Source organism: Dryas octopetala, chromosome 6, assembly GCF_963921425.1.
Source record: "Dryas octopetala chromosome 6, drDryOcto1.1, whole genome shotgun sequence".
Classification (NCBI taxonomy): domain Eukaryota; kingdom Viridiplantae; phylum Streptophyta; class Magnoliopsida; order Rosales; family Rosaceae; genus Dryas; species Dryas octopetala.
The window spans coordinates 7,193,581-7,332,166 of NC_141371.1; the positions used below are offsets into that span (position 1 = coordinate 7,193,581).

Genomic DNA, 138,586 nt, shown 5'->3' on the forward strand with positions numbered 1-138,586 from the left:
TTGTTGGCCGCTTCCCTAATAACTTAAGTTTTTTGGGCTCAATTGTTGTCTAATAACATCATAGCCTTGTTTGCAGAAGGTTCCCGGTTTGAATCTTCCATCCCCAAAATATGTATATTTATGTCTATTAGCATTTGTTTGCTCTCCTTAGGTTGGAGTTGAATGTGTATCAAGATTTTTAATTCTTGGGTCTTGATTTCGCTTGTATATTAATTTTATTGATTCAAAAGAGATAGAGAGAAGGGTACATATGAATTTATTATTATGATTAGTAGAGGGTTGAACAAAAGAAAAAGATTAGTAGAGGAAGATAAAAGGTCACCCTCCCACTTACCTGTTAATAAAAGTCAGCTTTCTTATAAATTGTTTTTCTATCCGAATCTTATGGTCAACTTTTAAGGAATAACATGCAACTTATATCTTGCGGAAGAAGCAATTTGAGTGAATTAAATTAAGTTAAAAAATTAGAAAATTAAATCAAGACCCGTATATAGAATATTAGACAATAACTTGTTGGAGATATTCCAGCTCAACTTGTGATCTTTCCTTCCAAATTTATTAACCATCTATATTCGAGATGTTATAGAAATTGATTGTCTTTGAATTTCTAGTATCTTATTTTACATTTAGCTAAAACAAACTCAATTTAATTGAGTTGAAAATTTAGAACAAGTATTTATTAGTTTAATGATATTTTTTTACCAATATTAATAAATAGATTTTAAATTCGAATCGCTCTATCTCTTATATGAAATACAATAAAAACATAGATATAATTCATCAATATAGACAAAGACAACTATATAATATCCTAACAATTACTACTCCCAATTTCAATCATTAGCTCATAATTGAATAAGACCATAAAAAAGCATGCTAACTTTGTTTATGTTAATACAATATCTACTCTCTCTTTTTTTTTCCTAAATTCTACAATATCTACTCTTTGTTTATGACATTTCTTTGTCTTGGTTTGGTTTTGCTAAGAACTTGAGACGTTGGCTTGTGTGTTCACTGTTGCTTATTAACTTCAATACAGTAGCATCAAAGAAAAGACACATAATCCAATGTAATGTAAGACTAGGATAACCTTGTTTAAAGGTCCCAAAATCACTTGGATGACTTGGTTGACTCGTACTCGTACTCATTCTCATTCTCATTCTCATTCATTCTTTCGTAGGCACCTTCTCTCTCCCTTCCTAGCTTGTTCTTTTGGTCTCATTTTCAAAGCCTTCATTCACACCTGGACTAGACTTGATCATTGCCTTGTTGGTACGTTTATTTATAAATTTATACGTGGGTTTTGGTTTCGCCATTATGTTTAGTAAGCTTTATCTGACCTCTAGGCTCTAGTTCCGTGTTTAGGCTTCTCTTAAAAGTAAAACCAGGGACTGCGCGTTCATCTATAGTTTCAGAGGTCTTTTGGGGAATTGGGGGCAATGAATCAAATGGGTTTCTCTCATAACTTCTCACATGTGGGAATTTGTGAACGCTAGGAGTGGAGGACATTGTTTTGTGCAATCAGACTGAGATCAAATCGGCAAGGTGCTTTTCTTTTTCTTTGTTTTTCTTTTTCAGAATTTCAATTTCACTGCTTTTTTTTCTCTTTGACATTGTCTTGTAAGATTTACACTAAATGATTTTAAAACTTTGATGTCTTGGGTCTTGCTGATGTTCTGATTTTGTTAACTGGGTTTTAGTCTTTTAGGCAAATTATATTAGATTAACATAGAGTTTTGTTAACTTTGTTTCTGCTTTTGATTTTTCTTTGTATTGATGATAATAAATATGGGGACGATCAGCCTGTTTAGCATTCATAATTTGAAATATGGGTTTATGCAAAGAAAAGAATACACAGTGGGTTTCTAATACATGGGGATAATTAGCATATTTATGCAAAAAAAAAAAAAAAAATACACAGTGGGTTTCTAATTTGTGTTGGTTATTTTTGGGAAAAGACAGAAACAAATAAAAATAGAGTGTGGGCATCAGTTACTTTCTAACTTCATGTATTGGGGTTTTCTTTAACTACTAGGTTTTGGTTTTGAAATTTTGATTAAGTTTCTAAATAAGGAAAATTTTGGATACTTGTCAAGTGTTTGCATTTAATTCTTTTGGGTGCTTGAAAGAAGTCTGTATTAGAAAGGAAAACCAGCAGATGTGAATAGCTTTAATTTTTAATTTGAGGTTTGTTGGATCTCTTTTGATCATAAAAGTGTTCACATTTGCAGAACTAGAGAGTGACATTTTGAGTGTTTGCTACATTATGAAGTATTTTCTTATTCTTGACTATTAATGGTTTTGAATTATTGCTTATTGATGGCTCCCTAATTCTAAGGCTTTCTTCAGCTTTTGAATCTTTGGCGAGGATTATGTGCTGTGCAATGTTAGGAGCTATGAAGTGCTTCTCATTCTACCTTGGAGACAAAAAGGATGAACCAAAGAGCACAAATACAACATTTACCGATGGTGAAATGAAGAGATCTGGATCTGAGTTAGATTCCCAGAACATCTCTGATGCCAGCTCAGAGTCCTTGAGGAGGAACCAATATCCTAGTTTCTCTCAGAGACCAAGCAACCTCAGAGTATTCACAGTTTCTGAGCTTAAGTCTGCCACAAAGAATTTCAGCCGCTCTGTCATGGTTGGAGAGGGTGGGTTTGGGTGTGTCTATAAAGGGTTTATTAAGAGTTCAGAAGATCCATCTAAAAAACTTGAAGTTGCAGTGAAACAGCTCAGTAAAAGAGGGTTGCAGGTAAGACTGTTATCCTATTGGCAAAACTTTTAGACAGATTCCTTTTCATTATCTATGTTAACCTGTTTTGTGATTTAATTTTCGGCTTCACACGAAGGACATTAGTGGTTGGCAATTTTAAGATAATAACTAAATGAGGTATTGCGTTACTCATTAAGTTTGATACAAAAGAATCCTAATGTCTCGCAATGATATACATATGGTAACGATGCATTAATACAAGGACATTGTTTTCTGTTGTTCATTATTAGCACACTGGATCCTTTCTTTCATCCTTTACAAAATTGTGCTTCTTCCTAATAGGGAGAACATCATATTTCTGTACTTAGTGGTAATAGACTTTGTTTTATGTTTACCACCAAGATTGTTGATTCAACTGATATAGTCTAGGATGGTGTTCCATTTATGACAAAAAAGATTCAGTCTATTGTATGTTTGTATACTTAAGATCCCACCTTTTTGCTAGCAGGGGCACAAGGAATGGGTGACAGAAGTAAATGTTCTAGGGGTGGTTGAGCATCCAAACCTTGTCAAACTAGTGGGCTACTGTGCTGAGGATGATGAACGAGGAATCCAGCGACTTCTAATTTATGAGTACATGCCTAATGGAAGTGTAGAGAACCATTTATCCAGTCGCTCAGATACACCTCTTTCGTGGGCCATGAGATTGAGAATAGCACAAGATGCTGCTCGTGGCTTAGCATACCTACACGAAGAAATGGATTTTCAGGTACTTTATTTTCTTTCGATATGTGTAAGGTTTGTTAGTCCCTTTTGATGCATTTGACATTCACGAGTGTTTGAAGGGGGCACTTACATTTAGATACCCAACTGAAAAGAAAAAAAATTAAAAAAATGAGAGGAGGGAGGGAAGGGAATAGTTTTGTGAGGTAATGCAATTATATTATACTGACATTTTTCTTTATTCTTGTTCTAGATCATTTTCAGGGATTTTAAATCTTCAAATATCCTTCTGGATGAGCAATGGAATGCAAAGCTATCAGACTTTGGAATGGCTAGGTTGGGCCCAGCAGAAGGGTTAACCCACGTCTCAACAGCGGTATGCTCATACAAATGATCTAATTATACTTACCATCTATTGCATGAATAAGTATCAACTGTAAGCTTATTCTATGATAGGCATTCTCCAAGTTGATGGAGTTTGCCTGAGTAATATGCTAAAAAGATTTCAAATTCTAATGGCATAGTTATAATTATAAAAGCAGGACTCTTTTGGATTATTTAACATAGTCTATGAGTTATGATTTCAGTCCTGCAGTTCCTCTGCCTTTCCAACTATGCCTTTGAAATTGCATTAATCAGAGATATTCAGATGGTCCAAACATCAAATCATTTGAACATCAATAATCTTTTAAATTATGAATCTTTAGGCACCTGATAGTTTTTTCTTCATTGTTTATGATATTTTTAAAGCAAGATATCTGTACCTGAAACAAGTTGCTTAATATAATCAGAGTATCCACATTTATACTGTCAGTAAAGTTAACATATGTGGAGTTTAAGATCGAGAAGTTGAACCTAGACCTGTTCTGCAACTTTCAGAGATTTTCAATGATGAGCTACTGATCACTGAATAAATGTTAATGTGAAATTTAGTCACCATGGGTCTGATGAATAATGAATTATTACTTTGTTAGGCATTTGGATGCCCTATGGCTACCGAACTAGGCTATTGTTTTTTCTCGAGATCCAAGACGAATTTATTGTGCTTGTGCTAGCATTAAAGATGAGTTGATTTGTCTCTAATAGTTGCACATTAGAACTGTTTGAAATTTCTTTAAAAAATTTTATTATTGCTTGTGCTTTGGACTGCATTCTGTTAGTTTTCCATTTTAGTGGATAGATATTCCATTTAGTGGCTACTTCTGCTTCAAACTTTCAGGATGTCCAAATTCATCCTTTGAATTTTGATGGAAAGAAAACAAGCTCATTTCAAGTAAAAGGGCAAGCTGAGAAGAACATGTACTTATGACTGCTTTTATCTTGTGTGAACACCCAATTCTTTAGCCTATTTTTCCCCATAGATGAAAGAGAGATACGGTAACACTAGATAATGATCCATCCCTGTACTACACTCTTGCACTTACATGACTGGTGATTTTTCATCAGGTTGTTGGAACCATGGGATATGCAGCACCTGAGTATATCCAGACTGGACGTCTAACATCTAAGAATGATGTGTGGAGCTATGGGGTCTTCCTTTATGAACTCATCACAGGTAGGCGTCCTCTAGATCGAAACCGCCCCAAGAGTGAGCAGAAGCTCTTAGAATGGGTTAGGCCATACCTATCAGACATGAAGAAGTTCCGGCTAATAATAGACACTAGACTTGAAGGAAAATACCCCCTCAAGTCAGTTCAAAAGCTTGCGGTTGTAGCCAACAGATGCTTGGTCAGACTCCCTAAGAATCGTCCAAAGATGAGTGAGGTGTTGGAAATGGTGAACCAAATTGTGGAGGCACCAGCAGGCCAAAAAAAATCTGAGGCACCATCACGCCAAAACAAGGTTATGGAGGCACCATCACGCCAAAAAAAGGTTATGGAGGCACCCACAGGAACAGCAAGTCTTCAACCTCCGCCGAAGAATTTAGCACCAATAAAAACTTCCCAGGACAATGAAACAATGAACAAGAGAAGAAATGTGGATTCGAGATCAGGAGAAACTGGTTGGTTGTCTCGTGTGTGGACACCGAAACTTTTAAGGACATGCTGATTGCAAGTACGTCTTAGTGAACTGGTTCTGGTGGACCTGGTGGTTGTTCAACTTATATGAGGCATAATTATGGTTTGGCATGGAAAACAAAACACAGAAGACCTTCTGCATTAATAACTTACCTTGTAAATAACAACCCCCTCACCTTCCAATTCTTCTCTGCAATATGTATAAATCTGCTCAAATTCACAACCTTCTGCGGTAAGTTTTGGAGACATTGAACAAGAATGTAAGAGAGAAATAACGGATTTCAGACATTAAAGAAGTTTCAGATCAGTGGCTAATTGTATTGGCCTCAGATATAGAGGGAGAGCTTGGTTCTTTTGGTACCTGGACAAGCCTATGCAAGATGCTGAGTTATTTTAGTGAATCAGAGTAATCAATACTACTGTGTTGTTCAAACTCTTTTCTCCAACTTTACATTCTTTAATTCCGAGTGCCCTTAAGCTGTTGATGCTTTTACATTTGAAGTACTGTTTGATTATGAAATTATCAGATGATATTTAGTTGGATCTAATTATGTACTGGTTAAAGACAGTGGCGGATGTTGATTATAAAAGAAACTCTTAAATGTTGATTAACAATTTAACAGTACTTTCATTCGAGGTTTTGTCAATTATCCACATCAAATTACAATCTTCGGGTTCACGAAACATTCAATTATGGATACCATTTTGGACCTTTCATTGATTTGTTACGTGTACCCAATTCATCTGATAAAACAGGTTTGATTGTACATGGAGCATACACATTTGGGTTGCTCACGATCACAGATTGAAATAGAATATGGTCTACTTCAATTGTGTGTGCCTAACTCTAACGTAGGCGTGTATGACCTCTGAAACTATGAATCGGCATATAAGAACAACATGTAACGTGCTGACTTCCAATTCATGTGTGGGGTTTGTTTGGGAAAGTCGAGCTTCTGAAAGGCTGAGCCAGCCAACAGCCACTAAAATAAGCTTTTGCATATTACAAAATAATGAGAAAAATAAAAAAACGAGTCGAATAACACATTTTGGTTTTGGATAATAAGAAAAATCTGCGGTATTCATTTTCTCATTAAATTTATAAAATCTCAAATATTCATCGTTACGTGAAACATATATATTATCTAAAACTATTTAAATTTGAATGTTGTTTAACTTGTTTTAATGTATGTTAAAGTTAAAGTTAATCTACGATGTTTGTTCGAGTTTGTCTTTTGTCTCGTACTCATATTTTTTTTTTCGTACACATAAATTAAGAACTGCATTGTAAATTTAGTAGTTTAATGAAATTTACAATGTTCTCCTCAAGTATGAGGATAAGTTTTACACGTCTTAAATTTATGTGTGGCTGCTAACATTGTATAGCACTCAAAATATTGGAATCAAAAAGTGTGAATAAGTTAAAATCCAAAAATAGATTTACGTGGTTAGGAAGAAAAGCTCACGTACCAAACAGTGTTTCCTTTTTTTTCTCCTACTAAAATAGTCCACCTAAATGTTAATAGAAATGCGCAAGGCAGAGCTGCCGACCCATATAAGCAAGTTCAGCCCTGCATGAGTTGCATATTTAAAACTAAAATACATCACTAAAATTAAATGTGTTATAAATTTATAATCACACAAAAAAGAACCATATTTTCTAGAAAAGCATGGCATCATTCTTCTTATTTTTTGGGATTACAAAATTATTATAAATAGGGTTTTTTTCATATTTAGTACCTGAACTTTGACCATTGTCTTAATGTGGTACCTAAACTTTTATTTGTCCCAATTGAGTACCTAAATTTTTATTTTGTGTCTAATAGGTACCAAAATGAATTTCTGTTAAAATTATCAACAAAAGTTAGGGGCAATATAGTCACTTCAAAAAATTTATTTTTTAATTTTAATTTTTTTTGTTTGTTGTGTGTTTTTTTTTTAAATAATTTTAAACATATAAAGAAAATAATTAAAATATACTTTGACTATATTGCCCCTAATTTTTATTGACAATTTTAACAAAAATTCATTTTGGTACCTATTAGACACAAAATAAAAGTTTATGTACTCAATTGGGACAAATAAAAGTTTAGGTACCACATTAAGACAATGGTCAAAGTTTAGGTACTAAATATGAAATAAACCCTTATAAATAATAACTTACACGACTTGCCCATGTATGCAAACAATAAGTTCTTAATTTATTTTCAATAATACTATATGCATAATTATTATTTTAATTTTTAGTCACTAATTGATGATATGGTCAGTTTTTTATTTATTGTAAATAGATAGAGAAATTTTTTAGTGTTACCTTAATATGGCCCACATAGTTAATAATCACGTATTATATGAGTGAATAATGAATTTATATACACTTATTATAAATAAAAATGGATTAATAAAAAAATTACTCAAACAAATGAGATCTAGATTCTAAAATAAACCATATTAGTACTTGTAAGTTGTAATTTATTTGCAATTTAATGAGAAAGAATCTTGACTAAGTGCAATGGACGTGTCATTTTCGCTATTAATAAATAATTTCAATAAAATATAAAAAATTGTTTTTTTATTTGAAAAATACAAATATAAAATTCTGTCTCTAACAAAATTATTATAAAATTATGAAACAATACGAGTGTGTGACACGCCTACCGCCCCCATGTGTGGACCTTTTGGTCGTTAATTGAATCCTAAGCTTTCACGGTTTCACCCAATCAGAAAGCCTCTTTTTGTAGAAAGTTTTATCGATCTTTCGACTTTGAGTACAAATCATGACCGTAGGATCTTCCATACCTCAATGCAATCTCGGCATCTCATCCGCCACTTCCTCCGTCCCTCAGATACAACCTTCACCGTCCGATCTCGTCCCCACCAACGGCGATACAAGCCACGCCAATCCAATAAAAAAAAATATTAAAATTCTTCGGACAGAACGGGTTTTTAGAAACCGTTTCAAGAAATTGCCGCTTGAATTACCGCCATCTCACGTCCACGCGGAGAAAATCCCTGCCGTCCATGCCATCCGTACGACCGGGAACTTGCTCGACCTTTAACACTGTGGCAACTGTATATAAGGGGGTTGTGAAGACTGAAGAGCAATCTTTTTCCCTTTTCTGCTTAGTGTTTTTCACTGCTTCATCGTCATCCACTGCGTTCGTCGTAGCGTTCTATTCTATAAAACACACACAGTGCCTTGTGCCCAATTCTTTCACCCTAAGTTTTCGTTTGCTGGCTCTGAGTCGAAGCTGATTGGGTGAGTTTTTAATCTGAATAGTTTTTTTTGTTTAACTCTCTTCTCTATTGTTGGACTGTTATAGTGATTGTTGAAGAAATTGTTTTATTTTTTTTCTTTTATTTTGGGGCTTGAATTTTTTTTTTTGGGATTATTATGTGAGATTTTTTAGATTGAGATTGGTGTATTTGTTTTAGTTGAGACTATTTGTTGTTTGGGAAGCTTTTGGGGGTCTATTTTGGTGCTGGTTTGATTTGTGTGTGTGTGTGTGTGAGAGAGAGAGAGTATGTTTATGATGAATAAGAGTGGAGAGTGGGGTGGTTTTTAGTATTATGATTTTGACAAAGGATATAGCATGCAGCAGTTATCTTGTTCTGGTGGTAAGTTGTGTTGTTCTGGGGTGGACAGCATGGGTTCCAATTTTAAAAAGAAAATGAAAGGTGTAGGAGTGTAGCCATGAAACGACATGGAATTGGATCAAATCGATGAGTAAAATCTGCTGTTGGGATTTGAGTAATTGTATTTTGTTTTGGGAATATTATTTAATTAAATTGTTTGTTTATAATTGATCTTTCATTTTTTTTTGGTATATATTAAAGGTCCTATGAAATTTTATATGTTTTCTTAATGATAACTGCTGTTTAAAGTTTACTAAACATGTGAGCAAAAAGGTTAACCGTTAGGAATATTTAGCACTCTGAGTTAACGTTGATTCTTCCGTTTCTTTGCTGAGAGACATGTGTTGTTGTCATGCATCTAGTTTAAAATTGCGAAAGCAGGCTCTTCAAGTCGTTATCTCTCTTTGTAATATTTGAGAATACATGAGCACGCGTTGTTAGTTTAACAGGTTTTCTGTCACTATAATTTTAAAAACTAATCAAAGTCCTCAGCTGGTCATGCTGGTTATTTATTTGTGCGTGCTTTTTGACGGTGGGTTGAAGCCCTTGCTGTTCTCAGCAAACTTTTAATGCATGGGAATGTTATTAAAGTTAATAATAAACATACTTGAACCCAGAAAAGTTTTAAATTATGATTACTTGGGGCAGGCATCATTTTCACAAATATTGCTTTTATAATTCATTTGCAGATAAACCTTCTATTGTATATTTGTCCAGTATTTTGTGAAAAAATCAACTGGTCTATTATCTTAAGGATTTATAATAAAACCCTTAGCTCTGGCTTGCAATTGGAAGCACTATACTTAATTTAATTAAAAAATTGTAGTTTATATTTGGGCAGCTGGATATTCTAATGCTAATTATAGTTATGGTTAAAGCACGTTGAAGCATTGAAGGTTTTTCTAACATAATTGGTAGCTTTTGGCCAGATATTAGTTCCTTGCCTAACTTCTGAGGGATTCCATTGGAAGCAGATTAAGCTTTCTTTTCTGGGATATGCATTTTTAAGGAGATGGCCACTCATGAGCATGATTCAGAACTTTTTCAGTGGGGTCTTCGTCTACTTGATGGTGATCCAGTTTATAATAATGCCTACTATGGTGACATGATACAACACGATGCTAATGACATCTACCATGGACAGCATTTCAGAGGTCATTATGATACAGATTCTAACAATGTAGAGAATGATGAGATCATTGCATATACTCTTCAAGAAGAATTTGCACAATTATCTGTAACAGAAGCCTCTGGATACTCACATGCAGGAGAAGAGCACTCACAAGCATCCATTCCTGCAGATGATTGGCATAGTATATCTTCAAGGAATTATTTTTCAGGTATCCAGAAAAATGCTACTTGTACCTTGTTTTCATACATTTTGTAGGAACCTATATCATTTAGTTATCTTGATAGGCGTCTTTTACACAATGCAGGCCATGATTGTGGCCAGGAAGAAGCTGATATTGTGGTGCCTTCTAGTTCATGTTCTAGCCCTAGTGATCATTTGGAGCTAACTGATGAATGTGCACTTGATGGTGATGTAGACTGGAGCTTGAATCAAATGATACCTGTTCCTGTAAGTTTATGTTATTTGAAGTACTACTACAGTCTGTCAGTCCCAGTTTTCTAGAGTTTGCAAATTCATGATTATTGTAGTTGTATTTGTTTGCTACTTTGCCGTCAACAAAGGTATTAACTCTGTCCTTTATATGGTTTAGCATATTCCTAGAATTAATGGAGAAATTCCTTCCATTGATGAAGCGACTTCAGATCATCAAAGGCTGCTTGACAGGTAATACCTGCCTTTTTCCTTTCCTTTCCTTTCCTTTCCAGGAGTAAAGTAGTGTGCATTATCAATGATTTGCCTATGTAGTAGAAACCATTTTATGTGTTTTCTTATATTTTTTTTGTAATATTTTCTTCCACTAGTGATCTGATATTGAATTTGGGGTGATAAAATATTTCTTGCCTTTGTAATGTAGACTGCAATTATATGGCTTCGTTGAGCACAAGGTTGAAGGAGATGGCAACTGTCAGGTAGTTGTTTTGTAGCTTTTTCTGTTCTTTATTGTAAATTTTATCATTTGGATCTATCAGTTTTGTTTTTATCCTGGATATTGACCTTAGCATCTTTCAGATGATACATTTTTATCTCATGCTTTGTTTTTTCAGTTCTGTGCTTTATCAGACCAATTGTATCACACACCTGACCACCACAACTATGTGAGAACACAAGTCGTAAATCAGGTTTGCTCTTCTGGAAATATTCTACTAACTTGTTCGACTGAACTTCAGAACCTTGAAATTTTGTGCATCTGCCATGGATTCTGGTTTATCCTTCTAATGGTTTTCTTTTACCAGCTTAGGTCTCACCCAGAGATTTACGAGGGTTATGTTCCTATGGAATACGGTGACTATTTGGAGAAAATGTCCAAGTATTAATCGAACTCATAATGTTTCCTTGTTTTTCTGTCATTCATTTTTGGGCTTAAGATGGCCAAACTAATACCCTTTAATCTGAATGAAACCAGGAGTGGTGAGTGGGGTGATCATGTCTCATTGCAGGCAGCTGCTGATTCGGTATGGAAGATTTTCTACAATGGAATTGCAGGGATAATGTCTGTGGATTTTTCCAACTGTTTAAAAATAATTAATATAATGACCAATACTTGTGAATAATTTCTGCAGTATGGCGTGAAAATTTTTGTCTTGACTTCTTTTAAGGATACCTGTTGCATAGAGATTCTTCCTAATACCCAAAAGTCAAAACAAGGTAAGCTACAGATTGTTGGGTGTTTTAATTATTTAATTCTTATGTTGATATTTGATTATAGTTTCTATATCTGTTACTGATTCAGATTTCCATATTTCACACATTATTGTCTTGTTTTTTAAGTTCACTTCACTCATAATGACAAATTTATTACCAAATTATGAATATTTGATCACAGTTTTGTTGAGTTCAATGTCACATAATCATAATTTTTACAAATAGATTTCGTGGAAGTTACTTAATGATTAAACTATTATTTGCAATGACAGAAAGCTCTAATGTCTTGTGCAGTTATTTTCTTGAGTTTCTGGGCAGAGGTGCATTACAACTCAATTTTTACTCAAGGAGGTAATTGTTTTTATCTTCTTCATGCCCATGTGTAGTGTGCAAAGGAGTATAGCGTAGTTGTCTGAAGTTAGTGTAAAAAACAAACTTGGCGTTGAGATAACTTGTAGTTGTCTGAAGTTAGTGCCCTCATGCAGGCCTTATGGTTTTACATTATCTCTCTAAAATTAATGCATGACTTACGGTTTTGGTTTTATTTCAGATACGTCCTCATCTGAGTACAGAAAGAAGAAAAGGTGGTGGATATTTGGGAATAAAAATTAGGAATGCTTGGATGGCACGCGGCACATTTTCCTCTTGTTGTTGTTGCTGCTGTTGCTTAAACAATGTAGATCCTTGGTTCAGGACCTGCTCACATTCCCATATTTTTGCTCTTCCAAGGTTCATCCTGGCTATCATCGTAAGAGCGAGTTTCTTTTTCCTTTTCTATTATTATGGTTGCTTGCATGTGTGATTTTTATAGTTGCATGCTAGTACCGTCCGATATTTTTGGAACAAACTAGTTGCAATATGATAATTAATGTTATACATTTTCAGAAAACAAAGGAGTTAAAAGGGTTCGTTGAATCTTGTTGAGCCTTCAATTTATTGTTTTCTTCACTGGTAGCTTGGTTGGTCCAATAGATTTGGAATATACAAAGATATGCCAGATACTTGAAATGAAAGTATGCAATTATATATGTATGCTGTATAAGATAATTTAACTCGGCACAATTTTAATATACATTCCAAACATGTTAAACCTTTGATTTATATACATGTATAAATAGAAGTATATTAAAAGGGTTTTGTTGAATCTTGTTGAGCGTTCAATTTATTTTCTTCACTAGTAGTTTGGCTGGTCCAGTAGATTTGAAATATACAAAGATATGCCAGATACTTGAAATGAAAATCAGTATCATGGATAGTATACCATGATATATGTATGCTTCATGAGAACACTCGATTCAAATATATGCTTCATGACATATGCAGAAGTGTGTGTAGTTGGAAAGTATCATGAAATAGAAAGCACAATAACTATGCAGAAAATTGTTATGCACTATATAGACATATAGTGATGAAGAGGCTTGATGAGTATCTAGAATATGGTTCAATTCAGGATTTTTGGTGGAGACAAGGTTTTGGTAACCTTTCAATGATTTATCTTCTACTGTTGATTTTCTTTGTTGAGTGACTACAAAAAATTTGCAGCCGTTGAGTTCCAACTAAATTGGAAAATCTCGCCATTATTTATGTCAATACAACAAATATGTTTAGTTCTTACTATATCATGGTTTGCAGCTTCATGCACTTTGTTGCCCTGTGTAAATGCGTATTGTTGAGTGAATACGACAAATATGCAGCCGGTGAGTTCCAACTGAATTGGAAAAGCTCTAGCCATTATAAACGTCAATACAACAAATATGTTTAGTTCTTACTATATCATGGTTTGCAATGTCATGCACTTTTGTTGCCTTGTTTAAATGCGTCATGTTGAGTGAATACGACAAATATGCAGCCGGTGAGTTTGAACTAAATTTGTAAAGCTCCGGCCATTATTTACGTCAAATATGACAAATATGCAGCCTGCAGCCCATGTGTTCCGGCTAAATTGGAAAAGTGGCAGCCACATATTTACGTCATTTACATGTTTGTAATAAAGCATATTTTTTTTGTCTTGGTCATTGGTGAAGTATACAATTCAATGCAGAGTGGTTAAGCGATTGCTTTGTGGTCATTGAAGTATGCATTACAATGCAGAGTGGTGAAGTATATGCTTCTTGGTCACTGATGTACATTTCAATGCAGAATGGTGCAGTATTTGCTTCTTGGTCACTGAAGTATATGCATATATATATATATACATTTCAAGGCAGAGTGGTGTAGTATCAGAAACAGCACACAAGAGTACAGAAGTTTTCCTTTTGGTTTCAATATCAGTCTCTCAACTGTACATTTATCATTGTTCTTGTAATAAAGCGTAGTTGCTTCTTGGTCGTTTAAGTATAATACATTTCAATTCGGAGTGGTGTAATAGTAGAAACAGAACACAAGAGTAGATTTTTTGGCTTTTGGTTTCAATTGCAGCAGCCAAACAAACAGTACATGTTGCATCATTGTAATGGGTGCTAATGGTAAGCTATATTTAGAGCTGAGGTTGAAGATGAAAACAGTTTCACCAAAGTGTAACCAAATATATAAAGATTTCGATTGAGTTTTTGATATTTGTTTTACAAGTAGTGCAGAATCTGCTTTAAAGCTTTTGCCAAGACTTCTTCAAACCAAAGTTGTTTTCATACCCTCATCAGACATCAACTGCTCTGTTGCCGTCCCACTAACATTAATAATGTTTAAAAAGCTGCAAATTTTATAAGCATAAGTGTCGGTCCATCAAGTTGTTCAACAATGGTGGGTCCAACAGTCTCTTCACTCTTCACCGTAACATGGTCCCCCCCTCCTTAAAACTCAACATCCGAAAATTTAAGCTCATCAACATCATCCAATGTTTTTTTATAAAAAAAACAGACTCCATTTATTTGATTTGATTTGAACCCCCTGAACATTTACAACTTAATACTCCCTCACTCTCAAGGTTGAAACTTTGCTTCCATATAGACTACACAGAAAGATTGATAGAACAACACAAAAACAGGGAGGCAAAGAAAGACTCCGAGTCTGTGTCTCTCTGACATGTCTAAACCAAAAAAACACTTGCACACCCCCTCATCCCAAACCCTATTCTTCTAAACCACCTCGGACTCCAAAACACACATATATAGACCCCCATTACATTTGTACGACGCCGTTCTATTGCTATTTTTCTGTGATTTACAGAGTGAGTTTATCTACTACTCGTCCCCAAGACAGAGAACCTCCTCCTGCTGCCCCTCCTCCGCCTCCGCCGGCTGCAAGAGCAACGCCGTGTACGGCATGTGGTGGCGAAACGCATTGTTCGCAATGGAGGCGTAGTTCAACCCCATCGGCTGGCACAGGTCGAGCCGGCAGCTCGGCAGCGCCGGCTGAAGCAGCTGCTGCGGCTGATGATGAGGGTACATGAACTGACCGCCGCCGCCGCCGCTGAGGGGATGCACGCGGCAGGGGGCGGAGGGCATTTGGGCCGAGACGACGGGGGCGGAGGTGGAGATGGGCACGGCGGGCAGGGTCCCGGAGCCGGTGGCGGCAATAATCGAGGGTTCGGCGTGGCGCAGCAGCCACTCGATGGTCTCGCCGTCGGAGCGGTGGCCGAGCTCGCGGGTCAGCTGGAAGATTCGTGCGGCGCACAGGGCGGGCATTCGGACCCGGCGGCCCCGCCCGTTGACCTTGGTGTGGCGGTCCTTGTTCGAGTTCCTGCGAGTCTGGGAGAGCTGTTGCTGGTTCTTGCTGGCTGTCGTGGTGGTAGTGTGGTTTCCAGTCACCGCCATCGTCGCCGGCGCGATGGCGACGGTGGCGGAGGTCAACACTGCGGTGGGGATGGTGACGGCGGCGTCGGTGACGGTTCGGTGTTCCTCCTCCTCCTTGCTGCTCAGCTGAAGCTGCGGTGGGTCGTCTAGGGAGAAGAACTTCTGCAGGGCTATCTCTGACCCCATAGCTGGAGGTGGAGGTTTTAGGGTTTGGACTGAGAAATTTTTAGGGTTTGTAAAAAAAGGGGGGGAGGAGAAGGAGAGACAGAGGGTTTAGGGATTCTAATGACCCCACAAAGAGAAGAAGGGCCCTCTTTTATTGTGAGAGTGAGATCTGTGGGGATAAGGGTCCGAAGGGGCCCACGGTTTCAATAGGCGTGGGTTCCACCCAGCCCAAAGCGGGGATGGGCCCGCCCGAACCGAGGGGTCCCAATGATGACGTGGGGTCCGAAATTTTAGAAGCTGATGGTGGGGCCCTCCTGGTAATATATAAGCGTCAGGTGTGAGTGCGTGCTTCAAACTATTTTCCGAAAGGCTCCACGCGCTCTCTGGACTCACAACTGGCACCTGGTTTGAGATATAAGACAAGAATTAGGTGGTGTTTTCTTGGCTCTTTCCTTTCCAACCATTTTTTCATGCACAGTTTTGGATTTTCTTTCCCTTTCAAAATAAGCTCAAAATAGCTCCTTTGAACTCTCCCTCTCACTGACTCACACAACCCAAGTCCCAAGAGCGGTGATTAGTTGATTACATCATTCGTTGTCATTTTATGTGTCTTTTAATCATTTACGAAATCCGTTGAACATGAAATTGCATACAATAAAAAAATTACCACAAAACAGATAATGCTTCGACACTACGAAAAGGTAATTTTCAATCAAATAAAAAGTCATTCGGTTGCAAATCGAAACAACTCGAAAAAATTTCGATCTCTAATTTCACATAGAAGGAAATTATTATTTTTATCAGAAAGGAAATGGAATTTAGTAATTCATTTATTTTCTGCTTAATACAAAATTGAAAACAAAAAAGCGCCTAATGCAGGCCCCGCTTTCTGTTGGAGTCACGCGCTTGGGAGGAACTAGAGAGGTAGAGTCTACACTGTAGTAACCACTGTTTCAGGTTTTTTTTTTCTCTCAAATTTTGTGTCACGTTTGTTTGACCGACACGTTGACCACTGTCGGATATTGTGGAGGAAATCTCGGATATGCCCCTAGGAAGACTAGACTAGGATCATTTTGATCCATTCTTGGGTCGGGTCGTTAATGATAATAAATGGATTTCTTCAAGCTCCTCAACTTAAAACTAAGCCAATAGGAATAGGAGATTGGCTTAACTCTATTGACATATACATAGATTGTAAATGATGATGCAAATAAGTAAACCAAGTTTGAACTTTGAAAAGATCGAACATTAATTCAAGTTGCATAATATCTACTTATATTATATCTTGATCCATTAGATTAACAATTTGATCTTCACATTGAAATATAATTCTTCTGTATTAATAATTTTGATTGACTGTATGAATAAACGACTATTTGACAAGGAAAAAAATTACTAATGGTGTGTGCTATCTTGTTGTGTTGCATACGTCTTTTGAGTAATTAACTAATCACTATATGCCAAAAGGATTTTTTGTTCTGTTACCCACCTTTTATGGGAAAATTTGTCATTGCTTGTGCCTAGAAACATCATTCACATGCAATGCATGTGAAATATTTAGTAGGAGAAGGTGAGGACAAACTAAAAGACAGTGAGAAGAAATAAAAGTTCGAGTTAACAATAACTATTTAGGTAGTGGGCATAAATAGCTTTCTTTTAAAAAAAAAAAAAACATTTTGAATCTATTATTTTGAAATATACAAGCTAACTTATTAAGCAAAGGAAAGAATGTGCTATAAAATATGCCTTTTTTACTGTTGTTGGAGATCCAAAAGCTGCAGAATTGCCCTCTTTGCATCAAATAAAAAAAGGTAAGGTTATTTCAACCACCCTCTATTGGTGAATCGACCATTCTAACATATTTAGGACAAATTTTTTATTTTGCCCTTTCTTGCAAAAAATTATAGAATCACCCAGATCCATTCGGCAGCATGCCACCAAAATATATTAAGAAATTTGGCACCTTACAGCCAAATATAATGATAATGTTCGGCACAATACTGTCGAATGCCTTTTTCATTTCCATTCGGTGATTACTTACCGAAAATTTCGCTAATGTTTGACAGTTAGGTGCCGAATAACTACAAACATTTTAACAGACAAGTGTCGAATAAAATTGAAATTTTTTATTTAAAGGGTAAAATTGAAATTTAAAAATAGGGTGGTCAACTCAGCAATTTATGATAGTCGGAATAGCCTGGGCCATAAAAAAAAAAAAAAAAAAAAAAAAACTATGCCTTGGTTTAGGAAAAAGTACAAACGCCTTAAGCCCATAAACTGATCTTATAATGGGCCAGGTTTGGACTATAGGTCCGTCAAATATTCTGGCTACCCAGAGATTAGGCCCAGATGAACAAGGCCTGTATTAACTCAGTTGAAAGCCCAACCTGATCCATTTGGAGAAAGGAGTAAACAATTTTGAGGTGTGAAATGGTCTCTGAAAGCAGGTACAGAGCCTCCCCTGCTACATTATCTGCAAATGATACAAAGCCAAATGCAAGTATGCAAGCCTGCAAGGTACAGATAGATAGCAAGAGAATATACACCGCCATATGTGTGATATACTGTTTTGCTTTAATATACTAATAGAATAACTATTTCATTCATCCAATGGAGGCTGGAAGGCATTTTCTTTCTTCATCTTCAGCCTTTCCATCAACAACTCACCTCAGGCATCCTCTTCCTTCTCCTTCTCCTTCTACTTCAGGTAAAAGTTCATTGCTTCATGTTTCCTTCTTCTCATTTCGCAGTTTGGTTGCTGAGAGTTTACTGGGAAGGGTTAATAGTGTTTGGAATTCAGAAACAGGTGCTTAAACATGAATTGGGGATTATTGGTTTTTATTGTTTTCCCAAGACAGCAAGTGGGTACTGGGTAGGTTGAGCTTGTGTGGTTTTGATATGGGTTTTACATTTTGACTGTTATGTTTGATTCTCATTCTTTGAACTTGTAATGATGTGTTAAATTGTGGATACAAAGACTATTAGCATAAATTTGTTTAGCGCAAGTCTTACTGCAACAGCTACATTTGGAAGTAGTGGATGCATGGGAGTGTTGAATTGTATCCTGGTGCTTTGAGTTTTGAGAAGTGTGAATAGTTGTACTCTCTTCTGCTTTGTGTTTATCCTAGATGGTTTTTAGGAATAATAGGTTCTATAATGAGAAATGGGATGAGATGCTAAGTTACTTAAATTAACTTTTTGGACAATCTGGTGCTATAGGAGTTAATGAGAGAGATAAAGATTTTACTAATTGTTATTGTCTACAGAAAGATTTGAATAAGGGATGATTTGTCCCCTTTGTCCATTATTGATTAACATCAGGCTTGTTGGCACTCCTAATTTTGCAGTGTTGATGGTTCATGACCAAGCAACTCCTGCAGTTACTTCTGTGCCGACTACATTTATAGCTCGACATTTCCCTACTTCGGTTCTTATACAAGAGCAGCGTGATGAGTTCAAGCCTCTATTGCATGTATTCAAGGAAGAGAAAACATCTCAGGTGAGACTTTTCTTGTAGACGTGCACTGCATCTAACTTGTATAATCCTCAATGTGGACTTCTTACTCAAACTTCTGTTTTCCCTCATTTAAAATCATGCCTATTGATGATACTATATTTCTTTTTGAAATGCCACCATTGATTCCTATAATCCAAGATTTTGTGATGCTTCATCTTTCTTACACATTAGTAATTTGACTCATACTTGGAATTGCTTACGTTTTAGAAAATTGACTCATATGCAATCTCTTTTCTCTCTTGGGAAACTCCTGATTAATGTACCATTGCCTGTGTTTATAAAAGCCTACGGTAAATAGAATGCAGATAGAGACTGGGGCTTCTCTCCATGAAGATTTAGACAATGATGACTTTTACCAGTTGGTGAAGAACTTGGAGTCTATTACCACTGCTCCCAATATGCATATGGACATTGAGCCATGTAATGCAGTTTCCCTGGCTAAGAAAGCTTTGTCAGCCTCAAAAGAAGCAGCCTCATTAGCTGAAGACTCCAAATCAGTGGGAGCTGATTTTGATGAGTCTCTTTCTCTAGGGTCAGTTTTGTCTTTCTGCCTTGTTTCGTTATTCTTTCCATATCAAATTGCTTTGGGACTGAAGCCAAAAGTTTTTATCTAGTTTGAGGACAAGTTTGGCTAACTGGCCAGTTGAAGAAGAGAAAACTGTAAGGTCAACCCGACTTCTAGAGAGGCGCAAGCGACTTAAGAAAAGGAAGGTGTCTAAGTTAGAATTTCTAATTCATGAGACTAACAGTTCTACAAGTTCAGATGTACGGAAAAAGATAAGCGAAGGATTTGATCCAAATGATCCCCTGCGACTGTTCTTGTGGGGTCCTGAAACAAAACAACTTTTGACTGCTAAAGAAGAGGCTGAATTGATTGCCCAAGTTCAGGTGTATATCTAACTCATGTCTGTTTGCTGATTTTTGGAATTACTGGTTTATAAGAGTCTTATGCTGCATTGGTGGGTGGAATTATGTTACAGGATGTATTGAAGTTAGAAGAAGTGAAGAGTAGACTTCTATCGCAGTTCAGCCGCGAACCAACTTTGGTTGAGTGGGCTGAAGCTGTTGGAATTAGTTGTCAGATCTTGCAATCGCAGCTCCGCTCTGGTACCAGAAGCCGTGAAAAGCTGATCTATGCTAACTTACGTATGGTGGTTCACATTGCTAAACAATATCAAGGGCGAGGCCTTGGCCTTCAGGACTTACTGCAGGTAACTTCACTGGAACATGTTTTTCTTTTCATCTATATTGTCCTTTAGGGCTGGAGTTGAGGTCCTTCTGCTACACAGAACATATCTTACTGAAGGACATTTTAATTCTATGCAGTAAAACATCTTAGATCATGAAATTGCATTGACAAATCCTAGCCAGATTGAAATTCTAGTATGGAATATATTAACTTATGCTCTATCCTATTGCTGACAACATAGGACAAGCTATGAAAACTTGGATAATTGTTTGTTTAGGTTGGAATTGGAGGTTATAAGATAATTATTTCTAAGAAACTTCATTGCAATAAAAAAGAGAATCATTTGGATTTTTACAATAAGGCCTGTCAAGCATTGATATATCTCAAGTAGAAGTTAACTAATATTTTTCTCTTTTACTCTGTTACTTTTGAAGGAGGGAAGTATGGGTCTTATGAAGAGTGTTGAGAAATTCAAACCGCAAGCTGGCTGCCGATTTGCTACTTATGCATACTGGTGGATAAGGCAAACAGTTAGGAAGGCCATATTTCAACATTCCAGGACCATCCGCTTGCCAGTAATGACAACTTTATCATTTCTCTAATCTCTAATTTTTTATGAGAATTCTATTTGTTGACCAAAAAAAAAAAGAGATTTATATTTGAACTGTTTCTTTCTTCAGAAGTATTTATCTTTTGCATCAACTGATTGTGCCCTGTTCTGAAAAGTTTCTGTTATCTCCATGGGACCATGGGATTTTGGAACAAATGAAAATATAGAATTGGCTAATGTTGATGATGAAGAAAAGTATTGTTGCCACTGAAATCTTTACCTTGAACTCTTGGCTTGATCATCACTCATTGTTGTGGTGGAGAGTCTTGATAATATATTAATTCAACTTAGTCCCCCCCGTGTACCCAAAAGTTAATTAATTCAGAGCCTGGTCAAAGCAAAAAGAAGCTTAATGAGTATGACAGAGATCCAATAAATTATTCGCAGGAGAATGTATACACCCTCCTTGGCAAGGTATTGGAGGCAAAGAAATTATGTATTCAGGAAGGAAATCACAACCCAACCAAAGAAGACTTAGCGAGACGTGTTGGAATTCCAGTTGAAAAGTTGGAAAAGTTGCTATATTCTACAAGAATGCCAGTTTCAATGCAACAACCTGTGTGGGCAGACCAAGATACCACTTTCCAGGTAAAGATTCTTGTTGTCCCGATTTGCATCTCATATATAACAACAACCCCCCCCCTCCCCTCTCTCTCTCTCATAATTTTGGTATTTTTTTGGCCTGAATGCTTTTCTGGTTAATGATGGACTTGTATCACAATTAATCTTGATGTATTACTGCAAAAGTATTGGCAATGAGCTATTAAGTTGATACGGCTGTATGCAAGTCCAATTTTGAAATGATGTAATTTGTCGGAGTTTATTTAGCATGGGTTCTCCAATGGTTTAAGAAGAATCAGACGTTTTTTCTGATTGCAGGAGATAACTGCTGATGCTGGGATTGAGATCCCAAATGTCAGTGTGGAAAAGCAGCTGATGAGGCAACATGTGCGGCACCTCCTAAGCATCCTCAACTTAAGAGAGAGGCAGATAATCAGGCTAAGATATGGCATTGAAGATGGCAAGCAGAGATCACTATCAGAGATTGGTGACATGTTTGGATTGTCCAAGGAGCGGGTGCGGCAGCTGGAGAGCCGAGCATTCTTGAAGCTCAAGCAGTCCCTTGGCAGCCAAGGTCTTGGGGCTTATGCTCATTTGCTTGTTTAGAAATGCAGCACGTGGCTATGGTAGCTACTCTGTCAGTTCAGATTTCTGGTATCTTTTAAGGAAATCTGGAGTTCAGTTGTTGAGCTCCCAGTTTTTGAGGTGAATGTACAGTGAGCTGTGGCTTGGAATGTGGAGAACGTCCAAAATGAACAACTAAGATAAGGGGTAAAAAATTTAAGCTAGCCTAGGCTATATTTGAGTGCTTCAAAGTTGTAATGTTGGCTTTCTTTGCTTTTCTGAAAAAGAGGTGAAACACTATACTGTAAGTGATTGTATATTTGTCACATTCTTTTTCAAAGCTGGCACTCCTAAATGAGTTAATGAGGGGTGAGTGCTTTTTGTTTCTTCAGGCAGAGAGAAGATATGGAGCCATAGAAATAAACTGATCTATTTTCCATTTTCTAACAAAGAATATTTACTGTACATTCTTTCTAAAGCTAAGACTTGGATGTATGAAGGCTGCCTACAAGTGCATGATAGACTCTATCATCAGGTGTGAGGCCTGCTTTCTTCATCTCATCATACAATTCAAAAGCTTTGTCTGTTCTCCCCTCCTTAGACAAACCCGAAATCATTGCTGTGTACGTGACGGTGTTACGAGTTAAACCCCTCTGAGACATTTCATTAAATAAGCTCAGTGCCTCATCCACCTCTCCAGCAACACATTCACCATGTATAAGCGACGTATATGTATACATATCCGACATCAACCCCCTATCTTCCATCTCCTCTCTTAGCTTATGAGCTTCCTTCATCTTACCTTTTTTACTATACCCATCAATAAGAGCATTGTATGTTACTGTATTAGGTCTCTCTCCCTTCCTTTTCATCTCTTGAAAAACCTGCTTTGCTTCAACTAAGTTTCCTTCCTTGCAATATGTGTCAATCAGAGTAGTGAAACACACTACGTTCGGAGCCACACCTCTTTCTGCCATTGTGAACAACAACCTCTTTGCCTCCTCATTCCTGTTCAATTTACACAATCCACCAGCAATAGTGTTGTAAGTAAACACATCACTCTGAATACCCTTCTTTTCCATGACATCCTGCAGCCTTAGAGCTTCATCTATCATCCCTTTTCTGCAGTACCCGTCCACCAGCGTATTAAACACAACTTGATTTACATCAATTCCTTTACTTTGCATCTCATTTACCAAGAGTTCCGCCATCTCCATCTGCCCCACCTTGCATGCACCATTAATCAATGCCCCGTAAGTGTGACCGTTCGGGACAAGACCTCTCTCAGTCAATTCATCGAAAAGCAACACCGCCCTTTTCGTATTTCCCACTCTACAATTCCAATTGATAATTGAAGTGTAAACATACACATCTGGTTCTATCCCTCTCTCACGCATTTCCTCAAACAGCTTCTCAGCCTCTTCAATCTTCTCAGAGCTACCATACCAATCAATCAAAAGCGTGTATGTTGCCACATTATAACCCACCTTAGCCCTCTTCATCAATCTCAAGACCTCATTAACACCCCCAAAATCCTTCCTTGCAATGTAAGCATTTATAAGTGTATTATATGTAAAAACATTAGGCTTAATCCCTCTACGAACCATCTCGACCATCAAAGCCTTAGCCTTTTCAACCTCTCCTCTCTTACAAAGTTCATTCATTGCAAATGTCAAGGAATAAACCGTGATTTGAACACCCTTTTCAACCATTTGATCAAAGAACCTCAAACATGAATCCACCTGACCACACTTCTTCAATGCAATCAAAAGCACAAAGCAGGACCGTTCTTCAATGTCAAACCCATTCTTGTCCATATAATCAAAAACCCCAATAGCCTCCTCAAACAATTTGTTATCTGCATAGACCCTGAATAGCATATCACACAATTTCTCAACAAATTCTATCCCATTACGCCCATCCTCAATCAAAGAAACAATTCCGGAAACCGGGCATCGAAGACTGTCATCAGTCACGATAGCATTCACTACACTCTTCATTTGGGCAAATTTTCTAGCTCCATATAGCCTGCAAATGAGGGTTACATGGGATTGAAGATTGGGTTTGTGGGAAGTGAGTGATGGGTTTCTTTGGAGAAAGTTGAATAAGCTCAAGCAAGAATGAGGTGGGACAAGTGGGTTTGAGAGGACAAGGTTGGTTATGTGGGGGTTGAGATTGGAGAGCAGAGATGATGAAGTGGTGTAGAGGGGTTTAAGGCCTGATTTGATTAGGGTTTTAGCAATCTTTTCAGCGATTTCTTGGTTGGATATCAAAGGGGGCCCTGAGGGGAAGACCTTCTTCAAGGTTTTGAAGGTGTTTTGGGAAGACATTGTCAAAGAAAAGAAGCAGTTCTCTTACACTGGTTTTTTTTTTTGGTGAAAAAAGATACTCTCTTACACTGGTTTAGGACTTAGGAGGAAGTTTTAGCGGGTATAAATGTGATGCATTTCTCAAGCTGATCAGACGATCCTAGCCGTGCATTTTTCATGAGCCGTTGGACCAAAAATGTATGATATGGTTTTTGGTCCCTTTTTACCCCAAACATATATTTGGTAAGTGTGATTTCAAAACTCTACATTTGTTTTACAGCAGTGTTAAATATCTCATATTTTTATATCACAATTTTATACAATATTATGTGGCAATTTACATGGCATTCATACATTGGATGCTAAAAAATAAAAATAAAAATCCAAAAATTCATAGAAAAATTTTGTCCAATAAAGTAATGATATGTGAGATGGTATAAAAATGTGGTAAATATAACATTATTCTTTGTTTTATGTTATTTGTAATATGAGGACAATTTTAAATTTGGGAATAAATTATTCATTTATTTTTAAGAAAATTGTGTTGGGGGATTAAAAGACCATCTTTTTTATTTTCTAAAACTAATTTTTCATTTTCGTATTTATTTCTAAAGAGTAATTTTTGAGTAAAACTTGCGAGTTTAAACAATTTCTTAGTTTTAATTTGAGAAAAAAATTTCATGTTAGGTACAAAATGTCCTAAGATTGCAAACAATTAAAAACACAAAGACCAAATACGGAGTTTTAAAATCCCATAGACCAAATATATTTTTGGAGTAAAACACAAGAACCAAAATTGTTTTCTTCCCTAAAAAAAATTTGTTTTGCCTATGCATATTTTGGCCCCACTTGTACTCTTGATCGGGCTAATTACATATATGATCACCCCCAATTTTGTGACACGTTTGGCTTGCCTCTCCGAACTAAATTTTTTATGCTTTACCTTTGAAACTCAATTTCGTTAAATACTTTAACCCAAACCGTAAAAAAAAAAAAAAAAAAAATTAATTTCTTCGTTAAATAGGCACACCTAGCGTCATATTAGCACCACGTGGCCTTTGCTTGAGGTCATTTTGGCTTCAATTAATAATTAACAAAACAATTAATACTATTGGGCAAAAGGCCACATGGCACAACACGTGTAAAACTAATGGAGAAATTGATTTTTTAATAGTTTTGAGGTAAAGTGTTTAATCAAATTGAATTTGGAGGGTGAAGTCGATCAAGGAATCAAAATGAGAATGATCAGTCCACCGCCCTAGCCCCCTTCCTTTGAATAACCCGGTTACCTACCAATTGAAAGAAGGAAATAAAGAACGGGAAAAGAAACGGCTCCGAAGAAAGAAATTGGGGTTCCCCAAAATATTTGAATGGAAATTCTTTTTCAGGGATACCAAGGAACAAAGTAACTCAACAATAGGGACTACGGAGAGGAGCTGTTCACTGGCTACAGGTTATTGAATTTATGGGGTAAAGTGTCAAAAAATTTAGACTTTTAGACTAGAGATAAAGTGTCAAAGATATATAATTTGGGGTCCTCTCTATAATTAACTCTTAATGATTTATGCCTACCCACTTCCACATTCACACGCTCCTCAATCTTCTTCTTCAGTTCATAAATAGTTGCACAAGATTGTATTTCAATCTCAGGTGTCACTTGTCCTCAAGTAATTATGATGAGCACCATGGCCACTAAGAACCAACAACGTACCACTCTTCACATAAAATTTTTGTAACTAATTTTCTTCTTTGGCTTTAAATACGTAAAATTCATATTGTATGGTATTTCGGTTCATTCTAGTACGTTACATTTTTTTTAGGAATAAAAAAAATTTCATTCCTGGATCATGAGTTGAAATTCACTTTCTAAAAGTGTGATCTCTTTCTTTAAACATGTATTAATTTCGACCTACTTTTATATAATGGATATGTTATGAGTAGGAGGTCACATATAACTGTGCTCCCAAGTATGATATCATCAATCCTCCTACAGCTGGGCTATTAACATTGTGATCCCCCGCTACAATAAATATACAAATTAAAGCAGTTGGGGGCCCAAACGGAACATACAACAATAGCTTTGAACCCACACACTTTGTTGATTTAGAATGTAGATGTAGATCTGCTTAGAACATTGGGAACTTGAACTGTTCCCGTACAGCCCATGAGGTCTATGATGAGCCACATCTTCAAATGTAGGTCAATTGGTCAAACTTGATATATATTAGGTCAGTAGACAACGCAAGAGAGTATCAATCTTCGGTTACTAATTATTTCACCTTGAATTAATGATCACGTGTGATGTTTTCAGTTGAACGAGTAATTATGATATCAACGGATCAGCATGATCATTGATCAAGTCTACTACCAATTCGGAATGATCACTATGATATACTTATTCCAAATTTAACCACCTAAATCCAATAGTCATTTGGGCAAATTTAATGGACCCTACATATAGTGTGTTTTTTTTAACTCAAAATTAAAGAGACAATGTTGCTATTAGTAGTGAACTATATCCATCACATGCATATGTTGTTTCATAACTTAGATCGAGCCATTTTACTCCAACACCTTTCAATATATGGATCTGATTAATCATTGCAAATGATGATGATTAGCACATGGCATCTGAAGGCATCTAGACCCATGTACATGCATGATCTTTGAGCTTTTTAATTTTTTTTTTGTTTTTTTTTTGGGACATGATTGATCTTTGAGCCTTTAATTAAGTTGCTAGCTAGCTGCTAGAATATGGGTCAGAAAGAGGATCACAAAATCAACGTACGTCATCTCGAGACAATTCCAGTCCTAGAGATTTCCTTGGCCAGTGATTTCCTGCATTTGCTTGAAAACTTCCAAATTCACTTTTCTTAATACTAATAAGGGTAAATTGCATTTATATGCATTAACTATACACCACTTTTTAATTTAGTATCTTAAATTTAAAAAGTTATATTAAGATACGTACACCAACTACAAAATCGTGTCAATTAGGTATCTCTGTTAGTCTAGTCGTCAAGAAGACCGTTATCTGATGACGTGACACACCACTAAAAGACTTCATTTCAATTTAGTACCTTAACTTTACCATGTTTTTCAAGTTCAAAAACTTGCAAATAAATAGATGTTTTCCAGTTTTTATCTCAACTTCACCTCAGTTTTTGACCCATTAAATCTCCACCAAAATTATCAATCTTATATTCATTTTGAAGTTATGAATCTCCTCTTTACAATCATATAAAAATCATGCAAAAATGAGTTATGAAACTCGAGATAATTTATCACAAAGTAAGGCAATTTCGGGTAACCTAATTTGTGACTACTTATCTCGCGTTTCATAACTCCTTTTTGAATTATTTCTATATGGTTATAAAGAAGAGATTCATAGCTTCAAAATGAATATAAGATTGTTGATTTTGGTGAAGATTTAATGGGTCAAAAGCTGAGGTGAAGTTTAGATAAAAACTGAAAAAACATTTATTTATTTGCAAATTTTTTGACTTAAGGTATGAACTTGAAAAACATGGTAAAGTTGAGCTACTAAATTGAAATAAAATCTTTTAGTGGTGTGTTACGTCATCAAATAACGGTCTTTTTGACGGCCAGACTAATGGAGGTACCTAACTGACACGGTTTCGTAGTTTGAGTACCTTAATGCAACTTTTTAAACTTAAGGTACCAAATTAAAAAATGGTATATAGTTAATGTATATAATTGTAATTAACTCTACTAATAATTACTTAGATAAGGCTCAATTAATTAATACCATGTTGTTAGTCAATTACATTACTTTGGAATAATATTGTTGTTGAAGTATGACCCCATCAGTACTTGCCACTTTACTTTCCATATTAATCATTTTAAGTTAAAGATCAAGGCAATGATTACTCTCTCTCTCTCTCTCTCTCTCTCTCTCTCATCTCACTACTGATTGAATATTAATGCCAAAATAGTAAAGTAATGTGCCATAATGGTTTAGCCAAAATAATTTAATCTGCCACAGGTTTTGATCAACTTATAGACCAGCTAGATCAAAGACGTACTTCTCTATAAAGCTAGCTAGCTAGCTAGCTAGAACCCTATTTAGTATTTACCAATCAATTTGCATTCTGTCAAGTGTGCTCATGACCACACTTAACTCTATGAACTGTATAATATGCAAGGAAGATGGCATATATATATATAATATTTGGAGTGCAGAGCATGCATTTATGAGTGTGGGGTAGGGTCATGGATTCTATTAATTACAGTTGTGTTGACCAAGAAATTATGTGACATGCACTCCTTGTCTGGAGCATCATAGAGGAAGCAGAAAAAAATGGAGCAAATAGTTAGCTGCCATGCACCGATAGCTAGTCAAATTAAAGAGCATGATGTTAATTATTTGAGTTGAATTTTCTACGTACTATAGTTAGTAAGGCGAGACCACAAAAAATTAATTCATATGCAGTGGTAGGGGCAGGTATTTTTATGGAGGAGACGTGGGGTGGGGTCATGGTAAATTGTATTTCTTAACATTTCATGTAAAAAATGGTAATTACTTGGCCCTTTCATTCTATGTAATTCATATGCTATCGTTATTCTCCTTGCAGACAGCTGGTGGGTTTGCAGTGTTCACAGTTCATACCCAACTCCCTATAATTATAACCTAAACCAGTGGCTCTCAAAGCCCTCCATCATCTCCATCATCTCTTTCTATTTAATACCCATAATATATACTACTTCTATTTACACCATCTTAGCTGCATGACCATGTAAAATTTAAATAAATAGATTTCACGTAATCGAGTTTTGCATTTATTAAAAAAATAAAACATACAATCATCAATTGAGATAGTAAGTACAAATCATTTTATTTTTTGAATCATTTTACAATATGTATGTATAGACTGATAATATAAAGGTAGCATATCTTAATGAGACACATGTTGTGAGATAAAGGTGACATATTGTCACGTACAAAAACTTTTTCAGTGTAACATATAAGAGAAGAGGAAAGACGTGGACCCCACTGTGGATCCCACGCCCCCCAATATAAAAAATTCTCTGGTATATAAAGAGCACAAGGCAGAGCCACATACATATGAATATATGATATTTACTGCTTGGATCTAGTGGTGGAGTAGTAGTACTAATAATAGTAGTAGTGAGAAAAGTATAAAGCTAGGTAGTAATAGCAGATCGATCGAAGCTGGCAGTAGTGAAGGAAAGTGATGAGATGAGTAGTAGTAGTAGTAGTAGTAGTAGTAGAAGCTTCAACAATAATCTGCAGGCGATGAATGGGTGCAGTACTGAGCCCTGCAACTGCAACTGCAGCCGATCATCATCGCTGGGTCAAAAGTGCAGCCATCTCTTGAAGAAGCAGCGCACAAAGTTCTACATCCTCCGCCGTTGCATAGCAATGCTCCTCTGCTGGCATGAACGCACTGACCCCTAGCTAGCCTCAGACTCCATCCATCAGACCAACCTTGCTAGCTAGCTTCTTAGTTTTGCTTAATTGCTTGCTTCATTTTCTCTCATCTGCATGTATTATTGTTAATCTATTTACATATATATATATATATATTTCTACAAGTGTAACTAAAATCCCTTCATGAAATTAGCTTCTAATTTGATGGAACCAAAATGTCTCCACTGTCAAGAACTCATAGTTTGAATAATCAATTTCATTGTTTTTTTTTTTTTGGCTTTTTGGTTTTTCCTTCACTTTTCCTCTTCACTTCTACATTAATTTTAAGGTGATATATGATGAATATTGCTGCTGTAAATTAAGAGCTCTTGGGATCAATATTGAGATTGAAAGGAATCCTGGGTTGTTTATAATTCTCAAGGTCATGAGTTATGGCTTAATTGGTATATATATATATATATATATATACACACACACACGATATACAGTCACATTTGTATATATATATATCATGTGCATATATATATATATTTTTATGATTCATATACATGAGTTATTTTGTGGCAATCCAAATCGTTTGTAAGGATCATCTTAATTGATAGATTATCTTTACAAAAGATATATATATATATACATGCACACATGTACACATATATGAACTGCATGTACGTTAAAAGATTAAACAAAATATCTTGTACCAAAAAAAAGAATAAACAAAATAAAAGATTCGCTTTATAAGATTCAGATATAACCAGGTCAGAGAATTCTGCAGTAACGTACATATATATATATATGTGAGAGTTAGAGTACTGCATATACTATATATAATCTGATTTTTCTTTTTGGTTCGTAATTTCTCATGTTGTTCCGATCCACACCAGTTTACAAAATAAGGTTTATAACTAATATTCATGATTTAATTAGTTAATTTTCAACCAAATTTTCTTGTTTTCTTTCCCTAACCTATATATATTTGAGATAAGGAAAAAGAATATATATATAGTTGTATTAAATTATTAATGCATGGGATATTGAATTAAATTTTCATAAATGGACAAAGTGGCATAGTTTTTTCCTTTAATGCATTTATAATGATGCCACCCATACCCCAATATCCTATATGATTTCTCGATTCGGACAATCTAATCACAAGGGGCCTTCTGTACTTTAGGGAACACCAGACAGCTAGGAGCAAGGAAACAATTATATTATTATTATTATTATTATTATTATTTGCTTTGGACCATACTTTAAAATCTAAATATATTGTTAGTTTTTTAGGGTCATGTGTCCTCACATCCCACCATGGTTTGATTTAATGTTCCTTGGTATGCAACAAAAGTTTGTGGTCAAGAAGATGGAATGCCATTGAGATCGAGTCGAATTCTTATCATAAATTAAATAAAGCTATAAGCCCAAATGAAAAACCCACACCTTTTGCTGGATATAATATAGGGTGCACATATAGTCTATATTGACAATTTATAAGTTACAAATTACAAAAGAAAACTGTGGATGTTCCATGGATGAAGGATAGGTGCATGGAAGTTTAATTTTCATTCTAACCCAGAAAATAAAATTGAAAATAAGAAAAGTGTAAATATCAATTTGTGTATCACTTATAATAATTACTATTGTTTTCTTTTGTAAGCTATATATATAAATGAAGGACTTAATTATGATTAAATTTTTCAAAAACTTGACAATTGTTCTTTGTTAATTAAAATATTAAAACAAAGCAATTTAATATTTTGAGGGTGAAATAGAAGAATAAAAATAAAAACTGGAAAAGTAATTATAAAGCCACACTCTCATTTTAAGCAACTCACTTCCTCACCGGTCACCGCTCATTTTTTAAGAAAAATAAATCTTATTAAAAAATTTACTGTAAATTTTAAAAAATCAATTGACGCTAACTCGATCACTATAGTCTATATGAATGAGAAAGTAGCAGATGCATAATGCTGTAAGCTTTTTAGGTGAAAGGTGGAGATGGACAAGGATCCCCTATCCATTTTCCTACCATGCTTGGTAAAAGGCTAAAATCTTAGCCATTGAACTCATCTTTCTCTCCCTTCTTTTTCTCTTTCTACTCTCTCTTTAATGGCTAAGATTTTAGCCTTGTACCAAGCATGGTAGAGAAAATGGGTAGGGAATCTTTGTCCGGTGGAGATACTTGTGTATGGGGCCATGGGCCGTGGCCCAAGGACACGTAGGGGGTGGGACCCACTGCGTACGTCAGTAGACAGCGAGAATCGTTGATAGGAAAATGAGATGGCAGTGGTACGATCCTCTGCTGTATGTGCAGGCTGTAGCCTCCCCCTCGTGCGGCCCTCTCTATAATGAGTGCTCGGGGTCCCACCAACTTCTGACCCTTGGATTACTGGTTAATTACAGTCCGATCACTTTCACAATTCACAGTTTCACCGACCTGAAATGAAATGCTCAGTCAATTTGGGGGACTGTAATTTCCCATCAAGGCTCAAGAGTCAAGACTGCTTTCCCTTTTTGGAATTCAAATTGATTGCTTTGGATTTAGACAGAGACGTTTCCTTTGACCATTATAAACATAAACTTTCGTCTAACTAAAGATATAGTTGTTGATTTGATATTTTAAATGAGATATGATTTTATATTTTATTATATAAATTTTTTTCTAATTTTAAGATAAAAATTAAGGTCATTGATTTTAATTACTAAATTTTAATAACTTTTTAGTTTAGGTACTAAAATTAAATAGCATTTTAGATTAAGTACTAGTTCAAAAGTCAAACAAAATAATAAAATAAAAGATATTAAAATTTACAAATATTACATCACATGCCACTACTATTAAAAAAATATATTACATCACAAATATTACATTAATTTATACTATATTATATTTAAAAAAAATCAATTCAGTCACAACTTAAATGTGACTGTCTTAGTAAATTAAAAGAGACAACTCATACCACTATACTATGTATTATTTTGAGTAAAAGTATTGTTTTGACATCTATTTATACCATATTGTAGTATAGTTTATCTAAAAATAATTCAATTAAGTCACAACTTAACTGTGACTGTCTCACAACTTAGATGTGACTGTCGTTCAGTTACAACTAAATTTAAAGTTGTGAGTGTCGTACAGTTACAACTAAATGTGAAGTTGAGACTACATTAGCAAATTTTCAAGATAATATAATAGTATCAAGGGTAATTTTGTCAAAACCTTATAAATTTTAACTAACATTCATCATAAGTGGGCCAAAGGACAAAAATGTCAAATAGAAAAGGCTCAAATCAAAGGTGCCAACATATTTGTGACGTAATCTAAAAAACTATATTTAAATTTAGTAGTTCAATTGAAATATTATATGGTCTTCATGCTATACCAAAAAATTATTGGAATTTGATATTTAATCCTAATTTTCTATAAAAACTATCTCTTAAGATGTCAAATCAATTTATATTTTTATTATAGATAAATTTTTCTCATATCTATAATACTTTTGAAAAAAAAAATTAGTACAAATTTTAAAATTTGATACCAACTAGTACATATAAGACTCAATTTTAACCTTTAAATTGTGACTAATTTACTTTTTCATATTAGGGTATCGATCTATTTGTATGTTATTCGATGCTTATATTAGAACTCATGAAAGTAATAAGATATTGAGATAATTAGGCTTGGATCTTTTAAAAAATTAATTTTTAGAAGAAGACTGAGGGTGTTTTAAAATTTATAAGAAAATTCTTTTAATTGATAATAAAGTCTTTTAATTTGTAATTTTTTTTAATTCATAATAAAGTCCTTTTAATTTATAAGAAATTTTTTTTAAATTCATAATAAAGTCTTTCCCCGATTTGAAGGGTATTTCTTCTCATAGACTGTAGAGTGGGTTTTATAGAGGCGGTATGCCCAAAATTTCGAAGTTAAAACCTAAAATAAATCCGTCAAATAAGAAAAATAAAAAGACTTGATTAAAAACCCTAAATCATTACCGGTCTTATTCTAAGAAAGACTCATAAAATAAACTGGACTCTAAGTCTCCATAAGATATTTACCATATTTTTGGATTTTTGAGTTTATTTTACAAGGATTATTTAATTTCATAATTTGAATTGTTCATATTTAAAGTTTCTTACAAATTTCATATTTTCATGCTAGTTAAAAATCAATTACATGCAAAAATAATCAACCATATAATTATCATTATAATAATATAAGTTATAAGAGTGGGTATGATCAAGGGTTTAAATTTCGATTATAGAGGGGTTCGAAATCGAAACTGATAATTCTTAATTTTTCGTGATAATTTCGCCGAAATCCTCGAAATTTCGCCGAAATTTTCGGCGGGTGAGATCGAGGGGGAAAGAGAGGGTGGCGACATGGGGGAGATGAGGAAGAAAGAGATAGAGGGAGGAAGAGATGAGGGTTGGACTGAATTGATTTTCGGTGGGTTTTGGCTGTAGGGAGCGGCGGCATTGGGAGATGAGGGAGAAAGAGGGGAGGGAGAAAGAGATGAGGGTGAGGGTGGAGATGCAGAGAGAGAAAGATAGAGGAATAAAAAAGAGAGAGAGAGAGAGAGAGAGAAAAGAAAAAAAAAAAAAGCACACGCAGCCACAGCCCACAGGAGAAGCAGAAAATAGAAGAAATTAGAGGAAGGAAAGAAAAGGAGAAAAGGAGAGCCATGGGGAAAGAAAAGAAAGGAAAGAAAAAAAGAAGGAAAGAAAAAAAAAAGGAAAAAGAAGAAAAGAAAAAATAAATAAAAGGAAAACAAAGAAAAGAAAAGAGAAACAAAATAAAAGGTTTTCTTTTGATTGATGTTTGACTGTTTGGGGCTTTTGGACAATTGGAAAGAAAAAAATGGTTTGGGATTTCGTTTGGTCGTTTTGAGATTTCGTTTAGTTGTTTTTAAACCCTAAACCAGTAAACTTTAATACATTTTTATATAAAAAATAATTAAAAATACCCTAAAGGGCCTAAACCCTAATATCCTATACGATATCTTAAACAATATAGAATAGGGATTAATACCATTTTGCTCCCCAAACTATTACACTTGTATCAGTTTGCTCCCCAGACTTCTAATTTGAAAAATTAAGGACTCTGACATTTTCAATTTTGCCAATTGAGATTCTTTTGTCAATTTACACATTTTTTATCCAAATCTTTGAGGGCAAAATGGTCCCTTCCAATTAGATCTTATCATTTTTTCCTCATACATCATTTTTCCTCTTTTATTTCTTGCTAAATTTTGCTTGATCATCTCGACATTTTAGATGAAAAATGTATAAATTGACGGAATAACCTTAATTGGCAAAATTGAAAAAGTCAGGGTCCTTAATTTTCCAAATTAGAAGTCTGGGGAGCAAACTGATACATGTGTAATAGTCTGGGGAGCAAAATGACATTAATCCCTATAGAATATAGATTATAAAGTATATAGGGTTTAGTGTATAGATTATAGAGTATAAAAAGTATTAGGGTATATAGGGTTTAGTATTAGGATTTCGTGTATAGATTATAGAGTATAAATAATATACTAATTTCATTTATTCATTATACTAATTTTATTTAACAGTATTTGTCTTCAAAGCGCATTATATTCATCTTATATCACATGAAACATATTATATAATTTGGTTTCTTCAATGTTTTTTATTAATGTAGTAGATAATATGTTAAATAAACATATGGTAAAGTTTCATTCAAAATTTTCGTATTTTGATAACAATTTACGTCGTTTCCGTCTAATTTTTGTCGAAATTTAAAAATCTTTGAAATTTCTGTTGAAATTTCCTCGAAATCTGAAATTTTATTCCTTGGGTATGATACAAACGTTCGCATCCTACATGGACAAATTGGACGACCCCAAAAAACTATATCCCATAATAAAAATGAGTAAACTTGTCAATTTAATACTGAAAAAATATGTGTACCATAAGGACCTCCGCATGGTAGCAAATGCCATAAGCTATGGCATCTCATGACTTAGACAAGTAATCCATACTATAGTCTAGGCAAGATATGTCGTATCATGGACTAAACAAGCCATGTCATTCCATGGGCCATGGCCAAAGCAAGTCATATCATGTTATGTTATAACTTGGACAAACTATGTCATGTCATTGTCTACACGAGATAATTTAAGTAATGATTTTTAATTTAACTATTTTTTTCTTATAAGAATGAACAATTTATATTATACAATTATATTATGAAAGAAGTTCAAAGAAAGATTGTGTTATCATGTAGACGCTTGTATGATGTGAATGTTGTTGTCATTGTTGGATCGATAAGTTGATTATTTTTTATCTGTAGAATATAAATTTTGTAACCATTCGATCTATGAATATATTAGTGGGGATATATATATATATATATACAGGCTCCTTTTATTGAGGTATCTCTCAATTTATTTATGTTGATGTATACCTTATTAGGGCTCACACGAGCCGTTTTGTGTCAATCCGAACCGTTTATTTTTTACATTTTCATTGATAGATCATCCTTGCAAAAAATTAGCCAAATCTGAAATCATTTGCCTATCTAACTTTGATCAAATAAATGAACGAAGCAAATATTTTCAATGAAACCGTTCATTTGTTTTATCAAAATTAGATAGGTAAATGATTTCCGATTTGACTAATTTTTTGTAAAAATGATCTATCAATGAAGATGATCATTGCGAACGGTTCAGATCGACACAAAATGACTCGTGTGAGCTTCAACAAGATCATACCTCAACATAAATAAGTTGAGATATACGTTAATAGAAAGAGTCTGTATATATATATACACGTACACACCGTATAAGGTCTTCCAAAAGAACAGTAAGTGTGAAGATGTATTGTAAACCCCATTCTCCATTTTTACTCCAAAAGAAAACACCATGCCGGGAATGCCAAAAATAAAAGAAGGGATATATTAAAGTCAGTGACAAAATGGTAATGTGCGGGGCCTGGTTGGAGGCTAACACGTGCATCCCTGACATGCATGGTTGAAAAACGTGATGTTACAGTGTTTACATTCGTGGCAAGAACCATCCATGTGTACACGCACGTGTGTGCAAACAAAAAGTACTGAAGAGCTAGAAGAGGCGCCAACCAACCCTACATTTTTCCTCCTTTTAGGTTATCTTCTTCAACCACTTGTCAGTTGGTCCCATAATTCATTTCATTGGTAAATGGCATCAACTGGCTAATAGACCATCACGGATCATCAACTTCATTTGTATTGAATTCGTATGTGATATGATATATATAGTTGTGACATTTTAATAGATTTCAATGGAATATTTTTTAAGAAGAACGATGCTTCGGTCCTCATGTTTGAGAACTAATTTTGTCCTTATGGCCAATTAAATGAGCACATGATGGAATAAAGTTGGTCTTCAAACATAAAGACCCAAACATTGCTCATACAGGAAAGTTAAATTCAGTTTTTAATTCATATTTTATTTTAAGGTGAGGATAATTAATATACTCGATAAAATGACAATTGAGATAAGCAGCTTAATTATAGTAATTTCTTATCCCCAGGAAGAAAAATTCATGGATTTGTCAGCGGACCTGACGTTTGAGTTGCCCATCTGATTTTTACCCCATGTTCCACGCGTTTCATAAGAGGGCATAGATAAAAGAAAACTCTATGGTACAACAGATATATATGACATACACATGTATTTTCTTTTGAATTTGTAGGTTTACTTTTTCATAAATTTGTGAATCACTAGATTTATTTATATTTATTCATTTATATGTTATACGTTTTCTGTATCATAAACCAAGCCTATGGATGAAATGCAATCTTATATATGTGTTAAATACCTACCATTCTAGGTGAGTTTGCAGTGTTGGCTCATGGCTGAGTCACATAATGTAGGATATGGGACCTCCTCCCTTCATAAATGGGAGGAAAATGGAAGCAAGATGGGAAATGTGGTGGGGTACAATTACAAAGGCTTGTCAACACACATAATTGATATCTAGCTATAGCTACATCCACGATAAGATGTGCTTCTCGATCACATTATTATTATTACTATTATATATGGTATATGATATGATTTGATGTTTTTCTTATGCCATTATGAGTCTGGCAAAGCATTAGGTGATTGTCAACTAACCTTTGTCCTCTCCCATTTCAGAAACATCATGCTGTTTTATGATTGTTTGAGGAAAAGGTGTTGCACTTGTTACATAAGATCACTCCACCAGCACCTATAGAAATTAAACTACTCCATAAGCTCATGTTCAGTTTGGATTGTAGACTGCAACTCACCATCATGAAGCCCATTTATCTGACTCTTCTGTAGAAAAAATCCAATTTTCTGACTGACTTGGTTAATTGTCAGAAGGTCCTTAGTTGATATTCTAAAAACTAGAAAATATTTTTCTTTACAAGTCATTCTTGTGTCATCAATCTCGACCTTAGGATTGAAATTATTATTTTTTTCTGGAAATTAAAACCTCTCTAGGATATTAGGCTTTTAGCTGGAATATTTGACACCAAAGATGAGGTGTGAAAGGACTTATCAGTACCAAGGACAAGAAGAAACCTAAAAGTGAGTAAACAAGGAATGCATGGATGGAATGAGGAGCCATTAATTTCTTGTTTCCATTGGCATATATAGTCTAATCAGTGCCTCCTAAACACAAACTATGGATGGTTATTACTCAAACACCCTTCATCTTCTTCTTTATTCCAAGCTTGCTGCCTGCTTTACTATGGACAATTGATGGTCATGACTCCCATTGCCCTGCATTCTTAAGTTGGTTTTGCCTTGGTGGGTGCTCTGCTTGTCCCAAGTCTAGACACTCGATCCATTATCATTTCATCCTTGCTATTTACATTATTGCATTCATTTGAATTCTTTGTGAGATAAAATAAAATCTAGAACATGCTAAAATTTCAATGCTCTCTAGCCAAACAATTCGAACCTACTCCAAATTAGTGATTATTATGAGCTAAAAACTTAAAATTATTATTAATCCAATATCAAAATAGCAGTTGTTAAAACCCTTGTTTACATGTGCAACTTTTTCTAATAAAGAAGAGAATAAAAATCAACTGCATCTTGAACAGTTGAACCTTGAAATGCAATTAGCTATTTTTTAATGCGTGGTGTATTTGATATCTATTGATTCTCAATATTGTATTTTCTTATCTGATTTTGCCATTTTACTAGAATCTCCTTTTTTTGGTTGGTAAAGCATCCCACCCAACATTAACTGTATCCCACGAGACACCCCCTCCATTCATAATAACAGAGAAAAGGAAAAACTACTAAAAGCTTTGGGGTCCTAGAAGCCATGTCCATGTTTAAAGATTTTCCACAAAGAGGGTCGAAGTGTAAGCAAGGGAGGCTGGACAACCATGTCCATGATCATCTTTTTGTTGCTTACGATTTGATTTCCACTCTTTGAAGTTTGGGAATGACAGTTAAAACTAAAAAGGATTGATTGGGAAGGAGGAAAAAGACCAAAAGCAGAAATGAAGTAAAATGAATCTGAAAAACCAGGGAGATAATTAAAAACCTGCATAAGAACACAGCTAAGTAGCTAACATATGATAAACAGATGCCAAAGAAACTAGTGTATAACATCAACACTATTCCAAGCACTTGAAGTAAAGATGCTGAGTTTTTGCATTATCCATTATAATCTTAAAAAATAATTAACACTGTTTTTAACTTCGTAGTATCCAAGGGTTATCCGATGGCAGGAATCCCAGGGCCTTTCTTGGGTACAATAATGATTAAATGGACTCTTCCACCACCACATCATAAATGGAATCCAAAATGCAAGTTGGAATTCAAACATGAACGAGACAAATACTGAAACTATCCTAATTGTAAAGGTCATCTTCATCAGCCGCACCAGCAGTGGTTGCAAAAGGGTCAGATGCCGCAGCCGTGGAACCACTCTCTGCGAACCTGAACTCTGTTCCAAATCCTCTTGACTGCTGCAATGTCTGTGCAAATGCCTGGTACTTGCGGATATCAGCATCACTAACACTCCTACGAGCATACTTCATTGATTCCTCAAAATGAGCTGCCCTGATCTCTGCTACCTCATCGTCAACATCCTCCTCCATAGCCTCAGGATTCTCGCTTCTCCTCCTCTCCCTCTCGATATCCTGCAAGATGAGAAAATAATGGTTAAAATCAAAGAAAGATGTGTCACAAAAAGATGAACAAGTATCCAGGAATAGTGCAATATCATACCTTCTCAATATTCTCTCTAATGGCATATTTGCAAGCACGCTGGCATATTTCTGTGATATCAGCACCACTAAATCCTTGGGTGTACTTGGCAAGGGCTCTGATGTCCACATCTTTAGAAACTGGAGATTTCCTCAAGCAAGCCTTGAATATTTGATAGCGAGATTCCTCATCAGGGAGAGGGATGTAAATCAACTGATCCAGACGACCTGGACGTAGAAGTGCAGGGTCTATAATGTCAGGCCTGTTGGTAGCCCCAATAATGAAAACCGTTTTCTTTGCAGTCATTCCATCCATTTCTGTAAGGAGCTGGTTCAAAACCCTATCAGCAGCACCCCCAGCATCACCTACGCTACTACCTCTCTGCAAGATTTAAAAATAAAGTAATAAGCATATATATAATAGATAAATAGATAAACAGCATCAGATCATGACCCAAGAAAATACTGCAAATTTTTTTGGTCAAAACTACTCTTTTTTTTTGGCTGAGGCTGTGAGGAGTTGCCAACCCCACAGTAAACAGTAGTGTCTAATAGAGTATGTGTGTGTGCTAAGTTATGAAACCAAACTAATAATTTAAGTTGTCGTCCTAGAATGCTAAGTTTTCTCCTGTTTAGTCATTGTTAAATTATGGTGCAAAACTTCCTTTTTTCCGTATTGAACTTATTGTTGATTAATTATAGTATTCAAATTAGTAGCCATTGTTAGTAAAAAGGAATGATTTTGCATAAAGAAGGGCTCAAACCTGAGTTGCGATGGAATCAAGTTCATCGAAGAAGAGGACACATGGAGCAGATCCACGAGCCTTGTCAAAAATTTCCCGTACATTGGCCTCACTCTCTCCAAACCACATCGTAAGCAATTCAGGTCCCTTGACACTGATGAAGTTTGCCTGACACTCATTGGCAATGGCCTTGGCCAGAAGAGTTTTACCACATCCAGGAGGGCCATAGAAAAGAACTCCCTTTGAAGGTGACATTCCAAATTTCTCGAATTTCTCAGGATGCTCGACAGGATATTGAACAGTCTGCATGAAAAGAAAATACAGGAATAAATATTGAAAGTACCAGAAATAAATGAAATAATGTTGAACAAACAATCCAATGGAGTAAACTCAATTACCTCTTGAAGTTCCCTCTTAACATTCTCGAGACCTCCAATATCAGACCAGCTAACATTGGGCACTTCAACAACCTGGACAATCAAAAACATGAAATTATGGATTCCATCCAATGTGCAAGGTGCCTAATCATCAAGACAAAACTCTATGCCACTTGAAACACAAAGCTAAATACTTACTGTTTCACGAAGAGCAGATGGGTTGCTTGTTCCAAGGGCTGTCGAGAAGTGCTCGTTTGTAACTGCCATTGAATTGAGTATCTCAGCATCTATTGACTCATCTTCTAAGTCAATCACATCCATCTTCTCTCTGATGCATTGAAGTGCAGCCTCAGTACACAAAGCAGCTAGATCAGCACCAACATAACCATGTGTTTCCTTGGATATCTTTTCTAAATCAACCTATATAATAAAAGTCCAAAACATTCTATTAGTACTTTATAAAAGAAGGAAAAAAGCACAATAACTTAAAAAAAAAAAAATCATATTTGATATTACATCTTCAGCAAGCTTCATGTTCTTTGTATGAATACGGAGAACCTCAAGACGCCCAACTTCATCTGGAACACCAATATCTATTTCCCTATCAAATCTTCCAAACCTTCTAAGAGCCGCATCAATACTGTTTGGACGATTGGTAGCCCCAATAACAATCACATGTGCCCTGGATTTTAGTCCATCCATGAGAGTCAAGAGCTGGGAAACAATCCTCCTCTCAACTTCCCCATGTGTTTTCTCTCTCTTGGGAGCAATTGAATCAATCTCATCAATAAAGATAATTGATGGTGCATTCTTCTCTGCTTCTTCAAAAGCTTTCCTGAGGTTGCTCTCACTCTCCCCAGCCAATTTTGACATAATTTCTGGTCCATTGATGCAGAAAAAGAATGCCCCAGTTTCATTAGCAACAGCTCGGGCAATTAGAGTTTTACCCGATCCAGGTGGTCCATACAGAAGAATACCCTTTGGTGGCTTCACACCAATTGACTTGAATAGCTGAGGATGCCTTAGTGGCAGCTCCACTAATTCACGAATCTGAGCCATCTGTTTCCTAACACCCCCAACATCATCATAGCCAACCTCATCTAATCTGTCCTCATCCTCCCTCCTCACAGGCTCCCCCTCACAGAAGATTTCAGTGTCTGGTGCAACCACACAGTACTCAGGAGGGTCAGTCTCAATAACCTTGAACTCTACACTCCTCATTCCTCCTCTCACAAGGAAGAGATCACCCTTCCTCACTGGGCGGTAGGCCTCCAGGAAATAAGCTGCAAAATAGATCAGAAGACAGGGTAAAAATGCATGCCACAAAGAATTGAACCGAAACTCAGTGCTACAATCATTTAGTTCTCATAATTATCACTTATCAGTAATAGCTACAATATATTTTAAACAGAAACTTATGTCAGCATAATTAATTTGTGATGCGGCTAGGATATGTAGCTAAAATATGTTCCCCTGAGCATATACTCTTTAATCTGAACAGATTCAATTAAATTATGAGTTAAAATATCTTCTTCAACTTGGACAATGAATTCTATAAAGGAAAAAAATCGTAGTTCTCAGCATCATGTGTCTATGAAGTAACTATATGTTTCAGTTATTACTCCTTTAAAACAGCAGCACTAACTGTAAAAGTTAAAACATTTTATTTGAAATTTATGTTGTTATTGGCATAGCTTACTAGGAATGATAAGAGTTCCAAACTAAAGCAATTATTTTTTATCTCAGTATGTGTATGTATTCACATGTTAACTACAGTTACAGCTGAGAATAAAGAAGGTTAAAATAGAAACTAACGTTTCAAGTATGCATCAAACAGATTTCCAGTGACCCCTTCAATAGTGTCATCTACAGGAAGGATGTGCACACGCTTTCCATACTTGACATCAGCACATTGGTGAACAGAAACAACATCCCCAAGCCTAACCCTTAGGTTGCTCCTCACAACCTTGTTCATCCTAATCTTTGGTTCATCACAAGTATCATCAGCAAGAGCAATGCAGATTGTATCCTTTCTTTTCTTTCCCTAAACACCAATAAAAAGAAATAAAACGTAAAGAATTAGTTGTTGTATTTCTTTATAATCCCAAGGTCATGCAGTACAGTGTATATAGGGAGAGCTACTGCTGTTAGTACCAAAGCTCAATCCATAACAGCCACTAACAACACTGAGCTAACAAAATCACAACGGAGTCCTAATATGGGTATTCATAAAAAAAAACAAAAACAAAAAACTGAATGCGTAATTTTAAAACCCCATAAATAAAGAATTGTTTCGAATAGTCATTCCCCCAGAAACTTCTAGATTCCTGAACCAGTATAAAAACATAAACTTGACTAACAAAAATCCCAATACTTCAGACCCCAGAACACAACCAATTCCCAGATCCCAAAGAAAATACAGAAAACCCATCAACCCAGTTAAAAATAAAGCATTTACTCACTACCCAAAACCTTAATTTTCCATTAGCCCTAACTAGAAAACGTCTGCAACCAAAACTCCATCAATATTTCTATTTTTATATATAAAGGGAATAGAAGAATAATAGACATGTAAATCGAACCTTGATCAAGATAGTGTCGCCACGGAAGAGCTGGAGCTTCTCCATGGTCTCCGGGTGGAGAGCGACGACCGAGTTGTCGTCGTTGATAGCTTCATCCACAACAAGCCGATTCGCTGCCTTCTTGCGCTCCAGAATCGCCGTGCTGAAGTCCCTTTTGGTCCCCTTACTGAAACAAAAACCACAATCACATTAACACCCCCAAAATCCCCAAAAAAACAAAGTTAAAAAAAAAATCGAAGCAAGTAAAATTGAAGGGGGATCTGGGGATTACGGGTCAGAAGATTCAGCTTTGTCCGACATCTTCAAGCTCAGAGCAGACCGACGAAGACGAAGACGAAGAGAGAGAGATAGAGAAAGAGTTGGAGATTGTTTCGGTGTTGAAGAGAGCAATAAATAGTAAAGTAATTTTGTGAGTTGTGAGTTGGGGGTTGAGGTATTTATAATCGAGGTAAAGTGGTAAACTCCTTTTCTTGTTAGGAAAGAAAGGTTTTTTTGGTTTACTTATTTTTCAGTCTAGGAATAAAACTTGGTTTTTAATTTATTTTTTTCTTTTATTTAAAAAACCTACAAACAATTTCTTTTTCATAAAACTTGGTTGCTAACTTGCTATTTCTTTTTCTCCTTTTTATTTTGGGAAACCAACAAATAATTTGTTTTCAATTTAGGTTTATAACAAGATAATGAATTGAAACAATAATGTCATTTGAAATTCAAGATTAATGTTGATAATATAAATAAGCATTTAGATTTATTAGGCACTTACATAATCATAACTTATTATACGATATGTAGTCGAGTTTCTAAACTAAGATTTATTGTGTTGCATAGAGTTTTTAGGGCTGACTTAAACATTGTGCACTTTCATTCTCAATTATATAACATTAATGATTTGTTGGTAATTAATCAATGGATATATGTGTTTGAGCCTAAAATGAGATTTTGAGGCAAATAATATGTAGTTATATAATGGAGTCTTTTGTATTTCTTTATGATAGTGGAAGGATAACTACTCTTTGTTCTGATTGTGGAAGAAGTTGAAGAACTGAAGAAGTAGGAGGTTAATAATACTATATGGATTGAGAGAAATCAATATTAGAGAATATGGAGATAAATTCTCATTATTCTCTTCTTTGGATTAGTCTAACAAATCAATTTTAATACTTAAAGCATCAACATTTTAATCTTCGAGAATGTTCTATTCTCTGTTCTTGTTTTTATCTTATCTTTAAGTGGCCTCCGACTAAACAAAATTGGGTTACTAAAGTTGGGCTCCTCCTAAGTTGTTGAAGGCTTGGTTATTGGGCTTTATTGGGGGACATGCTGGTTATTAGTTTTAGACTTTAAAAAATTTTGCTTGGGACACATCTCTCATGAGATTCATATAAATTTTAAATTGAGAAAATTACATCATTGGTCCACTTATTATTCGCTTAGTTCTATATTGGTCTATGATTTGTTTTTGTTTCTGATCCACTAATTTTGTGGTGTGTCTCATTATGGTCAAAACAGTCAAATTAGCACAAACTGCCATCTATTTTAATCTTTTTGCCACACATATGGGGCACTATTGTGAATTAATATGGAAAGTGGACCACAATAGTGCCTTATGTGTGCAATAAATAACTAAAATATACCGTCATTTGTGTTAATTTGATAGTTTAGACCAAAATGGAAAACATCACAAAATTAGTAAAATAATAAAAAAACAAAAACAATATTATGGACGAATATGAAATTTTCTAAATAATAAGTAGACCAATGATGTAATTTTCTCAATTTTAAAATTATGAAATTTACTCCGAACACCAATATCATTTGAAAAAAAAAAACCTTTATTTCATTTATTTAAAACTCAAAACTATTAAAAAAAAAAAAACAAAGTGGGTGGAGTCAGCCACCCCCTCCCTGAATAGGGGCCTCATTTTGGGATATCATCAACCACCTTCTCACCTTGAGTAATTTTTTAGTATGACCATCACACTGTTATGTGGTATTACTAATCCACATATTTTATTTTTAAAAACTAATCTACACATGTTATAACATGTATATATTATTAATATTATACCTTAATAGTATAAATTCTTCATCCACCAATGTTATAACACGTAGATTAGTAATACCACTTATATTATAACACGTTGTCCATCCATATTATAACACTACTTGAAAAACTTTGATCACTATTTCATTGGTGAAGCCATCCTTAGGCCTGGGTGGGCATGACCCTCCCAAGCTTATTAAACATTCATTTTAAAACATAAATATTACAATATAGAAATCTCAAAGACTTACATACATTTTGTTGTTGTTATTAGGCCAAAACCCTGCTTGAACAGAAAATTCTTATGCTTACTCATTCCACTTATTTCTAACCCAAATGAAGTTATTAATGAACCCTAATTTATAAAGGGATAACATTATGTTATTATCTTTAAAAAAAAAATTATATCTATGACAGCACTTTGCGTCGGAAATTATTCTCCTCTTTTTCTTTTATCTAGATATCATTCTTCTCTGTGAATTCGTGAGAAAAAGATAGATAAAGCTATATATCCTTTAACCCTTGTTTAAGAAAATAAATGGTAGAATTAGCATAATCCAAGGCTACCGGGTCGACGCTTCAGGTGGGTTGGGCTGCCGCTGCAACCATATGTACATTGCATGAGAAGATGGGCCTGACTGGCCCAGATGATGTCCACTTTGCTTAGCAAAAGCCCATTGGTCTCCATTTCATTTTTGGTAGTGTGGGCATAGCTGCCAAACGAGACACTGAGATTGAGCCATTTGGTGCAGCCATTGGTCTTATAAAATGGACTACTTTGTAAGCTTTGGAAGTAAGTGATGAGTGAAACAAGTTAAAAAGTAATTTTGTAAAGGTACGTGTAGAGGGGTGATGGTCTTATTAATTAGCTAGCTACCTGATTGATCAATAACATAAAATGAGTGGCTTATGCTTTGTATCCTTCTTTGATCTTTCAATGTTATGATCATGATGTATGTTTTGAATTTCTTGGATCATTATCGTAGTGATCATAGTGATGGTAAACAATTAATTGAACAATTGATCACTGCAGTAGCTAGCCCACCATTTATTTCATAAAACAACCCAACACTTCTATGATTGTACTTGTCACTTGCCTTTGGGCTTGATGAAAGTATTTTCATGACCAAAAAAAAACCCAATACTTCTAGTTGTTACAAAAAAATTAACCTAGACTTGTTACAAACCATGCACAACGATCATCAACGACAACATTGGAATCTGAAGATCTAGGAAACCTTAAATGTGATTGAAACCAAACCCATGTTTCTCTTGGATCTTAACCTTCACACCATCTACCAATCGATCAAAATTTCTACATGACGATCCAAAAACACCCAATGCACCCTCCAATGTTTTTCTGACCTCCTTGACTTTCCTCCTCAATTCCTCAGCCGATTTTCCACTCATCAGACGGCTGACCTTCTCTGCCACCTCCACCTTTGTGATCAATTTTTGGTCACAAAGATTGATTCCAACTCTCCACTCATCAACCACCAATTTCCTATTTGTGAATTGGTCAGTCAACAAAGGGAAGCACAGTAAGGGTAGACAGCACCACATACTTTCCAATATCGAATTCCATCCACAATGCGTCAAGAATCCTCCGATTGCAGGGTGTGAGATCACCTCAATTTGGCAGCACCATGGCACAACCAACCCTCGACCGTTGGATTTGATCTCATCTTCAAATCCAATGGGCATGATTTGTGTTTCGTTAGAACTGACGATATCAGGTCGAAGGACCCAGATGAACTCAATTTTGCTGAACAAAAGCCCATTGGCTATTTCCTTTATGTCATATTTGGTGGTATGGGCGTAGCTACCAAATGAGACATAGAGAACTGAGCCAGTCGGCTTGGTGTTGAGCCATTGGTTGCAGTCTGACTCGCACCAGAGGCTCGTGGCCACTGTGCTCTTGGTGAACCCAGAGGGAAATATGGGCCCAATTGCATATATGGGCTGCTTTTGTTGCAGGGCCGAGATGGTTTGAGATTCGAGCTCTTGCACTGCGTTGCACAGAATGAAGTCTGCCTTTTTGACTTCATCAAAGGCCTTGAATATGATCCGGTGCACTACGGATGTGACATCTGTGGCTTGGAGGTACGACATCAAGTCCTTTGGCTCAATTGCTCGCACACCTGGTATGTAGTCGACGGTGTCTTTGCGATTATCTATAATCAAACGTTTTGTTATATAATTGAAATAAAAAGACGAACATAATATGTTTGATTAAATTAAAAAAATCATGATAAATGATTAAATAATTTTTAATTTGATTGATATTTTACAAGTATGATTTTCTAAAGTATTGACAGTTTCGAGAACTACACGCAAAATGATTAGTACAGGATGTTTGTTCTTTTCACTCTTCTGTTGATATATATCCACACTTGAACCAGCCTAACAAACTAAGAATATGCTTCAAGTAGAAGATAGTACAAAAGCAGAGACATGCATGAGAGAGTTTAGTATATGCTCACCATAAGAAGCAAAATGGCCATTTCTTTTAAGGAGGTCTAAGTGATAGTAGAGGGTTAGCACCAAAACTGGTTCAGTCCAAAATGACACATTGACAAGGTTATACTTTGTGGCCATCACTGCTGGCCACACAAAGAAAGTGTCTGCTATTAAGCAAGTGACTGGTGGGTCGGATTGGACTAATTTTGCTAGAAGTTCATCAACATGGGCTGGGAAAACATGCAGAATACCCTCCCAAAATTGGTCGTGGTTGAGGGACCGATCGAACACGATTGGGAAGCCGTCACTGATTGTTACATAACGTATGTCAAGGCCGGATTTACGAACCCCATCGAAGATGTTGTCGTCTTCTTCCATGTTGGCGGTGTTCGATTGGGATGACTTGAGTATTTGGTGGTGAATCGCTTGAGTATTGACAAAGGTGACGGTGAAGCCCTTTGATGCGAGCTTTATGGCAAGATGGACGGCTGGGATTACATGGCCTTGAAGAGGGTAGGGAAACAGGACAGCATGAGGCTTTGAATGTTTATTGTTCTCCATCTGTGTGTGTTTGAGTGAGAGAGAGAGAGAGAGAGAGAGAGAGAGAGAGAGAGAGAGAGAGGTGAAATCACAATTGCTAAACAGATCGATGTCTCATACATATATATATATATATGGTTGGCAAAATATTTAATATGACCTATATAGAAGTGCAAGATATTTGGAACTCAAAGCTTCGGTGATGCATGATAGAATTAGAGCATCCAACCCAAAACCAATTGGCAATGGGTGGAGAGGCCCAAGATTTATAAGCACATATGCTAAGCCTTAATTTTACGATGTGGGACATTGCTCCACATTACTCTCAACACGCCCCCGCACGTGTGGCGATATTTTGAGCCTTACATGTGAACAAATTATATTGGGTGACGTGGGAGCACGTGTGACCGTTTGGCCTTACACGCGGATAACCAAGCTCTGATACCATGATAGAATTAGAGCATCCAACCCAAAACCAATTGGCAATGGGTGGAGAGGCCCAAGATTTATAAGCACATATGCTAAGCCTTAATTTTACGATGTGGGACATTGCTCCACATTACTCTCAACAATGCAGAGCCAAGTTCAAAGTATGACAAATAAGCTTGTAAGAATGACCCTTATAAAAAGGACCACGTACTATAAGCTTTGAAACCAAGTGTGAGTGAAAGAAGTTAAAATATTTTTGTAATTCTCCGCCAAGTGGTAAGCACAAATTGACTTGGGGACTGAGCTGAAGACAACATAGGTGTGATATGACAAGACATGTCTGGAGCCATGCCAAATTTCTGAATGAGTTTGAATCTCTCTTCTGTCTGTTGGGCTGTTCCAAGAAATCTTTGGTGTGATAACAAACTTCAACGTGAGTTCGGATCTCTCTTCTCTTCCAATTTTTTTACTGTCTATTGTTAAAACAAAAGGAATTTAAGTATAGGCGTATAGCTAAATATATTTCCCCAAGAACTTGGGAGCTTAGAACAGGGCATAATGATATATAGCACCCCTTTAACCTGTAAGCTAGGTTTTGTTTTTTGTTTTCCCAAGACTCCCTTAACTTTCTACTTTGTCATACATTGAGAGTTTGAGACAGAAAGACTTTAAACCTATCACTAATGGAATTTTACTGCATTGCATGCATATCTGTAATCCATTGGATTGTTTCTCTCTCTCTCTCTCTCTCGTCATCACCACATGGCTCCATTTATCAACCAGTCAAACAAGTACGCTGGTAAAGTTTTGCAGGCATAAAAGTGAAAGTGGTGAAAAGCTTTGGTAAAGGGGTTTGCACATACTAGAAGGCCGGCCTACCTTACTCTGACATAATTCAAAGCACTTCAAGATCAAGTACGTGGAATTGAACAAAGCATCATTCATATGGTTCTAGTGTCAATGAAATCAACTGATTGATTGAAGGAAATCCAGGATTACTCCATCTGCTCAATGTTGCTCACCTGATCTTTAATTCTTGATGTATGCGAGTCTCATCTTAGTTCCACACAATTTATGGTTGAAAGCAAATGGTCTTAATAAAGTTTTTGTTAGGTTGTTTTTGTTTGTCGGTGAACCATGTGAATTGGGCCGGGGTCTCTATTCTTTAAGGTTTTTGTAAGCTGTTTGTAATGCCTTAAAAGGCCTAGTTTCCATGTTCACTCCCTTTTTGGGTTCTATCAGTGATGAGGATGGCAAGTGGCCTATTTTGTGTTTCGGTGGAATATTTATTCCAAAAACAGAATAAGAGGACCAAGGGGTGGGGCAGTACAAGTGTACAACGGTCCAAGAATTCAAAGTTTTGTTTATATCTGAAAACATTCGTGGATTGCTGTTCCACCCCTCATCCATTCTATAAAGCTTTGTACATATCGGAAGAAAAGTTTGGAGTTAGTGTTTACAATTAGATGGAAGCCTCAAAATGACTCACATAAGCAGAAGATTCGGACCAGTTCCACTTATTAATTTAACAAAAATAGAAAGGTCGGTGTGACTTAATCAGTCAATAATGTAATTAAGCTCTACTCTGGTGATTGCAGCACTTATCCCTCTTCCTCATCCTCACACAGAACATATCAAACACTCACAAAAGACACACTCAGAGCCATGGATGGCAATCATCCAAAGCCTCATGCAATCATGGTGCCTCTGCCTCTCCTAGGCCACGTCATCCCCTTCACTCATTTGGCCATGAAGCTTGCATCAAATGGTTTCACCATAACTTTTGTCAACACCCAACACACCCACAACCAGATAACCAAATCCCAACCCAACAACACTGAAGACGAAGATGACATCTTTGCCACAGCGCGCAGGTCTGGCCTTGACATACGCTACACAACAGTCAGCGATGGTTTTCCACTGTCCTTCAACAGATTTCAGAACCTTGACCAATTTCTTGAGGGTACTTTGCATGTTTTCCCTGCCCTTGTTGATGAACTTGTTGGGGATTTAGTCCGATCTGACCCTTCAATCACTTGCTTGGTTTCTGATACCTTTCATACCTGGGAAGCAATGGTAGCCAACAAGTACAACCTTGTCAATATTTCCTTCTGGACTGAACCAGCTTTGGTCTTAAACATCTACTATCACTTGGACCTCCTCAAGAAAAATGGTCATTTTGGCTCTCGAGGTAGGTATCCCTCCAATTTGGCTGTTACATAGTGGAATGTTCTCCTACCAGACAATTTAATGTGTATAACGTTAGATATGTAAGGTTTATACAATATTGACTATTTCTTATAAGTGTAAGTTTTTTGGGTCAGTGATTGACTAACATGGTATCCAAACCTTGTTGGTGGAGGCCTTGAATTTGAAACCTTCAATTCTCATTTCTCACTTATTTGTTAATTTGCAAGGTATGGTTGTATCTATATGTTTGTTTCTTTTCTTCTATTAGTTTGCCTCTCTACGTCACTTACACACATTGTTGTACATTTTCTAACAACTTAAATTTTTGGGGTTCAATATTTGATTAATAAGATAGTCAATCTAAACTATTAAATATGCGTCTAAATTACGAATATGTGAGCATAATGTTCCAAATATCTAGAAAGATAACGTTGACAGAGGTGCCTAATTACATGTATCTGTTTTTGTTGATTGATCAGATGATCGTGAGGACACCATTGACTACATACCGGGTGTGCAGGCCATTGAACCAAAGGACTTGATGTCACACCTCCAAGTTACTGATCTATCAACACCAATGCTACGAATCATACACAAGGCATTCAAAGAAGTTAAAAGGGCAGATTTTATTTTGTGCAATACAGTGCAAGAGCTTGAATCCGAGGCCCTCTCAGCCTTGCAAGACAAGCAACCCACATATGCAATTGGCCCTGTCTTGCCCAATAAACCCACCAACAGTGTTGTGGTTGCTACAAACCTCATGTCCGAGTTTGACTGCACCCAATGGCTCAACACCAAGCCTCATGGTTCAGTTTTGTATGTCTCATTTGGTAGCTATGCTCAAGTTACTGAAACTGATATGGAGGAAATAGCTCATGGGCTTTTACTTAGTGAAGTGAGTTTCATTTGGGTACTACGCCCTGACACTGTAAGCAATGATGGAGCCCATATCTTACCCGTTGGATTTGAGGACCAGATTAAAGATAGAGGGTTGATGGTGCCTTGGTGCTCTCAGATTGAGGTGCTTTCACATTCAGCAGTAGGAGGGTTCTTAACTCATTGTGGATGGAATTCAATACTTGAAAGCATGTGGTGTGGTGTTCACATGCTGTGTTTCCCTTTGTTGACTGATCAAATCACTAATAGGAAGCTAGTGGTTGATGATTGGGGGATTGGGCTCAATCTTTGTGATAGGAAGCCCATTACAAGGGTGGGGGTAGCAGAGAAGATCAACCATCTGATGAGTGGAGAACTGGGTGATGGATTGAAGAAGGAGATCAAGAAGGTGAGGCAGATATTGGAGGATGGGGTGGCTGTAAATGGGTCATCACAAAAGAATTTATGTCAATTCATCAGGGATGTAAAGGCCAAAATTCAAACACCAATGTGACCTCCACATTGCTCACCATGTGGTTCTGCTTCATTGACATCTCATTCTCATCTTTGTCATTGGCTTGAAGAGGCTTCATTGGTGATGTGAAGGCCAAAATAAAAGAAAATAATGTGAAGCTCAGGATCTATCATGTAATATTCAATCAAACTTATTGGCCAATGTTTGGCTGCGTAGAGATGGTTTGGACCACAAAGCAGGATGTGGGTCTAGATAGACCACATAGATCCATGATTGGTGCTTATCATTGTGGCAAGGCTTAATTATCAATTTACCACCCAAAATTGTAACTCATTCCCACTTTGTCATTCGAAAATTTTTTTGTCCTAGATTACCACATATAATTTACATCTGTGTCCTATTTTACCTTGTTCCGTCAACAATTCCGTTAAAAATGATGACCTGGCTGTTAATACTGATGAGGCTTAATTGACGTTAAAAAATTTGAAAATAAAAGCAAAGATGTGCCACGTCAGCATTAACTGTCGGGTCATCATTTTTAATGGAATTGTTAACGGAACAAGGTAAAATAGGACACGGATGTAAGTTACAGGTGGTAATTTTAGACAAAATCTTTTAGGTGGCAAAGTGAAAATGAGTTACAATTTTAAGTGGTAAATCGATAATTAAGCCTTACGACAATTTGCCATGAAAGTTTGTATCACATAGCATTGATAGTGTTTTATGGGACTCCAATGTGTCCCTTTCTCTGGTGCATCATCCTATTGTCATTCTAGTCATGTTTTTCTCAACTAATCAGGACGATAAGGACAATACGCATTAGTCCAAAAAAAAAATCAGGACAGTAAGCAAAAGCAACCTCTTAATTAACATGTAATCCAAATTATCATGAGTTGGTGACTTTTCTGGTCTGTACGCACCCAGAATCCAATGTGATTAATTTTCTTGGTTTAGTTAAAAGTCCAACAATGTCTCTTTTTATAGTCTATTAAACCAGAGAGTGCATGAAACAGTGACTTACAAAACTGGATGTGTGGTAAGATAAACAGGATAGTGTTCATGGGGTAGTGACTGAAACTCACTATTAGCAGCAAATTTCCCCAAGAAACGCATATGAACAGTCCAAACAAAATTGAAAACAAAAGCTATAGAACAAACATTGAAGAAGAAATGATGTACAAGTAACATGGACAACCGTAACCTATCATAACCAGGTTCATCTGGACAGGCTGTAAAGGTTAGCTCTGAAATACAATTTACAAAAACAGTAACAAATAAGAGCTGAAACATGATTTCATGTCTATATTTGTACTATATAGAATAATTTCATGTCTATATTTGTACAAAAAGAAGACTTGGTGAACCCACCCAGCACTCAGTGAACAGTGTTGAGCCCCTGGTGAGTTCCATGTCACGCACATTTCATTAAAATAAACATGAACAGTGTTGAGCCCCTGGTGAGTTCCATGTCACGCACATTTCATTAAAATAAACAGGGCTGAAATTTACTTTAACAAGTGAACTAGATTATCAACCTTTTTTGTGAATTGGAATTAAAAAAAAAAAAAACTGATTACTAAGGCTATTTAGTAGGAGTATGTTTCTTGTTAAATATATGATAAATGTTGTAAAAATAAAAAATAAAAAAATTTGACAGGCTGTAGTGAATTTTCAAAAGACTATAGTTATTTAAATATTTTGTTTTATCTTTCATAGAGTACTTAATTTTTTTATTTTTACATGAAATCTTTAAAACATTTGAATGGTTAGAGAATGCTGATTTAGAGAATCTCTATATATACATGAGAAGAGCAGAAGAAAAGACGGTTTTTACAAGTGACATATATGCTCAACACATCGGTATTCTCTACAACATAATAGTAATTTTTTTTTTTTTTCAAAAGTTTGCAGAGTCCCTTCTATGTTCCTCCCCTGCTGGCATGGGCACCTTTGGCATGCAATCTTCATGTCAGAGCTAAACTGAGAAATGTTAGTCAGTGAACTCCAATTGAAGCCCCACCATTGTGAAAATCTTATCCCTGCTATCCGATTTGGCAAATCTCAAACCCCATTGCCAATTTTAAATTCTGAAAAGGACGTGGGTTCTCGACCTTCAACTGATGGTGTTGGTTCTTTCTTGTTCACCCCGAAAAAAGAGCAATTTTGAAACGCATCCAGACTGCTGGCAATAAGGCGGTTCAACCCACTAAGACTATCACTCAGAATAAAATCTTCATTATGGTATTTTGAGGATGGTATCTCCAAATCTAATGGTCCTAAAGATTCAGGCTGTAAAAGGAAGAACATAAAAATCATAAATATACACAAACGTTGTGGAAAAAATCTAAAGAAAATGCAAGGAACATGTAAAGGCACTTGTTGTGCCTCCGAAAAACGACCCTGCTTCCTCGATGAAAACAACAGGGGCAGCTTTCAGGAGGACCCAGCAAGCCATAAGAGTGTCATGGAGCTTCAAGGTTAAAAACATAAAATGCAGAAGAAGAAACATACCCAGTACATATCTGTTAAAGCGGTGAGATCTTTTACTGAATTGTCAAGGATATGTGGATCAGACTGACACTCATCCATAGGATCTTCTTGAGGAGGATCATCAATGGGCGTCTCTATTACAGGTAAATCCTGCAGAAAAGTTTTATTATTACATGTGTTTTCACAATGCAAGCAACTACTATTTCCCATCCACTGATTACTTCAACAAAAAAATAAAACGATACCTCAACCATACGATCAGATCCCGCTGAGCTTGTACTAGCTGTCTGTTTGCAAGCCCCAGGAGGAGCAACACCAGATGAACTGAGAACCTCTTGACAGAAAACAGAATTCTTTTGAAACAAGAAGGCATCACATGTTTCTTCAGCATCCCAGATGGAAGATACATGGGATGTCATAGTAGATTGACATCCCATCTTGTCCTCTTGTCTCAATATATGAGCAGCAATCACAGCATCAAACGAATCACAGCTAAATGGGATCTGCTGAAGGCATTGGGAGCTTTCAGCAACAGGTGGATTAGCATCTAAATCACGAGACACTCCTGAAAGTAGATCTCCAACACTTATGTTGGTGAGGCTATCAGCCCACTCCCCAGCTGATAGTGCAGTGCCACTAATTAATCTCAGGTCATCCTAGGTACATACAGAAATTAAATGTTCAGAACAATAGCACGGTAAACAAATTAGTTAACAAGAAAATATGTAAAGCATTTACGGCACCATGTATTCCTTATGTAAGAAGGTTAGATTCCCACTAACACAAGTGCATAAAGAAAGACAACCACATTCTGTAACCGATCTTGACAAATGGAGAGGTAAATTTACCCATATTAATCAAATGAAAGAAGTCTAGATCTGATTCGTTAGAAAGAAGGTAAAGATGAATGATTATGATTATGATTATTATGATAATTATTCCAGTTGTAAATATGTAAATATTCATGCCTGTGAGCTGACAGTGGTTATTTAACATTAAAAGCATGGAGCATCCAAAGGACAATTACCACATCTTCCCGACGTCTTGAGACATTCTGATCACTGGCCTCCTTTTTATGCCATGACGTATTTTCTGTAGGCTCCCCCACAAAGTTATTGTTTGGACTTGCGCAGATGTAGCCATTTATCTCATCAGGCTCATCAGTTGAAGACAAAGCAAGAGAATGGTTATTGTTTGCTGAGGTTAAGTGATCCTTGTGTATATCCACAGACTGATTATTAGTTGATAGCGAAGGTATGGGTGCTGAATCCACAATCTGATCCTTACTCTTTTCCACATTCATATCCTGCTCACCTCGAATGCCGCAAGATGCTACAGGTGCTTGCAATCCAATAGACCCAATCTCAGTATTGGAGAACCAACCGTACCTACAAGGAAATATTGCAAATCATTTATGATGTTTAATGATCTAATATGTGACATTATATTTGGGTTGAAAAGAAATAAGTAGGAACCTTAAACGGAAAACTGGAGGGCTTCCAATCGATGCATATACATCTGCCGCACTGAGAATCGAGTCTTGTGTCCATCTCAGATAACCCATCATGTTATCCCTCTGGACACTGTAAGGGAAAAGCATTAGCTCTCCTGCTGCTACACTCGAATTGCCCCATTTGCGATTTAGATGCTCCAAAACTGATGATATCTTTTTCCGAGTACTAAGAGTGAGCTCCAGGTGTGGATTATGTTTATCCTGTGAACAGATGAAAACCCAAATTTTGTTAGCTCTGAAAATTGCTCACATGATCACAATTTAGTCCAAATTGAACTTGAAAAATATAAGTTATGTCACAGCTCACAATTTCCAAGGCTCTTCTAGTACCATCATCAATTGGGAACAACTGGAGCTTAAGCTTCATAGAATTCTGTATGCTGCTCTCTGCATAAAGATTTTGTGGAAAAGTGGGCATAGGGGGCAGAACTTTTCCAACAGGAACAGAGCTACTTTGCCCTGGAAATAAAAATGGAAAGAACTGGCATTAAGAAATTTTCCACAACTGCCTTGAATCTTATCCTTTCAAGAACATATAACAGAGAAGAAATGGCTTGGAAATGATTCACCTGCTGCCCTTTTGTCTGGTTCAAACTCTTTATCAGTTGTTGCCCGCTCCAGGTGCTCAGCAGCATCAGCAACCAAAGAAACCCCGGCAATTGCAGCCTTTTCCCACTTTTTATATGTTGCTGATGAGACAACCCCTGCTAGATACATTAGTAACCAGACCAAACAAAGTTCCTCAATACAGGTCCTAGCATTAAGAATACGTGAATATATCAATTTTCTTATTTTGGAAATCAGGTACTGCTCCTTATTTTGAATACTAATCTGCCAAAAAGCAGCAGATACCACTAATTGTATCTGAAACAAGAAGCAATACCTGAACATAGCCGAAATGGGGGAAAAACAAAATTAAGTGGAACCTTCAAATATTTTTTTCTTTGTTCACAGAAAAAGATAACAAGAAGAATAAAACCAGAGGTTAAGTTTGAAGGAGGCACAGCAATAGAATGTAATAAAGATGCATGTTAGTTAGGAAAACTTAAAAGTTATTAAATCTAGATGAACCATCCTATGATTGCAGCATGATATATAATATTTTAATCAGGGCAAAAATCCAAAGTCAAAATGCAATCGGATATTCCTGGTTGTAGGATGCTAGAATCACATGAAGTTGAGATCAAATACTTATTCTCATTCTTATACCAGTTCATTGAAAGAATTTATAAACAAAAAGTACACTGAAGTGAACAGCTTAGAAGCCAATATGCACAATTGAGACAATTGTCAATGTAACCAATTACCTAAAAGAAATGATCAGAATGAAAGGACTACATACCCTACCTTCTAATACAAGGGGGAAGACTAAAAATAATCACCTGGTTTCCGTCGTTGCCTAGCAGGTTTCATGGTACTTGAGTCTCCTTTGTTGCTACGATTGACACCTATACTTACATTGCGCTTTAATGATGCTTTTCCATGTCCTAATTTCTGAATATTGTGACTGTCAACAAGAACCAGTTTAACTGTGCGATTATCATGCCCTGATGGTCTATTCTGATTTGAAACAATGCTTAGAGCATTAGGAGGGCAGTTTTCCCCCTGAGAAGGCCGTTTCCTAACACTCTTCTTCCGATCTTTAACGAGTTGGTGTTCCTTTATGGAAAAGACATGCTAGTCAGCCTAGCACAAGAATATACTATATCAATATGAAGTAGAGTGCAGTTTTGCTTACCAACATTAACCATGGTGCACCATTACCACTCCACTTCTCATGTGCCCGTATTACATTATGGTTAACCATGGTTAATATGTGTAACACGTGGCAAGTGATGTGTGGAGAGGTAATAGTGCATCATGGTTATTGGTGGTCAGCAAAATTGTACTCTATCAAATATAAGAAAGTATTCGTGAATTGAAATAGGAGTAGTTACTAACCAATGCTTCTATAAAGATCTTAAATCTTCGGGGCTTCAGGTGAAGCTTTGATGCTTTGCAGCTATACTTTTCCAGCAAAGACCACCTGTAACAAGGGTCACACAAAACATATAATTCTCTGCACATGAGAGTTGGGATGTTTTAGAAGAATTCTTTCTAATAAAACCTATGCATAATTTCAGATTATTTATATTTCTATATAACAAAAACAAATAATCATCAAACATGATGCCCTTAAGCCATATGATCAACAACAGATTATCTACAATAGATATTAGATCAAATGCTCCCAACAGTGACTGTTAAAAACTAAGATCCAGAATCACCCTCTAGTCTTTTTAGAGGATATCCATGGCTAAGAAAAATTGAAACACTGATCGATAATTAATCTTACCATCGAAGCATGGCAGCATTAGTATCTTTAGAATTTTTGGAATCCAAATATAATCCTGGACCCAGCAGCTTGTTCATACGCCTCACAAGACGATAGTAATAATGTCTGACCTGAATACCATAAAAGGAAAAGATAAACAAAACAGAACCGAAAGAAAATCAAAATCAAGAAGCAAGAGAAACTATGAACCACTGGATGAAAACAGCTAAATGTATGGTTATAGAAACTACCTGATCCTTGTTTTTACTTTGAACACGACAAGTGATCTTTTCAAAATTCTGCAATTAAAGTATGGTGCAGTTAGGAAGTGTTGTTATTATATGTAAAATAGTATACTACCAAAATAAGCAAGGACAAGAACATGCCTTGCCAACTTGTCGCAATGCAGAAAAGAAACTTTCCTCTTCTTGATGTGTCCAAGCAGCCCATTGCCGTGTTGGTTTTTTCACTGTAAATTCAAAACAATTAAAAGGTGGTAATTTGTACTTCGAAAGGTAACATAATAACCAGAAAACCCATAATAAGTAAATTAAATATAAAATTGATTGCAATAACATACCAGGCTGCTGCACTGCAACATGATTTGGGGTGGATGAAGCTAAACCAGGAACTCCATCCCGAACCAAAATATTCCCCTGATGTGGATGTGCCTCAGAGCCCACAATGACTGTTGACTCCATTTGCATGTTAACTACATCACAAGATACCTATATCCGTATGCTCTCGGCTTCCAGGATTTCAAGCAATACTTCGTTTGACTCCAACTAGTTAACTGTAACAAGAAAAGTTAAGCTTAGCATGAAAAAGTAATGCAGTAAATCAAAACCAAGATAAATTAGTAGCAGGCAGCAACCTAATCATGTATGTTTAGATTCACATGCACCGCAGGGTGTGCACTCATGCACCAAAAATTCAGTTTTTCCATATATTTCATAATGTCAATAAGGTTGAATTCCGGATCCCATTTACATACAGGATCTGTATTTCAGATCTGTACATTTCACATGCTCTAATTTGAAATGCATCAATTTTACATTTCCCTTCTTTGGACAAAATTTTTTATGAGAGTGATTTGAATAAGTAATTCATATTTAGCGCTGAACCCCAACCCTCACGAAAAGGACTTCATAAAACAAACACTGAAGCTCAAAAGTGTGAATCAAACTGTTTACATGAATAAGGAATTCGTATTTGGAGCCCAAACGTGAATCTATCAATTCAAACGGACCATAAAGTACTAGAATTCAAGTCATGCTAACAAACCCCAGTATCATATTAGCATCCAATTCAGAAAATAGAGCCTACATTGGCTCACAAAAACATCTAATTCAGTAAAATATGACAGACTTCAATAATTCGTTATATAAGAACCAAATCACGACCTCAACTCAACTCTGCCTAACAATTTTTTTTTCTCTCGCTATGTTGAGTTAAAATTTGCCTTTTCCCATATAAAAAAACCCACAAAAGTACAAAACATATACTCAAAAAAATCCCCTAATTTTAATTTCTTCCACTTTCCCAGCAGCCAAACTAGGGCTAAGGTTTCGAACTACATAAACAAAGAATCAACCAACTTAAGCTCTCTCAACCACATCAATAAATGAATCAATTCGTACTCATAATTACCTGAGAGAAAATTCCGGAGATTCCAGCAAACCCTAGTACCGAACGAAGGGACGAGCTCCGGAGGTTGAAGAAATGCAAACGAAAATCGGATAGAATCTTCCGACAACCAACAGACGTCTACAGTTCGAAAGAGGAACGAATTTTACTTTGGAAAATAAAAAAGGGAAATAAAAATAAAAGCGTTATTAGTTAATTCACAATTGAGGTTTTTGTGTTGGCCCTATAATTTTTACTATGTAACACAACGACATGGACATAGAGGTTACTCAACATGACCTAATTTTTCACAAATTCTATGTGATTGTGTCAAGGCCTAAACTTTGAGAATAGCAAAGGGTAGACTAATATTGTTGCTTTCATTAATTATCTTCCATATATATAATTTTTGGTATTAATTTTAATAATATAATAGATAAGATAAATAAGATACCTGAATAAAATTAAAAATCATAACTACTAAAATAATAATGATTGGTGTAGTTATTTGATTATATTTATATTTACGTGATGGTAAATAATGAAAGTTACGGCTCATGTCAATTCAGTTACCATTCATGACAATTATATTAATTATAAGTAATGATGTAAGATACGATATGTGTAGATGCTTGTGAGAGAAAGAGGAAATTATAAATTTGATCAACTTATTGTATACCTAGTTCAATTTTAGTTTACGATTTTTTTTAAGTTTAATTTTGATTTACTTATTTTATATCTAGTTTAATTTTGGTTCACGATTTTTTTTAAGTTATGATTTTAAATCATTTTTGTTGTGTTTTCTTTAATTATAATTGAAGTATAAGTTATATTTTATTATTTTTTAGTCATATGAACCAATCTAAAGTATTAGAATATAAAAAAATTGAAATTTGGTGAAATTTGAAAAATCTGCAAAAAAATTTAGGAAAATTTGATAGTTTCGGGTACCTTACTTTGGGGCCAATTATCTTGAGTTTTAGAATTCCGATTTGAATGGTCTTTATATGGTTATAAAGAGGAGACGCATAGCTTTAAAAAAAGTATGTATTTGTTGAATTTGACTGAAATTTGATACGGTAAAAGGCGGGACAAATTTGAGATAACAAATATGAACCTTTATTGAATAAATGTAACAATTAGTAGACTAAAACTGAACTTAAAAAAAATCGTAGACCAAAATTGAACTAGTTATAAAATAAGTTGACCAAATCTGGAATTATCTCAAAGAGATATGATGATACAATCCATGTGAGAATATGAATGGTGAATAGCATGTGTGATATGCTTCTTTACTTTTCTTTCCCACCAACAATCAAGCATTCACTATGAATAGCATGTGTGATGAATTCAAATTAAAGTCTTATGTCCTTAAGCATTATTTTTAGAGTTAATAGTGTGTGAATAGAAAATAGATCATGTTGTTATAATTATTATTAAATGCAATATTCAATTATTCATCATTAAAAAAAAAAAAAACTGTTTTTACTATGCATAAGAATTAGGCATATATGTGTGTCACTTTAAATGATGAAGACAATACCTCCTTTTAACTTTTATCAATGCATTATGCATACTTTGAGGAAATGATTAATTCCCTACCATGAAAGCAAACTTGCTTAAAGAAAGAACAAGACCAAATAAAGAAATCCAACTGTGGACTTGCCACATGCAATGCAGAGAATGACAGCAGCATCGCAGAAAGAAAGAAGCATATTTTACTTTTAAAGAACCTCTCCACCATGTGTGTGCATTCGTAGAGAAAAAGAAAATGTCAAAAGAAAGAGAAAGCCAGAGAGACAAGAGAATCCCACCCTGCAGAAAAAAGGCCAGTCAACAATGATGCCAAACAGTCAAACAAGGCTTCATTTTTGCCTTGTTCGATTAAAACTTAAAAGTAATAGTGTCACACATACATGTAGCTTTTTGGAACAAACTATAAACAAAATCTAGGAAACCTCATCTTCCTATAAAGTTTGAGCGGGTCCCTTCAGATTTTGTTGTCAAAATTTTGGTTGCAGACATGCTCCTGCAGGCATTTATTGAAGATGTATTACTATTGCTCTTTTGCTACTATGCAGGCATTTGTGCCTTCAAAGTTTTAAAGGGATTTCATGACAGCAGGAACTGAAGGAGTAGATTAATTAACTTGAACAATGAACAACATAAAGGAGAAGTAATTGAATGGTTCCTTGAGTAAAATTCCAAAGCATCTACATCGTTGTCCCAAAACTCACGAATTTACATGGTCGAACCAGAACTTACATCCAAAACTGTTAAAAACAGGTGTCAGTCATTAAAACAATAATCAAAATGATACAGATGGCAACTTTGGATGCCCATAGTTGAAGCTTGTCCTACTGCTCCTTTTGCTTTAAGACACCACCAAGGAGTGCTTATAACCATTAGTAACATTCTCAAAACATATTGTGCTCCTATTTTTTTGAAACTGTATGTGCTTCACCAATAGCTTCCATCGATCCCACCACCATCTCTCTAACTTGGAAAGTTGTTCATCCCTGTAATTATGTGTCTTAGGCTATTAGCCCAGCATATCCACTTGGAAAGTTGCACGATTTGTTGGGACTTGCCACCAATTTGTTGATGGCTTACCACCTACACAAAAGATTCCCAACCATTTATTAGGTACTGTTCAAGCCACATATCTGGAACCTGTGCTACCCATTTATAATTTTATAAGATCACAAAAAATCAGAAACCCACATCCATTACCATTATTGGATATATAATATTGCTTGGAGAACCAGATGCCACCAAGAAAGAACCTTAGACCACTGAAAAGTGAGAAGATATCCCATTTAGTTCCTCTGGTATAAGGTGTAGACATCTTCATACATTGTCACCGCAGTAACTTCACTCAGTATTGGTTGATTTACAAAGCATTAATCTGTACATAGGGGCACCACGATCTAAGACATGTTGTTCCCAATCTGACCGAACTCCAAATGGGTTGTCCTTAAGCCACCCTCTATTAGTAATGGCATAACTTTGTTCATGCACAACAGTAAGTTTACCCTTGCCATATTTCAGAAACTGTTCTTTCATTCTCACAGAGACAGCCTCTATGTCAGATTGTAGAAAGACCTAATAAATGCAAGAGAAAAGTTAGCAAATGGCCTGACAAATCCTGTCATGCGGCTGACCTACATAGATTTTCCAAATTATACACCATGCAGTATATGGTGTCATTACTTGCAGTGGTTGGCAATAAGGGTGCAGAGGGGGAAAGAAAGTGAACAACAGAGTTCATATGGAGCTCTTTACTGAAGTGGAGCTGCAAAATAGTCTTACCTTTCCATTAGCTGTTAGGAGATCTGCAACTGCTTCGACTAATGACCTTTGCAGCATTCTCCATCTATGTTCTGGTTCGTTGAAATCAGGATTTGGACACTAAATGGGGAAAAAAAATCCCAATTAAATTATAGATACATATAAATCTAAGCATTCAATGCAAGAGTAATAAAATTATAAGGAAAAGAAGATGCATTTAATTTTATCACATCAAATATTCTGCCCAATTTTCAGTGTCATTTTACAGTAAAGTGATAGAGAATACTTTTTTCATCAGAGGAACTGTATCTTTCTCAAAAAGATAATGAAATAAATGAATCACATACACCACTCCATTAAATAAAGGAAGAAAATGAAAGGAATTCGATTTAGCATATGTCTTTCCATTGTTGGCACGGACAGAACCATTGTTGGCAGAATGACATTACATTTTCATAAAGAATAAAGGGGCATCAACCTGTAGGTTCTTAACCTTTAACAGAGTATATGCATTGCTAAGTCTAACAGGCACATAAACATAAATTATATACACTTGATAAACAAAGCAGACGTTACAAGTTGATAATAGCCATAGAGTTGTAATTCCAACCTGTATTGACACAAGAACTAGCTTTCCAGGGTAACTAGAAATAATGGAACGGAATGTTGATGTTGCATTTGTTGCAATGAAGTACCTAATGTAGACAAAATAAAGACAAACATAGATAAGATGTTAAATACAATTCTGCACACACAGTTCCCACACTCAGTGAAAACAGCTCAGTGTGCTACCCTCCAACCCCAATTCACACACACACACACACACCCACTCAAGCGCACACACGCACGCATGCATACACGCACGCACGCACACACGCACGCATGCATACACGCACGCACGCACGCACGCACGCACACACACAGACACGCACGCACACACGCACGCACGCACGCACGCACACACACACACACGCACGCGCACACACACACACTGCAAATACATCCTGGCTGAACCCAGTTGTATTAAATTTCATGTAGAAGTCAGCTAGACCAGCAAATTCACAAGGCCATAATTTTTGCGCAGCACTAAGGCTACAACCCTTACCCATTTCTTATACCACACGGGTGAGCAGAATCTAGGCAACGTTTTACAAGCTGAAAAAAGTTGCAAAAGTGTCAACGATAGAAGATTAAGAAGTAACCAAAGAGAATATAAGATTCTAAATTTGAGAACCTTTTTATTAATCTCCAAACCAAGAAAATTCAAATCCTTCCTTGTTTTGGCCATCCCAAAAAGAAACATACCATTACCTGTCATTGATTATTTGGAATCAGGAAAAAACCAGTAACTGCTATTACTATCTCATGATCAAACCATAAAGGATTTTCCGAAATTATACAACCATTCGAACTGAGCAAGCCTTGTCATCTATATAACCCAATTCCCAGTCATAAATTTATGTCATTTTCTTGTGAGAAGAGCATAATCCTTATGTTTCTCTTTTTTAAATTTCCATATACATCTAGAACAACTAATAAGGAAACAAAACTGCAACCAGAAGGAGGAAAAAAACATAGGAACGGAAAAGAAGATGAAATACTATACCACTTCCAATATCAACTACCAAAGGTTGAGCTGGATCAAAATAGGCAGCATTCCAGTCAATATCAAAAGGGTATGCCTGCACTAAACAACTACTTAAGAACTTTGAAAATATTTTTTAAATAGTATAATGCAATGCTGGACAATTTGTACCTCTAGCGTCTTGTAGTGAATGAATCAGCCATATCTCTTACCTCCTTTAGGTGAGAATGAAGTCAAATTCATTAGTCCTCATTAGACCCATAAATCAATCTAAATTCTAAACCAAGTGTATTGAGTTAATGGCCCTTGTGGTAGGAATTACTACTACCATCCTGGGATATGAGGCAAGATTCCCAATGAATTGCAGGTCATGTAGTTTTATATAGGTGGGTGGTTCAGGGACATCCATTACAATGAGGTTCACTTTCTGATTAACACACATATATGGAAATATTGATATGTGCACAGGGCATTAGATTATTAGGCGGTCTTTCCAAGTTCCAACCATGATGGGCTACAAGACATCTAACTTTGTCCATTCTATAGTCCTGATTGAATCCTCTTTTAATCTTCGTGTTAAACCGGTGAATGTGAAAGAAGATTATGAAACATACTCTATCTAAGGCCATGACCCCAGGAAGTTTTCTTCCTTTGAGAAACTCCCACACAACTGAAGCATTCTCAATCATATTGACATGAGAGATGAAAGTTGATTCCTTCGCTATTGCTTCGCATGCCATATTCCCAACAGCAGTTATGTTGCAGTTGCTTTGACTTAGTTGATTAAGCATTTGAGCCAGTTTAGAAGCTCCTTTTGTGCAGTTACTCGTATGAAATTTCACTGGACCAATCCAAGTAATTTTCTGCAATTCATTGAAAAATATCAGGGAGGTCTGACAGCAAGTCCAAGACAAAGCCACCAACAATGAGTACTTGAATTCTCAGCACAAGATCAAATTTAATGCCATCATGAAAGAAAATACTGATGATTTCAAGATGGAATTTGATCCACATGGTTATGATCTTACCATAAGAGTGCATTTACATCACTATACTCACCACGTAAAAAATAAAGTCAAAATTTAACTTTGAAATTTTTACAATATATCCTAAAAATTTAAATGCAGAAAAATAAAGACAATAAATGCGTGAAAGTACAGAATAATGAATATTGGATCCCAACATTGGAAGTTGAAAGTGAAACAGATTGTCTCCAGGGATACAGTGTGCTAGATTTAGTCCTTAGATAAAGTACTGTAACACACTCTAATGCATGCTAAAATCTATAAATAAAAAGATGCATTGCCTATATACCAAAAATACACCCTTACGAGTTGATAATGTCACCTCAAAGTTTAATGCAAAATGTTATTTGAAAACCAAAAACAATTCTTCTGCTTTACAACAGACGAAAAGTATTTCGATTTACCTTGCATTTTGTAAGCATGGAGTTTATTTCATCCAATGATACAGGCCCAATATCAACAGGTACCCACCCTAAAATAGGGGAAAAAACCTTGGAATAAGCACCCAATTTCACAAATTATTATCACAATGACACTATGGTTAGCCAGCTACAATATTGGAAACTGAAACTACATCACATGTGAACATAAATAACAATGATGTTATGATCAACAAAAGCAGTCAAAAGGAAGGGAGTCAAAGGGCATAAAATTTTTTGGTTAATCAAATGCAACCTCACCATCCAGAATACCATGAGCAGGAAATAGTTCCAATTGCTTTGAAAGACAATCATTCTTGCACCAAAAGTCTTTTGGATAGAGGATCTGCACATTTCTACTGTGTGCAAAGTGGACTATATCTAAAGCTTCTTTAAGTGCCCCATGTTCCACCAAATTCAAAGGAACAGATAGCCCTAAGGCATGCATGATTTGAAATGACATCATTCCAACAAAGACTAACCCATCACATCTGGAAGCTAAGTAATGCAAAGCAGCTGCTTTATTATAGAGATTACCCCCTCCAATCTGCATTGCGAAGGATAATGAAGTTAAGGTCCACAAGTTTACGGTTTGACTGGAACCAAACACAACCAATGGAACTAATATAATAGCAGCCGAGACATACAATTGCTACATAAGGTTTTGTGTTGATTTCTGTAGCCCTTCTAAGTTGATAAATGCTCTCCTCAAAGTGAAAACCAGCCAAACAGGCATAGCAGAAGCGAGCAACACCACAGGTGGATGCAAGAATCTTATGAGACCGAGAAAAGTAGTCATTAACAAAAATATCAACTCCCGATGACAATACTTTAGCAAATGTTGAACAATTGGCAACTTCCCCTCTAAACTCAGAAAGATTCTCAAGAAGAAGAATATCTGCTTTCTCAAAGCCTTCCGTCTTCGACACCATGTTACTAGAAATGCATTGTACTGGAACAACTTTGTGGTCAAGAAGAGATGACAAGAAATCTGAAATGTGGATACCATCAAGCACTAAACCAATGATCAACGGCTCAAAATGTCTAATTTTGTATAGCATAGTCTCATTCTTTTATGCTTAAACATGTATTTTTTTTTTTTAAATTTTGAATTATAATAAAACATCCACTTCATCAATCATCACAATATAAATGCTAGTGACGAATAAAAACTAACACTGGTGAGAAGCATTATGTCGTATATACCTGCAACAGACTGTGCAACAGATAGTTTGGGATTAGTTTTAACACTCCAATCACTAACAAGAACTACTTTAGCCCCGGATTGGTGTAAATACTTAATGGTGAAGACTGCATTGGATTGAAATCTGTGTTCCTGTACTTGTTCGCGAAGCAAAAGGGTCAAGTCAAATCTGATCAGGACAACTTTTGCAGCAAGCTCCTCCTTGGGAAATTTTCTAAGAGTTTGCAAGTGCGGCAAGGCATCCAATTCTCCTCCATAGGCCTAAAACGGCAAAACCCAGTTCAAAAAATAAATTATAAATCACAATAACAAGCCATTAAGAAATGAAACTTATCTAGTAGACTAGTGCCTTACCTTACACTTGAATGTCAAATTAGTGGTTATGACATTTGCTTTTAGATATTCAACACTGTGTCGAAGTTTGGGAGCAGTGACTGAACATGTGGGAGAGAAGCCCAAAGAGAGAGTTGCATGAAGTTGAAGTAGATTCACAAGCTGACCCATGTTTCTAATATGTTTTGTAAGTATTAGAGCCTGGAGCTCCAACACTCAACTCGGCTTCTGAACTAGGACTTGGGAGTGTGCTTCTGCTTCTGGCTAAGGCCTTTTTGGCAGGGAGATGACAAAATGGAACACGATATGTCGTATATTAAAAAACGACGTGTCGTTTTAAAGCCAAACCATGTAAAAGAGTAAAAGACAGCATCGTTTTAAACGGACTTGAAATATTTTAAGTTTTAATCTTTCAGGTCTTCTTCAACAAAGCAAAGGAAACTGAGTCTGGATCGGGCTTGCACAGCTAACGACGTCGTATAAGCCGATACCGGAGCTGTAGCCTGCCGGAGGTCGGAGCTAAAATGGGTTTGCGTCTGGGCTTCTTGGTTGGCGTCTTCGGAGTTGTAATTCTCGCTCATGCCGCTTATTCAACCGTCCAATGTAAGCTCTAATTTACACATATATTCGTATTTATGTATCTATTTGAATTAGCAAGTCAGAAACTTTAGGGCTTTGTTGTGATTGAAATTGGGTCGTTTTTGAGATTGGTTGATTTGGTTGCAGACAGGGGATTGCTAAAGATTATGGAGGAAGAGTTTTCAGGACCTCCGATAAATGTAAGATTTAACAAAAAGAAAATTCTGAAAATGGGTTTGGTTTTGTTTAGGTTTTTATTTTGTCTAAAAGGGGGTTATTGGGAATGCAGGTGGTGCTTGAACTGCTTCTAGGGTTAGGGTTCTGTATGTGGGCGGCTCTTACTGTCCCGGGCACGTTTCTTTCGATACATCCCCATTCTGAAGAGAATAGGTATGTATGCGTTTTGCTTCTTCAATTTCTGACTTAGATTTGTCTTGTTCATGGTGTGATTGGATTTCTTTTCAATCCCTTCAATGGCAAGTTGAAACAAGTCTATAGTAATTTTTGTTATGCTTATGAACTTTGAGCTTACTATATCTTCTGCAATCTCAATTTTGCAAAGCTGCAACTGTTTTTTATTCGAATTCTCTCTCTTATTGTTTGGATTGGTAAGAGTGATGACAGAGCAGATGTTACTGCCATTTCAATAGCTAATTTTTCACATTGCTGGTGCAACTTCTAGCCCTATGTTTGGTTGTCAACTAAACAAAATAAAGAAGAGAAAAAAGAAACAAACCGGAACTTTTATTATTTTCTTGTGTTTGATTAAGGAGAGATAAAGAGGAAAATACTGTTTTGGTAACTTTCGTTCCTATTAGCCTACTTTCTTTTCAAATCCTACCTTTTTGGAAGAAAAAGTTTGAGAGAAAACCTAGAGTTATTTTCCTTTCCTTTCCATTTTTCATTAATAACCAAACAACGGACACACCTCAAACCCTAAGCACTCTCTCCCTTCCCAAATTCTCTACCCAAATGAACCAAACAACGGAAAGCTAAAAATTTAATTCCTTTCTATTCTTTTTCTTTCTCTATTAATTAGTAAACCAAACGTAGGGTAAAGAGGAAAATACAATTTCGGTAATGTTTGTTCCTGTAAGCTTATCTTTTCAAATCCTACCTTTATGGAAGAGAAAGTTTGAGAAGAAAAACCTAGAGTTATTTTCCTTTCTTTTCCATTTTCATTAATACCAAACAATGGACGCACCACAAAACGAACCAAACAACGGAAAGCTGAAAATTAACTGCTTTCTTTTGCTATTAATTGGTAAACCAAACATAGGGTAAGAGCTGAGGTTTAGTACCTTGTGGTGAGGGTTATTGATAGGATTAATACCTGTTCACATGCCCTTGGGACGATTGTGGTATAAAGGTCCCTAGAAATTGGAAAGTGATTGTTTTAAGTAAAAGGGGAATATTCTGAGGTTTTGGTAACAGTATGGTACATAGTTTCCCATTCTAATTATCTGAACTGAATGCCATGAAAATGAAAATGCTATTGCAGAGTGACAACCTTCATAATGTTATGAGGCTGAAAGATGTTTTATGTTTCCTATTGAAAAAAAGGCTGAAACATAAAACAATCTACTTTGTTTATCCATTGTTTGTTTAAGTATCAGCTAGCGCTCCCACACACTTTGCATGTTTTAGAGACCAAAAGGGTTTTTGGCTTTCTGTAATATTATAAAGGACCATCAATTTACTTAATACACATATAAGCTACTTGACAACCCATAAATAAGCCTGATATGGTAATCACGCAGTTAAGCTATCTGAGTTTGTTAATTAGGAAGTATATTGTTACCCTCTCTGATTGTCTAGATGTTGTAGAAGGTTACTTGCATATATGAATTAACCTTTTGTCTCCATCAGTTAAGTTTATTCTTCCATGTATAGTATTAATTTTTAATGCATTACTAAGTCTAAAAGAGAGCCAAGCTTTGCTGCATGTCCATAGAGGTGACTAATGTACGCTCTTCGCCAAAGAAATGGCCAGCCATCATAACTCTTTTTAGGTATAAACTTTGCAAAAGAAAATTTTGTTAATGAAAAATCTCGGTTGCTGCCATTTATTGTACTTTCTATGCACTTGAGATTCAGAATTGTGAAACCGTATTATATTTGATTGAATCATTGACATCTGGATTATTTTGGAATGCAGGATAGTTTCTCTACCAGCCAACCTAGACTTTATGATCTTCAACCATCGTGCCAAAGTATTTCCTGTGGAGATGGATTTGAAGCTGAAACATTGAGCTCTTTTCAATCAAGTGAACTGGGGTGTATTCAAGCAGAACACCATTTTCATTTTTTTTCCTGGCCTTTAGAGAGAGAAATGGCAGGCATTTGTCAGATCAATGCTGTTTATCTACTTGTTTTAGTTTTCTTGGATTATGTTATTGTATTTTCTCTTTATATATGTAGATGTTAACCAGAGACCGGATGACTTTATCTGTTACCTTGGCCTAGTCATTTAAAGTAATTTAAACTTGAGATGTTTCAGCTTTGTGTTTATAATTCCAATGGGATTGGTTTGTGGCCCCAACACCTATAGTGGCTAGGCCTGCTTTGTGGAGTTTAGGAGAATAATGACAGACAACTTAGTGGCTAAGTGGCTAAGTGGATGGTCCAGTTACAGGGGATGATCCCATTCCCAGCCCATTATTTTGTCTCTGAGTCGACCAATTTCTGTCATCAATGTAAACCTCATTTCATGGATGTCATAGTGCCTAAGTGCCACACATAAAATGAGTATTTATTATGGATGAAACTTCTTCGTTCTTCACTATACCCATGTCAGTGTCATAGACAAATGAACCCCTATGAGCAGAATGATTTGAGAATAAGAACCAAAAATAATTAGGGCAAAGGACACAGATCGAACTCCAATATGGTCTCAAATCCAAGTAATATTTTCGTACATACATTACAGCCTTCCAATTCACGGGTGCAGCATGTCCTTACTGACACCATTCTATGATCCATCATAGGTGTACTTCTCAAGGTACACATTTTCTTTTAGAGGGCTACCAGAAAGCATAAATGGAGAACATAATTTGCCTCTAACTCAATATTAGAATTCAATGTGTCGATACAAATCAGTTGGTGGGGGGATAAAAAACAGACAAAAACTTAATCTTAGAAGAATGGTTCACAGAGGAAAGAAAAGAGTAACATGAAATGGAAAGAAAGAAAACATTCACATGCCTATAAAAAAATGTTAGAGTGGGACTACAACTAGAGTCACTAAATCATTATCCATACTAGAACAAGAGTACAGCCTCTCTACTTTGAGCATCCATAGCCCACTTCTAATGCCAAATTCTAAGTGCCAGAATTTCCATGAAGAAACCAGTCAATGAATTAATCTACAACTGAGTGAGTTCCTGTGGGTTTTCCATAGACTGTCTAAGAATAAACTCGGCTCTCCTCTTCTTGTCATCCCTCTCCTCATCTCGCCCAAACCAATATGCTGGTCTCCCAGAACCCTTCTTTTGGAAGCTCAATTCCGAAGATTCTCCCAAGAATTTCTTCCCAGTTCTGAACTTGAAATGAACAGCAGGCCTTGTATCGGGGAGAAGCCTCCCCTCATCATCTCCATCAATCCACAACCCGTTCTTCACTGCTTCAATGGCAGGCGCAAACGCCTCCAAAACAGAAGAAGCAGCTTGGGTTCCTTTTGCCACTTCATCTGAAAGCTTGGATGGCAAGACAACTGGAGAGACATCTTTCTCGTCCGGCTGGAGAGGCGGTTCAAGGAATGGATTACTTTCACTACTCCCTTGTTGTAATCCCTTTCCATCATTACCACCCAAGGCCACTGAAACTGAAACTGAAACAGAGGTTCCTGCTGAAGCTGAACCTCCATTGCAGACCAACCGCTGCTGCAGACTCAACAAAGACCTCTCAGCCTTTCTCCGCTGCCTGGCTTGCTCAATCTTATCCTCGCGAGGATCGGTACTCCTCTCATTCCACATGGGCGAATGAATGTAAGTGTGGGGATCGGGAAAAGCCGGCAACCAAGTGGGCAAATGTTTACTAGGTGGAGCTTCACCCATTTGTTCGAAACTCGGAATTAGTCTCCGGGTCTTGTTCACCGGAAACCGGGGCAACGGTTGCGCAAATGGGATCTCCTCAGCCGAACCCACATACTCAACAATCCCCCTCACCGTGCCCGACCCTGCAAGACAATGGGTAATCTCCGCCGCACCCGAAAATCCCTGCAATGACTCCATATCCTCCAATCCTCTAACAATATCAAACACATTACATTCCGTTCTACCAGCCAAGTTGGCGTACAAATTCGCCATCTTTCCTAAGTCACGGAGGTATCTGATGGCAATGTCAGCGAGAGCATCCAAAGCAGACTCCTTGAAGCTCTGGAACCCCACGCTCTCGCATATCTGCGCCACCGCAACCTTCGACACTGCTCGCCCAAATTCATCAGCTCCTCCTGGTCTTCTGGGCGCAGCATCGCTACTGGGTTCATTCACTCTGCTACTTTCCGCATCTCCATGGCTCATATTCAAACCCTCATATCAATCAGCTTTTTCTCGAACCCGCATCATTCGACCCATAAACCCGTTCTCGCCAAAACACATGCATCTTCCCTCTCTTTCCCGCGTCCTTTCTCGTAAACCAAACACAAACACATAAGAGGGTAAAAAGGAAGAACTTTGCAGCTGACACTGAGAAACCCTAGAGCGGCAAACTCTCGAACGCGAAGCAGCAGAGAGCTGGTTACAAATTGCAGTGAAATAAACGCAATTATCGGAGTCTTGCAGCAATTCGAAGACTCCGAAGCATAAATTGGGAGCAAAGAAGCAGAGTTTGGAATCAGATTGAACGAAACTTCGCAAACCCTAGAGGAGGAAGGAGAAGAAAGGTAGCGTTAGGGTTTGCGGGGGTAAAGAAGGTCGGGGATATGGAGGGAATTTACGAATTTGAAAAAAGAAATCGATAAATCCCTGGTAAGACCCTTGCCAGCAATGTTGGCATCAAAATTCAAAAAGGAAGAGAGATTGGGAACGAAGAGAGAAGAGTAAGGTCGATGAAGAGAGTTGGGGGGGGCTTGGGTTTACTTTTATAGAGCTTTTACTAAACTAAAAGGTAGGTGGGTGGGCACTTGGGCTTGGGAACTTGATGGGCCTGTTGTAACGGGCCTGGCCCAAAAAATGCACACTATATAGTCAAATTGCGCTTTTACCCCTATAGTTTGGGTCAAGTTTCATTAATGTCCTCCATATTAGTTTCAATTGAAAAAATTATTATAATACAACCACAATGTGTAACCGAGTCACATTTTATAAAATGGGTGAACAACATGTTTATAATTTTGTAATATATAATAGGGTTAATTACAATTTAGTACCTCAACTTTACCTCCTATTTCAAGTTAGTACCTCAAGTTTAAAAAGTTTCAATTTCATACATCAACTTCCATTTTGTCACAATTTCATACCTCCGTTACTACTACCGTTAGGAAGTCCGTTATCCGCCTACGTGGCGCTGACGTGGCGCACGCTGACCCAATCACTAAGTGTTGACTTGATTTTTAATAATTTCCATGTGGCAGAATAATAATAAAAAAAGAATAAAATATTTAAAAATTAATTAAAATATAAAAAATTGAATTAAAAAAAACACAACCCTCATCCCCTCCCCCAGCCCGACCCACCCCCTTCCCCCTCCCCCTCCCCCTCCCCCTCCCTGCAACCCATCCCCTCACCACAACCCAACCCTGCCGGTAACCTCTCTCTCTCTCTCTCTCTCTCTCTCTCTCTCTCTCTCTCTCTCTCTCTCTCCTCATCCTCCTTGGCCGCGATGACGATATGTTGTCTCTCTCCCCCGATGCCACTACCATGTTCGAGATCTTCCTCCCGAACCATCGCCAGTCGTTCCCTTTGTTCGGCGGCAGCGTCACCTCGAGTCAGAGACGGCGGCGTAGTGGTCCACTGCCTCTGCGAAACTCTAGAGAAACACCAGGTGGTTGTGGTCGGCTTCTCGTTTCGCCACCGTGACGATCGTCCAGCATCATCCAGCAGAAATTGAGAAAAAAATAAAAAATAAAAAAAATACCCATCTCGCCCAGCAACCCAAAATAAAATGGAAAAACCCCATGATCTAGATCTTGAATAAAACGAAGAACACTGCATCGGTAACCAAGATCAACCCCAAAACCATTCTCTTATCATTTTTGCCCATTTATGTCTTTTTCTTCATTTTTTGAGGGGTTTCTTCAATTTAATGTAATTTTTTTATCTTTTATCAAAAATTGTTATTTTTGTTGGATGAATTTTGATGGGTTTGAATTGTTTGGGTGTACTGCCAATTTGGAAGCTTGGAAGCACAGAGGGGGAGGGGCTGGGTTGTGGGGAGGGGATGGGTTGCAGGGGAGGGGTTGGGTTGCGGGGAGGGGAGGGGAGGGGAGGGGAGGGGAGGGGATGGGTTGCAGGGAGGGGAGGGGAGGGGATGGGTTGCAGGGGAGGGGTTGGGTTGCGGGGAGGGGAGGGGAGGGGAGGGGATGGGTTGCAGGGAGGGGGAGGGGGAGGGGTGGGTCGGGCTGGGGGGAGGGGATGGGGGTTGTGTTTTTGACCAAAAAAAATGGGGGTTGTTTTTTAATTCAATTTTTTATATTTTAATTAATTTTTAAATATTTTATTCTTTTTTTATTATTATTCTGCCACATGGAAATTATTAAAAATCAAGTCAACACTTAGTGATTGGGTCAGCGTGCGCCACGTCAGCGCTACGTAGGCGGATAACGGACTTCCTAACGGTAGTAGTAACGGAGGTATGAAATTGTGACAAAATGGAAGTTGATGTATGAAATTGAAACTTTTTAAACTTGAGGTACTAACTTGAAATAGGAGGTAAAGTTGAGGTACTAAATTGTAATTAACCCTATATAATATTAATAACATCAATAAATATTAGAATACCTGAATTTGTTAAGCCTATGTGGTAGTGTTAGAGATATAATTTATTATTTCAAATATGTCACATTTATCCATGTCTTTTCTTATAATTGCAAAATTCAAAGTCACATGCTTGATTTTGTTATTTTCATTGAGAAAAATAACATGTTACTTGCATGATTCTCGAGGTATTTTAAATGTTAACAATGAAGTTAAACCATCATAAAGCTTAAAATAACCTCACTCGTGAGCTTTACTTGTTATATTCATAGAATAAAACTGATAGAATTAAGGGTAAATTCTGGAATTGCAATAATTAATAAACTACGTAAGCAAAATTATGACACAATTCAAACAACATAGACCTAAAAGCTGATCAAAACTAGAGGGACAAAAACGTAATTTGGCCCAAATATATATCTTCATTGTACTCACTACTTAACGCCTCAACGGAGGTGGACTGAAGGATAAGAAAGAGAGAGAGAGTGAGAAAGAGGGAAATGGAGAAGTACTTTGGGAACGCATACAGGGGAGACCCGGGAGTCCCACACGCCGACCCGGAACGATTCGTGAACATATGGATCGGATCTGCTGCCTTCTCTGTGCTCACATGGGTCAATCCCTACATGTGGCAGCTCTCCAATCAGTTCAAGTACTTCATTTTATTTTTATTTTTTGAGTTTTGGATGATACCCAGTTCGTGATTTTGTTGCTATTTTGTGTTTGTGTTTGTGTTTCTTGATTCTCTTTTGCCCAATTTGAAATGCTTGCAGTTGGCATGACAAAGCAATGATGTTTGAACACTATCACTGGAAAAAGGCCAAGAAGAAAGGGGAGCCCTATAAATTTAAGGTATATTTGACATATTAACAAGCTGAAGTTTCAATCATTTTACTGGTTCTAATAAGACCCATTTGGAATTTGATGGGTTTATATTATGCTTTTGTTGATGAAATCAATGGGTTTTTTGTTGTTGTTGTTGCAGTGGAACGAGTACATGGACAGGGACCTCAGAGATTCCTACTATTTCAACTGGCCCGTTTACTTCCCTTAGTTGTTTACTTGTTTGTTTAAATGGGCATGCTCTTCTTTTGTCTATTTGAACTGTTATAGCCTTGTTGATGTTGTTTGATGTTGCTAAGCTGAAACTGTCGGTCTGAAGATTATAAGTTTTAGGTTTATGCTCCATTCTTTCTTATCTTCTTATGTATTGAAGGCTTAATCAAAATCTTCTCCTTTATCAGGCCTTTCGTGAATGTCATTGAGTTGTGTGATGTGATGTGTGATAGTTTTTTGGCTGCAAAATGGTTGATTTCTGCTGTTCTAAATCGTTGGTTGGTGAACTACTGAACTCTGTGTCAAAATGGTGGATGGATATAAATCATATAATACTAGCTTTGCAGCATATTGCCACTGAACATAACGTATGTTTGTGACTCAGAAGGCAAGCATACATATCTGTACATGAATGCTGGGCCTTAAGGGATAAAAATTGCATAAGTTATGTAATGGTATGAACAAATTGAGCTAGGCAAACAATCTTGGTTACCAGCATATGCCAAGCTATTCGGTACAGCTTGTGAAGGGGTGACCAAATTAAAGACGTTTGAGGATAAACTTTCTGCAAAATAGCTGCAGATTAAATAATAGCTGAGCTGCTACTGGTTTCAGCTTCTCTGCTTGACAAGTGAATAATCGAAGTCTTAAAAAATCTTGTAATGTTGTGATCCACAAGTTTTAGTCATTCGAGGGCAGGCGTTTCTGTTTGCTCAATTGCTGTTGAAAGTGTTATGTTCCTAATATTGTATTGCTTGCAAGCTATATTAGTAAAGGAAGCCCCAAAAACTAAGTTCTTTGAGTGACATTGCAGTCCTCAATCTCACGTTCTAAGAGAGGCACTGAGCTAAAGAGGAGCTAGAATTTGCCTTGTGCAGATTTTGGGCAATCAAAAGCTTTAATGGAGCAGGGTTCACCACCTTCAGCCTTCTCATTTTCAGGTCCTTGCTGCTGAACAGTCCGTTCAAAGAGAAACTTCATTGAATGATGAAACCAATATAAGTGGATTATTAAGATAAAGAAGGAATGTAAAAGAAAGAACTTGAAAACCTATAATTATTTTGAGTTACGAGAAAAACTTTTGCAACCTACTCCGTTGTACCGAAAAAAGGAACAAGGCCTTTAGTAAATTTTGAATACGTGCAATTACAAACAAGAAAGTTCACCGTGCAATCATATGCAAGTTATACAAATTTCATATGTTTTTTCAGACATAGAGCATTCATGTTTACGATTTGTCTTATGCAAACCACCCTTTTGTGCTGAGTTGACCACCCTAATAAATTTTTTTCAACTTTTTTTCTATTTTACCCTTTATTGCAAAAACATGATAAAATCACCCAGATCTATTCGGTGGTCATCTATTGAAATATCCACCAATGTTCGGCAGATAAGTGTCGAATAAATACAAATATTTCGGCAGATAACTGTCGAATGCCTTTTTCATTTCCATTCGGTAGTTATCCACCGAATAATCTACCAATGTTCAGCAGATAACTGTCGAATAATCATAAATATTTCGGTAGATAACTGTCGAATGACCCAACGAACAAAATTGAAATTTTTTTGTTTTAAGGGTAAAGTTGAAATTTTAAAATAGGATGGTCAACTTAGCAATTTAGGGTGGTCTAAATAGCATTGGCCATGTGAAAAATATTCCATTATCCTAAGCCTTTGCAGCTGCCACGATCCCAGAACCAGGAAATGATGGCATTTCTCCATCCTCCATGTCCTTCTCTCACTTCCCAAATAACCCAACGTCCTGCATTTACACCGCCCATTACCGGGTCGTCCCATCTCTCTTCAACCCAAAAGCCAACCAAATGCAGCAACTGGGTCTCCGAGTTTCGATCCAAGTCTTTAAATTTTGTGCTCTCAGGGGCTCTTACACTCGGATTATCTCTAGCAGGCAAGTATTTTAATTTTCTGCAATTGCATATAAGATAGATAGAAGACTGAAAATTTGAAAGCCTGTAAATTTCTGTAGGAGTAGGACTTGCAGAGGCAAAAGTTGGAGTGAACAAGCCAGAATTGCTTCCTAAAGAGTTCAGTCCTGTCATTGATGTAGCTGGCTTCCTCTCAGATGGCCAGGTGTGTTTTCTTTCAACTTGTCAATGTCTATGTTTTCAGCCTTACACAGTTTGGGTTTTTGGTTTGTATATTTGTCCTATATTCTTGGGTTGAAACATGGAAACTTGCATACGTTATATTGGATGGTGGGGTGGTTTTGAACATTGGGAGAAATCAAAGAATTAAGCTGAAGTGTTTGTAATGTATGGTAAATTTCCAGGAGAAAAGACTGGCCCAAGAGATTGCTACTATAGAAAAGGATACTGGATTCAAGTTGAGAGTTCTTGCACAGAACTATCCTGACACACCAGGTGTGCTTAATGTTTCTAAGACTTTGGTAGTCAGTGGGTTTGCTTTTATTTATATGTTTCTAATATGGTTTTACAAGAAAGTGTTCTCTCACAAAGTCTAAGATGTTATATTGTCAGATTGTCTACTAAATTATCATCAAACAAGTTGAATGTGTAATTGTTATATAGACTGTCTGTCAAGATAACTTTACCCTGGTTCTACAATCTTTCCATGTTTTGCAGGTTTGGCGATTAAGGATTTCTGGCAAGTGGATGATAGAACTATTGTCTTTGTTGCTGATCCCACCTTTGGTAATGTATTCTTACATACCAGTATTGTTATATTGTATGCCTTTTTTAGTATCTCTGCCATGGATTGTTTATGTTAGTGGGTCTCTTGCTCTCTTTGAGCAGGCAATATACTAAACTTCAATGTGGGGGATTCAGTTGATCTAGACGTTCCACGTAGCTTTTGGAGCCGTTTGGCTGGGAAATATGGAAATATGTTTTATTGGAAAGAGAAGGTGAAGTTACCTCATTGATTAGATAGCTATATTTGCTATGAGATTGTTTGCATTGCACAAGATTTTGTTAGAAAAGAACATGATTGTATTTGCTGGATGGAACAGGGGGAAGATGGAGCAATTGAAGCTGCTGTCATGGCAATATCTAACTGCTTGAGAGAGCCTGTAGACGCAGATAATTGTTCTGAGGTAAAGTAATACAATGAGTTACTTAGCAAGATTCCTTCATTTGCACTCTGTCTATTTTGTAACATATATTGCTTATTAGGAATGTAAAAGTTGTTAAAATATGTACGGATGCGTTTAGGAAACATTATTTATTGTTATATTGGTTCTAGATGATCAACTTCTCAATCTGATCTGTTCATCCGAAGTAGGGGAGAAAACAATGATTGTTCTTGTGTAATCTTTCCATATGACTGGAATTAATTGTAAATTGAAACCAAATATTTGTAGCTCAGTTTTCACTCCACATATTTCATCTTGCTGTAAGCCTTATGAATCTGAGCATCCATAGGATATGTCAGTGAAGTGCAAAAAGCAAAATGCCCGGTACCATTGGATGGGAGTTGGGTTGTTGTACCTTAGAGGCACTAAGTTCACTAGTTATGAGTTGGTGTGGCTAAACTTTCAGCCACAACCTCTCTACTTGTGGTAGTGGTCTAGAGACTCTAGACTCAATGGTGGCTCTATCGAATTCATTCACCTAAGTTCATGTTCTTAAGGCCCAAATAGACAATTACATTAAATATATAACAACCTAAATAGAAATAATAATGTCGCTCACCTCACCCACTCCTATTTTTTCAATCCCTGCAAAATACCTCTATTCTTTTTTCTTTTACCATCTAGAAATGATGGCAGAGATGATCATTGTCCCACCATCATGATTAAAGGCCAACAGGTAGCCTCTCAACAAGGAGCCTAACAGACCTAAAACCTCAACAGGGAGTTTAGCGGCACGTTGGCCTCTCTACCAGACCATGGTGTTGCCATGGCAGCAGAGTTATAGAATTTTTAGAAACTTTTTTTTTTTTTTATTAATTATTATCCTCAAAAGTAATTTTGTTGAGGAAACATTTGTAATAAAAACTTTATTAAAAAGTGAATAGGAAGAATAAGATGGGGTGGCATTGTGGCAATAGCGCCACTCCACAAAATTAATATAAACAAGTTAAAAATGCACCTCTAGTTCTAAAGATATTAATTAAAGCACTTGTAGTGAGAAATGAGATTTGTTAAGAGAATGAGAGATGGAGAGATCCAGAGGGAATGAGAGGGAACAGAGAGAATTATAGAGAATAAGGTGATTCCTTTTAGGTGCATCTCTCCAGTTGTTTTACCACAACATAATACCTCTGAACCAGAAATAGGTATAAAAACATGTGTAAAAAATACAAGTCCTAGCACCAACTTACTAGTACTTTGGTTTAACAGCTACAGTAGAAATAAATATCTGAGAGATAGGATATCAGCCCTTTTATTTAAAGACAGTAATGAAGACATTCAAAACCCGAACTCGTATAACATACGAAAACATTTTTAACACTTAAATATTAACAAGTTCAATCCATCATAAAATATAGATTTATAAACTGTTATATATGTCTGTGTGCAATCAGTGAAATAAAAAATCATTGAAATGATTGTGATAACAATCAAATGGCTAAATGATTTATGATTTGGTTAATTTTTTACAAAATTGATATTTAAATGAAGATCTAAAAAATGAACGGTTCGGATTATAAGATCACATTGTATAGTGGACCTAAATAGTTGGTTAGCGTCGTATTATCTTACTAACTGGTTAGCTCTAAAACATTTTTGTATATATATATGATAGACGATAACATATCTTACTAACTGATTAACCTTGTATTATCTAAAAAATGTACTAATACTATAATAGTAATAGTACATTTGCACTCATATATGCATGGAATTTGGAGTTCTTGATGATCTTAATTATGTCATACATGAAATTGGTTTCATTTGGCTGTCTCCATATCTAATATCCTTCAATGACTGTAAGAATATTATTACATGCACCCCACTGATCTCCAGCACTAGCAGTAGTACTAGTACTACTCTGCTCCCTCCTACTGCTTTGTAGAATCTTATGCAATTCCTCAGGCTTGCAAGGAACTGCAAGAGCACCCTTCTGTCCAAACCCATATTCTTCCTTGGCCTTCTCTAGCAATCTCAAAAATGCAGGGTTATTTAAGGACTCCAATTTAACAACAAACCTCTTTGCTTCATTACCCTTCACTGCAAAAACTGCAAAATGCCCTTCCTTCACATCCTCTGGCACCATTGTTGTTGCTGCCACCTCCAATTCTTCATCATCAAAGTGATTTTGGTCATCATGAGGGCCTCTGGCTGCTGCTAAGAGTGAGAGACCCTTTTGTAGCTTTTCGATTAATAGCCTGGTGAGCCTATTCTTCTGGGTAGACATTGGTGATGGTGAAGTAGTAGTCAATCACGTACAGCTAGCTTGTTTGAGATGATGAGAGTGATGGGGCTTTGTGGTGAGCATGGAAACTTATAGTTGGCTTGTGAAGGAAAACTGGCCTGAATGAAAAGGAAAGGGAAGTTTCTGATGGGGTCGGTGTGGAGCCACTGCTTGTTGTTGCGATGAAGGACATGTCATTTAATGCAACATTTTGATGTGTCACATCCCAAGTGTCCTTTTACGCGCTACTCATTTCATCCCTGAGAGTTTGCTTAAAGAGCTTGATCATGATCGATCTGAGAGTAAGAATTTTTGTGCATTGTCAATTTTAGAAATACACACGAAATTGACACGGATGATGGATCTGTCAAAAGCCACATGACCTGAATGTAACACGTGCAAGTGAAGGCTATATATGCCTTTTGGATATGTGATAATCCCATATATGATCTATACCTTTAGGTGATGAGTGAAATGACCAAAGAAAAAGGTCTGAGAATCTCAGCTAGCTGCAGTAGTTTTACCCACTTGGTTCTGTATAGTAGTTACTGTTTTGATTAAAGTGTGAAAATGTTCATATATTATCGATCATTGACGCTCCCAGTTGACTAAAGTTTGCTCTAGTGTCGGCGGTAATTGGATGGTTCAACACTTGAACGTGTTCACATATATATAATTTGATATTTTGTAGATCGGAGACAAGTCACAACTAGACAAGCAATACTCATATGTCAACTGCCATGTACTCTGTTTATATTTATTTGACTCAAAACCCCAAAGGATCCTTCCTAGATTACCATAGTTAATTGGATGGGAAAATATTATGTCTGTTCTAGAATTGACCAATAGCTCATTTGTTAGATAGTTAATTTGACACACAAAAACTTAAAATGTTAGTGAACAATCTATTTCAAGTTAATACTCTTTGTCCCATTCATGTGAACAGACAGACAAACTCATATAAATGCAAAGTGGTAAATCAATAAATAAGTGGAGAATAAAAATTGAAGGATTGGAGTTGTGAGGTTTTGAGCTCTAGACTTCCTATAGTTAAAGCTTTTTTTTTTTTTTTTTTCTTATAATATAGTTAAAGCTTTGATATTATCAAAAATATTATAGAGCTCACCAGTTAGTAAGATAATATGGTACTAACTATTCTTTTGGCCCCACTACACAATGTAATTTCATAATGCAAACCGTTTATATTTTAAACCTCCAATTAAATATCAACCTTGTAAAAAATTAACCAAATCAGAAATCATTTAGTCATTTGATTTCATACAATCATTTCATGTTTTATTGAAAAACTTATGTTCATCCATTTACATGAGCACAATTAGCTTACTAATAGTTGACTAAATGATTTTCGATTTTGTTGATTTTTTACAAAGATGATCTTTTAAAATGAACCTAAAAAATATATGGTTCGAATCATGAAATTACATTGTGTAGTAGATTCAAAAAGATAGTTAACGTCATATTATCTTACTAACTGATTAGTTATAGAGTACTCCTCTATATTATATGCATGAAAAAGAAGCAGCCGGTGCGTCAAATTTGTAAAATTGTTAAAAAAACTATTGATCTTACCATTGGGTTACATCCCTTTTTTTTTCTTTTTTAATTGCATCCAAAAGTATTAATTTGCTTGATGAAAGGGCAATTGATTAGTTGCCACTTAAATCCTTTTTTGGGGGTACAAAGTACATAAATCCTTTTAAATTGTGTATCAAAGTACCTAATCTGCAGATCTTGAGCTTTGCATCTTCCGGTTGGGTATATTGAATAGACATAACAGAATCACTTGCATGACCCATAATGACATTAATGTGGGTCTGCCTAACAGGTAGGGAAGATCGTCATGTTTCTGATAAGAAACAAAGGGATGGGGTCATTGCATGTGCCGCTCTATCTCATCATTTGGCTTCCCATTGATATTTCACTTCTCAACCTCTGCACTGATAGGGACTAGAAATAAACTTCATCAATGGCAACTAAATACATAGCCGCCTTAGTTCTGTTTAAACGTCTTTTAGGTTAGTCCTTCTGCTTCATCTGTGTCTCGAGCCTCTCGTAAAAAGTTGTCAGACATTTTGTTCTGATATGAGAACATTTACCTTACATATTCATTATTAACATTCCAAAAGCGGAGTTGAGAAGGAACATACGCATGTGTAGTGCAATCGATTTGTCAATTTCATTGCACCCCTTTTTCTAGGTCCAACGTAATTGGAAATTTTGATGTGCCATTCTTTTGCCTGTTATGATGGGGTCCGAGAAGCACTTTATACGGTTACAGGACAAAGAAAGTAACTCAGAAAGAAGGCCTACTCATCTTCTTCCAGCCATTGCATATCTGCTCAAGGGTCGATCATGCCACCAGAAGTAGCACACACAGCCATGTGGGTGTTTAATTGTTCATTGAGAGGTTAAGATTGAGCGAGCTTTCACTCTGTTGGTAGAACATATTTACATAAATATGACAAATAATAAACTTGACAACAGAACCAGGTTGGATAGTTCAAGCAATATCCAGAGAAATAGCCTACCCCAATCTCTTCAAAAGAATTCAGACAAAACCTTGCTTCTTCTTTTTTTTTGGCCATGGACAAAACCTTGCTTTAGAGACAAGACAAACGTATGAGTAATAGACTAATAGTACATTTGTACTTAATGGTGTCAAGGACCAAGGTCATAACTTAAACTTAGTCTAGTCAAGACTTCAAGTCCTCTCTCAAAACTGAAAATAATTTGCTAATGAAATTGACTAATAACTTTAGAGTAGAGGTATTCCCACTCCACTCATACACTCGGTCACAAGAATGCAAAAAAAACATCTACATAGATGTTATTTGCATAAATGTGTCCACCTGAGCGTGTGTCGGTGAGCGCCTATCTACCAATAGCCGTTGGACTCAATCAAATAGGTTGCAGTGTTAAAAAAAATTTAGACTCTCACTGACAGGTGTTCAGGAGAGCACAACTAGTTATTTGCACTCTTTCACAGGAGTGAAGGAGTGCATCAGGAAGAGCTAAAAAAATACCAACGAAAGGGGGAAAAGAAGTGCAGCATCAACTTTTGCAACTCTTTTTTACCCTTGATGGTAATGGTAAGAGCATGTTTAAATATATCACAAATTCTTCCTTAGGAACTTCCCTGTATGATTGAATTACATGAATGCATCCATCAGCAATTCTATCATTTCCTTATTCAAGAATCCTCTAAAGCTCATTGTGGACATAAACCCAAATTCATCTTAACCTCTTACAACATCATAAACCATGGTTGAGCTAAAACAAATCTAATTCAATGATGGATGTCTTCACTTCACCATCATCAGCGGTGTGAACCACAAAGTGTTCCTCCATCAAACCTTCTACCAGCTCCTCGGGCAATGGACCGAAATCACTATAATTAGCAGCAGCTGCAATTGCTTAACAATCAGATTTGATTTTCTTGGTAATCAGAGAAGACCTTCTCAGCAATACAAGACCTTCTCTCATTCTAGCTTTTTGAGAATCAAGGGCTGCCCTCTGAGCTCGCTAGCCATCTCCATTCAATCAGAACTTAAATAAGCTTACTTTTCTCAAACCTTCCGGGTTGTATATCACTCTAAATAATAAAACTTATAAAAAGATGGTGGAGAGCTTGGAGAAGAAAAGGAATGGACAAACTTCAAAAAGGAGTAAGTCAGACATATGCATGAGTGCTAGCTCCCTTGCATCAACACTGCTGCTCTTATTTTACTATGGTTGTCAGAACATAAGTTGCCCATCACCACAGCATACCAAAAAGCTCTGTATGCATGTGATGGTACATAATCCAATAGGAAAAGCATACCAGGTGGGATTCACATACATCTTACTAGAGCATGCTATAATTATCATTCAAGAAACCACAACAAGCTAGCTTAATAAAAATCTTCTGGAGGGTCACTGATAATCCCCTTCATCCAAAATCTAATAATATGCATGCCATCATTATCATGCAAGTAGCAATTGCTTTCCATAAAAGAAGAAATAAGTAGGTACAGGGACGGAACTTGGGCAGGGCTCACCTGAGCCGCAGCCCACCTCAAAAAGGGAAAAATCTATAAGTACCAGCACACCCCAGCCCACCCATCATGCTCCCCGCCCATAAGGTCCCGCCCACCCAACTTGCAAGGCTGGTACCATTCCTAAGTAGGTAGTATATTTTGTTGTTCTATAGAAGCGCCATAAGGTAAAAACATAATATGAGCAACTCACTGAGCTACATCTCATTCCTAGATAAAATTGTTTCACCTTCTAATATGTCCACATTCCATGATCATAATCCCAAAGTGAACCAACTTTCACTCTTTTAGAGTCTATGATAGACCAAAATGGTTTGGAATACTGACCTGAATACTTATCAATTACATATTTTCATAATTGAGAATTACATGTCCAAGAGATTTGCAAAATCATATACCAGTAAAAACCTTAACTTCCTTGACTAAGGGACATTTAGGACAACTAAGATTTCTCCAAACTAAGGAGCATAAAGAAGTGGGATTGTCAACGTAGCAAACCAGGAAGAAGTTCAAATCTTTATGGAGAAATTTACCATTATCTGCTCAACCTTAGTGAATATCCTAGCCATCTTTTACCCATATAATTCTTTTAAAGACAGCCAATCAGTTCAAAAAACTTTCTTTTGTAGGAGAGAGAGCTAGGACAGGAATGAAAACAAATTCCTTTCGTCCCTTATTTGAAGAAGAAAAAAGAGAAAAGAAAGAAATCTCATACCCATGTTAAAAGGGTGCACAACAAACCAAAGATGCTTGAAATTGCTGCAACTCCTCATATACTTTTAGACTCTATTAGCATGCAACTTGCTCCATTTTACCAAGCTAAGCCTCAACTCTCAAGTGACCATGTCCTCAAAAAATCTCATATGAATGTCTATAAAGTTAGCTTAAAATAGCACTATAGCAGTGATTGTCACACATATTTATCCTAATCCATCATAGTTCTTTTAAAGCTACAACAGCAATACTCATCAACTTAACAACACCCAAATATTAAGTTAGAAACCAATGCTAAGAAGTCATTCGGTTGTATATTTATTTAAACAAGAACCACACAAGACATGTTTCCTTCAAGGGTTCAGAACTTGGAAGAGCAATCTATATAATGAAAAAAAACTATACATTGAGAAAGATTGATCAGACCGTGGATTTGCGCTCGAACCCAGTTCCTGGGTCATCGGTGCTAGGAAATACCTCCAGCCCAGTGACCAACGCAGATGGCGGACCTCGGCGGCACCTCTGCTCCATCTCTTGGACTGCTTCAGGGTCCCCAGAAAGCAGAGTCTCCACAGACCCATCTCTCCTGTTCCGCACCCAACCTTTCAAGCCCAATTGGGTGGCGTTCTCCACTGTCCAGTCCCTGTAAAACACACCCTGCACCCTCCCCTTTATCACCAGCCTCACCTGCACATCCAAAACCCAAAACCCACCACTCAAAATCAAAACTTTCGCATTGAGAACAACAAATTAAGAGAGACCAATTACTTCACACTAATCAAGAAATGCAAGAGGGGTGATGAAACGAAAACCCACTACTCAAAATCAAAAATTTCACATTGATTGAGAACAACAAATTAAGAGATGCCCATTAGTTCAAACTGATCAAAAAATGCAAGAGGGGTGATGAAAAGTAGAAACGCACCGTTTTGGTGGAGGATGATGACTGGGTGGAATCAGAGCCGGCCTGGGGAGTGGTCATGAGAGGCAGAGAATGTCGAAGATGAGGTGGACGAGGTCTGAGCAGAGAAGAAAGAGGAGGGCAAGGAAGAATAAAATGATGGCAAAGCGAAAGAGAATGATGAGAAGGCAGATGGTGAGGATTATGGAGATGGGGGATGAGTCTAATAGCAGCACAAGCAGCATTGTTTGTGTTTTTGTTGTTTTGGGTCCTTTGTTTTGGTGGTGCTGGATGGTTGTTCCGAGATATTAGGAAGAATCTGGCTGAGGTTGCTCTGTGTTGGCACGTCAGTGGCCTCAGTTGGGTTGCTGATGCCATTCAATTCTCTTTTGACTTCAGATTCTCTTATTTATACGGTGTGTTTCTTCAGGAGGTTTCTGCACCATGTACCTTCTAGAAAAGGTTCTTTTGTAACGTTTGATCCTGCATTGTAGCAGATGCTAACTCTCTCAGGCCCATAAAGTTTGGAAGTCTTAGGCCCAACAACTACCATACTAGGCTTTGATTTCAGGCCCAGTTTATCAAATGTACAGAAGAGAGTGGCTCTACTCTACAAGTGCCCAAAAGAATTGAAAGGTATCCTGACTCATGAGAGGCCCAAAAAAATTTATTTGAGTATTCGCATTTTTGTTTTCACTGTTCAAATCAATGATCCCAAATCATCTGTTTCTTTAAGGTCTTGTTACCTAGCTTTAAACCCAGAAAATATATAAGAAGGCCCATCTTTACTAGCCTGTCTTTGTTTTGAGGATAAAATATGGCATTATCTGTCTATGGATCCATGTTATGTCATTTTCATGTAACAAAAGCGACGGTTTTCTTTCTCTCATTGCTAGAGAGCCGTCATCATCATAATTATGACCAATGGGTCTCACATTGGAGATGAGTTTGATTGCTCTCTAGTACCATTTGTAATGGCCTAAAACCTCATTCAAAAACATTATCCAAATTGATATTTAGAGTTTTAAAACTTATTTAAGTACGAGTTTGTAATCAGGTAGCACACCGTTGCAAAGAGTGTGTTTATGTCTTTTAATTTACAAGTATAAGTTAAAATATGCTCTATTTAGTTATCTGATGTACTGCTGATAGTATCTGAACAAACACAATCCATTTTCTTAAAAAAAAAAAAAAAAAGCTATCCATTTGTTTAAGTATCTAGATATTTTCAATGCATAATTGATTTGAAATTCAGGGCTACCACCGTATCACATGTGGCTTCACTTCCTTCATTTTCATTTTCCCACTGTCGATATACTCCTTCCCAAGTCTCAACTCAATGGTATTTAGTTGGTTTGACCAAATTGAAAATAAAATGCCTAAATGCACTTAATTGACTACACATGCTTTAAACCTTAATAAACATTCTAGACGTGCAAACGTGAATACCAGGTAGATAAGATTGAAATGGTAAAAGTCTCTTTCTTTTCTTTTTTGTAAAGAGAAAGGTTGGTAAAAGTCTCTTTATGCTTGGCAAATGGGAAAAGTTGTGGTGTGGCCTTTTCATGATGCATGTCATGAAAACTTACTTTGACAGCAAAAGCAAATGTGAAAAAAGCCACGCTGTCTCATATAGTACGTACACACCATAATGAAATTCAACAATGGCTCAAACCTTATCTCTTCAACTTTAATTTCTTATCTTTATGCGAAGGGAAAGCATATATTATCCACGATTCAAATTTATGTCAAAAACAGCTCAAGTATACGCACGTTGGTGTCTCCCTAGCCTATATGTTAGGGTTCTATATATAGTCAATGTACTCAAAATTCAAACAGACTTTTTCGTATTTTTAGTCCCACGTACCTTTGGACTTTTTAGCTTCTATACATATATTTAATTAATGGCTGCTAAGTCACTCGATCGTGGTTTGTCTATCTTATGTAAATATGTGTCTAAGTCACGTAATAAGAGAGATTAAGACAATAAATATACATATATACTGATTACATAGAAGTTTTAATCATTGTGTTTTTTTATCATATATGTGTCATTATTGATTGATTCATGAATTTTTTACATAAGAGGCGGATAATATATAATAAGTTATCTACTTTAATTTTGTTTATTGGAGCATTTTCTTAAGTATTTTGTCCTTACTTTAAAATATAAATTAATAAATTGAGCAGTTGGAGTAAATTGAAGAAAAAAAATTTGTAGCGTGAGGATGATAGTTCTTGTATCCCTTCTATATAAATTTGTTAAGAATTAAAATTGACATGCTATGTTGGACATAAAATATATTGTCACCGATAAAAAAAGAAGACATGTTATGTTGTTGTATTATAAATATAAACCACACAGTTTAAAAATAGTCATTTAATTAATGGTGCAAATTAAAACAGCAATATATAAGATAAAATTTCAATGAGTGTGAATGAATTAAAAGTTTTCAAACAAAATGACTGTGTCACTGTGAACATTCCAGATGAACTATTTATGGCTGCTAAGGCCTAAGACAAACAAAACAGTGTTCCTCTCTCACTCTTTCATTACAAAAAATAAATTCTAAGCATATGCATGTAGAGCTAGTTGTCTATTATTTAGTTGAAAGTCTGCAACTTAAAATGACCAAGAATTGAATAAGACTTGACAAGGTTTGTAGGGTTAAACAAAGAAACGAACAAACGCCAAAAAAAAAAAAAGTCACATATCGAATTGAATGCAAATATAAGCAAGAAGGTCAACAATCAATCCCTCGTGCGCTAAGACCGTCAAGAACATAGAAGAGACGTATTCGAATGGAGCAAACAAATTCAAACTCCAACACGGCGCCATGTGTAGCTGACGTGGAGTGGGACCCACAAGTCCCTTCCTTGTCGCCGTCGGTGATATTGTCATGCCAAACCATATGTATTATATATATTTTATATTTTCTGATGATAGGGTCAAAATTGAAAGCCCACTAGATCCCAAAACCCAAACCCTTTTCAAACTCTTCAGGACCTACAGGGCTACAGGTCCACTAAAACCACCACTGTACATTCAGCATCCCCATCCATACACATACATGCATGATATGATGCGGGCCATGACATCCCAATGCCATAGCCATAGGACATGTATCATGTATTTATGTCTCATCTAGAAAGGGCTGGCAAATTTAATTTTGAGTCATAGTCATGGATGAGTCAGACTTTTAGGACCTCATTCATGACTCACCTTCCTCATCAAATTTTTTTTTCTTTTTGTTTTCCCAATATTGTCTTTGTATTGATGTGATGCCGACAAAATGGCAGATCCCATTCTCAATTAAATTTCATTATCTTTTGTTATTGCTAAATTAGGTAAAATGCCCCAAATCAATTTAGTATTTAATTTTGGTGTGGCCATGGTGTCACTAGTGGAGCGAGCTTGCTAGCTAACCTCAATCAAAAATTAAATTAAATTTTGGTCAGCTGCAGGCCTTTCAACTATGTGACAGAATCATGGTTTATAAGTTTGAAAAAAGCATAAAATTTGAATACTTGCTTTGGCTTACAAAATGGCTAACTGACAAAAAAAAAAGGCTAAGTACTCAATCTTATAAACAATATCACCTTCTTTTTTAAGAAACATTATCACCCTTATTGAAAACCCATCTTTAATTTCTCTAGCTAGTAATTGCTTAGTATAGTTTTTTTACAAACAGTTCTGAAATGTTATATTATCATAAAGTTAATCATGATTCATGCTATATTATATGCTAATATAAGATCTCATATTATTAATAAATATCATGTAACATGAAAATTAAATCAGTGCTAGATTTAAATAAATAAATAAACAATGCTGGCTACTGGCTAGGTTGATTATTAGGGAATCTCCTAGAAGAATATCATCCTTCTTAGATAAAGAAACACGAACTTCATTTTAGATTTGGAAATTAAGCCTTGGGCCCTTGGCCTCAAATTAATCAACAATGTAGACCATATATGATATATGGAAATGGAACCAATTAAATAACTATTTAGATGGTCCTCGTGTGCGTAGCAAAACAAAAAATAAAACGTTCACGGGCATGATTCACTCAGGCATTTATTATAATTAATGAATACATACTTAATCTAAGTTTCATATCTCGATTTTTCTTGCTTGATAATTAATTAAAGGGAACATCATTAATTAAATACCAACTTATTGGAGAACAATTAACTTGACTAGAGAAAAAATATAAAATATTGGAAAACGGCCAAGAATGGAGGAGAAGAAAATATAATAATGTTGGTTTAGTTGTCTAAAATGAACTCGTGGCATGAAGCTATGGACTGGCAAGATTGTAATCAAAATTGCAGGTATAAACATATGTAATTATTGATCATTAAAGAACCCATCTAATTCGATCATTTGCCAAAAAAATAAAAAAATAAAAAAAACCCACCTAATTTTTTTTTTCCAAATCATATTACCATGGTAAATAAAGGCTTTAATTACGGCAACATTTTGCATTAGATCGAGGTGACAACGCCACTATATGTCGGTGGGTGAATCAAAGCATTATTTACAGTAAGTGAATTTTACATCAAGTTTCAGAACAGTAATTGACACCAGTTTTGTTAACAAAAAAAAATATTTATAATTTTATTTATCTATAATAAGATTTGTAATTGTAATGGGTCCAACTCTAACATTACCATACCACATATCTGTATAATTTTAAAGTAACTACTTTATACATGGTGGTTGACACTTCTGGAAGCTTTTCTGTCATTAATTTTTTAATTACGGCGGGTGCCTCTTGATTTATACATACCGCTACCTAAATTATCAACTAAAGATTTTTAGTAAACCATTAAAGTGTGGTGGTTGGATTAGTCAAAGTAACACACTGTATATGATGCCCCACGTTACATTTTTACCAAATTGTTGTCTCCCAAGTTTACCAAACCTTTTCTTTTACAAAATCTAAAATGTTTGAATGTACGATTTTAATTCAAAATTTGATGATATTATATATATTTATCTATATTTAGGTAATTTTACAGATTTGCATACTAAACCAAACCTACTTTAATTTGGTTTGAAAGGAATTTAATTTGTTGTGAACCGAAGCTCATTCGATTTAATCAAAGGGTTTCGAACTAGGCTTCTTCGTCCTTAGTGTTTGAATTTATCATCGTTGCTTAAGATGTTACACTTCATGCTAATAACAACGTGAGAACCAATGGAATGGAGTAGCCAAGTGAAGTTCTGATCAAGGTGATGACAAAACGAGTGTGGTGTTTGGAAAAACGACTGTGTATGAGTTAAAAGGCTGCAGCTGCTATATATGTTTTTGTTTTATGAAACAAAGATTTTAAAATTGTTAATTAACTAAGCCCTGATGTGCCTTGATCAATCAGAATGATCTGTTTGTGGAGAATATATATATATATATATATGTGTCGAATGCTTACCCAAGCCCTTTTTAATTAACCTATATAGCTCCTCCTCTTGTTTTGGACGAAAGATATATATGTTTCAAGGAGAATGACATTTTTGAAACATACCATTTGCTAAAATAAGACATTTTGATTTCCTTGTTTGACAAAATAAAAATATTATCAGATCTTTGGCTAGTTAGGCCTTTTTTTACCTGGGCGTTTTTCGCCTGCCATGTAACCAAAAAAAAAAATATATATATATATTATGCACTAGCTTTGGTTGGAACATTAGTATTTGTTTGGAAAATGATAATAAATATGATGATATGGATTATTGTGGCAATTAATGATGAAGCCAAAGACAGAAAATAGTTGGCAACTTGACATATATGCATGTTGTCACTACTACCATCGGCACCACGACCATCATCTACCACCATTCATTGCTGCCGCCACTACAGTAAAAAAAAAAAAATTATCATAGCCGTCATTATCACTATTATTATTTTCATTTTCATCCTACGTGGTTGCTATTGTCACCATTATGCTTCAACAGGATAAATCTTGTATGGGGCAAGCCCCACTGAAGACTCACTCTGCTTCAACACCACCAACACGATAATAATTTGTATAAGTAGATATATTTAGGAAAAAATTTATAAACAAGACATATACTTTGATGATTGTTTCATTTCAGGATATTAATTTTGATTCGTGTTAATGAAAGATACATATTTTTATTTTGTATCAATTAAGGACCCATTTTTTATCTCAACTTTGGTCTGACATTGAACCCATCAAAACTCTACCAAATTTAGCAAACTTATACTTGGTTTAAAGCTATGCATCTTTTCTTTACAACCATATAAAGATCATTCAAATCGAACATCTACAACTCCAGATAATTGGCCAAAAAGTAGGGTACCCGAAACTGTCTATTCGAACATTTGGAAAAAAATTTAGGAAATCGGACAGTTTCGGGTACCCTACTGCAGGGCCGATTCTCTGGAGTTGTAGAGATTCAATTTGGGTGATCTTTATATGGTTGTAAAGAGGAGATGCATATCTTTAAACCCAGTATAATTTTTTGAATTTGGTAGAGTTTTGATAGGTCCAACGTCGGGCCAAAATTGAGATAAAAACTGAAAAAAAACATAATCCTTAATTGACATAAAATGAAAGCATGTGTCTATCATTAACACAAAGCAAAATTAATGACATGAAATGAAACAACCATTAAAGTATGTGTCATGTTTGTAAATTTTTTCCATATATTTATTCGATCTCCTTGTGCAGTACTCTTTCATGGGAATGCATGCATGCAGGGTATATTCTCCATCTCTAATTTTGCACATAATGTTATCATATTTCAACTTTGTTTGATAAGGTCTTTCAATCCTCTTAATTACTATCAAAATCGATATTTTATTAGTATTATCATACATTTAGGACAGTGTTATTTGTATTCTTCAAAAAAAGTTTTACGCACCACCAAATTGAAGGTTGTGAAAGTTTTCTTAAAAAGACGAATAGCACTCTCCATATTTTATAATTAGTAGGCTTTTAACTTGATATATACAATATACATAAATGATCACTCGCTCATTATAGAGCGGGGAATTCAATGATCTGGACTGTCCATTTTTTAAGTTCATCTTTAAGAGTTGTTCCTGTAAAAAAATCAGTCAAATAGCTAATTGTGTTTGGTCCTCCAAACTTTGCAGACAAATACAATTCGTCAGATAAGGTTGAAATGATGTTAACAGTAATAAACTGGCTAAACAGTTTCTTATTTGGCTAATTTTTTACAAGGGTGATCTTTGAATGATGCCCTAAAATATGGACGGTTCCGATCATTTAAATTCCCCACTCTATGGTGAACGAGTGATCATTACTGATACAGTATACATATTATATAATTTGAAAGGTTTTTCATTTTATCAAAAGAATTTAAAGGAAAAAAAAATCATTAGCAAGCTTTCCATCATAAAAATAGGGAGAAAAGGCAAAACACTCTCACAGCTAGCTGCCAATGCATATTTCAATTAGAGGAAAAATTTTAATGTATGTATATGTGGCCAAACATTATACATATATAATGTGTGGATACAAAAATATATACGTACACATATATAATATTAATATTATATAAAGATTATTTGAACTAATTATGATGTATACAAATTATACAAGGGGTAGATGAATTATATATATATACATAAAATGTTATCCACCTTCTCCTATATATATATATATTTACCTTCTTCATTGACCTTATTTTTTATTATTCTCATTCAATAGTGTAAATTCATAATCGGAACCGTTCGTTTTTTAGATTTAACTATGAAGATTATCTTTGCAAAAAATTAACCAAATCGAAAATCATTTAGTTATGTAACTTTGACCAAATAAACAGATGATTTTTATAACAATTTGATTTATTGTTTGTTTATTTGATAACAATTACATCGTCAAATAATTTTTGATTTAATTAATTTTTTGTAGAGATAATTTTCAAATAATTATCTACAAAATAAACAATTTTGATTATAAAAATACATTGTAGAATGATAATATATAATAAATTAAAAGAAGATGGATAGCATTTCATTATATATATACATATATAAATCATAAATGCAAAAGAGGTTTCGTATTCCATCACCATCACACACCTTTTTATTTGCTATAATATAAAATTATATATAATGATCACTATCATACACTTTAATGGAGCTTAGCTAGCATTAGCAATTGGGTCAGTGGCAACAAACAAGCAGCATGCATGATGATGCATGCAGATGCGTAATGAAATGAATCGACCTCCTTATCCTCACAATGCATGATTGGCTGCTCCCTCGTCCTCTTTCAACACAGAAATGGGGATATTAAGTATATACACCTAATTGCGTACGTACGTCTCCAACACAATATTTTTTATACAATTATTTTTCTCTTTTTTATATGCACACATTCTTTCATTCAATTCGATGGGTTACAATCATTCTCGATCAATTCAATGGGTTACAATCAACCAAAACATGATTCTGGCTGCTTTTTAATTGTCTTTATTCATCTTAGGATTACGGATTACCCTACTTTTTAAGCTTCAATTAAGAAGTGTCTTTAATGTTAAAGGCCTTTATCGTGGCTTCATAGCTTTTGGTGGCATGGGTCTTGTCAAACCCACAAATATACAATACGTCTGTCTTTGACTATTATTTGCCACCGGCAAAAAGTTAAGGAGGACAACGGGCAATTTTGTTTTTTAAAATTTGCGGTACATCAAGTTGATGATAAGCTAGTAAAAAGATGAAGATAGAAATGCAATCCTCTTTCTATTTATCTTAATTTTCCATGCTTTATATTCAAAACGATATAGTTTTAAGATTTGGGTTAGTCATTTTACTACATCATTTCGGTATATATTCAAGGTTTATATTGATAAAAAAAAAAAGGAATGAAATGTCAACGAATTTTGGATTTAATTAAGTAGAATATCAACACAAATATATAAGCATATGATTGATCGAGTTTTTAACTAAGCATGACAATATAAAGTGATTCGTTCTATGGTATTGATTTAAGTATTGAAGAGACTAATTTGGCCAATGTCACACCTATAGTCTTTTTCATTTTCTTTTTTTTTTTTTCTAAATATTCAGTGTTTTCTCAACTTAAGACATTTTTTTTAAGGGGCAAATACATGACATTCTATTTTTGATACAAATTTTGACAAATAGGGTTCACTTCATATAAGATTTTAACGATCCAAACCGTCTATTTTTAAGTCTTTATTAAAAGATCATCTTCGCAAAAAATTAGATAAATTAGAAATTGTTTATTTACAAAAATTGAGTGGTCAAAAAAATAAACACTTAAAATGTTGACTATTTAATATTTGTAAGTAAATGATTTCCGATTTATTTAATTTTTTGCAAAGATGCTCTTTTATTAGAGACTTACAAAATAAATGGTTTGAATTGTTAAACCCCTATATGGAGTGAGCCATATTGAAAACTTGTGTCAAAATTTATATAAAAAATAGAATGTCATGTATCATTTTTCTTTTTTAATATAATAAAAAATTTATATTTTTATGCATAAATTAAAAAATTAAATATATTTATGCTTGAAGCCTTGAACCATATATACGTTATGCAGTATAGTGATACATAGTTAATCAGCCTTCAACGTAATGAAAGGGCATGCCATTCATGGCCTTCTGACTTTGATATGTAAGAATATAGAGCCGTTCGAGGTTTTAAAGGTCCATTAAGATGTTAATCAATATTACCTTCTAGCTACTACAAAAGTCAACAATTAAGCCCATATTTTGACCTTAATTAAGATGGAACTTGTTCATTGGCCAAAAAAACAAAAAAGATGGAACCGCGCTCTAGCCTCTCTCACTTTTCTTTCTCAAATTTTAATTTGTTATGTTAGATAAATAGAATATTAATTAAGGGATTTATTTTGAAAAACAATTGTGACCACTGACTACAAAGTTGATTTAAATTAAACTGAAATATAAAAACGTTCGTCTACTCGATCATAAGATGAGGTTCAGGGAATGGGGATATAGGCGACTCAAATCCTTAAGTTGGTAGAGCTCATTGTGAGAATATAGAGTATTATTCTATATTAGAATATTATAATCTTGCATAATAGCTTATAACAATTTTGGACTACTTTTGGATGTCTAGATTTTTTCAAAGTATCAGGACAAGTTCACTCACGTGTGTTAGGCCAAATGACCACATGTCTCCATGTCACCAAATATGAATATAAATTATCTATATGTTAAGCTTGAATAACGCCACAGAAGCATGTGTGTGAGCATAATATATGGCTTATAAAGGTCTTAGGCTACTCATGTTATTGTCAATTAATTTTGAGATAAATGCCTAAATTTTTTTACTCACTTTAATCAACAACAAAAAATCATTTACATGTGTGTGATGAATATTTATATGACATTTTTAATTGCATGAATTATGATAACTTGGCCATTTTTAATTACTCGATTCTCAATATTTACATATTTTTTCGTGTTTCTTTGGCCATTTTGTGTTATAGGGGTAGAATCAACATTGCGTTAATGCATTCATATAATGTCATTAAAAATTTGGCGTACGTAGCTTGCAAACATGCATGTTAATGAATCTATCTCTCCCAACTAATCACACTTAATTTTCTGAATATGCAACAAAAAAACAAAAAAGGAATACATTAAAGAAATAACAGGCCTACGTAACTTTTTAGTTGATTCAGTTCTGTCATGATATCAGTTCAAATTATTATTAATTTTTTCTTTTATGAGGTGATAAAAATTCACATGACCAATGATTAAAATTGATACTCTAATAACATATAAGATCAATTCATAAAATAACATTAACAATTAGATTAGATGGTAAAATCATAAACTGATAATGTACAAATGGTGTATAAGAATCATAGATTCATAGGTAGTAATTTCTTTGACCCATCGAGACCTATACGTGCCACTGAAAAATAAAATGTCCCACCAAGGGTCCAAGCCCCACATATTAATAACGAAGCCAAAAATGCTTACATCGTCATTTAACTTTAGTGTCACATCCTGTTATAAATTTTATAGAAATTGAATTTATAAATGCTGTGCCTGTGATTCATTTTTAATTACACCGAATTAATCAACAATATATAACAAATAAGCGAACCAAGTGGCCTTTTTAAGCCACAAACTAAAACATCAACCCACCGATTTCATCATCAAAGATAAGATTTAATATCAATATCAATATCATAAATTATGAAAAAATATTTAAAATAAAATAGAAAATTCGAAGAAAATTTAATTATATTGAATTTAACCATTCCAACAACCAAACCAACATCTGAACTGGCCGCAGCAGCTGGCCTGCTGGCCGGCCCGGTCGGTCTATTTCTACAATGTTCCCTAATTAAACCTAAATTACCCATAAATCCAAAATTCCATAACTACCTACACCCATACATCGTTGTATTTACTTCGTGTACCCTCTTCTTTGTCTCTCATATACTGCTTATTATATACAGTTTAATTTCCGATTTTGACCTTACTTAATATGATTTTACTATTTTTTATTTAATTAATTTATCATCAACCACCGCTGGTTCACCACTCACATCACCGAACAACCGTTGGGATTCTCGTCGCTGAACATCTGCGGAGCGGGATAGTGTTCCTCCGGCACAACGTAGCCTTCGCTCCCATAGCCCTGGCTAACGTGCGCCTGGTGCGCTTGAGCCTCCATCACAAACTTGTTGTGGTTGTACACGTGTCCCGCGTCGTACCAGTAGTACGTACTCGGAGGGTAACCGTACCCGGATCCGGAATACTCCATCTTGCTCACCTCCACCTTCGCTCCGTCTCCTCCGCCACTACCGCCGGCAGCTTCCTTCTTCTCACCGCCGCCGTCTTTTTCTTTCTTTTCTTCTTTCTTCTCGCCGGCGGCTTCTTTTTCCTTCTTCTCGCCACCGCCGTCTTTGGCTTTCTTGTCGCCGGCGCCGTCGTCTTTTTTGGGTGGGACCACTTCGACGGGTCTCCGGAGCTTCTCTTTGAGGTAGGGAACGAGGTCTTTGGCGTCCATGATGCCCTTCACCGTCACTAGATCTTTGGCTCCGTCTACCCCCACAGTGTTAACACCTGCGAAACACCATGCGCATTAACTACTGCAATTGACCAAATTGCCACTGACTTTGACCAACTTTGTGTTCCTACGTAATTTACTAAAATAATAGTAACGTTGATATAATAATAAGTTAAAAATAAAAAAGTTTAATTAAGAGCGTGGTGCTGGTGGTGTGCTTGCATCATTCTCGATTAATTAATTAATCTAATCTAAATTCAATATTTAATTAACATTATGAAGAGTTTGATAGTTTTTCTCACCTTTGAACTTCAAGATTTTACTTCGTATCTTCTGCATGCAACCATCGCAATGCAATCTGATCTTCAGCACCACAGAGCTCTGAAACCACCCAACAAAAAAAACGAAGTTAGCAACGAAATTACCAGAAAAAAAAATTCATTAAAAAAGAATAGAAACGTACGTGGGTTTTAACTTTTAACGAAACATTAATTATTGAACGAAGTACCAGTCTCCACTATGGCTAAAATGCGCCATGTGGTCCATGTGGACAGGTTAGACATGAATTGTGAATTAAATTACCTCTTTTGGGGCCTCTTTGGGCTTCTTATCTTCGACAGGCTTTTTCTCTTCGCTCTTCTTCTCGGCCTTCTCCTCTGCCGGCTTCTTGTCTCCGCCGCCGCCGCCGCCGTCTTTCTTGGCCGGCTGAGGAGAAACGAGGTCGACCTTCTTCTTGATCTTCTGTTCTAATTTCTCTTTCAGCTCAGCGGGGTCCACTTTCCCGGTCACAGTCAGCTTGTTGGCTGCACTATCTACCTTCACTTGCTCAACACCTAATCAATTAAGAACCGTGTTTGTTAAGTAATTGTAAAACTTTAAATTAACACAATGTAAATGCATGTATGTATGCCATTAAAGTCAAAATTCTATACTGTTTGCTTGATCAGCACCTAAAATCTTATCCAAATCCCATGTATAATATATACATCTCACAAATTAACTAATTAATTAATAGATATTTATGGTGAATAATATATTGCTAGCTAGCTAGCCCGGCCTTATTTTGGACCGTTTGGGTCAATTTTCAACGGTAAAATTTCTGAGACGGACCATTCAATGCTGGAATTTCCGGTGTACTTACTCCGAAAACCCATTTTGTTTTATAAGAAGAAATAAAAAAACCCAGATGCCAGAATCATAAGATATGAATATTTGATATGAGAATTGGTGAATTAAATTCTGGGTTTTACGTGCGTACGTACCATTTAAATTTTTGACAGCTCGTTTGATTTTCTTGGCACATCCCTCGCAATGCATGTCGGTCTTCAAAACGACAGTGATGGAACCGTCGTCCTTCTTGCCTCCGGCATCGGCGGCGGGGGCCTTCTTCTCGCCCTCATTCTTCGCGCCTTCCGTTTTCTGCAGCCACAAGTATTCAGTAAACCGCCGTCAGCAAAAACAAAACACAGGATTTAATTTAATTTCACACACAATAATAATCAATGATTAGCGGCAGATCGAGAATGACAAAATTTGATTTGGGGGTTCTTCGTTACTAACCTCACCCATGTGTAATGCGTTTGGTGTGGGATATGATGTGATACCAAAACAGCAAGACTTATTTGTTGTTGCTAAAGTGGTGAAATTGGAGAAATGGAAAGGAGGTGGGGGTTCAAATATATAGGGACGAGTGGGTTGGTTGAGTTTGATGTATTGTTATGTATGGTTATGTATGTGTATGTATGGTGTGCATGTGGGGATATGACGTGGGTTTATTTATTTATTAATTTAATTTAATTAATGATTTTGTGGGTGTGGTCAGCACAGATGGGCTTCTGGGCCTTTTGGGGATGGCTTTGTAGATTGCCGCCTGTTTGGACTAATGGTAATCGACTAATCGTTGTCGAGAAACGACGGTATTGTGACATGTCATCTAATCGTGACTAGATCCTGACGTGTCACAATTCAACGTCCTTTTCTTCTAATTCTCTCCCCCTCCTCACCTCATTGCCCTCCTATTGAGGATTAAAACTAATAGCGTTAGGAATTCTAAATTCGTATTATAATTGAATTTAAAGACGAATAAGTTAAATTTCTTGATGTCAAGCTCATTTGTACTAAATGGAAAATTATGGAGAAAATGAAAGTAAATTAAAGACCAAATTAAGTAAACGGACAAAATCAAGTAAAATTAGCGCTCTCAATCTCAACATATTAGGGTCTGTGAATAAAAGTCAAGAAATAAGTGAAGTTATAATCTATCGAGAAGCTAGGTTTACTAAATAGACCATGTGAATGGGTTAGAGATAAAGAAAAAAAGACATTTGTTTGTGTATATTAATGTTAGTTTTGGCAAGTATGTAAGCCAATGAACCATAGATATGTTTGTGGTTGTAAATAGCAATTAATTTGAGTGGGGTATGTGAAAAATCTTTCGAATGTATTAATATATCTATATTTCTTATTACGTAACTTAACAAGAATTAAAGAGACATACAAATTAGGCTTAATTACAAAATGCACCCATTAATTATAGGGAGTATTTTAAATTGGTCTAATAATTATAAAACATTTCAAATACATCCATAAACTATAAAAACTTACAAATTAGCACTTCTGTTAAATTTTCATCCAAAAAACTGTTAAGTGCTACATAGACAATACTGACGTGGCATTTGGTGTTGACACGACATACTGGTAGAGGTATTTTCGGGTAAAGGTGGACATTATCTTATTTAATAAAAAAAATGAAGAAATGTAGCTACATTGAGTTTCAAACTTCTGACCACGAAGTTGAAACTCAAGTACTCCTCCACCTGAACTAACTTCACTTCTTATTCATTTAGTGACATATAATATATTTATAAAGTTTCACTTACTTTATTCTAACAAATATAAGTAATTTTTCACATAACTCTTGTCAATTTATAAATGATTAGCCAAATATAAGTATAGATGATTGGCAAAAAAAAAAAAAAAAAAGATATACTATAGATGAAACAAAGTATAAAAAAATGAGGATGCAGAAATTGTAAGAGCATTGGGAGAAAGATGGCGGTTGAGAAAGCGTGAAACTAAAAAGCTAGTGACCAGGGTTAGGTACAAAAATACTTGAGCAAATTACAATTTAGTACCTCAACTTTGAAAACTTGCAAAAAAGTACCTCAAATTTCATTTTGTGTCAAAATAGTACCTCCGTTAGTTTTTCTATCAAATAAACCGTTATCTGTTGACGTGACAGGAGTATTTTCGTTTTTTTCCCTACATTTAAAAAACAATGTATTTTTAAAACTTTTGAATAAAAAAATTTTTTTAAAATTTTTCAAATAAATATTAAACAACATAAAAATAAATATTAAAACTTTTTCCCCCTCCCCCATCAATTTTATATGTTGTTTCAACTTAGTATCTCAACTTTGAAAACTTGCAAAAAAGTACCTTAAATTTCATTTTGTGTCAAAATAGTGCCTCTGTTAGTTTTTATGTCAAATAAACCATTATCTGTTGATGTGGCAGAAGTATTTTCATTTTTTTCCCTACATTTAAAAAATAATGTATTTTTAAAACTTTTGAATAAAAAAATTTCTTAAAATTTTTCAAATAAATATAAACTAAAACTTTTAAAAATTATATTAAAAAAACATTAAAATAAATATTAAAACTTTTTCCCCCTCCCCCAGCCTTTCCCACGCAGCCCCAGCCCCAACCTCAGCCCCATCCCTCCCTTCCCCTCCCCTTCCCGCCCCCACCCATTCCCCTTCCCTCCCCTCCCCTCCCTTCCTTTTCCCCTTGATCCCCCACCCATCCCCTCTCTTCCCCTCCCCAACTCACCCCCACCCAGCCCTCTCCCTGCCCGACCCACCCTCTCCCCCCCATCCCAGTCCCGTCGCACCTTCCTAGCCCCAACCTATCGCACCCCCTAGCCCCAGCCCCTGTCGCACCCCCCACCCAGCACCAGCTCCCCGCCCTCTTTCTTCTTCCCCACCCAGAATCACCCCCTGCCTCTCTCCCCCTACCCAACCCAGCCCCTCCCCGACCACCCCTTCCAACCCAGCCCCCTCACCCCCCTTACACAACCCCCGACCCTCCCTGCCCATATCCCTCCAAATTTTTTAAAGTTTTAATTCTTTTTAAGAAATTTTTTTATTCAAAAGTTTTTAAGAATATTATTATTTTTTAAATGTGGGAAAAAAGATGAAAATACCTCTGTCACGTCAGCAGTTAACGGTTTATTTGACAGAAAAATTAACGGAGGTACTATTTTGACACAAAATGAAAGTTGAGGTACTAAGTTGAAATAACATGTAAAATTGAGGTACTAAATTGTAATTTGCTCAAAATACTTATATTTGCTAGAGTAAAGTAGGTAAAACCTTATAAATATATTATATGTCACTAAATGAACAAGAAGTGAAGTTAGTTTAGGTGAATGAGTGCTTGAATTTCAACTTGGTGGTTAGAAGTTTGAAACTCAATGTAGCCACATTCCTTAATTTTTTTATTGAATAAGATAATGTCCACCTTTACTCGAAAATACCCCTACCAGTATGCCATGTCAACAACAAATGTCATATCAATATTGTCCATGTGGCACTTAAAAGTTTTTTGGATGAAAATTTTAACAGAAGTGCTAATTTGTAGGTTTTTTTATAGTTGGTGGATGTATTTGAAATGTTTTATAATTAATAGATTAATTTGAAATATCCCTTATAGTTGATAAGTGCATTTTGTAATTGAGCTTACAAATTAATGAGTTTTACTGGTTAAGATTCGGCACATATTTTTCTTTTTTTATTTTCTAAAAAAGAGAAAATAGAATTAGGAGTTGCAATATTATATCAAAGAAGTCTGCGTTGAGTTATGATGGCCGTTTTGTGTAGGCATGGACCTGACCATTGTTGTGAGGGGCTTAACCTCACGTTCTGCTTATCTTATATTGGACTGTAGTACTCCATTATATTGATGGGCGAATGCCATCCGGGGTAGGCTCATATATATCTGATTCCACAGTTACAAGTCAATATGCAGATGTCAGATTGACAACTCAGCCATTAGAATTCGACCTAAGTGCAACTTTAACTAATGAATTCAATCAATCAATCATCATCATGATTCATTGATTCAGGTGTCTAACCAATAAAATCGAAACCGGAGTTGAAAGTAATCTTATAACTTTGGCACCATATGCAATCATGTTACCATTTGACCATATATACACAATATTCACATGGATGCTGCTCCAATTGCGTATTCAGGTTGCATTTGGTTCAATCTCAACATCATTCATCAGCTCACGCCGCAATCACCCCCTAGCAACCGCATATTTTTATCGGGTGCACATTTCAAAACAATCTTGTATACTATACCTGTATATTATATACATTTGAAATATATTATTGCCCTATTTTTTTAACAGTTTTAAGTTTTTAGAATTTATTTGTGGTGTAATATGGTATCGAGTCTCTTGTTTGAAGATTTTGAATTTGGAATTTTTCATCCTCGTTCCCCACTTTTTTATTGGTTTGTAAGATGTAGGATGAGATTACACCTATATGTTTGTCATTCTTCTTCCTCCAATACATCTCCACATGCAAGATGATGTGCACGTGAGAGATTAAGGATGTAAGCTTTATAAATTTCATATGTATATTTATGCATGTGTGTGTGTGTGTTGTTGGCACATAACGTACTTCACTTTTTGGGCCTAATAATTATGTTACACATACAATGTGATTCTTTCATAGTAACTAATCTTGTGATCTGCATATATATATATATATATATATATGAGTGGTTATTGAAAGAAGTATGATATATGTAATTTATTTAAGAATATTTCCTAAAACGACGCAACGGTCAATTATGATTTTTATTTGACTAATTAGTTATTAATTTAGTGATATTTCATCATAATGTCAAAGAATTAAAATTGATCTTAATAAGCCCTCAAAATGTACGTGCTGGGGAAGGCCGGATGGTGTGTTTTGACTTTGTTAGGGTATGCTAACAACAACAGTGATGTTACAATATTACTGCTTCAAAAGATCCACAAATGGTTCAAACAAGAAACGTACTGGGGGGGGTTGAGGGTCGATCGGTCACTCATGCATATATATAAGCTATAGGCAGCTGGGGAGATGTTGAAGCTTTTGGCTCTTGTGTAATCGTGTAGGGATCTAACACAGTCGGGATATGTATTGGCATCTTTTGCAAGCTGTGAAGAAAGCAATGGGGACAACACCAGTAGACACCGTACTATGGATAACGATGTCTCTCAAAATTGGAATGATACAAACAAAATTAATATGACCCCATGCAAGACCAACACTCATACTCGAGTCATATATGGCTTAGTTTTTTTTTTTTTTTTTTTTGGATTAAAATATCGCATTATTGAGTAACACAATAAGAGGTGACCCTCACTTTTTAATCTGAATATTACATTTATAAGATCATATATATTATTTCTATAAGTAAACAATTAAAGAAGAACTAATTAATAATTTATTTAAGAGTATTTCTCTCCACAATGTTGGAGAGGTCTCAAATTTAAATTTTCGATCATATATTCCCCTATATAAAAAACCAAAAAAAAAAACAGCCAAATATAGGTATGAAATCATGTCCACGGTTTTGAACTTCTCCAACGAAGTAGAGACTAATGTCAGACTGTCAGTACCAGATCAAATAATTATTTCTGCTAGTCTAATTATTTATTTCTTTCAAAATAAATTTTTAATTAAGCATACAAAAGAGGTTAGCTATTATGAATTTATGATACGTTTAAAAATAAAATTCATTTTTTTCAGAATGAAATAAAAAAGTCCCTTTATTTTATTTGGAAAAGTAAGACTTAATTAAATATTTAGAAGTGAGTGCAACTTGCTAGTCAGTGCGCGTGCATATGGACTTGGAGAAGTTTCAGTGCCCCCTTGCCATGTGTGTTTCAGAACAATTAAATACAAGAAAGTCAGAAAGATGCGTGATAAACATGAATAGTGATGCTACGAATTTTTTATACACGGATAAATCTGCATACAAGTAGACAAATATATATATATATATAGAGGGCCCTTCCAATAAGGGATTCCTCATTTAGTGTTAAATGAGGGATCACCTTGTGGGGCTCACACGAGTCGTTTTGTGTTAATCCGAACCGTTCATTTTTTACATCTTCATTGATAGATCATTTATGCAAAAAATCAGCCAAATCGGAAATTGTTTACCTATTCGATTAAGCGGTCAAAGTTTAGGTGTTTATAGAGGAATTTGTTGTTCGTCCATTTATTTTAAACTTTGACCACTTAAAAGAATAAGTAAACGATTTCCGATTTGGCCGATTTTTTGCAGGGATGATCTATCAATGAAGATGTAAAAAATGGACGGTTCGGATTAACACAAAACGACCCGTGTGAGCCACACAAAGTGATCCCTCATTTAACACTAAATGAGGGATCCCTTATTGGAAGGGCCCTCTATATATATATATAAAACGTACGTACAAGTTCATTATTGATCACATGAAAGATGAAAAGATGATGATGATCACTAATATCTGTTGATTTTAAAACACAATGAGCACGATTGAATTAATGGATAATGCAAGGCAGAGAAAAACAATTCATAAATAACTTGAGAAACCTTAATATATATATATATATATATATTTTGCGCGCAGCAGATGATAGGATGAAGAAGAAGACTATTGTATTAATGTTATTGTGGACAATAATATAATCTCATCACCCGTAAAATAATGATTGGGATGCACGCATGCACTTGTTTATTTTAAGTTTTAACATGTATTATTCTTATGTTTTTTTTTTCTTTTAAATCTCAAGGAGGAAAATATTATCTTAAAGACACACAAAAAAAGCCAGAAGTATTAATTAGGATAAGGTCGTTCATAATATGAAAAAAAATGACCAAAAAAAAAAAATTTCATTAACAAGTATCTTAGGCCTTTTCCGTTTAAAGGAAAATTATTTTATGTGATCGTAACACCACGTGTCACGATGACGTGGTATTATCAATCCACTTAGATTATAACATTTGTACGATTTTAAGGATGCTTATTAGAGTTTAGGGTTTTAGAAATTAATAATTGTACACGTGTTTTAATTTAAGTGGATAGGTAACACAACGTAATTATGTCACGTGGTGTTACGGTCACACGTAATAATTTCTCCCGCTTGAGAGGGTTCAAGAGCAGTGGACGAGGCGGTAAAGGAGGTTTGCACTTTGCTGTAGGAAAAGGCTTGGGGTCGCAGGCCATGGACGCTTTGGGCCACTGAGAGGGCCTGGGCTTCGTAGAGAAGCTAGGGTTTGGCGATTGTGAAGGCTTCATTCTCTCCCTCAACATCGTTGTTCTTGGCTTCAATGTGAACTCCTCTTGAGAGAGAAGTGTGAATTAGAGAGTGAGAGAAGTATGTGCGAATGTCTAGGTGAGGTAAGGGTCTAGGTTTAGAGTTTTAGAAATTTAGAGTATTAAAAATTTAATAAAAAGTAATTAAAATATATATAAACTACAATAGAGGGTTTATAACTAAGGAGGAAAATTTAGCTCTTTTGTCCTAAGTCAACTGAAGTCATCAATACAGACTTTAGTTATTAGTTTTTAGAATTTTGTTGGTCAAATGACATATTTTTAGATATCTGTTTTAAAGCTTGATGATATGTAATTTAGTTTAGATACCAACTGAAAAATCAACCGATATCTAAATTTCTACAATATCGGTTTCCTTAAAAATTGATATTAAAAATGTGATGTCTATTAATGTTTTTGTAGTATTGGACACACCTTAATTTGTATGTACAATATTGTTTAGAAATGGTGTACTCCTCCCTTATATAAATTGTTTTTGTTGTTATCGAGCCTTAAAAATGATACAACCCAATGCGAATACTAAACAAGTAAAATGTCAGTGCCAAATACGAATAACTCAATTTGAGACGTTGAGCTGATATTATGCAGAGAAAATGTTCCAGTTTATTTTTTTTATAACGGTATAGTATGAATCTTCGTATAATTAAAATATTTATTTTTTATGACTTTTGGTACATTTAGATCAAGTGAAAGTTTATTTTGAGTGAAGAAGTTGGTATAGAGAAAAATAAATTATATAAACATTGAGTTTATGGCTCGCAAATGAGCGATGACCACAATCGGACAATTAATAAACATATCAAATTAGAGTCATATAACACGATTAGTTAATTATATTGTGTAATAGTTAGTTAGTACTGAACATAAACCATGAATCACATGCATGACCGAAGAATAGAATTAGATACAAATATCAAGAAACCTTTTATTTCTGTTTCGTTGTCTTGTTGGGCCAAAACCGGGCCCATTTGTTTCTCATCTGCAATACATTTATGGACACACCCTGAGAGCCCAACAAATCGTCTCTAGACTCTCATAAACCCTTTGGGCCTTCAGCATTAGAAATTGGGCCCCCGCCATATTCCATTTGTTGGTCCAAAACTCTAACGCGCGCTTCATTCTTCAATCTTTCACTCTGCGAGACTGCGTCCCAGTAACCAAAGGAGTAGCGAGTCCACAGCAGCATGAGCAAGCTCTCTGCAATTTCTTCTTCCCTCCTTATCCTCCACAAGCCCTTCACTCGCGCACTCAGGTTCCCAATCCCCAAACTACCCCTCCCTCCAAACCCTAGAACCTACTCTTCTATATCGGCGGCTCTGAGCAACAATGCCAGCGGCGGCGGCGGTCGCGCCGGAGCCTTGTCTCCGGCGCCGATCACCAACGACGTGCAGAGGATCGACGTCAACCCTCCCAAGGGCACCAGAGACTTCCCGCCCGAGGACATGCGCCTCCGCAACTGGCTCTTCCACAATTTCAGAGAGGTTTCGCGCCTGTTTGGCTTCGAGGAGGTCGATTTTCCAGTGCTCGAGTCCGAGGCTCTGTTTGTGAGAAAAGCAGGCGAGGAGATTCGAGACCAGGTTAGGTTTTTCTCTCAATTTCTTGTTCTGATATTGAATTTTTTAGCTTTTCTTTTACTTGCATCACGTAAATTGTGAATATATACTTACATTATACCTACATTATACATACATACATACATACACTGCAATGTGCAGCTGTATTGCTTCGAAGATCGGGGAAACCGTCGTGTTGCATTGAGGCCTGAGCTCACTCCTTCTCTGGCAAGGCTGGTGATACAGAGAGGGTACTGAAATTCTGATTCTGCAGCATGTTGCTCCTTAAAGACTTTGTTGTATGTTTTTTGTATCCAGGTACAGATTCCAGAAATTTGATCCCCATGTTTTTTTCTGTCCAGAAAATCTCTATCCCTTCCATTGAAATGGTTCGCCGTGGGACAGTGTTGGCGGTATGAGAGGATGACAAGGGGCCGGCGTCGGGAGCATTACCAGTGGAATATGGATATTATCGGTGTACCTGAAGTTACGGTATTGAGTTGATTCCGTTGCCTTGCATATTGTTGTATTCGGTTATATTATATTATATGCATTTCACTAACCAGCTAAGTTTTTTCTCTCTATTCATGTTGTAGGCCGAAGCAGAACTTATTTCTTCAATTGTCACTTTCTTCAAGCGATTGGGAATTACAGCATCAGATGTTGGATTTAAGGTTTCAAGTCGAAAGGTGTGGATAGTTTTTCCTTGCATGAACTTAGACTATCAGATTCGGAGGTCTTCATAACATTTTTTTTTTGCAATATTGTTCGTCTATCTGTGGGAGTTCTGTTTCGAAAGGCTTTGTATCATGAAATACTTCTCAAGTTGCTTTTCAAAAAATAAAGACAAAAACTGCTGATATATCCCAAATTATTTTAACAATTATACAATTTTGGGCTTTTATGAATAGGTCATGATAGTTGCCAAAAGTCGCATAACTTTCATTACTTATCTGAAAAAATAAAGAAAGCTTTTTACTGTTTGTTTCATTAAAATGAGTTTTCTTTTCAGTTTTAAGGAGTTTCTTAAATTTTATGATTACATTGTTAATCTTTTAAGATGCGTGATCCACACTCTTTTATACATTACAAATTTAGGTTTATTCATGATTTTTTAAACCAGAGCAGATGATTCTTTTAATTTCCTTACTTTACAGGTCTTACAAGAAGTATTGGGGCTTTACTCCATACCTGAAGCTTTATTTGGCAGGGTTTGCATTATCATAGACAAGGTAAATTCTCCAAGGTTGCAAATTTGGATTGCAAGGCACTATGTCCTAGCTTTTTTTTTTTTTTTTTTTAAATCCTCATGGTTGTTCAAAGAATCTAATCTTACTCTTTTGTTGTGTCTGATAGCACAATGAATATGGTATCACACATTTCAGTGCAATATTTTCTCATTCTGCTTATACATAACCATACATTGTAACGAGAATGTAGATTTTTGTTACTATTTTCTAATCCTTTTCTGGGGATTTAATGGTAAACAGATTGAGAAGATCCCATTGGATGATATGAAAAAAGAGTTGAAATCTGCTGGTGTATCGGACGAGGCTATTGAGCAGTTATTACAAGTTCTTTCCATAAAGTCATTGACAGAGTTGGAAGGTTGGTCTTATTGATTTTTTGATTCCTTTATATATATATTTTTTGGCTTAAAAGGTAAAATTCACTATCTTTCCCCCTCTCCAAGATGTGAAGTATATAGTCTGTATTCTCTGATCAGCCTGCACAGATCCTATCCAGCTCTTTGCATATATTATATGTAAAAAGGTTTTTATTAGACATTTTGGCTTCCCTCATGAGATTGTAGATGAAAAGCTTTCATGCAGCATAAAGGCAGATTTCCAACTGAATTAAAAATGTTACTCTTGTGTAGCACCCCTTAGAAATGTCATCAGTTGTGAGTTTGACAGTAAATTATTTGAATATATAGACTAGAGAAAATCTAAGTAAAAGTTCTAGTATGCCTTTGCAAAGCTTTGGTAAGTAGTACTCATTCTAAAATATTTACGTTAGTATCCAGCGCAATGTTCTGTTATGTATGCTTTTTTCTTCAAAGTCGCTCAATATTACAATGAGGCATACCCAAATGATTGATCAGTTCTTCTCCTTGGGATACCACAGGTATCTCAAACATTGTAAAGGCTTAGGTGGCCCTGTAAAGGTGGAGAAAACCAGCAGGTACAAAATGAGGAAAACTTATTTAAGGGGTTCCTATGTAAGAATTAAAAATATAAAATAAAAGGAAAATTATTTTTGGGAATGGTGATGGTGAAATCAAGAGTTGGATGTTACTCATGGGACAGAGAGAAGAGAATGAATGTTGAAAGTGGTAAGGGATGGTGGGAGGAGGTGGCTGCAACTTTAAGTGTATATAAATTGAAGTCATAATAATCAAATTAAATTTATTATTTGTTTCAAAAGTTGTTGAGGATGTAGGTGTTTTTGGAAATCCTTTGTGATTTCTGATTAAAAGGTTCTCTTTATTGGTGGAGATGGTGCAATTCTTAGTATGAGTTCCATGTTTGTCTTTATGTAGAGATACTTGGAGATGCTGGGGAAGCAGTTGCTGATCTGAAACAACTATTCTCTCTTGCGGACAAATTTGGTTATTCTGAATGGATTCAATTTGATGCTTCTATTGTTCGTGGCCTTGCCTACTATACTGGTATTGTCTTCGAGGTTAGATTTTTCATTTTGCGCCTCCAAATTTTTGACATTGCAGTAGTAGTCATACTTGTAGAATGATTCAAGTCGAAACATTATTTCCATATGCTTTTATTGTTCTGTTGGTTGGTGCCTGATGACATGCCTTTATAGTCTGGTATTTACCTTTATGAGTGTAAATTAAGTCCCTGGGGATCATATTTTTAGTGCGCTTCTATTTCGGGCATCAATATAACCATGAGGATGAAGTTTATGGACAGTACCTTACTGTCAATTTATCAACTTTGGAAGTACTGAAATGTTGGCATAAAATGGATCTGTGAGCAAAAATGTTAGAAGCATTATTATATATACTACCCTAGAATATTTTGGAGTTCTTTTGGGTGTAAAGTGAAATGTTGGCTATGATACTGTCATTACTTTTTCTTGAAGCAATTGGCATGTGACACGTGGTTTCATGTCAAAACTTGTGCCACTAAAATTTCAGATGCGGAGAATACTCAAAACTCTGCATTATATGTAAGAACAGATTTTTGTTCTGTTAACGGAGAAATAAGAGCCAGAACGTAACTGCTTCTGTCTATGCGTGATTACTTAATCATGAAGATTTGTTCTCCCTTGTATGTATAGAAAAATGCTACTACTTTTTTCATTAGTAAACATGATCCCTAACAGATACAATTATGCTCTCAGGGTTTTGATAGAGGAGGAAAGTTACGAGCCATTTGTGGTGGTGGGAGATATGACCGCTTGCTTTCTACTTTTGGTGGTGATGATATTCCTGCTTGTGGCTTTGGATTTGGTGATGCTGTCATAGTAGAAGTGAGTTAAAACTTCTATTTTCTATTCTTTGCTTTATGACGTAATTCGCTTCTATTAAATCAAATATTCTTATTCAAGCAGAATATGGTGCTTATGATTTGGAAAAATACTACTAGTATTATCAACTTATATGGTTTACCCATATTCATTCTTGTCTCCTAATTGTTTTTGACTTTGTTTTTCTCATTTTTGTTTGCTTTATTATGTATTTGACATTTTGGTGTGAGGATTGTAGTTGCTTAAGGAGAAGGGTCTTCAGCCAGAACTCAGCCTGCAAGTCGAGAACATTGTGTGTGCTCTCGATCCTGGACTTCAAGGAGCCGCTGCAACAGTTGCAACCATACTCAGGGAAAAAGGCCAAAGTGTTGATTTAGTCTTGGAGAGCAAACCGCTTAAGTGGTATTTGCTGCCATCTTATAGCTGCTTGCAAAATTCTATGTCAATCACTGTGCTTCTAATATGTTATCGTTCCATGTGTGACATTTGTCCCTATTTCAGGGTATTCAAGCGTGCTGCTCGAATAAATGCTAACAGGCTGATATTGGTGGGAGATTCAGAATGGCAAAGGGGTATGGTTGGTGTAAAAATCCTTTCTTCCGGTGAACAACGTGAGATCAAACTTGATGAACTAGAGTGATAAGAAATTGATTATTTGGAGTTTGTACTGTTTATTTTTATTTTTGGTAGGTAGGTTCAGTTCAAAATTCTCCCCCAACTTATGTACTTACATAATTTTTGGTCAAAATATTAAGGAAATTACAGATTTTTGTGTCAGTCTCAATAAAGCTTGTGTAACCATTTGTTGACTGTTATATTTAGTAATTTGCTTGTTCTGCAGCACATGTCATGTTCCTTAGGAGCAATACTAAGAAATTATGATAACTACACCCATCCCATATAGTTCTCTCACTTCAAAATGGGAAGTCTTATAACACAAACACATTAACAGACACAAATTAGTCTTTTGAAGTTGGTTTATACTTTGCTTAGAAGTTTCTTAGAGAGTCCAATTTGATGTAGAATTGAATGATATCCCTTTTCTTTTTGGTTGTTTCTTTCTGTTAAAATGCTTTTCTTGGCCAATTTCTCATATGGCAGGGTCATCATCTTCTTCCAAATAACACTTTTTCCTCGTCTACCTGAACTAGTAAATATATTAGAATAATTATTCTCTTTTAATGCCTTTTAGCTCACTGATAAATTGTGTTATCCATACTATAAAAGCTTTCGTATTAATGACATATTAAGCAGGAGGGAGGAAGGAGTAGGTTTACTATTTAATGCTTTGACATTACTTTATGGTATTTCCAAGCTTCTCAGCCACAGTCCATTCATTGACAAGATTCGTGTCTAGGAGTCCTATGATTGCCTTTAGTTTGATGGAGTGACATGACCTTCTCAAATAATATCCAGAATATAACTATCTGATGGGACCTGCATCATGCAAAGAGGTTTTCTATAAACCCAGATTTTTATAAAGACCAGAAAATTATGGGAACTTTGTGTTTAGAATGGTAATGGTTGCTGGGATATAAATAGAAATCGGCTTCATGAGTTGGATTGTTGGAACTAAAACACTTGCTTGTATAGCACTGCAGTAGAAGAATGTAACCCAGTGTGCAACTTGTGAAGAAGAAAGCATAGATGACATGAAGTCTCTTCCAGATTGATACTCTCTGCAGAATCATGAAGGTACCATGAGATCTTTGCTTTAAGAAAGTCAGATTTTAAATTCACTCATTTCATTCTAACTTGGACTGGTCTTTATTAGCTCTTTTAGTGCAATTTGAAATTTACTCACTTTAACAGAGAATGATTTCTTTGGCCATTTTCTTGAAGTGATTTGCTGGGGCACATGACCAGCGGTGTTGTTGCTAACAATATGCCTTGAAGGTACTAGGGAATTCAATTTTGACCCAACAAAAACGGAAGAGGATGGTGTGGGAGGAATTGATAAGTTAAAATTTATAAAACATGATTGCAGGTAGAAGAATTAGGTCAGACCATATTCTTACTGCTAAGTTCCACACAAAGACAAATTTCCAACCTCTAGGCTAGCTGTTACTGCAAGATCTGTATCTTCCACTGTATATATATGTCAAGCAGTAAATTCTAATGTCTAAAGTTGTAGTTATATTTCTTCATTAGTACAGCAAATTATTACCTGTTAATGGACTAATATATTTTACCATTAAACCCAAAGAATGAACACGTTGAGGAGCCCTTCCAGTCTGTAATGAAGGTCTGATATGTTGGAAGTTACAGGAGGTAAGTTAGGAAACTTGCAAATTACCTTTTTTGTTCCCTCTTTCAGTCTATTGGTGTTGACCATTTGATAAACAGTGTAAAGAAAACATGATTTGCGTGCACTGCAGTTAGATGCAAGCATTAACTTGTTACACCTCATCTGTATTGTTGGTTTCCTGATGAATGATTGACTGTTGAAACTTGTCATTGACACATCAAAGTTATCATGATTCTCAAGTTGTTTTTTCCTGTGAATTGGCTCAAGGTTGCTGCATTCTTTTGCAAAGAACTCTGTACTAGTTCGACTGAAAAAAGGTCTATAGTTTCTAGTGCTGTCATGAGTAATTATCAATTTTTTTCTTTCAAAAGTATTCATGAATTATATTTTTTAAGCAATTTGTTCTTTCTATTTCTATCATAGTCCCTATTGTGAGATAATTCTTTTTGGTAAATGGTACAAATATAATACTTTGAGGAAGTGAGTTGGTCTAAAATTTTCTCTTCTGGTCTTAACAGAAATCTTCTTTTTGTGATGCTGGACTTGGTACTATTCTAAAATTCCTTGGTTCAGCTGCTATACTGGTTATTATGTCAACTTTGAAAGTAGAACGCTACAATATATGCATATTTGGGTGAGGAGATGATATAGATTTGTAGATTTATTAATAACACTGGTTTCATGGATGCTGTAAAAATATCTGAGGTATTTGTTTGTTCCATATTGTGTTTGGTGGAATTCCATCGAATTTAGGCTTACTACAACCGGCAACAAGTAAGTCGCTGATGAACAGCCAGCCACATATTCGATTCTTAACCAACCATTTATTGGAGGTTTGAGATGAATCGATCTGAGCAAGCATTTATCTTGTTGTGGCCTCTTCCATCACCATCATGGAAAGAATGGAATAAACAAAGCCAAAGGTACTCCATAATTCACAACTAGCTGCTTCTATTCGCCAGCTTTTTCTTTCGTTTTTGTTTCTATTTTTGGCTGTTTAAATTATTTAATTTGGCGTTGTGCTTTCTTTTGTGATGGTAGTGTCTCAATCCTGGAAGATTTGGCCATTAACGAGCCATTGCAATTGTGACCACAGGGCAGGGGTCTATCAATCATGGGTAGTGGGCACAACGATGGAGGGAGGTTGGCTGTTCTGTTCACTGTTGGGGTCCCAACCGACGATTCATGATTCACGTTGTGCCAGACACCCTTGCTAGCTTACAGTGAGTGAGAGCAGTGGCTCAGGTTCTGCTTTTGTGGCCGTTTCCTAGCTAGATGCCATTACCCAAAAACAAACGGGTCCTCCGATTTCCTTTTTTACTCATTGTTTTTAATTTCCACTCACCCAGATTTCCAAAAGTTTCATCTTCAAATGGACCAAACTCTTTGCATGCTTTTTCACTGTTTCCTTTTCTGTTTGTTTTTTTTTTTGTCCGGTAAGAAAACAAAAACTGCAATATAGTTATGGATTGATAATGTGGCATCACTAATAAGGGATTGAGACCCATACTCATCTAGTCATCTCTTTTGGTAATGCTGCAATACCAATCCTTGTTACTCTTTGAACACACTAAGACTAGAGGTGTACATCGACCGGCCTGAGTTTGACACAGGCATGGCCCGTTTAAAGTTGACCTAGCTTGGCCCGTCATTAAGTGGGATCGATTGAGCTAGGTCCGTACTTATGGACCGGGTCAGGCCAGGCCAAAGTTTTCTCTCCCGTTGGGCTAGCTTGGCCCGAGCTCATTACGGGTTAGTTCGTTTATATTAGTTTATCATTTTTTAAAAAAATTTAAAGACTAATTTTTAGTTACATAAATAAAAATATTTCTAAAAAATTAAATACAATTATACATTCAATTACAAACTTATTTTTTATTGATTGCTATTTTTCAAAAATTTATATTGATATGGTTAATTAATTTTAAAAATTAAGTCTTTGATTTATTAAATAATAACATAATTTTTTATAATTAATCGGGTTGGCCCAGTACGACCCGTTATGGGATGGGCTATGGGTCGGATTAGGCTTAAGGTTTAAAATAATTGAGCTGGGTCAAGTTGGCCTGAACACGACACGAAGCGCGAATGGATCGGTTTTAAACGGGTCTGCCCCGTTGTACACCTCTACACACAGTGTATGTATATTCCTTCATAAAATCACTTGTTTGCAAATAAATTCATTAAAAATTAGGTTCGTTGATTTTAGATACTAAATTTCAATGTTATTTCATTAACTACTGAAACGTTTATGTCATTTCACTTTAAATATTAAATTTCAATTTAAGTACTAACTTTAAAAAATATGGTTAAGTGACGAGCGCTCAGTGTCAAAAAATTTACTTTTCGTACAGATTTGTGATCTAATCCAAAATATCGTCTTGTTCTAGGTTAGTATTTAAACTAAAAAAAAAAAAATTATTGTCTTGCTTTGTTTAAAAACTATTGATATTTGATATTTAATTCTAATTTTTTATAAAAATCAATCTTTATATTAAAAAACTTTTTTTTAAAAAAAATATTTAAGATAAGATTTTGTGTAACTTGGGTGGATTGAGATAGATTTTGTGGTGCACCGTATTGAACAAGATTATATTCAACATTAATAAATTAGACTCAAAAAAGTTGACAAATTATGTGTAACCGTTTGAAAAAAGTTGAGTCGAGAAGATTTGGTATCCCCACTTTAATCTCATCTCAACTCACGTTTTGACTGATCTCACCATAATACCACTTGTGCATGTAAATTTTTCCTCTCTTTTTTGTTTTTGGAAGAGGGTGAAAAACTCAAAATGCTCCCAAACTTTAACTTGGAGATGAGTTATAATGGACTGAGTGGTGTCAGATGGGTGGTCCGTGGTCCAGAACAGAACAGACGTAAATGGCAACGTGATGAAACTCACAGCATCGTCAATGAACTTTCACACCACTAACCTTGGTTGGATGGGCACGAGTATAATCTGTACGTTTTCTCATATTATTGGCTCAGGACTCAATTCCCACGTGCCCTCCCTCCTCACCATCACGTGGTCTGTGGTCTCGACTCTCGACGTACTAGCATATATTTGACTACTTGTTCTGATATTGTAGTGTCTACTGTGTTTATGTGTGAGAGAGATTCTTTTGGCCGGCAACCCTAGCCTTGGTAGTGCCACCTACGCAAGCCAATTAGGGCTCTAAATAAAATTTTATTTTTTACTATACATTATTTAAAATTAAAAAAACTACCTTATCAATTTTCTGTTAAATTAGAATGTTTTTTCACATTCACTCTCTCACTCTCCTATTATTCCTTTTCCTCTCATACACAGAAAAGGATCTTCTCTTATCTACTTGATGGATGCCCTATATAAACAAGTCTCTCTCTCTCTCTCTCTCTATATATATATATCTCAATCTCAGAGTCACGAGCAAGCAAACTTGTGCCTTTTCTGGTTCTTCCATTACAAAATCTAGTGGGATTGTGTAATATTTGATTTGATAGCCAAGACGGTTTCATTTATCTGCATTTGCACCTGCACCTCTTTGGTTGTATTCTGGTTTTCTCAGTGCCTATCACATGCAGTGAGTATGTTAAGCAAAGTTAAATCATAGCTTGCTAGATATGATGAACTCAGAGATCGATAGGTGCAAGTGTAAGTGCAGACAAATGCCTTCTTGGTTCTTTCTCAGCTCCCCCCACCAGGTGTTTCAAGCACATAAAACAACCCACATGGGGGATCTCATGTGTGTGTTCCACCCAAGGTAAGAGCTACCTCTTTATTCAAAGTTGAATTCCTCTGATTTCTGTTAATCTTGCTGTATAATTTTGGGTGCTTATAGCTCTGACTGGTTATGATTCTGTTTCATAACTATATAATATTCTTTTGTCATCTTTTTTTATTGGCTGGAAACGTATTCTTTTTATTGAGATTCCCTTTGTGCATCTGATGAAATGTGACAGAGCTCTTATTGGACTGAAGCAAGTTCTCAAAGATTGATTTTCTTTCCCATTCTGAATGTTTTCAGTGTCTTGATTGCTTACTATATATGAAGTTTGACTACAATAAAAAAAGAAATAAAGTATAAATTACAAGCTGAAATGCTTCTGGTTTCTAGTTCAACTGCTGCCTAGAAATTAACCTTTACTTGCGGTTGTCTCATTAAAATTTATCCTTATAACAACCGAAGAATGCATTTTTTTTTGGACAAAAACCGAAAAATGTATATGAAAAGATCGAGAATTTTTTTAAAATATTTAAACAAGATGATGAAAGTTTTAGGTTGTTTCTGTGTCTTTGATCATGTATAGTGTGAGGGTGTGTTTCCTTGTACCTACTTGTTTGGTAAAAGGAATCATGTTAACCATGAGCTTATGCACATATTGAAATCAGGCACTTGTTCAAACCTAAAACCTTATGCAGTTTCACTTTCATAAGCAAAACAAAATATTTGATCCAAAATGCTTGTGCTTCCAATTTCCAGAGAGTAATCAATGCGCCAGTCATATTTGGTTGAGGGTCTTGTCACCTAAACTAATTAAGTAAACTTTTATGAGGTAAATTTGTGATGCTTCAAGATATAAGTACACCTTCACCCTCACTTTATTGCATGATTTATGGGGGACTATAGATAAAATATGCATTATTGACTTCCAGCAAATATAACCAAAAGTACTAAAGCATAAAAACACTAATTTCTTTCTATATGGGAACACTGGAAGTCTATGATATGTGAACTCAATTAAGTAATATATCCAAAATCTTGCTCAATAAATCTGTATTTGCAGTTTCTGACATAATTGCTAGACAATTGCAATAAAATTTTATCTGTAGTTCCAATACATCAAGTTTCAAGGACCTGTAAAATGAGTTGACAGATCCACATGGTTCGTGGTTACCATCAAGATGAGAGTTCAATTTCCTTACACTCATGGCTTTTGACATTGCCCATCTTTTTCTTTTTGGATGAATGGCTTGTGTCAGTATCCTGTTCATTTTCTTTTTTGGCCATGAACTACTTACAATTACAGAAACAACAGAAACAAAAACAATTAAAACACACCAACAAGAAAAAGGGAGATGGCTTCTTCAAGAACAAGAAAGGGAAAGAAGGCTTGTATAGAGATGAATTGTTTCAATTGGCTCACAGTGCACTGGGCTTGTCTTGTGAAATGGCTTCTCCTTCATGGTGTAATTTTGGTTTGTTGTATAGGTTTAGGGGCCGTTTGGCACTGCTTCTTAGAAGCATTTTTATTTAGTAGCGCTTTTATCAGAAGCGCTTATGTTAAGAAGCATATATAAATTTTTATAAAACTTCTAAATTGTTCATGCAAAAGCACTTGAAAGTGCTTCTTGAGGAAGCACCTGACAGGTGCTTCTCAAAAAATCCCTTAAAAACACTTTTATAACTTAGAAGCACTTCTGTTTATTTTTGACAAACGCTATTAAAAGTGTTTTTACTAATTTAAAAGCGCTTTTGATAATTCTAAAAACACTACCAAACGGGCGCTTTAGTTTCATGATAATTTGTATTTTGTCTTGTAACCCTCTTTTTGAATTTTGATATTAATAAAATTTCCTACCCACAAAAAAAAAAAAAAAAAGCAATTATGATTCATATAACAATTGATGGTGAATAGATTTGGCGTTTTCTTTTGTATACAGTTTAAATCATTGCATGCACTACAATATTGCTTATGGTAGTCAGTCATGTGAGTTTGTACTGCTGAGCCAACTACTAGCTTTGATGTTAAGATTTTATTTTTGGCCGACTTCTACTCAGTCCAAAAGATCATTCATAAGTACCTGTGACCATTTAATCTAGGTGGTAATACTCATTACTCAGTCTTCTTTATAGGAAGAAGTCTTAAATTTGAATCTTGTACACGCAAGTTATTTTATTAATAAAAAAAAAAAATCTTAAGCTCCTAACTAAAAAATCCTAATTTTCCTACCAAAAAGAGAAAGATCCTAATTTGATACGCATTTGCATTATTAAAAAGTAATGCACCTTTGTGAAAATATCTACACAATTGAGAAAAGTCTAGAAAGGAAAGCCATAATCAGATATGTACACTAGACAAGTCTTACCATGAAATATTGTAGTATATTCTAGACCATTTCATCAACATGTGGCTGGGACAAACTTGATAACTAGACCATGTCAGTTGTCGTAACAGAAACCAAATAATTTTTAATTTAGTTGATTTTTTCAAGAATATTTTTAAAAAGTGATCTAAAAAATAAACGGTTTCAATTATAAATTTATTAAATGATGTAATTTTTTTTTTATTAGTATGAGATCAACAAAGAAGGATTAGTAGAGAATCCAAATCCGTCTATAAATTGGTTTTTTTTTTTTTCTCTCTTTTGACAACTATAAATAGGTGTGTATATTATGATCATGCAACTTTTAGTCTATATATTTTCACAAAATTTATACTTTAATCATGCTTTTATAGTTTTGATAATCTCAGTCCTGTACTTCTAATAAAATAATAGTTAAGTTTAAATCATTAACTTTATTTAAATTATTGATGAAAATCCGACATGACATGGGCAATTTAGACATCTTAGATAGTCCAAAAATGGATTCAATTGTCATTGTATTAGAAGTATATAACTGAAATTATTAAAATTAAAATAACAGGATCAAAGTTTAAATTTTATAAAGATACAAGACCAAAAATGTTATTTGGCCAAAAGTTTGATATCTTCCGTATAGTGCGGATTTTTTTGTCATTTTAAATCAACGAGTTTACTTTTTTCTATTTGTAGGATATATAGTGTTTTAAATTATCTAATTTGTCTTCATATCATGCAGATCATGAAGAACCGTACCCTTTCTCAAAAACCTAATCAGTGTAAAAGTTTCCAATAGAAAAGTCCCCTGCGCACTACTTCTTGTTGTATACTCCTCCTTTCTAAATAAAACTACACTGTTTCTATTAATACTTTCCATAATTCCATCTCTACGTACCTCTATCCAATCTTTCAATACACACCTAATAAAGTCCAACCCATGTCATGCATATACCAATCAAGTATCAACTCTTATAACATTAAACATTTCTAATATCTATGTGCATGCATGATAGTGAACGTAGAAGATAGAAAAATTATGAGCAAACTGCATTTTAGTACCTCAAATATACCTTGTATTACAAGTTGGTACTTCGGGTTTAAATTTCAACTTTTCAATATCTCAACTTTAATTTTTTGACAAATGGATACCTCCTTTATAACTTGAACGGGTATATACCGACTCTCAGGTTACCTCCTTTTTTGGTTTTTTTTGACCACTGATTCTCAGGTTACCTCTTTAACCCGCTCATGTCCACCCCTAAATATTTTGAATATATGGACGTTTGGCCCATAGAGGAAATATATTTTTTGGGTCTATTGGGCCTGACAATTGGGCTTTCATTTCTTGAAACTGGCATGTCATGATGCGACCGAGCGCGACGTCGTTTAAATAAATCTCAGACGGCAACGCATCGTATAAACAGATAAACCCCAATTCCATCATCCCTCTTTTTATTTCTAGGGTTTTCAAAACCCAACGAATCCTCAATTCCCAGTCGCAGAAACCAAAATTCAGAGCCAAGAAAAATGGGAGGCAAGTGTCCACACAGAAGGGTTAAGAAAAGAAGATACTCTCACAAGACTTTTCGCCGCTCTAAATTCGAAGTCAAGGGTGACGATATGGTCTATGAGGGTCTGAAGAAGGCAGAGGAGGAGGAGACGAAGCCCTTGCCTCCTGATGAAGACCTCCCTGGGATGGGCCAATACTACTGCCTACACTGCGAGTATGCTTTCAATTTTTTATTTTTTTAGTTTCTAATGCAAAATTTTATGTGGGTTTTTGTTTTAATTTCACTTTTGATCCTCTGTTTGGTTGCTCAGGAAATATTTGAAAAGAAACGGCTTTGAAATTCATTTATAATACCAGTTTGTTTTAGCTTGGGTTTGCTCCTTTTGGGTATACTTTGTTTTTAGTTTCTAATGAAAAGTTATATGTGGGTCATGTGTTTTTTCTTCACTTTGTTTGATGCTCTGTTTGGTTGCTGAGAAAATATTAGAAAACAACCGGCAGCTTTGAAATTCATTTATAGTACTAGTTTGTGTTAGCTGGGTATGTTTGTTTTGTTAAAGTAAAGCAATGTGATTTGATTCTGAAATTGCAGCCGATACTTTGCTAATGCGATGGTGAGGGATGAGCATTTCAAGACTAAGCGGCACAAGAAGCGTATAAAGCTAATGATGGGGGATAAACCACACACCCAACTGGATGCTGATTTAGCTGCTGGAATGGGTTTGCCAGACAATGGTCCCAAGCTTATGTCTTTTTGAGCTTTCTGTTTTTGCTTTCCTCGTAGTTGAAGATACATGATATATGCTGTTGTAAGAATGGTCTATCCATAAAGACTGTTGTTACTTGTTAGGTGAAATACAAGTGCGATTATACATCAAATTTGTTCTTGGTTTTCTCTATTGGCATGTTATTTGTTGATTTCTTTTAGTTTTGTTTTGATAGTGGTTCATTCTCTAAAGTTTGGTATGTGATTTTGTTTCCAGAGAAGAGTTATCTTCTTTTCATTTTGTGCACCATTTGTGTTTACCTGATAATAATGCATTAGTACTTGGGTTACACTTGTAATTTTGGGTCTGCATTGATTTGAATTTCACTCAGAATATATGGTTGCAAATGGGATTTACAATCTCATATGCTTTCTGGACTACAAACTTTTTACATTTTCACCAAACAATAGAAGTAGCCATAGTCCCACAAATCTCCACTTATTGCAGCCAAATCATAGTACTCCACTCAGTAGGAGAAGTACTATTAGACTACAGTGACCAGCAAGTTTTGAAGGGAGGTAGAAGCATATTTTAGGTTCTGTGATTATAGGGATTGTGATTTTGAGCATTGTGTCGTTTCCTAAGTCCAAATTATGAATGGGAAGTAGAATAATATACTCTATCCCACTAAATAGCAACAATAAATGTATCAAATTATACTGCCATAGCATTATATTTTTGTGTTGATGGTAGCCAACCTCTTAGCTATTAATGGAAGTTTGAAATGATAATTTTAGAATTAAGTATAGTTATCATCACATAAAATATAAGTAGAGGATCGAAACTTCCCTAGGGCGTCTCTTACAATACAGATATTTTCCTTTTGAGGTATAGGTTGGCCCTCAACCAATGGAATATACCAGTACAGGTGTTGTGGATTTGCAAGTTTCTAGTGCCTCTGCAATTAGACAATAAGATGGCTACTGCTAGTCCTCTATTAAGATTCCCGATTACCCTATTATGATATGCAAATACTGCTGCTCTGTATACGCTCATTTACTGCCATTATTGTAATGCGCATTACAAAATGGAGTTTGAGACTTGACAGAAATCATCTTTTGCCTTTTTATTTACCAACTGAAATCTGTATTCTATACTGTTGCGATACACAATTTTACACTATCATCAAGCCCTGCCCATCCCCCAGGTAACCCTCTATGCTCCATTTTTCGGTTTCTCTTGCTCTCAAAGCTTTAGGTTTATGCTATCCTTCACAGCAGGGAGCAATGTGCTGTAGTGATAATTTCACTTGTAAATCTTCTTGATTGGAGAATAAACTTAATATTTATGGACTTCCCCAATTTTGATTCTTGGGTGCAAAGGGTTGGGCCATACCATTAAAGGAGGGCCGTAGCCCAACTCTGAACTGACTTGAGGGTCGTTAGCCAATCGGTGGGTCGGATCAAGTCGGTCTGTTGACAAAATATATAGTCCACTATTTTAGACGCAGGTTGGTCTATAATTCAGCCTGGACGAAGTTTAATATATCTAGTAGATGATGAAATTTCTAAGCTATCTTTCTTTCTTTTAAAAAATAAATAAATTGAAAAACACTGAAAATAGATCAAATAACACCAGAATTAATTTCATCAATATATGTAAGCAGAATATCTGCAAGCCAGTTAGGGCATGAATCCAAACCTAGCCAGTGAATGAGCCACTTGAATACACAGTTTAGGTATTGAATTTTATACTGTTTCATTCACTATATGCTAAGATTTTGAACTACAGCATGACGTTAAAGAACGGACGCATATGTTTTATAGGTATTTTTTTTCATCATTTGATTTTATTCTTGGCAGAGTTTAATACTTTAGGATGTAAATTATCAATCGAGACATTTCTTTCGTTTTAACTTTCATGGTTTTGAGTTCATATTCCTCAATTGGATTTTAGGTTTTAACTTCCGAATTCGAAAGTTAAAAGTTAAAATATAGCTTTAACTAAAATATAACTTCGAACGATAATTTTATAATATAAAATGTTGAACTTTGTCAAAAATAGCCTAAAAAATGGAAAAATATCATTAAAAAAATTATGTCTGTTCTTAACGTCTCTTTCGTAATATATATAAAAGATAATCTTTTGGTAAAATAAATATGAGATAAGTGGCTTTAATTAATCCTACAACTTTTGTTACAATCCATAAGACTTGTGAGGTTGAGTATGTCAGCTGCTTCCAATGCCTTTGCCCGACCAGAGCCACAGCAAATGATGACTTTTATGACTTCTAAAACAGAAGATATTTGAAGTAGTTTGACATATTATTTTGGGTGAAGTCTTAGTAGTTGTTTTTGTGCAGTTCGATCTGAGTGGCATGGGATCATAAACAACTAGGTCCTCTAGTTGAGCAAACAAGCATTCTATAATGCGGGATTAATGTAAGATGTGAGTGAGTTTTTGAACATTCATGGTGCAATATTAACAGTCGCAATTTGTATTTGATATCGCATCTACATCGCGTATTAGAGAATGCCTTGCCAAACATATACCTTTTCTTTAATTTTAGAGCAAGCTTTGAGTTTGATTGCTGATGAAGAAAGCAATTGAACTACATTAAAGTGTGGATGGGTTCAGGGAAAGAGAGTTATAGCCGTTCTGTGTTCTATCCATGCAGCCCAAACATAGATGTTGATGCGTAAAATTCGTCACGCAGTCAACCTAGCCTCTGACCTCCACGTCAAGGCCTATGTCAATCACCATGTCACTCTCTTTATACCTTGCACACTAAAACAGAGAAACACTAAGCGTGAGGGGCACCGGTGTGGTATCGACCAAGGACCTTCTGACGCTCAAGTCAATAATCACACCCAAAGTATTCTAAAGAGTTAGGTTGCATATCATACATTGGGGCTATCGTGCCCTATTTATAGTGATTATGGTTGATGGTCTCCTAGTCCTTGTCCAATTAGAGTTCTTGACAACTTACCGCCTAAGTCTTAGCTTAGGATAGGCTGTGACTCTTATTCAAGTAGAACACCTATTCTCCTAGACTAACTCTCGCGGAAGTTAAGCCTTCTAGTCAAGAAGCCCATCAACTCTATCCTAGTCGCCTACGGACCTCACCACTTGGGACTCCATAAGTCCCCAAGTGCAATCATAGGTCGACACCGGTACCGAACCATCTCCAGAACGCCTCCCTCGCCAGGGCGTCTCCTGGGTGTAGGCTTCTGAGACTCCTCTAAAGCGAAGCCCTAAGCCTAGATCAATAGAGCTTGGGCCTTTCGTTAGTGTCAAGACTAATATATCTTTAGCCTTGCATGTTCACTACACCAAGGCCCGCTCAGACCTTGCGCTTCTATGATATCGAGCGCTTATATCCATGAGTATTAACCCATGGTCCATCACAGGCTACACCCGTGTCTAAGCCGAGGCTAACCTAGTCTCGCCTTTCTAGGTCACCAAGCCTCACCGACCTTGGCTCATTGATCACCAAGCCCGCCACTGGGCCTTGGTACTTTGGGTCTCGAGCCCATGCTTTGGGCCTTGCCCCATCCATTAAACCTTTCGGGTCTATGGACGTGTTTATGGTCTCTTGAACTTTTTTTTAGCCCATGCCTAAGCAAACGACGATCTCAAGATGCGTCGTTCCATTTCTACAATGCGTAGTCCGGCTCGATCAATATGGGTATCAACAATAGACAAATAAAGAAAAAACGAAATGAGTATACAAGGGATCAAATGCTCTGTCCAATGTCCATAGTTTCACCCTTTTGTGTGTATGAGTCTGTGTCCTTTAGTCTGAAGAGGGTAATCATATGTTTTCAGGCATTCCTGTCTCTTCCATTTGTTTTTCACTTTTGACATTTCTGTTGCACACAAAGGAGTTGAAATTTGCAGTCAGTAACAGCAATGTTTCATTCCCACTAGCCCAAAAACAGAAAATGCAAAATGATTAAAGTAAATAAATCAACAAAACAAGAAGGCTTTAGACTCCAAACCAAAGATGAAGGGTCACAAGATGGGCCACTACCATCAAGCCCGTCTCTGCTAGGCCACTCATATCCTTATACTTCTTGGGGACAAAGAGATGAGGTGTGTCCCACTTGGCACACATGGAGAGCACCCATATATCAAACACCACAATCTTCCTGTCACTTTCTAATGCCATTACATCCTCTTTTCTCAGAGGGCTTGCCCACTAGCAGCCACTGTTTTTTGAAGTATTAATTTCCCTCCACCCTCTTGGGTCTTTGTCCAATTTCATCTTTAAACTCATGCACATGGGCAACCACCATGAGAAGGAAACTTTCAATAATGCTGTCCCCCACAAGCTCTATCACATATACATGCATGCCATGCTGGATCAAGAATGGAGGATTTTCACATTGCCATGGACCAATCGTGTTAAAAGTTGAGATGGTGACATGAAATATAATCAAAAGCCTAACATGACATTCATCCTAGGTCTACATCTGAGGCCATTATGCTCATTTGCCATGCGATTAGTGTCGGAGAGTGATGGACTTCTAACACTGCTTTTATCCCAATCGAACCCAAATTGCAAGGCTGCTGTGCTTATCATTGTAGTGACTTGTGTGAATTGCTATTGGATTCCAGGCTCGATTGAAGTTGGCAAATAAATTTGCATACATGTGGGTTTGCTTGCAGTCACCATGTTGCAAGGGTAGGCAGGACATTATGTTACAAGTGCCTACCCCCCATCTTTCACTAGTCTATCATTGATTGGACCTAGTACTTAGAATAGCTTTGTATACCTAATAGGTCTTTTCACCTAAAAAGTTTTAAACTTTTGAGACAACAATGGTAGTCTAACACCATCTATTGTTTAAAACATTCGGCACCATATTATGATTATTTGTTTAAAGCATTGGTGAAAATGAAGGAGGGTGTAATTATCTATTTCAATCTCAAGGTAAGTATTGGTCATTATCATTTTCTTCAAAGATTCATTCAGGTAGAACATATGTGGTAATAGGGGCAAAAAAGAAAGATAATACACATACTATACCAAAACATGAAAACAAAAACAAAAACCCAAAAAATGAGAAGGGGTATATGGGATATACTCCTCTTTACTGGTATGTGGCTTCACCTTACTTGCCTTCTCTATCCTCCTCTTCTCTGGGTCTTACTGAGGAGCTTGAACCTGATGTCATTCCAATGGCCTGAGTGTGTGTGAACCTTTGAAGCTGTATCATGCGCGCATAACACCCATCTGGGTAATTTTTCAATAGATGGGAGTGGGATCCTTGCTCTGCTACTTTCCCATCATCAATCACTGCAATGACATGGGCATTCCTGATGGTTGATAGTCTGTGTGCAACCACAATTGTGGTTTTTCCTGAGCAAGCGCGCTCCAGAGCCTCTTGAATAGATCTCTCAGACTCAGCATCAAGTGCACTTGTTGCCTCATCAAGAAGCATAACCTCTGCCTTCCTCACTAAGGCCCTGGCAATGGCAACTCTTTGTTTTTGTCCTCCAGATAACTGAACTCCCCTCTCCCCAACAAACGTTTTGTATCCTTCTGGCAATGCAGATATGAACTTGTGAGCATTGGCCAGATTTGCAGCTTCAATGATCTCGGCCTCAGTTGCTGACTCGTGCCCATAAGCAATATTTTCATATATAGTTGTAGCAAAGAGGCATGGCTCCTGGGGAACCACAGCAATGTGCCTTCTGAGGGACTTGAGATTGTATTTTCGAATGTCCTTTCCATCAACCATAACTCGTCCTGATGTTGGGTCGTAGAATCGCTGTATCAGTGAAATGACTGAGCTCTTGCCACACCCACTAGGACCAACAAGGGCAAGAGTCTTGCCTGCTCTGGCACGGAGGGAGAGATCACGGAAAATAGGGACATCAGGGCGAGTAGGGTAAGAAAAGTCTACATGCTTGAATTCAACTTCTCCACGTAAACGATCGGGAACTACTGTGGCATCTAGATCATCAGGTTCAATTTCAGTTTTTCGGTCAAGTAGCTCAAACACTGATCGCATGGCTCGACCACCCTTGATAAAGTCAGGAGCCAAGGTTAGTGTTTCTGCTGCACCATTAGCAGACACCATCAGGACCATGAAAACTCTGATCGTCTTTGAGAAGTCCGAGATTCCATGCTTTACGAGCCAGGAAGCATACCAAAGACCTAGAGCATAGGAAGCATAAAGTGCAAACTGAGCTATCCCGAATCCACTTCCAGCAATTTGACCCTTCCAGAAGCACCGACGTAGGGGAATCTGGAGGTTGCTGGAGAAAAGACCAACGATTTTTCCCTCTGAATTGAATGCAGCGACAGTCCTTACATTGGCTATGGCCTCCCCAGCTAGTTGGGTGGCCTTGGCATGGGCACCTTCAAGGTCTCCAGAGAAACCCGTCATGAACATTTTCTGTTACAAATCCAACAAAAATCCAGTAAATTACAGGACTCTATCAATAGATAAACTAACTTAAAATAATTGAATATATGCCTTGATTTTCGTTAGAGTATATGCATTTCCCTGTTTGTCTAGTCTGAATGTCATGGCTAGATTCCGATTAATTTCACAATGTTTCCACCATAGACATATCACTTATAAATTCCCATACTGTGGACATTGTCACCATGCATGCTTGAAGAACTATTTACGAAAAAGAAAAAAATACCTGCAAAACTGTGGCTGCAACAACCACAGGGAAGACAGCTACGAGAACAAGGGCGAGGCGCCATTGCAAAACAAATCCTGCAGTGCAAGCAACTAGCATGAGTGCTGTGTTCTGTACAATAACAGAAATCCTGTCTCCAATAGCTGATCTGACATTGTTGGCATCAAGAGCCAGCCTCGCTGCAATCCTGGCACTCTCATTTTCCTCCTGATCGAACCATGCCATTTCATTTTTCAACACTGCTGTCAGCATTTTCTCCCTCACTCGTTTTGTAAGGTTTTCTCCCACAATATCCCAGAAGAAATGTTGTAGTGTGTTGAAGAGAAGTGCAGCTGATGAAAGTCCAATTAGCAAATAGCAGTACTTATCAATTTGTTTGATCATGAAATCATGGTCTGGATTGTAGTAGACACTGAGGACAGCACTTAGAACATATGCAAAGAAAGCACTAAGAGAACCACAAACAATAGAGCCAATTGAACCAACTAAAGCATAAACCCATTCAGGAGAGTTCATCTTTGCAAGGCGCCAGAAGGAACTAGCTTGCTCCTTGAAGGGAAGCTTTTCCAGCCGGTAATTGGGATGTGAGGCATCGAGGGAGAGACTAAAATCAGAAGTAGAAAAGTCGGATAGCCGGCGCGAGTATGGTGATCGACCATATGAGGAATTTCGGGCAATTATAGGTGAGCTTACAGAGTTTCTGGCACTAGAAGGCCTGCAAAAACCATGATAAGCACAATTTCTCAGCTTGAAAACTATCCGTTTACAACAGAGATAAAATTTGAAACAAATGTACAGAAGCATATTCTCAAGAAACAACAACGAATCCACAACCGTGGGGGTTACCTTGCACTACTCTTTCTGGCATTGTTGAGAGCAGTTTCATGTGCCATTTCTTGCATCCGGATGAGCTTGGCATAGATACCATTTTCTCCTTTCGCAAAGAGTTCATCATGGGTTCCAATTTCAGAAACACTTCCCTGTTGGAGTACAGCTACAAGGTCAGCCTTGCGAATGGTTGAGAGGCGATGGGCAATGACAAGAGTTGTCCTGCCTATCATAAACCGGTCAAGGGCTTCTTGCACCAGCTTTTCTGATTCAGAGTCCAATGCACTTGTTGCCTCATCTAAGAGCAGGATTGCTGGGTTTTTCAGCATTGCCCTTGCTATGGCTATCCTCTGTTTCTGTCCTCCAGACAGTTGCAATCCTCTCTCCCCTACCTGCCATAAACTAATGTTAATTTTTATTATAATTTTATTCTGAAGTTCATTAACCTTTTTTGATAAATTTTTATCATTCTCCATTTAATTCCTAGCATTATATACCGAAAGAGATGAAAACCTAACAACAGATTAGAGTTGGGGTCAAACTATCAATTACCTAAATGAAAAAATTCCTTCTGTGAGAACAAACTAATACTATCATCTCCATTATCACCATCATCAGGCTACTGTCTCATTTTTGCCATATTTTTTTTTTATATTAATTCTTAGTTTTTGTGAAGTTACAAAGAATAATGGGACCCCTTCTTCTCTTCCTTATATTTTCTTTTGTCTTGTACATTGTATCAGTTAATCTAATAATTCTCCCTTCCAATTTATTTAGTCCCTGTTTCACCATAGGAATGTAAAGCCTTAATTATTTCTGCACATGCATTGTTGACTGAAGCATGTTACGTTCTACAAAATGCATGCACGACCAAACGCTTCCCCACATTGACTTTTAAAAAACCAACCTAAGATAAAGTTAGGTCTTGATTGTTGACCAAATCAACCAATGCATCTTGAATATGATATAATACAAGCAATTATAGGCCATTAGGAATCTGACAAATCTGCCCCCTCCAGTCCAGATCCATAATGAAACTTTACCTTCCAAGAGTTATAGTAGATACCTACTGTAATTGCAACAAAAGGTCTACCATTTAATTAAATACAGTCTTTTTAAATTGTAAAGATATGCATATCCAGTCTAACCAATGCTAACTGTTTTTTATATTAAAAATATGTCAGAGGGGGTTCAGATTCACAAATGGATATTATTGTCTTTAATTAACTAACCTGAGTATCAAAACCATCAGGAAGTTTGATAATGAATGAATGGGCATTGGCAACTCTGGCAGCTTCTTCAATCTCAACTTGGCCTGCATCAGGTCTGCCCAAAAGTATATTTTCTTTAATGGTGGTCGCAAACAGAGCAGGCTCTTGGCTCACAAGCCCTATTTGCTGTCTCAACCACCTTAGTTTCAATGTCTTTATGTCATGTCCATCTAGCAGAACTTGACCTGCACAGGTTTGTTCAATAAAACAGAATTTCCATTTACCAACACATTTCTCAACAAACATACAAGCCCACATGGAAATATATGAACTCAGGAGCAAGATTAACTTCTATTAGACAAATTACAGTAAATTCAATCAAATAAAACCAAATTACTGGAAAGTTACCTGAGGAGGGATCATAAAATCTCTCAATGAGGGAGACCACAGTGCTCTTACCAGAGCCACTGCTACCAACCAAGGCAATGGTCTTCCCGGCCGGAACATTAAGAGAGAAATTGTTGAGGATACGAACGTCTGGCCTTGATGGGTAGGAAAAGTCTACATTTTTTAGCTCCACTAGTCCTGTAACAGACTCCAATTCGATGCCGGCTTCACTATTCCGGTCCATGCCTGGTTTGTGATCAATAATACGGAAAATTTTTGCAGCTGCAACTTTAGCCTTTGCAAATGCGCCCATGCTTGGGGCAGACTGTCCTAAAGCCCTGTTGATCAAAGAGAACTATAAGCAAACAAACAACATTTAATAAAAAAAAATTGAGAAAATAGAACAAATGCAACATAGTACTTACAGTCCACCTATCATGACAGCAAACATGGTGGCTATGGCAAGACCTCCATTGGTGAAGTGGTGCCTAACAAGATAACCCCCATACCAGAGAAGAAGTGCATAACAGCAGAAAACTACAAAGTAAGTCGCTCCAAGTCCCATTCCCTTAGCAAACCCGCTCTTGTAACCAAGCCTCTGAGCCACCTTCAATGCAGAGGAGTATGCTTGTAGTGCTCTTGATTCCCCAACGAATGACAAAACGACCCGAATTTGAGCTACTGTCTGCAATTTGGCTAGAAATTCAGCTAATACCCACATGCCAAAACATCGAAAATTTTCCATAAATCAAGTAAAAAGGGGGCGTTTTTAGCCATTGAAAGTGCATTTTCTGACCTGTTCTACAGTGTGTCCTGCTTGTGAAAGGGCTTCTTGGCTCTTGCCTGAGAGCTTGGCTAATGTGGTGGTGTGGATGGCTCCAATTACAGCGATCAGAGGAACAACAGCAAGGGTAACAAGAGCTAATTGCCACACAGCAGTGAAACCCACCACAAACCCAGACACAAATGTTGCCATATAGTGAATGAAATTACCCAACTGCACAAATGAAGCAGAAAAGCAAACATGTTAGTCCAAAACCCAATTGTGAACCAAAAGTGACCAAAAAGAAAGGTTCACAAGTTCTGGGTTTTGCTTCACCTTCTCACTAATGGCGTCCTGAACCATCACTGCATCGGTGTTAATGGCAAAAACGACGTCGGATGTTCGAACCTCTGTGTCAAAGTACTGAATGTCCTGGCTCAGAGCAGCTTCAAGGTACTTGATCCTCATCTTGGTTGATTGCCTCTCTCCGGTCCACATCCAACACGATATCTCTGCAGCAGCCAATTACCAAAAAGGGTTTTTCAATTACATTAACACGAACAAGAAATGGAAAACCCAAACTCAAAAAGAGGCCCAGAGTGACTGCAACAGTGAGTAAACAAAGCTCACCTGCCCATGAAGATGCCCATATTGCAGCTCCAACCACAAGAAAGTACAATGCGTACTGCAAATTCAGAAAGCCACAAAGATGAGAATGAGTTTTTTTTTTTTTTTCCAATCATATTCAAACGGTGATCATACAATACCTTCAAAACCTCCTGCATCATCTTATCGATATTGTTTGCATTGGCACCAAAAGAATTGACAAGATCGGCAAAGAAGCGAAGGAAGATGGGCAAAGAGCAACCATGCACGACTGCTCCAACAGACCCAATTGCCATCAAAACGTAATCCAACCCATCAGCAAATCTGAAGAGCTCTCCAAACCCAACTGACGGAAAAGCCTCAGGCTTTTCACCACTACTACTACCACCACCACCACCACCACCACCACCTCCACCACCACCAGCAGAGTCTTTATTGGACTCAGAGCTCTCCATTGCCTCTCTTCTCTCTGCCCTGCTCACACCCTCTTGAGCTTCTTGGTCTTCCACTCTTGGGTCTCTATCTATAGCTGTTGCTGATGTTGTTGCAGTTGTTGTTGTTGCCCTTGATGGGTTGGTTTTAATTGGGTCAGAGGGCTCAGGTTCAGACACCAGCTCAAGGCCGTGCATTTCGGACCATCTCCACTGCTCAATCGTCTTTATCCCCTCAGAATCTTGTGACATTTGCAAAATTCCTAGCTTTATGAGCAAACCAAACCTCCAACCTCTCTCTCTCTCTCTTCCCTCTTTATTATCTCAATCTACCTGGTGGCTTTTGAGCTCAATATGTCTTTGCTTGCTTCCCCACTTTTCCAAATTTATTATTTTTAACCCCCTGTCAGTTATGTTTTATTTTTTTTCCTGCTTTTACTACTATCATATTTTTGTTGTTTTCTGTGTTTTTCTTGCTTCTGTTTCCATTGGTGCTCAATATATCTCGTGCTTTGGTGCGTTTACGGTTGGTGGGATTGCTTCAGTTTGCTTGCTTCTTCTTTAAAAAAAAAACACTAAACACTAAACACACATTGACATATTGGTAAGTTGGGAGCAGAGCTGCTTTAGAGAGAGAGGGAGAGAGGAACAGAGAGGGATTTTCCACCCGACAAAAAACACTGTGTGAAAACTTAAAGATTGGTTTTTTGACCAAAACAGATTCAAAGCGGACCACCCAATAGAAAAATTAATAAACCCAATTCATAAAGTTCTTTTTTTTTTTTTTTTCACTTTTCTTTTCAAAACTGTTTAATCACAGAGAGTAGATTCTCAATTCCTTCTTCTTGCTTTGGCTTCTTCTGCAAGTTAAATTGTAAAAGCACGCACAAGAAAATTTCTTCCCTTTCTTCAAAAAGTTCATACCTGCCCCTCTCTCTCTCTCTCTCTCTCTCTGTCAGTCTCCTGTAAATCCGGCGTTTTTTACTGCTCACTGTACCCTCCTCGCCACCAGGAAAACAAAAAGAAAAAAAGAAAAAAGAAAAAACTTGATTAATTAAAAAACACCCAAACAGCCCCTCCATTATAAATAATGCAATTATGGTCTATTATTGTTCCTTCTTTCTTGTAGGGCTACATTTTCCTTGAATGTTGACTGAAACCATTGACGGTGATGAAGTTTGTCAATGTAAACTCTGCTAGTTTTGACATAAAGGTAGCAACTTTCATTAAAAAACCACACTCTGCTTCATTCTTCTAAACTAACCCAAGTTCCATTTTACATTTGTTTCTGAATAAATAATTGAAACTCTTAAAAAACAAAGAAAAATTCAAAGTGGGATTCAGGAAATTGTCAGGAAATGGTGGACAAATCTGAGGATTCCTCTAAGCTTTGATTCTTTGCAGAAGTGATCGACAGCGAATTATTGGATTTGTTTAGGTGCAACTATGGGCTTCTGTAAAGTCAAGTCAGAGAACTCAGCTGAGGAGTGATTAAACTTAAAGTTAAGCCTTAATAAAAAATAAAAAACTTAAAGTTAAGCTTAATTTAGGCAACTTGTTTCAGACTTTTTTTTGGTTCAGTTGTTTCAGAACTCAGAGAACATCAAAAGAGAGGAGTTGGCTTTAATCACGCTTTGGAGTTTAATAAATGAACTGGGTTATGAGTCAGCTCCTTTTTTTAGCTAAAATACAATAAAGTCCACTGTCATCTGACACTCTGAAAATACCTTGGAGTTACAATTTTTTTAGCATTATATTTGTACTGGGATTGTGACAAAATTTTAGCAATTTTTATTTATTTTTGAGAAAATTTATTTACTTATTGGGTTTTTTTTTTTTAAGCTTTTAAGGAATAAAGAAAAAGTGGGGTTTTGATATCTTTCTCTCTTTTCACGCTTACCGTACTGTCTCTGGCTCTCTCTCTCTCTCTCTCTCTCTCTCTCTCTCTCCGCAAGGTCTTTGCCTCTTTGGCAAGGCTCTGTTTGCCTCCACCCACGGGCGTTTGTCGAGTGCTGTAAGGCTGTATGCAACACCTGGCTTAGAAAATACCACTTCTGTTGCAGTTTATTACAAGCATGCCATTCTGAGATTTACACGTCGCCACAAAATAATCTATTTGATATTTATTGATGTGTCCAATTGTTAGGTACTTAGGTCTTTATGCCATATTTGTTTCATGATTGTAATAAATAATGATAGTTCTTTTCTTTACTCTTCTTTTTATTTTCTGCATCAAGTTATTAGTTATACACTTATACTAGCTAGCTTTCATTTCTTGGACCAAACAAAAAAAAGCTAGCTTTAATTGCAATGTGTAAAGCCAAGAGAGAATTATGAGACTGAAAAAGATGACAAGACTTCTCTCTCTTTTTTTTTTCATTTTTTGTTTTGGGCGAATAAGGTGACAAGAATTATTTGTTCTTCATTTTCTTTTGTGGTGATTGTAAATGAGGTGAGAATATGAAGATTCCCATTTATTGAAGAATTTCCTTGTCTTCATTTTAGAATTTTATTTTTTTGCATCTTACACGGTGGCTCTGTGTGTGTGTGCAGTTTCGTGTGGTTCCAACTACATGAATATGAAGAATTGGGAACTCATCAATATATGTCATGAGATGGAAGGGACTGAACTGAACCCCCCAACCACTGTTCTTAACTTGAGAAGTTGAGGGTATTATGGAGTTTGGTAGACTACAGATATGGAAATAGGCAAAACTTTATGGAGAAAGTTATACATGACAGACACTAATTTGGTCTCACATATTATGTATAATAGTTTCACTAATTTGCTAACTAATGGATATCTGACCCATCAATTGATGTGAAATTTATTGTAATATGTACTTCTAATGTTTCTCTTTCATAGTATTTACTAGCATCCAATACAATTGTTAGAAATGCAATGGAATAAAATGAATAAATTATAAATTATAAACATGGTCGTTAAAGTTTAGGTGTAAAGAAAAGGGTCGGTGAACAAACTTCCACATTAGAGAGTTAAATTAAGATTAGTCTTGTTGATGAGAAAAAAGTGCATATTTAATTAGCAAGTGACCTGCCAAATTTTGGGGTATCCCCAATGACTATGATCAAGTCAAAGAGAAACCCTTCTCTTTATTATTACTTTAATTTGGTACAAAGAAGATTAAAATTTAAATCTCAAGACAAATACTCAAGTGCCCACTCAAATACTACTCTAAAAAGTGGTGCATGTGGCCCTCATTATGTCAATTCCATTGTCTTTCTTGTGGTTAAGTGTGCTTTATTTTAGACTATTTTTTAATTATCAAGATTTCTGTAGATCTTAATTTACAAGTTACTATGATTTCAAACCACAAGAGGGTGGTGTGGGCAACTTGGCATTTTGAGGGTTCAACGACTGTTAGAAAAGTGCACGAATCCTTGGCCACATTCTAGTTCTTTTCTGTTATATATCTTAACTTCTTAAGGCCCTAGGCCCCGAGCTAATGTATCTCTTTTATCCTAATTAAGGGACCATCGACTATTTAGAATTTAGATAAGCATGG

The 138,586-nt window shown here is 36.1% G+C and overlaps 21 protein-coding genes across 35 annotated transcripts; 10 read left to right on the forward strand and 11 right to left on the reverse strand.

Annotated features, from left to right (window-relative positions):
* The first annotated feature begins 1,155 nt into the window (after positions 1-1,155).
* Positions 1,156-6,075, forward strand: LOC147281828 (Protein kinase superfamily protein). 3 transcript variants are annotated; one of them, XM_086246283.1, is made up of 6 exons: positions 1,157-1,545; positions 2,350-2,753; positions 3,223-3,483; positions 3,691-3,813; positions 4,884-5,279; positions 5,310-6,075. In XM_086246283.1, exons 2-6 carry the CDS (start codon positions 2,373-2,375, stop codon positions 5,484-5,486), a joined length of 1,338 nt encoding a protein of 445 aa, XP_086102409.1. In that variant the 5' UTR covers positions 1,157-1,545; positions 2,350-2,372; the 3' UTR covers positions 5,487-6,075. The 3 variants fall into 3 exon arrangements, with proteins under 3 accessions (XP_086102408.1, XP_086102406.1, XP_086102409.1); XM_086246282.1 differs by having other exon boundaries at positions 1,156-1,545; positions 2,339-2,753; positions 4,884-6,075; XM_086246280.1 differs by having other exon boundaries at positions 1,156-1,545; positions 4,884-6,075.
* A 2,319-nt stretch (positions 6,076-8,394) lies between these two features.
* Positions 8,395-14,276, forward strand: LOC147281829 (Cysteine proteinases superfamily protein). 6 transcript variants are annotated; one of them, XR_015122831.1, is made up of 12 exons: positions 8,395-8,714; positions 10,021-10,431; positions 10,528-10,670; positions 10,813-10,886; positions 11,077-11,131; positions 11,267-11,341; positions 11,456-11,529; positions 11,626-11,674; positions 11,783-11,867; positions 12,159-12,215; positions 12,415-12,612; positions 12,750-14,276. XR_015122831.1 is itself a non-coding variant. In XM_086246663.1 (12 exons), exons 2-12 carry the CDS (start codon positions 10,104-10,106, stop codon positions 12,474-12,476), a joined length of 888 nt encoding a protein of 295 aa, XP_086102789.1. In that variant the 5' UTR covers positions 8,395-8,714; positions 10,021-10,103; the 3' UTR covers positions 12,477-14,276. The 6 variants fall into 6 exon arrangements, 4 of the variants coding, with proteins under 4 accessions (XP_086102789.1, XP_086102786.1, XP_086102785.1 ...); XR_015122830.1 differs by having other exon boundaries at positions 14,004-14,276; XM_086246663.1 differs by having other exon boundaries at positions 10,021-10,245; positions 10,360-10,431; positions 12,415-14,276.
* A 246-nt stretch (positions 14,277-14,522) lies between these two features.
* LOC147281830 (TCP family transcription factor) lies at positions 14,523-16,206 on the reverse strand. Its single transcript, XM_086246664.1, has one exon. It carries the CDS (start codon positions 15,779-15,781, stop codon positions 15,044-15,046), a length of 738 nt encoding a protein of 245 aa, XP_086102790.1. The 5' UTR covers positions 15,782-16,206; the 3' UTR covers positions 14,523-15,043.
* A 2,005-nt stretch (positions 16,207-18,211) lies between these two features.
* Positions 18,212-22,588, forward strand: SIGF (RNApolymerase sigma-subunit F). The gene is made up of 8 exons (XM_086247837.1): positions 18,212-18,467; positions 19,108-19,259; positions 19,562-19,809; positions 19,892-20,165; positions 20,258-20,488; positions 20,901-21,041; positions 21,464-21,664; positions 21,956-22,588. Exons 1-8 carry the CDS (start codon positions 18,371-18,373, stop codon positions 22,241-22,243), a joined length of 1,632 nt encoding a protein of 543 aa, XP_086103963.1. The 5' UTR covers positions 18,212-18,370; the 3' UTR covers positions 22,244-22,588.
* Positions 22,589-22,648: 60 nt separating this feature from the next.
* On the reverse strand, positions 22,649-24,577 carry LOC147281832 (Pentatricopeptide repeat (PPR-like) superfamily protein). The gene has a single exon (XM_086247836.1). It carries the CDS (start codon positions 24,529-24,531, stop codon positions 22,681-22,683), a length of 1,851 nt encoding a protein of 616 aa, XP_086103962.1. The 5' UTR covers positions 24,532-24,577; the 3' UTR covers positions 22,649-22,680.
* A 5,092-nt stretch (positions 24,578-29,669) lies between these two features.
* Positions 29,670-30,076, forward strand: ROT4 (DVL family protein). Its single transcript, XM_086249168.1, has one exon. The coding sequence runs from the start codon at positions 29,732-29,734 to the stop codon at positions 29,948-29,950; it is 219 nt and encodes a 72-aa protein (XP_086105294.1). The 5' UTR covers positions 29,670-29,731; the 3' UTR covers positions 29,951-30,076.
* A 9,464-nt stretch (positions 30,077-39,540) lies between these two features.
* On the reverse strand, positions 39,541-44,234 carry LOC147281834 (cell division cycle protein 48 homolog). Its single transcript, XM_086246797.1, has 9 exons — positions 44,095-44,234; positions 43,824-43,989; positions 43,057-43,285; positions 41,758-42,524; positions 41,440-41,661; positions 41,263-41,334; positions 40,886-41,167; positions 40,144-40,503; positions 39,541-40,055 (listed from the first exon to the last, which is right to left on the reverse strand). The coding sequence occupies exons 1-9, from the start codon at positions 44,121-44,123 to the stop codon at positions 39,765-39,767; spliced, it is 2,418 nt and encodes an 805-aa protein (XP_086102923.1). The 5' UTR covers positions 44,124-44,234; the 3' UTR covers positions 39,541-39,764.
* Positions 44,235-46,875: 2,641 nt separating this feature from the next.
* On the reverse strand, positions 46,876-49,068 carry LOC147281835 (UDP-Glycosyltransferase superfamily protein). Its single transcript, XM_086246476.1, has 2 exons — positions 48,351-49,068; positions 46,876-48,041 (listed from the first exon to the last, which is right to left on the reverse strand). The coding sequence occupies exons 1-2, from the start codon at positions 48,886-48,888 to the stop codon at positions 47,107-47,109; spliced, it is 1,473 nt and encodes a 490-aa protein (XP_086102602.1). The 5' UTR covers positions 48,889-49,068; the 3' UTR covers positions 46,876-47,106.
* Positions 49,069-50,720: 1,652 nt separating this feature from the next.
* On the forward strand, positions 50,721-53,184 carry LOC147281836 (UDP-glycosyltransferase 86A1-like). The gene is made up of 2 exons (XM_086246479.1): positions 50,721-51,487; positions 51,966-53,184. The coding sequence occupies exons 1-2, from the start codon at positions 50,962-50,964 to the stop codon at positions 52,874-52,876; spliced, it is 1,437 nt and encodes a 478-aa protein (XP_086102605.1). The 5' UTR covers positions 50,721-50,961; the 3' UTR covers positions 52,877-53,184.
* A 1,433-nt stretch (positions 53,185-54,617) lies between these two features.
* Positions 54,618-61,062, reverse strand: TKI1 (TSL-kinase interacting protein 1). Of its 2 annotated transcripts, none has more exons than XM_086249296.1 (14): positions 60,805-61,062; positions 59,735-59,947; positions 59,541-59,623; positions 59,406-59,453; positions 59,176-59,285; positions 58,782-58,866; positions 58,223-58,499; positions 57,410-57,544; positions 57,148-57,299; positions 56,803-57,041; positions 56,355-56,715; positions 55,573-55,983; positions 55,349-55,477; positions 54,618-55,126 (listed from the first exon to the last, which is right to left on the reverse strand). In XM_086249296.1, the coding sequence occupies exons 2-14, from the start codon at positions 59,859-59,861 to the stop codon at positions 54,899-54,901; spliced, it is 2,385 nt and encodes a 794-aa protein (XP_086105422.1). In that variant the 5' UTR covers positions 59,862-59,947; positions 60,805-61,062; the 3' UTR covers positions 54,618-54,898. The 2 variants fall into 2 exon arrangements, with proteins under 2 accessions (XP_086105422.1, XP_086105423.1); XM_086249297.1 differs by having other exon boundaries at positions 57,410-57,529; positions 60,805-61,060.
* A 1,895-nt stretch (positions 61,063-62,957) lies between these two features.
* On the reverse strand, positions 62,958-68,864 carry LOC147281838 (uncharacterized). 4 transcript variants are annotated; one of them, XM_086247357.1, is made up of 14 exons: positions 68,659-68,864; positions 68,399-68,565; positions 68,278-68,306; positions 67,748-68,091; positions 67,362-67,647; positions 67,086-67,153; positions 66,271-66,519; positions 65,678-65,753; positions 65,306-65,382; positions 65,177-65,226; positions 64,682-64,766; positions 64,093-64,191; positions 63,514-63,885; positions 62,958-63,396 (listed from the first exon to the last, which is right to left on the reverse strand). In XM_086247357.1, the coding sequence occupies exons 1-13, from the start codon at positions 68,806-68,808 to the stop codon at positions 63,655-63,657; spliced, it is 1,911 nt and encodes a 636-aa protein (XP_086103483.1). In that variant the 5' UTR covers positions 68,809-68,864; the 3' UTR covers positions 62,958-63,396; positions 63,514-63,654. The 4 variants fall into 4 exon arrangements, with proteins under 4 accessions (XP_086103483.1, XP_086103482.1, XP_086103485.1 ...); XM_086247356.1 differs by lacking the exon at positions 68,278-68,306 and having other exon boundaries at positions 68,307-68,565; XM_086247359.1 differs by lacking the exons at positions 68,278-68,306; positions 68,659-68,864 and having other exon boundaries at positions 68,399-68,558.
* A 168-nt stretch (positions 68,865-69,032) lies between these two features.
* Positions 69,033-71,719, forward strand: LOC147281839 (membrane magnesium transporter-like protein). Its single transcript, XM_086247609.1, has 4 exons — positions 69,033-69,240; positions 69,364-69,416; positions 69,506-69,606; positions 71,375-71,719. Exons 1-4 carry the CDS (start codon positions 69,162-69,164, stop codon positions 71,466-71,468), a joined length of 327 nt encoding a protein of 108 aa, XP_086103735.1. The 5' UTR covers positions 69,033-69,161; the 3' UTR covers positions 71,469-71,719.
* A 681-nt stretch (positions 71,720-72,400) lies between these two features.
* On the reverse strand, positions 72,401-74,263 carry TAF8 (TBP-associated factor 8). Its single transcript, XM_086247646.1, has one exon. It carries the CDS (start codon positions 73,734-73,736, stop codon positions 72,582-72,584), a length of 1,155 nt encoding a protein of 384 aa, XP_086103772.1. The 5' UTR covers positions 73,737-74,263; the 3' UTR covers positions 72,401-72,581.
* A 2,321-nt stretch (positions 74,264-76,584) lies between these two features.
* Positions 76,585-77,386, forward strand: LOC147281841 (actin T1-like protein). Its single transcript, XM_086248529.1, has 3 exons — positions 76,585-76,782; positions 76,904-76,982; positions 77,116-77,386. The coding sequence occupies exons 1-3, from the start codon at positions 76,631-76,633 to the stop codon at positions 77,182-77,184; spliced, it is 300 nt and encodes a 99-aa protein (XP_086104655.1). The 5' UTR covers positions 76,585-76,630; the 3' UTR covers positions 77,185-77,386.
* Positions 77,387-78,818: 1,432 nt separating this feature from the next.
* LOC147281842 (thylakoid lumen 15.0 kDa protein) lies at positions 78,819-80,530 on the forward strand. 2 transcript variants are annotated; one of them, XM_086248575.1, is made up of 6 exons: positions 78,819-79,095; positions 79,180-79,277; positions 79,477-79,567; positions 79,790-79,858; positions 79,961-80,070; positions 80,176-80,530. In XM_086248575.1, the coding sequence occupies exons 1-6, from the start codon at positions 78,891-78,893 to the stop codon at positions 80,266-80,268; spliced, it is 666 nt and encodes a 221-aa protein (XP_086104701.1). In that variant the 5' UTR covers positions 78,819-78,890; the 3' UTR covers positions 80,269-80,530. The 2 variants fall into 2 exon arrangements, with proteins under 2 accessions (XP_086104701.1, XP_086104700.1); XM_086248574.1 differs by having other exon boundaries at positions 78,822-79,095; positions 79,174-79,277.
* A 1,143-nt stretch (positions 80,531-81,673) lies between these two features.
* LOC147281843 (SAUR-like auxin-responsive protein family) lies at positions 81,674-82,836 on the reverse strand. The gene has a single exon (XM_086248877.1). The coding sequence runs from the start codon at positions 82,523-82,525 to the stop codon at positions 82,079-82,081; it is 447 nt and encodes a 148-aa protein (XP_086105003.1). The 5' UTR covers positions 82,526-82,836; the 3' UTR covers positions 81,674-82,078.
* Positions 82,837-87,583: 4,747 nt separating this feature from the next.
* On the reverse strand, positions 87,584-88,613 carry LOC147281844 (acylphosphatase family). Its single transcript, XM_086248688.1, has 2 exons — positions 88,217-88,613; positions 87,584-87,978 (listed from the first exon to the last, which is right to left on the reverse strand). Exons 1-2 carry the CDS (start codon positions 88,568-88,570, stop codon positions 87,712-87,714), a joined length of 621 nt encoding a protein of 206 aa, XP_086104814.1. The 5' UTR covers positions 88,571-88,613; the 3' UTR covers positions 87,584-87,711.
* Positions 88,614-99,344: 10,731 nt separating this feature from the next.
* Positions 99,345-101,884, reverse strand: LOC147281845 (Heavy metal transport/detoxification superfamily protein). The gene is made up of 5 exons (XM_086246896.1): positions 101,773-101,884; positions 101,475-101,631; positions 100,795-101,045; positions 100,515-100,593; positions 99,345-100,268 (listed from the first exon to the last, which is right to left on the reverse strand). Exons 1-5 carry the CDS (start codon positions 101,779-101,781, stop codon positions 99,745-99,747), a joined length of 1,020 nt encoding a protein of 339 aa, XP_086103022.1. The 5' UTR covers positions 101,782-101,884; the 3' UTR covers positions 99,345-99,744.
* A 7,858-nt stretch (positions 101,885-109,742) lies between these two features.
* LOC147281846 (Class II aaRS and biotin synthetases superfamily protein) lies at positions 109,743-117,284 on the forward strand. Of its 3 annotated transcripts, XM_086249050.1 has the most exons (14): positions 109,743-110,175; positions 110,314-110,402; positions 110,514-110,643; positions 110,748-110,840; positions 111,309-111,383; positions 111,642-111,759; positions 112,694-112,836; positions 113,515-113,643; positions 113,879-114,042; positions 114,142-115,335; positions 116,156-116,205; positions 116,407-116,522; positions 116,642-116,811; positions 116,930-117,284. In XM_086249050.1, the coding sequence occupies exons 1-10, from the start codon at positions 109,783-109,785 to the stop codon at positions 114,278-114,280; spliced, it is 1,473 nt and encodes a 490-aa protein (XP_086105176.1). In that variant the 5' UTR covers positions 109,743-109,782; the 3' UTR covers positions 114,281-115,335; positions 116,156-116,205; positions 116,407-116,522; positions 116,642-116,811; positions 116,930-117,284. The 3 variants fall into 3 exon arrangements, with proteins under 3 accessions (XP_086105176.1, XP_086105175.1, XP_086105177.1); XM_086249049.1 differs by lacking the exon at positions 116,156-116,205; XM_086249051.1 differs by lacking the exon at positions 116,156-116,205 and having other exon boundaries at positions 116,985-117,284.
* Positions 117,285-123,392: 6,108 nt separating this feature from the next.
* LOC147281847 (zinc finger (C2H2 type) family protein) lies at positions 123,393-124,362 on the forward strand. The gene is made up of 2 exons (XM_086248683.1): positions 123,393-123,677; positions 124,056-124,362. The coding sequence occupies exons 1-2, from the start codon at positions 123,481-123,483 to the stop codon at positions 124,219-124,221; spliced, it is 363 nt and encodes a 120-aa protein (XP_086104809.1). The 5' UTR covers positions 123,393-123,480; the 3' UTR covers positions 124,222-124,362.
* Positions 124,363-129,086: 4,724 nt separating this feature from the next.
* On the reverse strand, positions 129,087-135,634 carry ABCB1 (ATP binding cassette subfamily B1). Its single transcript, XM_086246607.1, has 10 exons — positions 134,790-135,634; positions 134,653-134,707; positions 134,359-134,534; positions 134,056-134,256; positions 133,685-133,944; positions 133,281-133,597; positions 132,894-133,117; positions 131,680-132,053; positions 130,834-131,548; positions 129,087-130,577 (listed from the first exon to the last, which is right to left on the reverse strand). The coding sequence occupies exons 1-10, from the start codon at positions 135,309-135,311 to the stop codon at positions 129,288-129,290; spliced, it is 4,134 nt and encodes a 1,377-aa protein (XP_086102733.1). The 5' UTR covers positions 135,312-135,634; the 3' UTR covers positions 129,087-129,287.
* Positions 135,635-138,586: the final 2,952 nt, after the last annotated feature.

Coding starts and splice junctions, on each gene's coding strand:
- LOC147281828 (XM_086246282.1), top strand. CDS start 2,373: ATGTGCTGTGCAATGTTAGGAGCTATGAAGTGCTTCTCATTCTACCTT. Junction 2,754..3,222: donor TCAGTAAAAGAGGGTTGCAG/GTAAGACTGTTA, acceptor TTTTGCTAGCAG/GGGCACAAGGAATGGGTGAC. Junction 3,484..3,690: donor ACGAAGAAATGGATTTTCAG/GTACTTTATTTT, acceptor TTCTTGTTCTAG/ATCATTTTCAGGGATTTTAA.
- LOC147281829 (XM_086246660.1), top strand. CDS start 10,104: ATGGCCACTCATGAGCATGATTCAGAACTTTTTCAGTGGGGTCTTCGT. Junction 11,132..11,266: donor AAGGAGATGGCAACTGTCAG/GTAGTTGTTTTG, acceptor TTGTTTTTTCAG/TTCTGTGCTTTATCAGACCA. Junction 12,216..12,414: donor CTCAATTTTTACTCAAGGAG/GTAATTGTTTTT, acceptor GTTTTATTTCAG/ATACGTCCTCATCTGAGTAC.
- LOC147281830 (XM_086246664.1), bottom strand. CDS start 15,781: ATGGGGTCAGAGATAGCCCTGCAGAAGTTCTTCTCCCTAGACGACCCA.
- SIGF (XM_086247837.1), top strand. CDS start 18,371: ATGGAGGCTGGAAGGCATTTTCTTTCTTCATCTTCAGCCTTTCCATCA. Junction 20,489..20,900: donor GCCTTCAGGACTTACTGCAG/GTAACTTCACTG, acceptor TTACTTTTGAAG/GAGGGAAGTATGGGTCTTAT. Junction 21,042..21,463: donor CCAGGACCATCCGCTTGCCA/GTAATGACAACT, acceptor AATTATTCGCAG/GAGAATGTATACACCCTCCT.
- LOC147281832 (XM_086247836.1), bottom strand. CDS start 24,531: ATGTCTTCCCAAAACACCTTCAAAACCTTGAAGAAGGTCTTCCCCTCA.
- ROT4 (XM_086249168.1), top strand. CDS start 29,732: ATGAGTAGTAGTAGTAGTAGTAGTAGTAGTAGAAGCTTCAACAATAAT.
- LOC147281834 (XM_086246797.1), bottom strand. CDS start 44,123: ATGTCGGACAAAGCTGAATCTTCTGACCC. Junction 42,525..43,056: donor GTTTGATGCATACTTGAAAC/GTTAGTTTCTAT, acceptor TCTATTTTGCAG/CTTATTTCCTGGAGGCCTAC. Junction 40,504..40,885: donor TTGATTCCATCGCAACTCAG/GTTTGAGCCCTT, acceptor TAAATCTTGCAG/AGAGGTAGTAGCGTAGGTGA.
- LOC147281835 (XM_086246476.1), bottom strand. CDS start 48,888: ATGGAGAACAATAAACATTCAAAGCCTCATGCTGTCCTGTTTCCCTAC. Junction 48,042..48,350: donor TGGCCATTTTGCTTCTTATG/GTGAGCATATAC, acceptor GTTTGATTATAG/ATAATCGCAAAGACACCGTC.
- LOC147281836 (XM_086246479.1), top strand. CDS start 50,962: ATGGATGGCAATCATCCAAAGCCTCATGCAATCATGGTGCCTCTGCCT. Junction 51,488..51,965: donor TGGTCATTTTGGCTCTCGAG/GTAGGTATCCCT, acceptor TTGATTGATCAG/ATGATCGTGAGGACACCATT.
- TKI1 (XM_086249296.1), bottom strand. CDS start 59,861: ATGCAAATGGAGTCAACAGTCATTGTGGGCTCTGAGGCACATCCACAT. Junction 58,867..59,175: donor AATGCTGCCATGCTTCGATG/GTAAGATTAATT, acceptor CCCTTGTTACAG/GTGGTCTTTGCTGGAAAAGT. Junction 55,478..55,572: donor GATCTGATCGTATGGTTGAG/GTATCGTTTTAT, acceptor ACTTTTCTGCAG/GATTTACCTGTAATAGAGAC.
- LOC147281838 (XM_086247356.1), bottom strand. CDS start 68,808: ATGGGTCAGCTTGTGAATCTACTTCAACTTCATGCAACTCTCTCTTTG. Junction 67,154..67,361: donor TGCTCATGGTATTCTGGATG/GTGAGGTTGCAT, acceptor CCCCTATTTTAG/GGTGGGTACCTGTTGATATT. Junction 64,192..64,681: donor TAGTTCTTGTGTCAATACAG/GTTGGAATTACA, acceptor TTCCCCATTTAG/TGTCCAAATCCTGATTTCAA.
- LOC147281839 (XM_086247609.1), top strand. CDS start 69,162: ATGGGTTTGCGTCTGGGCTTCTTGGTTGGCGTCTTCGGAGTTGTAATT. Junction 69,241..69,363: donor CGCTTATTCAACCGTCCAAT/GTAAGCTCTAAT, acceptor ATTTGGTTGCAG/ACAGGGGATTGCTAAAGATT. Junction 69,607..71,374: donor CCCCATTCTGAAGAGAATAG/GTATGTATGCGT, acceptor TTTGGAATGCAG/GATAGTTTCTCTACCAGCCA.
- TAF8 (XM_086247646.1), bottom strand. CDS start 73,736: ATGAGCCATGGAGATGCGGAAAGTAGCAGAGTGAATGAACCCAGTAGC.
- LOC147281841 (XM_086248529.1), top strand. CDS start 76,631: ATGGAGAAGTACTTTGGGAACGCATACAGGGGAGACCCGGGAGTCCCA. Junction 76,783..76,903: donor CAGCTCTCCAATCAGTTCAA/GTACTTCATTTT, acceptor AAATGCTTGCAG/TTGGCATGACAAAGCAATGA. Junction 76,983..77,115: donor GGGAGCCCTATAAATTTAAG/GTATATTTGACA, acceptor TTGTTGTTGCAG/TGGAACGAGTACATGGACAG.
- LOC147281842 (XM_086248574.1), top strand. CDS start 78,891: ATGATGGCATTTCTCCATCCTCCATGTCCTTCTCTCACTTCCCAAATA. Junction 79,278..79,476: donor GCTTCCTCTCAGATGGCCAG/GTGTGTTTTCTT, acceptor GTAAATTTCCAG/GAGAAAAGACTGGCCCAAGA. Junction 79,859..79,960: donor TGTTGCTGATCCCACCTTTG/GTAATGTATTCT, acceptor CTCTTTGAGCAG/GCAATATACTAAACTTCAAT.
- LOC147281843 (XM_086248877.1), bottom strand. CDS start 82,525: ATGTCTACCCAGAAGAATAGGCTCACCAGGCTATTAATCGAAAAGCTA.
- LOC147281844 (XM_086248688.1), bottom strand. CDS start 88,570: ATGGCATCAGCAACCCAACTGAGGCCACTGACGTGCCAACACAGAGCA. Junction 87,979..88,216: donor CATCATCCTCCACCAAAACG/GTGCGTTTCTAC, acceptor TTGGATGTGCAG/GTGAGGCTGGTGATAAAGGG.
- LOC147281845 (XM_086246896.1), bottom strand. Junction 101,046..101,474: donor AGCTGTCAAAAATTTAAATG/GTACGTACGCAC, acceptor TTAATTGATTAG/GTGTTGAGCAAGTGAAGGTA. Junction 100,594..100,794: donor CCAAAGAGGCCCCAAAAGAG/GTAATTTAATTC, acceptor GGGTGGTTTCAG/AGCTCTGTGGTGCTGAAGAT.
- LOC147281846 (XM_086249050.1), top strand. CDS start 109,783: ATGAGCAAGCTCTCTGCAATTTCTTCTTCCCTCCTTATCCTCCACAAG. Junction 110,403..110,513: donor AGGCTGGTGATACAGAGAGG/GTACTGAAATTC, acceptor TTTTCTGTCCAG/AAAATCTCTATCCCTTCCAT. Junction 111,384..111,641: donor TTTGCATTATCATAGACAAG/GTAAATTCTCCA, acceptor AATGGTAAACAG/ATTGAGAAGATCCCATTGGA.
- LOC147281847 (XM_086248683.1), top strand. CDS start 123,481: ATGGGAGGCAAGTGTCCACACAGAAGGGTTAAGAAAAGAAGATACTCT. Junction 123,678..124,055: donor TACTACTGCCTACACTGCGA/GTATGCTTTCAA, acceptor CTGAAATTGCAG/CCGATACTTTGCTAATGCGA.
- ABCB1 (XM_086246607.1), bottom strand. CDS start 135,311: ATGTCACAAGATTCTGAGGGGATAAAGACGATTGAGCAGTGGAGATGG. Junction 133,945..134,055: donor CAGGACACACTGTAGAACAG/GTCAGAAAATGC, acceptor GCCAAATTGCAG/ACAGTAGCTCAAATTCGGGT. Junction 131,549..131,679: donor GCCAGAAAGAGTAGTGCAAG/GTAACCCCCACG, acceptor TGGTTTTTGCAG/GCCTTCTAGTGCCAGAAACT.